At 40.4% G+C, this 144,179-nt stretch overlaps 1 protein-coding gene and 1 long non-coding RNA gene across 2 annotated transcripts; one reads left to right on the plus strand and one right to left on the minus strand.

Moving 5' to 3' along the window:
• Positions 1 to 1,735: 1,735 nt before the first annotated feature.
• Positions 1,736 to 105,499, minus strand: tmx4 (thioredoxin-related transmembrane protein 4). Its single transcript, XM_069932439.1, has 8 exons — positions 105,074 to 105,499; positions 35,439 to 35,554; positions 18,435 to 18,480; positions 17,052 to 17,180; positions 16,348 to 16,393; positions 11,319 to 11,420; positions 10,079 to 10,142; positions 1,736 to 4,064 (listed from the first exon to the last, which is right to left on the minus strand). The coding sequence occupies exons 1-8, from the start codon at positions 105,370 to 105,372 to the stop codon at positions 3,793 to 3,795; spliced, it is 1,074 nt and encodes a 357-aa protein (XP_069788540.1). The 5' UTR covers positions 105,373 to 105,499; the 3' UTR covers positions 1,736 to 3,792.
• On the plus strand, positions 104,968 to 115,888 carry LOC138761003 (uncharacterized). Its single transcript, XR_011356060.1, has 4 exons — positions 104,968 to 107,096; positions 107,193 to 107,578; positions 109,377 to 109,467; positions 109,840 to 115,888. It is a non-coding gene; the product is annotated as an uncharacterized lncRNA (long non-coding RNA).
• Positions 115,889 to 144,179: the final 28,291 nt, after the last annotated feature.

The following is a 144,179-nucleotide window of genomic DNA, read 5'->3' on the forward strand; positions in this document are numbered from 1 at the left end:
CACTGACGTCCATATCCCTCAGATCTATGTAGTTGTCCAAATTTTCTTAAATGTCAAAATTAAACCTGCAGCTGGCAGTTCTTTCCACACTCTCACCACTGAGTGGTTTGCCCTAATATTCCCCTTAAACATTTCCCTTTTCATCCTTAACCCTTGTCCTCTAGTTTTTTTCTCTCTCCTATCCTCAGTAGAAAAAGCCTGGCTCTATCTAAACCATCATAATTTTGTATACTTTATCAAATCTCCCCTCACTCTTCTATCCACTAGGGAATAAAGTCCCAACCTGTTTAACCTTTGTCCCTATAACTCAGTTCCTGAAACCCTGGCAACATCATTGTAAATCTCCTCAGCACTTTTTCAATCTTGTTGATATCCTTCCAAAACTGTACACGATACTCCAAATTTGGCCTCACCAATATCATGGGCAACTTTACCATAACATCCCAACTCCTATACTCAATACTTTTGATTTATGAAGGCCAACGTGCCAAAAGTTGTCTTTACGACTCTTTCTGCCTAAGAATCCACTTTCAGGGAATTATATATCTGCATTCTCATATCCCTCTGCTCTACTGCACACCTCAGTTCCCTGTTTACCGTGTAAGTCCTTCCTTGGTTTGTCCTTCCAAAGTGCAACACCTCATATTTGTCTGCATTAAATTCCATCTGCCATTTTTCCTGCTTCTACTGAAAGCTTTGAAAGTCCACAACACCTTCAATCTTTGAGTCTTCTGCAAACTTACTGCTCCAATTTACCAGTTATCCAGATCATTGATGTAGATGACAAACAATAATGGGCCCAGTCCTGATCCTTGAGGCACACTACTAGACACAGGCCACCAATCTAGGAGGCTATCATTCATGATCACTCCCTGGCTTCCTCTGTTTCTATGATTGAAACCCTACATGGATTTGGTCTCTCTCAACTAGACAAGCGGTTCAAGATAAGTGTGTCTCTTTAAATTTGCATCATTAATTTTCATTGCATCATACACCCTCATCACCTTAGATCATTAGCCTTGCCCATTAGCATCCAAAATCACCTGCACTCCATCCCTCCAATGCCCTCACCAACCAACAATTTGGCCCATCCTTCCCTTTTCGCAACCCTTTCTCCAACCACACATCTCTTCCTTGGCCACAGAATTGTCTTTTGTCACTTAATTCACTAATTGATACACTCAAGAATGGCACATCAAAGTTGGAAGTGTGCGCGCACACACAGTCACAGTGTTGGGCATGGTTAAATGTTGGAGCTTCCCCCTCAAGCATTGCATTTCAGTTGGTACAGCTGGATGGTCTGGTGACTGGCGTGTGTGTAATACTCCTTCACAGAGATACAGATGGAGATCACCATCAGTGGATGTTGTGAATTTTACTGATTTTTGGAAGGGAGTCAACTTCATGGAAGCATCTCATGGAAACCACAAATAACCAAGCACGATCAAGATTTTAGGTAAACTGGATAGAGCATTTCACGCATGCTCAATGTACAAAACCAGTCTCAAGTTCTATGAAGCAGTCCATGGTAGAGAAATGAAGAAGAATGTGATTCCGCATGGCACCTTTGGAGATGGATAGTCAGCCAGAGCCTTTTGATGCATTTGCTTTCCTGTCAAAGTTCCCTCTGTGCAAAACCTTGAATGTTTCGGTTCAGTATTAATTGAGAAAAAATGGTGCAATATCCAGTACCCCAGCATTAAATGGCGCAATCCTTCAAAAATAAGACGAGAAGAAGTGTACAAAGGCATGCCTTTATTGCATTTAACAGAAATAAATGGGTCACAAGAAATAATGCCTGCATTGTACAAAATGAGACTCTTCAAATATAAAAAAGAGCTGTGCCAAGATGATTAATATGCCTTCTAAAGGGTACAGCAAATAACACATCAAGTGGAAAGACTGTTGTTAATCTTTTAGTCCATGACACCTCTGTTTTGCCTGGCTTCATAGCTTTCAGAAACACCTTTGAGCTTCAAGTATATTCATCACTTAACACTGCACAGCAAAACAATAAAGCTTCTAAAAATAAAAAAAAAGGCAAGTTGGATGAATAAGTGCAAAAGCCATTTTTATTTGCTTTACAGATGCACTCTTAACATGGTCATAAGTGTCAAGACATGAAAGATTTCACAAGCATTCACCTGACTTGTAAACAAGCTCAGCTAAACAATGAGCAAAGCAATAAATACAAAATATAGCAGATACTTCTGCATTTTATCTTACAAAAGAGGAACAATGCAGACACTATTCCCAGAAAATACAAAAGATAATTTCAAAATACAGTCTTCTCTATCCCCTTAATATAAATCCAGAAAGAAATATTCTTCACTAATATACAGTTGTACAAATCTTTGCAGTGCGAGCCCAATTTTGAAATAAGAGAAGATGCCGATTAAATGAAAAGAGCAAAAGTTCTGTTGTTGAACCCATCAGAAACATAGGGCTCATGCAGACTTGCCAAATACATTGCCTCAAACATTTAGAAATGAAAATATCAGAACAATCTAATTACATATTATTCCCCAAAATCAATGGCTCCCTACTCCTTGAAAGTTTCATTCCACCCACTCACACCAACAGCTCCTACACATTTATCAGTTTCTAGGAAAACACTATGCAGTCTCCCAGGTCACGCTTTTTAAAAAGCTTTGTTCTTCTAGAAAAGATACCAAAATCAGAATCATGGTGCTTGTCAGATTTGAGTTCAACCCTACACTTGTAGGCTTTTAACCCAAATTTAACTGCACTGTGTTTCTGGCTAGATTCCACTGAGATCTAACTTACACTCAGATCAGCAGTTTTTAAATTCAGAGAAAAATAATCTCAGACGAATTATTGCACGCGCACCTGAAAGAGTGGTGTCGTGGTTGGCTCCATTGCTGGAGCAATCTGCACCCACAAAATATATTGGTCATAGAAATCCACACAGCCATAGGACTTGCAAGACATCCACAATCAGCTGTCCTACTGTATCAGTGCCGTAGATGCTCAAAGCAATTATTTCTCGTTCCATTTTTACAGACAGTTTTAACATAATTGTTGAATCAGTGGAGGAAGGAAGAGGGAGCATGACCGACAATTATCTCTGCCTTTGCTTTATTTTGGTGAATACAAAGCATATTCTTCAAATAATTGAAATATTGGTACATTAATTCGCCAAACAACACACCGCCCAAATTCAAAAACATGCTGGGACGTCGCACAACTTATTCTTGTCTAGTTAAAAGTGCAACACCAAGAACTAAAGGTTGTAGCCAATCTAATTCCTTCATTGCAAATCCTACTATTTTAGTTCAATCTTACAAGTTTATAGAAATTATGTTTCTAAGTGAAACGTGTCAAAAACTGTACATTTCCATACTTTGAAGTTAATTTCCATCTAAAGACAGATTTCTTATCAAAATGTGTGCTGTAAAAGGGTGCACATGAATCCCCGGGCATCATAGGTTCAGACAACACCTTGGTATGCTGTGGGTGAACGTGTGAAATACTTTAAAGATCATCTCTGTTGCGTGTGTAATCAGCACCTAAAGCACACTTACTGAAGAACTACTGCCCTTTTAAACCATGGAATATACATTCAACCATTTTTTTAAAAAAGCATTAGAACAAAATTATGGAGGTATACCCTTCATATTATCTTCAGTTAAAATTTATGAAGATTGTCGTAGCCAATAAATTTGAAATAAAAACAAAAATTGAATCTAATCAAGCCAAATTATTAAATTCACAGAAACACAATTCTTTGGTCCAAGTTCTGGCAAGTAACATTCACGTAAAATGAGGGATTTAGGAGTCTTCTTTTGGTATTCTCTTTCTGACCACACTGTCTACTTCGTTGCCACCAAGCTGTGCTTCCAACACAACCTCCTGCTTGTGACTTTCCAGGTCGTCCTCGCTTGGGGATTCATCTCCAAAGGCCTTGTCATTCAAGGCACCTCCTTCTTCCTCTCCTTCTGCCCCATTTGCTGCCCAATCTGGAACATCTTGATCCTTTGTCTCCCCTTCATCAGAGTCCTCCACATCAGCCTCATTTTCTTCATTTTCTCCTTCAATAACCTCTGCTGATATACAAAGCAGGGATACAATATTCTATGACACAGTTAATGAATGATACAAAAGACTAGCGGCCACTTCATGAACTTCGTTCACCACTTTGTAAGACAGCCAAAAGCTTGTTATCGATTTCTCACCAGCCATTCCTTTTACAAACATATTAAATCATCCCCAGATCCATATTGTGCTACATTTGCAATAACAAGATCAGAGTGGTTGGCTATATATGGAGCCAAAAGAGATGGGGGAGATTTTACATGTTTTATTTTGCAACATTATTTACTCAGGAAACTGGCAACGGAGTCCAGGAGAGTTAGGAAAACAAGCAGAGCATATACAGATTAAAGAGGTGGAGGTGGCTGCTCTCTTAAAACAAATAGGGGTGGATAAATCCTCAGGTCTAATAAGATATTCACTCAGACCTTGAGGGAGTCTGGTGTAGAAGTTGCAGAAATATTTAAAATGTCCTTAGCCATGGTGGTGGTGCCAGGGGATTGCTCATGTTGTTCAAAAAAGGCTCCAAAAGTAACCCTAGAAATTAAAGGCCAGTGTCCCTGATGTCAGGAGTAGGTAAATTATTGGAAGGTGTTTCAAGACACCAAAGACACTGTCTTACAATTTGTGAACTATTTTTTTTATTTATTGTTGTAAGGTGGTTTATATAAATGATTGCATTATGATGCTGCCACAAAACACTGAATTTCATGAGTTGTTCATGACAATTCTGATTCTAAAGTGATCGGATGTACAAGTACTTGGATAGCCTCGAACTGATTAGGGATTATCAACATGGTTTTGTATATTGTAGGTCATGTTTAACTGATCTTATAGAGTTTTTCAAGGAGATTACTTGGAAAGTTGATGAAAGAAAGGCTGGGGATGTTGTCTACATGGACTTTAGTAAAGGCCTTTGACAAGGTCCCACATGGGAGGTTCGTCAGGAAGATTCAGATGCTTGGTATTCATGATGATGAGGTAAACTGGATTCAACATTGGAGAAGCCAGAGAGTAGTGGTGGATGACTGTTTCTCAGACTTCAGGGCTGTGACAAGTGGTGTGCCTCAGGGATTGTTGCTGGAAATATGGTTGTTTGTCATCTATAACAATGATCTGGATGATAATGTGGTAAATTGGATCAGCAGATGAAACTAAGATTTGAGACATTGTGGACAGCTTTCAAAGCTCATAGAGGGATCTGGACCAGCTAGAAAAATGGTCTGAAAAATGGCAGATGGAGTTTTATTCAGATAATGTGAAGTGTTACATTTTGGAAGGACAAACCAATATCACGGTAAATGGGAGGGCGCTGAGGAGTGTGGTAGAACAGAGGAATCTGGGAATAGAGATACAAAATTCCCTGAAAGTGGTGTCACAGGTGGATAGGGTTTTAAAGAGTGCTTTTGGAATATTAGCCTTCATAAATCACAATATTGAATATAGGAGTTGGGATGTTATGTTAAAGTTGCATAAGACATTGGTGAAGCCAAATTTACAATATTCCTGAAGGGTTGGTCAACCACTGGCTACATTTACAGAAGAGGAGGAGGTAGGAATGGAAGAGGGAAGTCTTGTGACACAATCACAAGGAGAGGAATCAGAAGAAGGAGGAGATCAGTATATTCAAGGTAAAATTGGTGCATGTTATGTTACCCCAAACCCTCTTGATCCACAGATTTATGATAAAATTTTTGAAAAAATGGATTCAATTAGTGAAAAAATGGATGCTAAATTTGCAGAAGTGAAAACAGATTTTACTACTCAACTGGGAGCTATTAAAGAAGATATGACTGAAATGAAGACAGATTTGGCAAAGTGTAATAAAACTGTTGATAAAATTAAGATAAATGTTCAAAAAATTGAAGAAGACTTTCAGGATTGTCAATATGGAGGAAGAAGAATTGTAAAGATACAATTAGATAGAAGATTCTTTTACAGCGTGGGAAGTTCAGAAAAAGGATTGATTGCAAAAAGTTGATATTCTGGAAAATCAGAGTAGAAGAAATAATGTAAAAATCGTTGGTTTGCCTCAGGACTTTGAGGGTACTAATTCAGTACAATTTTTTTCAAAATTGGCTGCCTGAAATTTTGGGAACAGAGAATTTTCCAAATGGAATGGAACTTAATGGAGCACATAGAATTCTTAGGAAAAAAACGTGTCCAGGACAACCATCACGCTCTATTTTGTTTAAATGTTTACGTTATCAAGAAAGAGAAATGATTTTGAAAATGGCAGTTCAAAAAACCAGAATAACAGAGTATTCTTCTATGTGGAGTTTAGTAATGACATTGTTAAAAGAAGAAAAGAATTTAATATAGCAAAGTCAGTTTGTGGAAGGAGGGATATAAATTTTCTTTTCGATACCCAGCAGTTCTTAAAGTTTTTTATGGACAATATCAAGCACAATTTTTTTCTAATGAATCTGAAGCTTTGGAATTTGCCAATTTATTGCCTAATAATAAGCAGAATGGAAGACAACATTATTCATCTCAACAAACGGAAGGGGATCAAGAAAATTCGAAAGAATAGATTCTAATAGGAAGACAAAAGCCGAATGAGGTTCAAGTTGAAATTGATGATGATGAAGTCAATAGAGACCTTGAAGAAGCTTATCATACTTGAATGATTGATTGAATGTAAATTTTGTCTGGGGGAGATGGATTCTCTTTTTCTGCTTTCCTCTTCCGGGGCCTTGTGCCACTAGTGTAATTAAGGGAGTTAGTGCTGACCTAATCAGCGCTTTTGGGTTTTTTCTTTTATAATGTTATTACTATTTGGGGTTTCTGGAGATGCTTTGAAAGTTGGCTGTGGAGACGACCCGAGGTGGAGATGGGAGTTGAGTATTTTTAAAATTATATTATGGCAGCATATAGTTTGAATTATGTAACATTAAATGTGAATGGACTCAATAACCCAATTAAAAGGAAGAGAGTTTTAGCTTATATTAAAAAGTTGAAAGTAGATATTGCTTCCTGCAGGAAACCCATTTAACTGAGAAAGAACATCAAAAGTTAAAAGAAAATGGGTTGGTCAAGTTATAGATTCTTCTTTCAAATCTAAAGCACGAGGAGTAGCTATTTTATTTAATAAAATTGTAATTGCCATTTAAATTGTAATCAACTGTTATTGATCCTGTCAGTAGATATGTTTTGGTAAATTGTCAAATTTATTCAGAATCCTGGATTTTAATGAATGTCTATGCACCTAATACTGATGATGAAAAATTTATTCAAGATGTTTTTTTTTAAATCTGGTAGAAGCAAATGGAAATATAATAATTCGTGGAGATTTTAATTGTTGCTTAGATCCAATTTTAGAAAAAGCTACAAAGTCCTTAATGAAAACAAAAACTGCTAAAAGAATATTGATGTTAATTAAAGATTTAAACTTTGTGGATATTTGGAAGAAATTGAATCCTAGAGAGAGAGATTATTCATTTTATTCTTATCGGTTTGATTCTTATTCTAGAATAGATTTTTTTTAAATCTCAGCTTATTTACAAGAAAGAATTGAACATGTACAATAAAAATCTAGAATTGTATCAGATCATTTACCATGTTGTGTTTAAGTTCTGATGGAACTGATTCAATTTATAGATGGAGATTTAATTTGTCATTATTAAAAAAAGTAGAATTTTGTGACTTTATGAGGAATCAAATATTTAGATACAAATATTAATTTGGTTGATAATAAATTTGTTTTATTGGATGCATTAAACGCTTATTTAAGGGGCCAAATAATAAGTTATTTGACTAAAATTAAGAAAGATTATTTTAAAGAAGTCAATAATCAATTTTTCAAGATATGGAATTAATTGGGGATTTAAAAAGTTGAAGATTGTTTTCAGGCCAAGGAAGTTTGTATCTTTTAATCGGATGAAGGAAAATTTTCAAGTTCCCAGTAATACTTCTTTTTGCTATTATCAGGCAAAAACCTTATTATTGGGAAAAAATTAGATCATAGTTTAAAATTACCTTGATAGTCTGCTTTGGAATTATTACTTACTAAATAAGAAACAAATAAGTTTACTTCTGAGATGTATAAGTTATTACAAAATAAAATGTCAAAATTAAATGTTCATATATCAATTTAAAATGGGAATCTGACTTAAACAGGAAGATAGATTAAAATGTTTAGAGAAATTTATGTAAGGATTGTATGACTAAGGTTATAAATGTAAGATATAGATTAGTACAATATAATTTTCTACATCAACTATATTTAACCCCCTCAAATATTAAAGACATTTTATTTAATTTCCTCGGATTTGTGTTTTAGATGTAATAAGAGATAAGCACTTTTTTACCATTCGATTTGGACCTGCTCCATGGTTAAGACTTTTTGGGTACAAGTTAAATTATTTTTGGAAAAAGTATTAAAAGTGAGTCATCCGTTTAATCCAATGTTGTTTTTATTAGGGGATATTAAGTCAATTGCCTTGGGATTAAGAGTGACTACCTATCAAATTGAATTTCTACGTTTAGCTTTAGCTGTTTCTAAAAAATGTTTGGCAATTACTTGGAAATCTGATTTACTTTTAGGAATGCAAAGATGGCATACTGAAATGAAATCCTGCATTCCTTTAGAAAATATAATGTATAATTTGAGGGATAAATATATGTTTTTGTTAAGAGTATGGAGCTCATATCTAAAAATTCTTGGTTTGAAGATTTAATCTCTCAATCTGCTCTAGTGTAGAATTTCGGTTTCCACAGCTAAATAGTTGAATGTTTTTTAAATAATGGTCTCCTTTCTTCTTTCTTAGTGGGTAGAAGGGGGAGGTGGGTGGGTGTTCGTGGGGAGGATAGGGGAGGTTGGGGGAGGCTTTATTCTACAATATACTTTTTATATGAATATATCATAATTGATGTTATATAATTTAAAAATTATAAATAAAATATTCAAAGAAAAAAAACTAGGGTGAAAGGGGAAAGTTTAGGGAGAACATGAGGGTGAACATTTTCACACAAGAGAGTGGTGGGAGTGTGGAATGAGCTGCCAGTTGAAGTGGTGAATGCAGGATCAATTTTAACATTTAAGAAGAATTTGGACAAGTACATGAATGGGAGGGGTAAGAATAGCTATGGACTGGATGATGGTCAAGAGGACTAGGCAGGAAAGTAGTTTCATGGAAGGGCCAAAGGGCCTTTTTTTCTGTGCTATAATGTTCTATAGATTCAGGAGAATGAAGATGGGGGAAACTCATTGAAACATTTTGAATGTTGAAAGATATGTATAGACTAGATCTATGGTGAAGGAGTCTAGATCAAGAGGGCTGAACTTCAGGACTGAAGGGCGTCCACTTAGAAAACAGATGAGGAGGTCAATGGGTGCATTTCAGGTAGAGATTGATTGGTTCTTGATTAATCGGGGCATCAAAGGTTATGGAGAGAAGGCCAGGCAGTGGGACTGAGTGGGAAAATGGATCAGCTCATGACTGAATAACAGGGTAGAGTTGATAGGCTAAATTACCTATTTGTGCTCCTATGTCTTATACGCATATGGGCAGGAATTCCACTCTTTGAGCTATCAGGTCCATCTTCATGACAGGGTAACAGAGATATGGATTAGTTTCCTTCTCCATTTTCTTTCTGTGCATACTTCAGTTACAGAAGGCACTATGGCCAAAGACCCCCACACTGCTCCCAATTATTGACCCAACCAGGCTGGTCCCTTATTGTGGAATGCTACCCCATCTCCAACCAGCTGTCCTCACTCTCTCATCCTTTCAGATGATGTCCCCGGCCACAGTCCGCTGATAGAAGACAATCCAACACATCATCAGCTTCTGAAAGTGGCTGCATATCTCCTTAAAAGAGAGTGGGTTCTGAGGGAAAAAGGCTCACCTTGATCCTGCATCTATCTATTTTCTCCACAAGAGCAGTGTGGAGAATGAACGAAATTGCATTCTGGCCAAAGCTTCCGAATACCAATAGGGGACACATTGTAATGAAGTGCCTACTTAATTAAATTGCAAGCTTATAGCAGAGGGTGAGAATGTCCAAATACACATGCTCTTACCTGTAACTTCATCCTTATTCTGGCGCTTGGGCGGACAAATACAATCAGCAATCAAGACCAAAATCTAAAAAAAATGCAATTCAACATTGATTTCTCAGAAAATTATTAGAGTAAATATTCCAACATCTGGTGAGTTCTTAACTTCACACCATGCATGAACTTTGCATATGACATAGACCAGTTACAATCAACACAGTGGCACATACCACAAAGAGCTGCTGCATCACCACTCCAGTGACCCGTGTTTAATGCTGATGGTGCTGAGTTTAAACATTCTCTCCATGACAGCATGGGGTTCCTCCAGGTGCTGCATTTTCATTCCTCATCCCAAAGGTGTCAAGATTGAAAGGTTAATTGGCTGTTGTAATTTGTCCCCAGTTCTCTCGGTAAGTAGTAGGATCTGGGGGCAGTGGGAGGGGTGAGGGTTCAAGTGCGATGTGCAAGGAGCGTGGGAATTGTGGGTCCCAGTGATCTGGGAGAGAACGGAGCAAAGATCACCTGCTGATAACCAGAATCTTTTCTACTGGGCAGGGAAGTCAACATTTAAAGGGCACAGGTTTTATGTGAGAGGGGAGACATTAAAAGGAGATCTGATGGGTATATTTTTCACACAAATGATGTTGAATATCTGTAACAAGCAGCCCAAGGTATTGGAGGCAAAGACAATTAGAATGTTTACAAGCCATTTGCACAGGTAGTTGAAGAAGATATGTGTCGCGGGATATGGACTCATACGAGCAAATGGGATTGGGGCAGATAAGTTTCACGGTCAGCAATGACTAAACGGGCCAATTGGTTAATTCTCTGTTGTACAGTTCTACGATTCTTTCAGCCAGACTCTGAACTATCAGGATTTTTCATTCGTAGTTGGATACTGGATTATTGGAGTATTACTTAATAACATGTTGCAAGGCATTTTGTAGGAGCAATTAAACAGAACATTGACCCAAGCTAATTGCACGGGTGCTCAATAATTTGATGAAAGAGGGAGGCTTTTTAAGGATCATTTTAAATGAAGAGGCAGAAGGTGAGGTTTAGGGAGGGGTCTAGCGCAGTTACTTTATTGTAGGTGTTGATCTCAGCTTGGTAACGTTGCCAATGGAATGGAAGCAGATCAAAAGATATTACAAGCCATACAATACAAGCCCTGGGGAAAGCCAAAGATAAAGTTAGAAAGAAATTACCGAGTCCTTCCAACAGAGCTGCAAGTTCAGAATGTCAAGTGTGGATGTCAGCTTACCAGGCCAAAGATAAGACCCACAAGAAGAGTAGCCATAGCAAAAATGATGTAAGAACACCAAACTGGAAGTCCCTGCGTTTCAGTCAGGTAGCTATGCATTTGCTGGAAATTAAGAACAAAGAGAAGTATTTAACATTGAGAGTTTAAGTTGTTTAACACTTCTTATGTTAATGAAGCTTGCACAGGGGAACTGTTAACATTCCTTCAGGAAAGTGTGGCCTTTGGCTGCCTCTAAGATATCTCAAGGTTGCCATGTAGGTTGATAGGCTAATTAAGAAGGCTTATGGTATGCTGGTCTTCATTAATCGAGAGATTGAGTTCAAAAGTCGAGAGGTCACATTGCAGCTCTATAAAACTTTGGTTAGACCACACTTGGAATATTGTGTTCAGTTCTGGTCGCCTCATTACAGGAAGAATGAAGAAGCCTTGGAGAGGGTGCAGATATTTACCAGGATGTTGCCTGGATTAGAGAATGTGTTTTATGAGGCAAGGTTAGCAGATCAAGGGCTTTTCTCTTTGGAGCAAAGAAGGATGAGAAGTAACTTAATAGAGGTCCATCATATTATGGGAGGCATAGATTGGGTGGACATCAGCTCTTTTTCATTAGGGTGAGAAAAGCAAACATCAGTGTACAACTGTGTTAAGTGAGTGGAGCAAAGTTAAGGGAAGACATCAGGGAAATTGTGGGTGCCTGGAATACATTGCCAGGGGTGGTGGTACAGGCTGATACAAAAGGGAGATTTAACAGACTCTTGGGACACATGGATGAACGAAAAATATGGGGTTATGAGGAAGGGAAGGTTTAGTTTTTAGAGAACTGCAGCTATCATCAAGGATCCACAGCACCCAGCACATGCTCTGTTCTCGACGCTACCATTAGGAAAGAACTATAAGTGCCGCAAGACTCCACTACCAGATTCAGAAAAAATATCTACCCCACCAACCTTGATGAAGGGCGGGGTAGATGTAAGTGGCCTGAAATGTCACTTACGTATTTTTACTTTTGCTAAATAAAGGACAGTCCTTCACCTGCTGAATTTCTCCAGCTTTATGTTTTTACTTCAACGGCGGTGTCTGCATATTTTCGTGTTTTACTTCTTTCCAGTATTATTGCAGCATCAGTTTCATGATGAGAGCGTCTCAGTTATTAAGTCTAATTAACTTTAACGAAGAAAGTGTTGCAATTTAAGCAATCCTATCCAACCACCATAGTGCTCCACTCTTCCATGTCATCCAGACGATATTCTTAGTTGCACAGCCTTTCAGGACAACTCGACTATACCAACTGTGAAGCTGATCTGTGCAAGTCTCATTTGTCTGTTTGTCGACTATCTACATTTTTCTCTCGACTGTCTTCTTATGCAAGTACTTGTCCAAATGCCATTTAAATAGTAATTATATCTGTCTCTACCACCTCCTCTGGCAGGTTGTTTTGCCATAACCACCAACAACTGTGTGAAAACTTGACTCTCAGGTGTCCTTTAAACTTCTCCTCTCTCATCTTAACTGCCCTCCAGTTTTAGATACCCTTACCATGGGAAAAATACACTATCTATCCTATCCTTTCCGCTCATAATTTTATAAACCTCGACAAGAACTACTGCCTCCTACTTTCCAGACAGCTGAATATTATTTAAAGGGTGAAAAACTACAGCATGCTGTTGTGCAGAGGGACTTGGGAGTGCTTGTGCATGAATCGCAAAAAGTTAGGTTGCAGGTGCAGCAGGTTATTAAGAAGGCAAATGGAATGTTGGCCTTCATCGCTAGAGGAATTGAATTCAGGAGTAGGGAGGTAAGGTTGCAACTGTACAAGGTACTGGTGAGACCGCACCTGGAGTACTGTGTCCAGTTCTGGTCTCCATATTTGAGGAAGGATATACTGGCTTTGGAGATGGTTTACTAGGTTGATCCCTGGGATGAAGGGGTTGACTTATGATGAAAGATTAAATCGTCTAGGACTGTATTCGCTCGAGTTCAGAAGAATGAGAGGAGATCTTATAGAAACATATAGGATTATGAAAGGTATGGATAGGATAGATGTAGGAAGGTTTTTTGAGCTGGCCGGGGAAACTAAAACGAGAGGACACAGTCTCAAGATTCGGGGAGTAGATTTAGGACAGAGATGAGGAAAAATAGTTTTTCCCAGAGAGTAGTGAATGTTTGGAATTCTCTATCAAGGGAAGTGGTTGAGGCTGCTTCATTAAGCATATTTAAAATTCGGTTAGATAAATTTTTACATGATAGGGGAATTAGGGGATATGGGGAGAAGGCAGGTAGGTAGAGTTAGGTCATAAATTAGATCAGCCATGATCTTATTGAATGGCGGAGCAGGCTCGATGGGCCATTTTTGGCCTACTCCTGTTCCTACTTCCTATGTAACTTATCCTTATAACTCCAGCTCTCCATTCCAACCAAGGTCCTAGTGAACCTCTTTGGCATTCTCGCTCAATGCTGCCTGGAGTGTGGTGACCAGAATGGTACAAAATATACCAAGTGTTGCCAGACCAATCCTTTGTGAGTCATCAGGTCATACAGCACCAAACAGGCCCTTTAGCTTAACTTGTCCAAGCAGGCCAAATTGATTTTATGGGCTGGTCCCATTTTCCAATCACCTGGTATGTCAGGGGTTTCACTGGTAGCTTATCCAGATATGGACCACCCCCTGAGTGCAAAGGTTGCCACTCAGGTCTCCTATTAAATCTTTCCTTTTAAACCTATGCCCTCTCATTCGAGAAAGGGATAGATCATGAACATTCACCTTATCCATGCCCCTCATAATTTGATAAACCATCCCTCAGCCTCCTATTCTCCAAGGATTAAAGAGCCAGCATATCCAACACCAACCTCTCCCTATAGTCAAGCCCTCCAGTCCCGCTAACATTCTGGTGAATCCTCTGCACTTCCAGCTTACTAATGTCCTTCCTCTAGCTGGGAGAGCAGAAGTGCACACAGTACTTCAGGAATAATCTCACCAGCACCTTGTACAGCTGCATCATGAAGTTCCAGTTACATATTACCAGTCAGAAAAGCACCCTTTGACCCTTTGACCAATACCTTTTGCTTTTAACACCAGTCTTGTACCTATCTATCTAATGACCTCATTTAATAAGAAACTGAGCCAGCCTATATGGCTTTCTGTGGGAGAGAGACCCACAATTCTTTGCCTGAAGATGTGACTGAGAGAGTGCTTTGCTAAATTATACGGATAGAAGATGCATAGCATGTGGGAGAAGGGGGAAGTTGGAAATAGAAGAAGGAAGATTTCTGCAGCTGCCTGTTCTACTTTGTATTTCCATCATTTTCTATTTTTAGAATACAATTGCTACATTTTAGAGTAATCAAACACTTAAATAGGCAAGGCATTGAAGAATAAGGATTGAGTGCGAGCAAATGGGATTAAAGTAGATGGGCAAAAGGGTCAGTATGGATATGATGGGTCAAAGGGACCATTTCTGGGTTGTACAGCTCTGTCACTATGACTAATTACTTCAGGGTGGACCCAATAGTTTGATTTACAACATTATATCTGCTTTCTATAAACAAACACCTTGAACTTTGAAGGCTGGGGTATAGCAGAGTGGCTCCTTAACAAACATTAGATTTACAAATTTTCACTGAAACATTAACTCCTTGGGGGCACGCGTCTTTAGCTCTTGAAGCTACTTTTCTTCGCCTTACAACAAAGCAAAACACGGTACTGAAATTCCCCCAGTGCATTTCAACTAAGCTTTAAGTTTGCTGAACAAAATGCTTTCCCAAGAATCCATTACCCTTTGTATATCAGGAATGACTGTTCACATATTCCCTAAATGAAACCAGACCTTGAAGGATTAAATCACACAAGGTAGCATATACTTTGATTGCCATTATCTTGTACTTAATAAAGGGATCATCTAAGTGAAATTATTTAAAAGAGGGATTTAGCAGAATAGATACAGAAAATTGGCTTTTTCCGATGGGAGAACCCAGACAATGAGATTTAAGTGGTGTCAGGAAACGAGAGAGAGAGAGAGAGAGAGAGAGAGAGAGATGAGAGAGAGAGAGATGAGAGAGAGAGAGAGAGAGAGAGAGAGAGAGAGAGAGAGAGAGAGAGAGAGAGAGAGAGAGAGAGAGAATAATTGTGCAGCTTATTCCCTCCAGCCTCCAGAGTTATGAATGTTTTGATAATAACACTTCAAGTCTCAAGCCAATTTTGAAAAATTAGATCAAGGGACACAGAACAACAGGAGTTGAATGAAGCTAAGGACAATGAGCACCGATCATCCCACTCAATGTTTCCCAAGCATTTCTGTTCCAAACATCACTTAATTTATTTGCAATTTATTCAAGAAAGTAATTCCCAATCTGACTTAAAAATGACATGACACAACACAATTTGGAAATGCCAATTAGAGTGGGAGGACAGGAACACAATATGCTGGAGGAACCAGTAGGTCAAGCAACGTTAATGGGAAAAGAATGGTCAACATTTCAGGTCAGAACCCTTCATCGAGACAGATGAAAAAGTCCTGCTGAAGGGTTCCAGCCTGAAACATTGACCATTCTTTTTCTCTCGTGGCTAAGTTCCTCCTGCAGATAGTTTTCCACTCCTGGTTCCTGCACCTGCAATCTTCAGTTGACAATAAATCACTGCCAATTTTGTGAATCAATTCATTCCATGGGATCAACCACGCACTCGACAGGTGGGACAAAACAACTCAAATAATACAAAGAAGTGTAAGAAAAAGGCGAGGCAAAATCAGAATCTCCGACACCTGACAATTATTTCCATCAGTGCTCCAATTGCATCAATGTGAAGACAAAGCAAAGGTGCAAAATCGCGCAGCTGGTAAACATCATTCACATGGTCCATCTTACACCTTGGGAACAGTTAAAGCACAGATTCATTATGGCCCTCACTGTTAAATAGCCATATTGAGGTGGATTTAGGCACTCCATCCCTCAAGATTGTGATATTCTTCATCAAGAGGTAGAACTAATTACTGAATAAAAGTTGCTGTGTAAGTGGCTTTGCATTGTTGACACTTACTCTAATCCATACAGAGAACTGGAAGAGACCTGCCATTCCAGACATCCTAAAGGAGAAACAAATAAATAAAATCAATTGATCACAGGAACTAATTAGCCCCACTCTGCCACTGGCCACGTGACAAGAAAGTGACTCAATATGATAAAGCTATCATGTGGATCATAGGATAACAGAGTCACGGTCAATCAGCACAGGTCCAGTGGGCGAAATGCTCATCTTCCATGTTGGACCATTCCAGACCAAATCCATGCAGTCCCAGATCGCCTTTTCCTGATCATGAATCACCCTGCACTCCAGCACCGGTCTAAGGTGACGTCTGCTAGCTTTCCCCCCTCTCTCCCATTTGCCACCTTTTCTAATCATTGATTTGACTTTGAGCATTTCCCCATCTTGGACTGTGTCCAACCTTATTCAATTTAATGCCTTGTCCCTGTTTCCCATCCAACCATGGTCAAGAAAATGCCATCAGTGGCATGATTTTGGCTACCTTTTCATTAGTTCCAAACTAAATGGGAGCCCAAAATGAACTAAAAATTTACATCTTTAAAAATAAATGATTTAAGCAAAGCAGAACATTAATCCATATTTTTAAAAAGTAGCATACTGATGGAATACTATTTTTTCCACATGCAGAGCTGACACAGGTGCTATGTAAAATTAAGTCTGCCCCTTCTTGCCCCAGTAGAAAGAAATATAATAGTTACACAATGGAAGAAGGAGACTTCCATCCACTGACTGATTCCACAGCTTCCCATTTCTTCTCCTTAATGAAACTCTGGAAGTCTTCCAACATCCGAGCACCGTGATACTTGCGAAAAACACCTTCTTTGGCACTGTCAGAGATGAGAGTGAAAAGTTGCAGAACTGTGATGTGATCAGCACTCCCTGAGCTTGAGGCTCAGCACACTAAAAACAATACAGCCAGGTAATTCTCATCTATGCAGGCAACCAAAATAAAAAGGAAGTTCAATGTTTCACAAACTAGAATCACACAGAGTCATACACACAAAAACTGGTCCTTTGGCCCACCAAGTCACCACCAAACACACATTTAGACTAATTCCATTTTTAAAAGCAATGCTGCTCAAAGTGCAACTTGGTGAATGCAAAGAATGTAATTGCCCTGACCGCCCGCCCATCTAAGCTCCAATGCCCATGCATGGATCCTCACCCCAGCCGCCCATCCATCCTGTGGACGGGCTGTGGATTCTCTCCCCAACTGCCCGCCTATCCAAGCTCCTGACACCCCAAATGTCCGCCCATCCGAGCTCAAAGCTCTGACTGTGGATTTTTGTCCTGGATGCCCGACCAGCAGAGCTCATGACACCTTACCTTACCAGATCCTTACCTCGAACTCCCACCCAATCGAGCTCCCAAAGCCCCAAGCATGGATCTTTGCCTGGCTGCCTGCCTACTGGAACTCCCAATGCCTTGACTGCTGATCCCCGTCTTGGCTGCCCATCTAAGATCTTGACGCCTCAAATGCTGACTTACCACCTGGTCCCAGCCATCCAAGCTCCTGACACCTTTAACAACGCAGGTATTTATGGCAATCAAAAGTTGTATCCATGTAAAAGTCAAGCCTCCCCCCAAATTTGACCTGAGAAATTAGTTCCCAACACTCAACTATTACATGAGTATATAGAGTACTCACTATTATCTTGCTCTATGCAATACATTTAGATGTGGGGGCAAGCTCCATATTCTAATCACTCTCTGGCTCATTCCTCCTGACAATATAATGCCCCAACCCCACTTTCTCCAAACTCTGATGTCCCCATAAGTGGAAAAAATTTCCATATCAATCCTCTTTAATACCGCAAACCCTCCTGAATAATTTGGTAACATTAATCTTGGCCCACATTGAATCAAACATCCATTAGAACAGCAGACTTCTATCACATCAGTTCCAATAGATTTGAACACAAGTGACAGCTAAGGTGAGGATAGTGGAAAAATGTTTCTTGCTGTTTTTGGTTGAAAATAATTTGATTATTCTGACAAATGTGAGCTCTTCGTCGATAAATCTGATTTTAATTAAGATATGGCAGCAAAGTAAATGTGCATGAAAACATCCTGTTGCTTACTGATAAATGGTTGGCAAAGTAGTTACAAAAAAGCGACCACTCAGACCTAAGGAAAAGATGTTGAAAAAAGGTTTTTAATCACAGGATCACACTACCAAGTCTAAATGCATAAGCAGTATTATTTTTTGGAGAATTTTATTTATAAGCAATAATAAATCATACAATCAAATACATAATATTTATCCCTTAAAAACCCCCAACCCCCAGCCATATCCCCCCCAGCCTTATCTCCCCCCCAACCCACCAAACCCCCCTCTAAACTACCGCAGAAAAAAATAAAGAGGAGGAGATCTATAACAATTCCATTCAATCATTTGCCATGGATTGGGACCACATCACCAATGAATGGGGAAAAAAAAATGATTTAAATCACATATATATGAACTCCAAGTTTTAATAAAAAAATAATTATTTTGGAAATTATATGTTATTTTCTCCAAGGGATTACATGATCTCATCTCCACATGCCAAAGTTGAATACTCAATTTAGTCTCATTTTTCTATGTAACTGCAAGACATTTCCTAATATTACAAGCCCAGAGGACTCCAAAATCCAGCAGCAATAAATATTCACCAAGACAAATAGTTGCTTAAACAAAAGTTGCTTTTAATTATCTTTAAACATGAAAATAGAATCACACTTTAACTTAATTTAACTCCCCCCCCCACCTTCTAATTCTAAGCGCATGTGTATATAAATTCAGAAAAGTTCTTTGGTTCACAGTCCAATCTCACTTCTCACTCCTCAAAGTATAAGGCAATTCTTCGACTGTGCACAGAATTTAACATTTATAAAGTTCAACAGACTTTGGTGCTTGAAAGGTAAATGGTTAGTGCTCAGAAAAGTTCTTGTCGGTTTTCAGAGAGAGATTTGTTGTTCCTTTTTAATCAGCCACTTCAATGTCTTGCTGACAAAACTTGCCCCTTCAAGGTTTTCCAGATGATAACCTCTTTCTTTCAGGTCACCACAGAGTTCCTTTTTGTTTCCCTTATTTCAAGTGAAACATTAAACAGCCAGTCCTCTCCTCTTTCATGAACCACAAGGGCTTTGACCAGGCTGTCTTCCAATGTGCTTTCCACAAGCTTGTCAGCTTGTCTTGTTCCAGTCGCTATTTCTGCTGGCTGTATCACTGTTTGGCGGGCAGCAACCTCCTTTGAAGAAGACCGCAGAGCCCACCTCACTGACAAAAGGCAAAGGAGGTAAAACCCAACACCCAACCCCAACCAACCAATTTTCCCCTGCAGCTGCTGCAACCGTGTCTGCCTGTCCCGCATCGGACTTGTCAGCCACAAACGAGCCTGCAGCTGACGTGGACTTTTACCCCCTCCATAAATCTTCGTCCGTGAAGCCAAGCCAAAGATCACTGTACAAGTGATGCGTGTGTGTGTGAGTGATGTGTGTGTGTGTGTGTGTGTGTGTGTGTGTGTGTGTGTGTGTGTGTGTGTGTGTGTGTGTGTGTTTCTCTCTCTCTCTCTCCCTGAGAAAGCCTGTTTGACTCTCTCTCTGGTTGCAAAACCACATAGCCACGTGACCCTCTTAGAATAACAAGTTCTCTTGCAGATAATCTGTGGCTCCAACAAGATCTTTCATCTGTTGCCTTTTGTAAACCACAATCCATTAGTGAATTCTCGAGCACTCTTCAAAGCTCTTGCAAAGGCTATGGAGCTGATATGTCTAGCATGGGGAAGAGCTCCAGTATTTTAAATAAGATCTGTTTTAAAGTGTTTGAATGTAACCTACTCTAATAAACCTTTCCCAATTTATCTCCCAAAACATATTTATATACTCTGTTACACTAGCCACTGTTAGAGCTAGTCTTAAAAAAGCAATTTGAAATTTATTTAATTTTAATTCGAAACTCAGTGTTTTAATATAACCCGATAAAAATATCTTAGGGTCAAGTGAAATTTTAAATTTAAACATAACCTCCCAAAACTCCTTGATTTTATTCCAAAAGGTTTAACTGTCTCACATAACCAAACCGAATGGAAAAAAAGGTACCCACTTCTTTAAGACATCTAAAACATGAATCAGAAGAAACATATTTATATTTCTTCAATTTCTCTGGAGTCAAATAAAATTGATGAATAAAATTATAATGAACCAATCGATACCTTACAATTTTAGTCATACTATCCTCACATATAGACCTCCAATCATCTTGAGAAATAGATATTCACTCTAGTTTTATCAATATCTGGTTTAGACATTTTATTCTGCAATAAAGCATACATAACAGATATAAATCCTTTCTTACCACCATCAGTAAGTAAAATTTCAAATTAAGACCTTCTAGGAAGTCTCAGAGAACGACCAAAATTATCCAACAATAATGCTGTAATTTGATAATAAGAGAAATCAGTACTCAAAGATATTTCATATTTCTCTTTCATTCTTTGAAAAGAAATAAAATAACCAGCCTCATAACAATCTTCTACCAACTTAATTCCTTTTTGCTCCCACAACATCAAAAGTTGATTATTAACTGTGAAGGGAAAAATCTTATTTTGAAACAAAGGTATTTTAGTCAAACTTTTCCTTGTACCTCTTCTTTGGGTACCTATAATTTCCTTCTTTTTATTCCATAATTCCATCAGATGTTTTAACATTGGTAAATTATAATTACGTAGTAACTGAGAAATCCATTGATAAATAAATTGATCCATCCTCTTTTCACCTATCTGAGCTAATTCGATATCAGCCCATATCAGGGATTATCCACTTGAAACATCCTATTAATGAATTTCAACTGAGCTGATTCATAATAATTTTGAAAATTAGGAAACTGCAAACCTCCTAATGCATATCTCCAAGTTAATTTCTGCAAAGATACCCTTGCCATTTTATCTTTCCACAAAAATATTCTCACCAAGGTATTCAAATCTTTTAAAATTTTCTGAGGAATCCTACATGGAATTGATTGAAAAAGATATTGAATTCGGGGAAAGATATTCATTTTAATACAATTAACCCATCCTATTAATGTTATCGGTAAATTCTTCCACCGATTCAAATCATACTTAATTCTAGACAACAAAGATAAATAATTAAATTTAAATAAATGATTATAATTACTATCAATAACTATACCTAACTACTTACTACGAGCAGACCATTTAAACTTTACAATTTGTCTACAAGCCAAATAATCCACTTCAGCCAAAGGCATAATTTCACTTTATTCCCAGTTAACTTTGTATCCAGATAGCGCACCATACTGTTCCAATCATTTATGCAAAATTTCCAAAAATTGCAAAGGATGTGTTAAATATATCAAAACATTGACTGCAAACAAATTTATATTCATCAGAATTCACCTTAATACCTTTAATAGCACTATCCTGCCTAATCATCTGAGCCAAAGGTTCAATGACCAAAGGAAGTGGAGCTGGTGACAAAGGACGGCCCTGATTGGTTGATCTAGATAATGTAAAAGGTAAAGACACCTGCCCATTTGTAAACACTCTTGCAGTGGGATTTTAATATAAAGCCTTGATCCAACCAATAAAAAGAGGCCCAAAATTAAACTTTTCCAAAACTTTAAACAGAAACCTCAATTCCACACTGTCAAAGGCCTTTTCTGCCTTTTGTTGGTCAGATTGCTCCCGAGAAATATTAATTAATGAAATCAACTTTACAACATTATCTGCTGAATAACGACTCTTAATAAAACATGCCTGATCTACATGAACCAAATCAGGTAAACAATTAGCCAGAACCTTGGCTACAATCTTATAATCCACATTTAACAAAGAAATAGGTCTATAAGATCCCGCTTTCAAGGGGTCTCTATCCTTCTTAAGAATAACAGTAATAATTGCTTTAGAAAAAGAATCTGGAAAAGACCCAATCTTTTCAACTTGACCCAAAACCTCCATCAATAAGGGAATTAACAAATCTTGAAATTCCTTACAAAATTCAGAAGTAAACCCATTGTCCCCTGGAGACTTACCAGTCAGCATAGACCGAAGAACATCGGTGAATTATTTAACCATCAAAGTAACATCCAATTCCTTAATATTGTTATCATTCAAAGAAGGTAAAGTTAAACCATATTTTAAAATTTCAATTTTAACCTCATCTTGTAATGCCTCAGAAGTATACAATTTCTCATCTTTGGCTTGGCTTCGCAGACGAAGATTTATGGAGGGGGTAAATGTCCACGTCAGCTGCAGGCTCGTTGGTGACTGACAAGTCCGATGCGGGACAGGCAGACACGATTGCAGGGGAAAATTGGTGGGTTGGGGTTGGGTGTTGGGTTTTTCCTCCTTTGTCTTTTGACAGTGAGGTGGGCTCTGCGGTCTTCTTCAAAGGAGGTTGCTGCCCGCCGAACTGTGAGGCGCCAAGATGCACAGTTGGAGGCGATATCAGCCCACTGGTGGTGGTCAATGTGGCAGGCACCAAGAGATTTCTTTAGGCAGTCCTTGTACCTCTTCTTTGGTGCACCTCTGTCATGGTGGCCAGTGGAGAGCTCGCCATATAACACGATCTTGGGAAGGCGATGGTCCTCCATTCTGGAGACGTGACCCACCCAGCGCAGTTTGATCTTCAGCAGCGTGGATTCGATGCTGTCGGCCTCTGCCATCTCGAGTACTTCGACGTTAGGGATGAAGGTGCAAACTCATCACTGATCTCTTGAGGTTTATACGTTATCCTTGCTTAATGCCTAATAGCATTTATTGTTCTAAGCGCCTGTTCCATTTTTAACTGCCATTCTAACATTTTATGAGCTCTCTCCCCAACTCATAACTCTGCCTAGTTTTCTGTATAAATTTTTCAAATTTATGTTTGTAACGAATTATACTGTAATTTCAAATTAAAAAACCGTCATTTTTTATCTTCAGTAAATACTCATAGTAAATCTTTTTTCCAAAACCTTTATTTCCTTTTCCAAGTTATTAAGTTCAGACATTTGTCATTTCTTAACTTTAACAGTTTTGCTAATAATTTGTCCTTGAAAATAAGCATTCAAAACATCCCACAAAACAAATTTAATATCAACTGATCCTATATTCATTTCCAAAAAGATTTGAATTTGGTCCCTTACAAATTTACAAAATTCAGGATCTTTCAACAAGAATTAAATCGCCAACGATAAACATTCTGTACTCTCTCTGAAGCAATACAAGTAATTAATAACAAAGAATGATCAAAAAAAATCCAAGATTTGTATTCAGCCTTAAAAACTCAACTTTGTAATTGTGCAAATACTAAAAACAAATCTATTCGAGAATAAGAATCATGGCAAAATGAATAAAATGAAAAGTCTTTCTCCTTAGGATTTAGTTTCCTCCTTATATCTACTAAATTCATATCTTTCATTAACAGCTTAGCCATTTTAGTTCTAATTACCAATTTAGGAGATTTGTCCAGTAATGGGTCTAAACAGCAATTAAAATCTCCTCCTACCATAATTTTATCATGTTTGACTTAAATTAAGAAAAGAATCAACCTTAAATCAATATTCAGAGCATAAATATTCATTAAAGTCCAACATTCAGAAAAAATTGTACAATTAACAATCAAAAGTCTACTGGCTGCTTCAAAAGCTGACTCCAGTTTAAAGGGTAACTTCTTGTTAATCAAAATAGCAACCCCCCTAGAATTAAAAGAAGATACTATAACCTGTCCAACACAATCTCTTTTTGATTTTTGATGCTCCTTCTCAGTCAAATGAGACTCCAACAAAAAAGCTACACCAACCTTCAATTTTTTTTAATATAAGCCAATACTCTCTTTCTCTTAATCAGGCTATTTAGCCCGTAAACATTAAAAGTAGCAAATTTTAAATTAGCCATAGAATATGTCTATAACCATACCACCATATATGGTGAAGTACCTCCCCATGGCATCAATACAAAAAGAAACTGAAGATCTCCTCCAAGAAAAAAAAGAACAAAGAATTCCCATAGAAAAAAAAACAACAGAAAAAAAAATACTCAATAGTATTTCCTCCCTCAATTATGCAGGAGTGACAAATGCCACAAAGTGGCCAACGACTTTAGAAGTGTCAAAAGATGGACCACCCCACCCCCCCCAAACAGAACAATCAAACTTAACACAAAAATAAACTCTCAAGTATAAAACGCCTCTTCCAAATCACAATTGACTTGATCATCAACAATACCAATATCAATCAACTGCTGAGATTCCATCTCTCATTTACTGTTCTTCTCTTTCGGAACAACACAAGCTGCTGAGGAAACTTGTCTACATTTTGATCCTGCTTATTATCAGGTAAAGAATTAGCAAGGTGCTTCCATATCATCAGAAACAAATTGAGACTGATAATCTCCATAAAAAACTTTACTTATAGCAGGGTAACAAAGACAAATTTATAGCCTTTCTTCCACAGTACAGCTTTAGCTGAATGAAATTCTTTACGATGTTTAATTACAGCTTGACTCAAGTCGCATAGAAAAATACCCTATTATTCTTAACATCTGCACCGCAAGCCTCAAAATCAATTCTCTATCCTGATAGCGCAAACAACAAATCAAAATAGAACGTGGTGATTGGTCAGGAAGCGGTTTCCTTCTCGATGAGCCCTGTCCAACTCCAGACCATTCGGAAAATGCATTATTCCCAAAACCTTGTGAATCCACTTTTGAAAAAACTGGACTGGGTCAGGACCTTCAAAATCTTCTGGAAGGCCAGCTATCTTAACATTGTTCAACCAACTTCGGTTCTCCAAAGCATCAATCTTCTTCAACAAGTCAGTCTTCTGAATTTCCCAACCGGTAAATGAATCTTCCATCTGTCCCATCTTCTCTTTGCATTGATCAACATCATCTTGACAATCAATAAATTTTTCCTCAATTTTCTTAAATTTATCTTGAACCTTATCCACAGTTTTCAAACATTTTGCCACATCCATTTTAATTGATGCTATATCCCCCCTCATTTCAGCAAATTAATCTTTTATAATTGAAAATCCTTGACATTTGCAAAGCCAAATCAGCAGTTGAAGGCAAATCTGATTGGTGAGGACCAGACTTAAAACTTAGAAGTCTGCCTCACCATAGGCCTACCCTGAGGTATTGCTGTTTCTTCTTCCATCTGATATTGTTCTTCCTCCTCCACTCCAATGATGTCCTCCACTTCAGCCCGACTATGGATGCGGATATGCTCCCCCACCAGCCCAGTTCACTGGATCGGGGGAGATCGGGTCTCCCCACAGCCTGGGCCTTTTCTGGTGCTGTGCGCATGCGTGAAAGTTCATGCACTTGCACAGTTGATCTTCCTGGTCGGGAGTTGATCGATGCTGCACACCAGGGCCATCTTGCGCGACCGCACGCAAAGTCGGCACCAGTGTAGAATACACCTTACCACTGGACTGACGTTGCGGTCGAGGTTGGGAAGAGACACCGGACTGCATTGATAAGGTAGGCCGAGATTCCTCTGTTGTAGTAGATGTCTTTTTGGCAGTCTTAGTAGTTAAGTACTTCAGCAATACAATCCACAGTTTTAAAGTAATTTTAAAGCTTCTATATGGGTTTTAAAAAGTTCTTCCAGGGGGAGGTGTTTTCCACATCTTCTCCCTACACCATCATGCCAAACCCCGCATACACAGTATTGATTTTAGAAAAGGCAATACAACAAAAATTAATTTTCCAATTAGACATCATGCACTATGGACCCAGTGTACCTGGCTTGGCAACTTTATATTTTTTAAATAAAACATTTTCATAATCTCATACTTTTCATAATCTCAGGGCCAGAACAAATTAACTACATTTCTTGTCATGAATGCGAATTCCAGTAAATATCTGGAGCTGCAGTCATCTGAAAGGATCTAATTCTTGTGCTAATTTGGAACTCAATGCAAGAGAAACACATCAGGTCACAAAGCATCCATAGGAAGCAAAGGGTGATCAACATTTCGGGACTGAGGATTTTGTTGAGGCATGAGCAAATAAAAGCCAAGCACCCGAATAAAACAGGGGTGGGATGGGGAGGTGAGGAGAGGAGGCAGGAGCACTGGCTAATAAGCAAAAGGTCATAGGTGGATACAGATGGGAAGGTACAAGAGAATAAAAAGCTGATAAGTGAAATGGGGCGAGGGTTGCTCTGTGGTACGAGAGGTAAGGGAGAGGAGAGACTCCAGAAGGGGTGAAGGACAATTGGAAGAGGAGGGGTGAAAATTCTCCACTCTCCCCATTTGGACACACCAGGATACACCACGCCACAATAGGCCTCCCAGCAGCAGGATCACTGGAGGTACAAATCACCCTGTTACATAGATAGTAACCATTTCCTGTTATGTCTGAAACCAAATCTAGCTGTAGAAACATTGAGGCACTGCCCAGCCTCTCCAATCTGCCAATCAGGTACGCGCCCACCCACCAGCTGGAGCATGCACAGTCAATGACTAGCCCCATACATCACAGCTCCTGCTCAGCAGAGCAAGATATTTAAACCTGAGCACACTATTTTTCATATATGGTCAAGTCCTGCACTCATTCCGAGTTGTCGCCACAGTGGACACCATTCAGATGGAAATGCAGAGAAGGGGCTAACAACCAGGGTATCACCGGTAACCCAGAAGATACCGACATTGTAGCCACAGTCCTCCATTTACTTGGGGTTAGAGGCTGTGTTTCTTCCCTGTAGGTAGCCAGTTAGGGCACCTCGTCAGGAGTCAGAACCCCCTGCCCGTGGGTCGTTACTCCTGAGCTAAGTGAGAGTTTGTGCACACTTCATTGTCGCTTAGCCCCTTCCCTGGTCAGTATTTCAAGGTTGGGTACAAACCAGTAATCTCAACATACATACAGTGTGTGTGTGTGTGTGTGTGTGTGTGTGTGTGTGTGTGTGTGTGTGTGTGTGTGTGTGTGTGTGTGTGTGTGTGTGTGTGTGTGTGTGTGCACACGCGCGGGGGATTTGAACTTGTTTAGATTAACCTGTGTAGACATTAGCGCTAATTAACTGTCTGCTCTGGGGCAGTCTCTTTTTATTGTGTACTGTCTTAATAAAGCACATGTATTGTTACACCACACTGTGTCTGGACTCGTTTGTTGGCTGTACCCAAAAACAAACCCTTTCCACACAATACACATCCCATGTAAAGATCAGCAAATGAAACAACATGCTGTGTTCAAGTATTTTTGTGGGATTATTTCCTTGCTCTACTGCAACAGGGAAAAGAATATCACAGGTCAAAACCTTGTGGTCCAATTTCTGTTGGCAAGTACCATTGCACAAGGTTTAAATGCGAGGTCCGTATCAATGATGCAGGGGAGAACTGACATCTGGGATGGGGGGGTGAATCATACCCCAAACTCTCCAAACTGGTTTTCAATGGCACAGAGCTTCAATAAGAAATGATTTTGCAACCTTAAAACATCCTCAAAATAATTTCTTAGTATGATTTGCACAAAACGGCACTGTAGATCCAATTTCTAGTCAGCTATCATTTGATTGCCAACAAGTTTTCATGCTTTGAATTCAAGGTCTTTTTATGGTAGGAGAAAATAACACTTCCATTAAAGCTGTGTCCTGCTGGGATTATATCCAAAGGAAGTAACAAGCAGGATAACAACCAGACTTGGCCCTCTTTGAAACATTCAACCAAAGAATTACATATCCACTCCACTAGATGGTGCACCTCCACTAGAAAATTAAACAAGAAGCCTGCCTGCAGGTGCTGGATTAGCACAAGTACTATACTATCTCAGCAGGTCACGGAGCATCCGTGGAAAGCAATAGGCAGTTGACATTTCGGGCCTGAGCCCTTCTTCAGGATTGCCCAAAGAAAGGCTCTAGCCCCAAATGCTGACTGCTTGTGGTTATTCAAGTTGTGAATCAGCCTGGTCTAAGATTACATCTTATTCTCCAAATCATAATTCAACCCTTAAGCTAATGGGCTCAGGAGGAAAATCAACCAACTGCTATTATCATGACCTCCCTCAAAATATGCTCCTTCAATTAAATAAAGAAGGGCCTGTGATCTCATTTTGTACCAGAAGCCTGAGGGAACTTGTCCTGTCACCTGCATCCCTTTGACAATTTCTACAGATGCACCACTGACAACATCCTGACAGAGTGCATCAACGTATGTGACAGGAACTGCTCCACCCAAGAATACAAGAAACTGTAGATGGTAGTGTACGTTACTCAGGCCATCACACACACCCCACTCCCCTCCATTGACTACATCACATTCCCCCATCTCCTATCGTTTTCATTACCCACACACACACACCCCTCCCTCCATCGACCACCCTTCATCTCCTCTATTGACTCCATCTATACTTCACATAATCATGAAAGGCAGCCAACATATTAAAAGATTCATCCTGCCCGAGCCAAACCTCCCCCACCCCACCTGTAGAGGAAGATCACATACTACCAGATTCAACAATAGTTTCTTTCCTGCCATTATCCTGAATGAACCTCACAAAAGTAAAATTGCATTGTAATCTGATCTCTCTTGCTTTAACTCTGCACCTCTGTACTGTGACTTACTTGTACTATGTATGGGATATCTAGCTGGACTGCACACAAAACAAACTCTATCATTGCATCTTGGTACATACAGCAATAAAGCTGAACTATCTTTTAAATTCAGCCAACATAAAGTTGGAAAATGTTAAATTAAAAGATGTCAACAATGTCATTTCCAAAGATTTTACAAAATGGCTTTACAAATAGACGAAAAGTCCGAAGGTGGATGTATTGTGAAATGTCATGCTGTCAGGTGACAGCACTGCTCATAACCTGGTTGGAAGGCACACCACCAGCCAATCAAGGTTTGGCTCCGCCCCACCCATTAGTGCACACCTTGCCGTTGGCTAATTTAAATTCATTTGTACTTGGCCTTGGGCCTTTGTAATTGACTTAACCTTGCTGGCACCAAGCCATTGGCTCCCTGTAAATTACTTGGGCTGGAGGATTCAGCCCTCTTTTACTTGGCCTTGGGCCATTGGCTGTTGTAATTGACAAGTCTGTGCTGGCACCGAGCCATTGGTCCCCCGTAAATGACTTGGGCTGGACCCCCTGTCCCTGCCAAAGCCCTCCAGCACTCTAAAGGGAGCCACGAGCACTCAGCTCACCCTCTTTGCCATCATCGAGGGTCCACCTTGCTTCACTCCAGGCCGAGAACCTTGAAACGGCACTGGAGAAATCATTGGTAAGATATGCACTGTTATGGGGTTGGGAGTGTTTTAGTAAGTGTCCATAGTAGCATAGAGTCTTGCCGGCACTGAGTCAAGGGGTGACTGGTATCATATTGGTTCTTCCTTGATTGTTTGTGGCGTGATTAGGTGAGAGTGTGTTTTATTCCCATTACCACTTTCCACACTCGCCATAAACTGCGTGTTTGTGTCTGATTCTCGTTACCATTTTCCAACACTTGTCTTCTGTAAATAAAATCATTCACCACCAGATTGTGATCAGAATCCTTGCCTTTGAGAACCATCAAATCTGTTTTCTCACTCACAACAGTGGATAAATGGGATCAGTGTCAATGAGCAAAAAAGGTCAGCTTTGTCGCAGTGGGGTGAAAGACTGTTGCTGCAACAAAGAACAAATTGGTGAAGGAACTCAGTAGGTAAGGCTGCATCTGTGGAGGCACGTTGAGACCCTGTTAAGAGAGGAGATAGCCAGTATAATGGCTGGCAGGTGAAGTAAGAAGGGGTTGAGGGTTGTATAACTCCATGACTCATGTTTCTCTTCCCTCAAATGTCCTACAGCAACGATTAAGCCATCATTATGTTATTGTACTGATTTTCCGGGATTGTAAAATCCAACTCAAGTACTATTTTGGTGAAGGGAAGAGGCCACATTTTCTTTTGTAAAAGGCTGATTAGTAAAACAGAACAGTACAGGTCAGTTCAGCCCTCAGTCTTGTGCTGACCAATACAAACCTATTCCAGATCAATTGAATTCTTCCCTCCCTCATAGCCCATAACCTTCCATTTTTCTTACATCCATATGCTGATCAAATAGTCTTTTAAATGCCCTTAATGTACCAACCTCCACTTCCACCCACGGCAATACATTCCAGGAACCCACCACTCTCTCTGTAAAAAATCTCATCTCCCCTAAACTTTCCTTAATTAGACGTTCCAATATTGCCCATTGCCACCCTGGTGAAAGAGGGAGCTTGCTGTCCACCAATCTATGCCTCCCATAATCTTGTACACCTCCAATAAATTACCCCTCTTCTCCAAAGATAAAAGTCCAAGGTCGTTCAATATTCCTTCGTAGGATATTCTCTAATCAAGGCAGTATCCTGGTAAATACATATATACAGCACTGTAACAGGCCATTTTGGCCCACGAGTCCATGCCACCCAATTCACACCAAATTAACCTACACCCCTGGTACATTTCGAGTGGTGTGATGAAATCAGAAACCCTGGGGAAAACCCACACAGACACAGGGAAAAAGTACCAACTCCTTACACACAGCATTTGAACCCCAGTCATAATCACTGATGCTGTAAAGACATTGTGGTAACTGCTACACCAATCGTCAACAAGGAAAATAGCAGTGGATGGTTACAATCCATCGACCTCTGGGTTATGGGCCCAGCAAGCTTCTGTCGCACCACTCTGCTGCCAAATTTCCTCTGCACCCTCTCTAAATCTTCCATATCCATACAACAAGGTGACTAGAACTTTTGTCTGGTACCTATGGTGATTAGTAAATGCTGGATAAATTAATTTTTTGGTTGCATGATTAGTGAACTAATGCCGAGGTACACCAATTTTAAACCCAGATTTTTACCTATTTATTTTCCATTATTTATTTTTTTTGCCAGTTGCTTAAATTCCAGATAACAGGGGTTTTACAGTACAGTTCTCTTTAGTGTGAACCAACCAAAGTTTTCTAGACCTGCAATATTACCTCACAGGTCTAACTTGATTAATTCTAATGAAAGTCAGCACACCATATTACCCAATCAACTTCCGCAGCAACCTTGAGGGATCTATGGACCTGGATTCCAAGGTCCTTCTATTCCTACATACCGCCAAAAATCCTGCATTAAATCTTGTACTCCCCCTTCCAATTCTATCTTCAGGTGTTTCACTTCACTTTACTGGATTGAACTTCATCAGCTACTTCTCTGCCCAACTTCTGCCTCCTGTCTATATCCTGCTGGTAACCTTCAAAGAACACGTCAAAGCTTTGTGTCATCTGCAATTTTAAGATTGCGAGAAAAATACAGATGCAAGAGATTCGCTTCCATTCAACAAAGTCTATTCACAAGGTTTAGTTCTTGACAATTAAGACAAAATTGCTTGCTTTCTAATTATTGTATTTTGAGGAAGGAAAAAAATGTGAAGAGTGATGTTATAAATTAGAATGCAAAGTGCTTTACAACAAAACTGAAGGGTGTTCAACTTGGGAAGGCTACCAATGCACATTGTTCCCATGTAGAGAATGCTGAAACAGTCGCAACAAGATGTTATTGCATAAGTGCATAATGCCCTGACTTCCAGTGCGGCTGCAAGTTCAGCAGGCTTGAACCCTTGAACACAAATAAAGACCAGGTGCCATTGTTAAAAGGAGAAACTAAACTGGAATCCTTCCTTGCTGTTTCAGTTAAAGGGAAGGTCGATTGACAGGATTTTAATGAAAGGAGATAGTGACCACCTTCCAACTACAGCCTCCACTTAACCATTGCTAACGAGAGCAAATTAACTCGTCTGCAGGTTGCATGCTCTTTGTGTACCTGTCCTTTTACCAACTTGATTATAGTCAACACATGATAAGTAATGGCCCTACATAATAAATTGAGATAAAATGCAGAAGTTTTTTTTATGTTATGGAGTCTTTCAGTGTATTCTGAAGGTTTAAAATAAGATCAATGCAAGCTCCTCACTACAACAGTTCACTCCTTTTTTTAAAAGACTTTCATCTTGATAAAGGGTCCCTCACCAAAACACTGACTGACCATTTTTCCTCCATGGATGCTACTGGGACTGCTGAATTCCTCCAGCAGTTCACATTTTGCTTGAGCTTCCAGCATTTGTGGTCTTTGTGTTTCTCCAGCTCGATTTTTCAAATGGTTTCACTTTAAAGCAGATGTAAAACATTCTTCTCCCCAAATATTTCAATCCTGAACTAAGTTTTATGTCAGCCAATATCAAAGAATTAGGAACAGTTTGTTCCCAAAATGAGTATGTGCTAAACTTATTTGAGGTAGACATAGAGTCCAGTTCGGAACAGAGCAAATAATGATAATATTAACATCCAAATAGTTCACCTGGCAAATAATGTTGTTACACTTTATAAAGATAGTGAACATGAAGTTCTCAAATAATGCAGCAATGTGGTACTGTCCATCTGTCTCAACTTGTATGTTACTGAAGAAAGTTTTAAGAAATGAAAAACATCCAATTCACAGATTTATGATATCTACCAAGGAATTACTCTTGATTTATAGAACTTTTAAAGGACAGTACTGAGAAGTCGTATTTATTAATTAGCCCAACTGATTGAAATTAGTTTAGCAGCTGTACACAAGAGGATCCAAAACTAATTCACAGAACAGCTCAGGAATTATCGCTGGGGTCTTGGCAAATATTTATCTCCTAATTAACAAATGGTACAGCTTATTTTCTGGTGATTGGTACATAGCTGTTGGTGGGAGCCTGATGTGTGCAAATTAGTCATGATGTTTCATACAGCTCCAGAGAACCTAGTTCCATTCTGGCCTCTGGTGCTGTTTGTACATTCTCCGTGACTTAATGGGCTTCCACTGGATGCTCCAGTTTCCTTCCACATCCCAAAGGCAGGTGGATATTGTGTTCTTGGATTTCCAGAAGGGATTCGATAAGATACCATAAGGATTCTTGTAGTTGGGATAGAGGATTGGTTAATCAATAGAAGGCAGAGAATTGGAAAAATGGGTATTTCTCTGGTTGACATCAATGGTGAGCAAAGTACTTGAGGGTCGATGCTGGACCCACAACTGTTCACAATGTACATCAATTATTTGGAAGAGTGGACTAAGTGCAGCACACCAAAATTTGCTCATGAGACCAAATTGAGTGGAAAAGCAAATGGTGCAGAGGATACGGAGAGTTTGCAGAGATATTGATAAGTTAAATAAGTAGGCAAGGGTCTGGCAGATGGAGTACAATGCTGGTAAATGCAAGGTCATCCACTTTGGAAGGAAAAATAGTAAATCAGAATTCAATGCAAATTGTGAAAGATTGCAACATGATGTTGAGCAGCGGGACTTGTGAGTGGTCGAGCATGAATTGCGAAAGGATGGTGTGAAGATATAACAGGTAATCAAGAAGGTAAATAGGATGCTGGCCTACATTGCAGGGAGGTATAGCTGCAACTGTATAGGGTACTGGTGAGGCCATTACTTGGCTTTGGCGATGGTGCAGGGGAGATTCACCTTATTGATTCCAGAGATGAGGAGGTTAGCCTATGAGGAAAGACGAGTCACCTGAGACTACACTCACTGGATTTCAGAAGAATAAGAAGGAATTTTAGAGAAACATATACAATTATGAAAGGGATAAATAGAGGCAGGAAATTATTTCCACTGGTAGGCAAGACTAGCACTGGGGACAAGGCAGCGAAATTTATTGTGGGAGGGTTATAACTCGGACAAAGGTGAAGAAGTGCTTTTCCCAGACAGCAGAGAATATATGAAATTCTCTGCTTAAGGAAGCAGTAGAAGCTGCCTGATCAAATGCATTTAAGACATGGCAAGATAATTTAGGCTTATGGGGATTAGCCAGATCAGCCAAAATTCTATTAAATGTTGGAGCAGGCTCGATGGGCCAGATGGCTGACTTCTGCACCCATTTATTCTTTTCTTACGTGGGCTGTATTGTCCTGAGTGTAGCTTTGCGGCAGGAGAATCAGGAGAGAAGTTGATGGGGATACAAGAAGAAGGGGCTGATGATTAGTACAGACATGGTGAACAAAAGGCCTGTTTCGGGGATCGTCTGACTTGTGACTCCGCATCAATGAGTTTATCTCAACACTATCCCAATTTAATTTTACACATACAGCACGATACCGGTCTTCCAGCTCACAAACCCATGCCGCCCAAATGCCCCAATTAACGTACAACTCATGTCATTTTTTTAAAGTGGGGGGAAAACTGAGTACCCAAAGTAAATCCACATAAACACGGGAAGAACAGACAAACGCCCAACAGACACCGATGGAATCCAACCCAGGTCACTGGCGCTGTAATAGCATGCACAGCGCTAACCGCTATGCTAACCATGCAGCCCAACTGAGGAACATTTTGAAACAGCACAGGGCTGTGAAAAATACATCTTTCATTATATTTGTATCACTGGATCCTTTAATAACATCTGAAGTTAAGCAGCATGATTTCTCAAAAGCTGAGCACACTTCAGCAAAACAAAATTGATTCTATTTTCCTATTCCTGCATTAATCCTGCTCGTTATAAATGATCAGTGTAATTCAAATATAGGTTGTGATTGCAACAAAATATGTAGCAGCAGTACAAACTTCCTTCATAAAGAAACAGGAGTTTAGAATGATCCCTGGATCACTGGAGTTATTACTACCAGATGGTAAGAGAATGGAAATGAACTTAAAATATACACACTTCAATAGTTTCAAAAGGCTGGGAAAACATTAGCATTGAGTATTACGTTCGACCGATGCTGCAATATTTCACAATGTCATGGTTTTATTCTGAATTACAATAAACATTTGGCAAAAGAATAAGGTCTGAAAAGAGATTAAGGCTGCTCACATTATAGGTCTAAGAATGGACAAGGAATCATAAACCATTGGAGATAGATGGCATAGTTAGTGCATTACTATTACAGCTCCAATAACCCGAGTTCGAATCCGGCAGCATCTGGGTGGAGTTTGTATATTCTCTCCATGACTGCATGGGTTTGCTCCAGTTTCCTCCCACATTCCAAAGATGTACAGGGCATATTTGGGCAGAGCAGGCTCGTGGGTCGGAAGGGCATGTTAATGTGTTGTATGTCTAAATTAAAATTAAATTTAAAAACTAAAATAGGAAGGTCCTCTATCAGCTTACCTGGCTCTCGAGTGACATCTATCTTTCCCACGTAGATGCCAAGTTCCCCACAGGACTTTCCTAGATCTTCCCAATCATCCTGGATTTGCTTGCATGCTGGACACCATGGGGCATGGCTGCAGGAAGGAAAGGAAACAACAATTGAGTTGGAATTTTAATTAATGCTTAGACCATGAAAGTTAGTCCTCTGCTTCTGTCACACGTAGACTAAGATAGCCTGATGATTGTGCTGCTCCCTGCCCTCCTTCCTCACAACATGGAACCTTTTGACCACAGTCAAAATACCTATCATGCCTGCTTACAATGAACCTATGCTCATTCACTGGAGCCAAGCCAAAGTATGCAACTTGAACAAAGATTTTCTGCTTTCGCTAACCAGTGTTAGCACCAAAAAACCTCCACTTACTCTTTGATCTAATTCCTCCCAATTTCTCATTCAGCATAACCTTTACTAAACTTCCCATGTCAATCTTCACAACAGGCCCTTCCATGAAAACCAATCTGCTGGAGGGGAGGAGGGGATGGGTAGTGTGTGTGTGTTTGGCCTGAGACAGCACATGGTCATTTTTTCCCCTCTCCAACCCATTCCACTGCCTTCTCTCCATCACCTTACTAATCAAGAAAGGACTCGGAAGGGTGATGAAACCCACTAAACTGCACCCATGCAATGCATATATTGCAGTTAAATGATCAGCAAACAATTGACATGGAATTGCATTAAAACTGGGCAGATTGCTGATTTTTAAGAACCAAGTGCACAAGCAAGAGCACAAATCCCAAAAATAGAACATTAGCAGATGCTTGGCTTAAATATAAATCATTAGCTCATCCTTCCAGTTCAGCAATCATTCTCTTGTCCAATGGAATACTCCAGCTCTGTTCTCAGTGTATTCCATACAAGCAAAACCTCGTGTGTGGAACCTGATAGAAAAGAAATTTTTGTTGCACAACTAATGCAAGGCAATTAAAAAGAAAAATCACTTCAACAGAAGATGTGAGAAGGGTGAACAGAGAATCTGGGTGGGACAGGAAGGAAAAACAAGTCATGGACATACAGTCAACAATCAAAAAAATCTGAGTTAGAAGTCATGGTAAGGTCATTCGGAAAATCATGAGGCATAGATCCGTGGATATTTGGCTGCTTGCATTCGGAATTGTCTTGCCTGCAGAAAGTAGAGGGTAGTTGTACACGGAACATCTTCTGCATGGAGGTCAGTGACATTCTGCAGGGATCTGTTCTGGGACCCCCCCCCCCCCTTTGTGATTTTTTATATATGACTTGGACGAAATCAGTAAATTTACAGATGATAAAAGGCTGGAGGTGTTCTGGATAGTGTAGAAAGTTGTAGTAGGTTTCAATGGGATATAGAGAGGCTACAGAGTTGGGCAGAGAAATGGTAGATGGAGGTCAACCAAATATGTGAAGTGATGCACTTTGGAAGGTTGAACTTGAAGGTGGAGTGCTTGATTAATGTCAGGATACTTCACAGTGTGGCAGAACAGAGATCTTTGGGTCCAGGTCCACAGATTCCACAAGGTTGTCACACATGTTTATCGGGGGGGGGTTAAGAAGAATTACAGTGTGTTGGCCTTCATTAGTCAGGGGATTGAGTTCAAGAGCCATGAGGTAATGTTGCAGCTCTATAAAACTCTTGTTAGTCCACACTTGGAGTATTGCATTCAGGTTTGGTCGTCTCATTAAAGGGAAAATGCAGATGCTTTTGAGTGCCCAGAGGTGATTTACCGGAGGATGAGCCTGGATTGATAAACATGTCATATAAAGCAAGATTAACAGAACTAGGGCATTTCTCTTTGGAGCAACAACGAATGAGAGGTGACAACAGAGGTATATAGGATTATGAGGGACTTAAGATGGGATGGACAGCGAGCACCTTTTCCTGAGGCAGCAAGTGGCAAATAGCAGAGGACATTTTTTTTATATTTATGGTGAGTGAGGAATGTTTAGGAAAGAAGTCAGAGGTAAGTTTTTCTTTTTACACAGAGAGTGGTGGGTGCCTGGTTGTGGAGGCTAGTACAAGAGACATTCAAGTCTCTAAGAAAGGCACATGGATGCAAGTAAAATAAAGGTTTATATGTAAGAGGTAGGGGAGGATTAGATTGTTGTAGAGCAAATGTGTATCATTCAGTACAACATTGCAGGCTAAAGGGCCTGTATTGTGCTGTAATATTCTATGTGTCTATGTTCTATGTCTCAACGTGAACAAGGCAAAGGAATGATTGTGGACTTCAGGAAGACCAGGGATGACCACTTTCTACTACAGTTGTGGAGAAAGAGCACCAAGTTCCTTGGGAGTCAACTTAAGAAGTGACCTATCCTGGACATACATCACTTGTCAGGAAGGCAAAACAGTGACTGTACTTCCTGAGAATACTGTGGTGGGCCAGCACCCCGTGAACTTTCTACAGGACCTCAATTGAGATTGTCTTAGCTGGCTGCATCAGTGTGGTATGGTTACTGTGGAATGCTGGATCAGAGGTCAATCCACAGGACCATAAGAGCAGCAGAGAGGATCACTAAGGTCTCCCTTCCCCTCCCCCCTCCCCTGCCCCCATTGATGATCTACTGGGATCATTGTTTGAAGAGGGCTCACAAAACTTTTGACGACCCTATCACTCCACACTCAGAATCTTCCAGCCACACCCATCAGGAAAGAGATACAGAAATATCATAGCCTTAAAACTTTATCAATAATGTTGGTTATTCAATTACATCCTAACCCCTTAACTGCTCTTTTTGGAATTACAGATATAGGTTGTTTACCAACTTCTGAATATCGAGTTGTAGCTTTTTCTACACTATTAGCTAGAAAAGTCATTTTACTTAAATGAAATAATGAGGAGAATCAGTCTTTCCAATGGTTTTCTCATGTTATGACTTTCTTAAATCTAGAAAAAAATCAGAAGTTGTACTTTAGATACAGCAACTAAATTTGAAGAAACATGGAAACCATTAATTGATTAGTTTCACAGGATATAACTGACGTTATTCTATGAATTAACTTTTCCTTTCCCGACGTAACATAATTCTTGCCGTTACTGTTATCTGTAGGTGCCTGCCACATTGACCACCGCCAGTGGCGCCTCCAACCGTGCATCTTAGCGCCTCACAGTTCGGCGGGCAGCAACCTCCTTTGAAGAAGACCGCAGAGCCCACCTCACTAACAAAAGACAAAGGAGGAAAAACCCAACACCCAACCCCAACCAACTAATTTTCCCTTGCAACCGCTGCAATCATGCCTGCCTGTCCCACATCGGACTTGTCAGTCACCAACGAGCCTGCAGCAGACGTGGACATACCCCTCCATAAATCTTCGTCCGCGAAGCCAAGCCAAAGAAGAAAGAAGAAGGTGCGGACCAGAGCTATGTTTTAAATTATTCAACAGGTTCTCAGGATAAGCCACTCAGTGGGTATTTTGTTGTTTTTTTATATTTTATTAGTAGATTAGTTGGGGTTATTTTATATATAAATTTATAATTATTTCTTTATCTCTGTTTTCTTTGTTAGGAGAATTATTTCTAATGTGTCACATTTTCACTCTTTGGAATTTATATATGACACTTAGACTTGGATATGCCATTTTAATTGTGTTATTTCTATTCTCTTTATGCTGTGTAAATTATAAAATGTTAATAAAAGACTGAAAAAGAAATGAAGTATCAGAGCCAGAACCACCAGGCTGAGAAAAAGCTTCTTCCCATGGTCAGTAAGACAACTGATGAACTGCTCCTCCAAGACACTACTATTTACTGAACAATATTTATTTATTTTTAAATACAGGCAACGAGTTCCATTATCTGGGTCTGCCCTTAAGCCGAATTTGTACGCAAGGCAGAACAGTTACTCACTTTTCTTATTTAGCTTTTGTGCGGTAATATTATGCGCATAATGCACATGCAAAAATTGGAGAACAGCTCATTTGTCAGTTTGAGATGTTCATAACCTGGACATTCGAAACCCTGTATGTACATATGTCGGCATATCTATCGTTTGTATGTGTGCTTGCATGTTTTTGCACCGAGAACTAGAGAACGCTGTTTCATTGGGGTGAACTTGATAGGAAGTGCTAAGAATGAATTCTAATGGACTTTGTAATTCCATTGGTTCCTACTGCATGTTCCCAGTTTATGGAATAAGAAAACTATAAAATCCACCACTTGCTAACCTAAGTTTAATCTGGTGCGTGTTGAGAGACCGGTTAAATTAAGTGATCAACACAGCAGTGCTCTAATAGCAATGTCTTACATGATGACTTGTTAATCTTTGACTTGTTGCTGGAATTAAGAGGGTCAGGGAGCATCCATGGCTGAATGGTCAGTCAAGCATAGAACATTAAAGCACAGAAACAGACCTCTTCAGGCCTTCTAGTCTATGGCAAACCATTTATTGTTCCTAGACCCACTTGTGGTGAATCTATGCTGAGCTGTCAGTCTCTCTTTCTGCTGAGCCCTGCTTTACTAACATTGGGCGTGTATTATCTCTATCACTTAAGACACTCCCCTTGGGTATAATTGCGTATGCACCCATTGTCTTTCAATATTGTACCACCAGTTTCTGCTAATAAAAGCCATGATTACTGCTTAACTACACCACCTTTGTCTTCTTCATTAACTGGCACTTCACCACTGACCTGCACCTAGTCCATAGACCTCCATACCTCTTCCATCCATGCACCTGTCCAAATTCCTCTTAAATGTTAAAATTGAGCCCACATTCATTACTGCAGCTGGAACTCATTCCACACTCACACCACTCTCTGTGAAGAAGTTCCCCTTCATGTTCCCCCTAAACTTTTCCCCTTTCACTCTTAACCCATGTCCTCTGATTTGTATTTCACCTTCCCTCAATGGAAAAAGCCAATCTACATTTACTCTATCTATCCCCTCATGATTTTAAATATCTCCATCAAATCTCCCCTCATTCTTCTACACTCCAGGTAATAAAGTCCTAACCTGTTTAATCTTCCCCTGTAACTCAGTTTCTGAAGTCTGTGAAACATATTAGTAAATTTTCTCTGCACTCTTTCTATCTTATTGATATCTTTCCTGTACTTAGGTCACCAAAACTGAACAAAATACTCGAAATTTGGCTTCACCAATGTCTTATTGCCTTCATAAATCAAAGTATTGTGTACAGGAGTTGGGATGTTATGTTTAAGTTGTATAAATCAAAACCTCCCTTTTCAACCTGTGACGTCACTTTCAGGGAATTATGAATCTGTATTCCTAGATCCTCCTGTTCTACTGCACTCCTCAATGCCCTACCACTTACTGTTTATTCCCTTTCTTGGTTTGACCTTCCAAAACGCAACACCTCACACTTTTCTGCATTAAATTCCACCTGCCATTTTTCCAGTTGGTCCAGATGTCTCTGCAGCTTTGAAAACCTTCTTCACTGTCCACAACACCTTCAATGTCATCTGCAAATTTGCTGATCCAATTTACCACATGATCATCCAAATCATTGATATAGATGACAAACAACAATGGTCCCAGCACCAATCCCTGAGGCACACCATTAGTCGCAAGCCTCCAGTCTGAAAAGCAATCATCCATCACTACTCGCTGACTTCTCCCATCCAGCCACTGTCGAACCCAGTTCACTCCTTCACCATGAATACCTCATGTTCTGAACATTTACGCATCTGAACAATGTTTTGGGTCAGGATCCTGACTGACCACTTCTACCTGGGAATGCTGCCTGACCCACTGAGTTCATCCAGCAGCTCATGGTTTACTGAAGATTCCAACATCCATAGTCTGTTTGTTTCTCCACTGAAATCTTTGCTTCTGTACACACAACCTTCACCCAAACCCCAATGCAGGATTTAAAAAGCAGCTAACAACTTTCACAACAACCTTAATAGTTTAATCTCCAAATTTATGACAGGTACAAGAGTGCTGTATTGTATTATCCTTATCATAGGAGATACACAAACACAGTGGCCAGTTCCAGTTTACTCTGTACCTACCACACACAATTGGTCTAGTACTTGAAGTATCAGTCCTTTCTCTTCTAATTTTTTCAAAACGAGCAAGTGGTTGGGAACTGTTTTTATGCTTTTTAAACAAGGGCGGCTGACAAACTACATTTTGTGGCAGGTCCATCACGGGCACCAACCTTGGGTGCATTGAAGATGTAACAGCACTGATTTACCCCAATTTACAATGTTACGAACTAATAAAATCTTATTACTACAAGCAAAATAACAGCAAAAATTCACCAGACAATGGTAAATTCAAAATACAGGTAACAGTTTTTATTAAACTATTAACAACAAACATTTCTTACTTATCTCTAAACTTAACTCTGTTTTAAACCCATGTGTGTGTTCCACACAATGAATCTGCCCTCTATCTTAAAGAGACAGTCAGAAGTGGTCTTACTTATTTTAAAGCCACTTTTTTTTTGTGTTCCCCTTTCCCAAGAGTAAAACACAACAATACCTTTTCTGGTTATTGTATCTTCAATTCCAAAACTGTCCTCCTTATTCAATGAGACAGTGAAGTGACTCTTCTTTATGGCCACTGATTTTGTGCATCTCCTATGACAAGGATAATACAATACAGTACAGAATCTTCTTCTCTCTCCAGTGACTTCTGTTTTACCCGTGTCTTTCACAGGAGGGTCAATTTCTCCCAAATGGTTTCAAAATGTCTCTGCCTCTTCATTTATGTTTCTCTGAAATCATGTGACCCACATCACTAATGATTCAGTTTCATTTCTGTTCAAAACACACGTGTCAGTTCACATCCACAAATTATGACCCAAGTAGTTCAAGTGGTTAATGTCTCCGGAAAGTCTGATAACCACAAGCAAAAACCTATTTTTGTTTAAACAGATGGCCTCCTTCATCAATTCTTCTTGATTACTTGAATACTTCAATTCTTAAATGAAACAAGCACTCCATTGTTTTTGAATTTTGAAACAGCTGTCAGCATAATGCTGGGTACAAACACACATGCTTTTAAGCATTTCTTGAGTTTGAATTAAGAACACTTCTTCAGCTTTACGGCTTTGTTTTTCCAGATGCGTCAAATCTGAAAATGAACTCTCTGAGTTCAATGGTATATGGAAATGTGCTGTGACCTGTGTGTGACCCTGTTTCCTGGTCTACCTCTGTTTACAGTGCTGCCCTAATCAAAGATGGTTATGCAGATGTTCTCACCAGGGATCTTCACTGAGGACAAAGCAAAAGACAATAACTACTGTTTGACAACTGACACATTTAAAGGCTTTCCTTTCTTTCTCCCTCTTTATGCTGTGAGATGAACCGTGCACGTATCTGACTGTCTCACGGTTAATCCATTGACCATGCAATAATTTCTGGTGAGTGTCCAAATGATCAACTGCAGTACCTTTGTGGCTGAAAGGTCTTACCTTTTTTTTTAAACTTTATTTAAAATTTTATGACATGAATAAAACAAAAATTACATTTAAAGAAATAATAAAAAATAAGATAATAAAAATTAGAATACTACATCATTAAACTACACAAATTAACCCCCCAATAATTATAACACAACATAAATCATCTAATTTAAAATTAGTCCAACCCTCCCCCCCAAAATAAAGAGCGAAGAATTAATTAACAATGTTGTAAATAAAATAGAAAAAACCCCACTTACAAAAAAAAGGATAAAACTTAACAACAAAAAAAATTACTAACAACAAAAAAAATATCAATACTAAAATAATACCCTTAAACATATATTTAAATCAAACATAATACATGTATTTAACAAATGAAATCCACTTTAAAACTAAGTTCAAATATTAAAATAATATATCAACCACATATCTGTTATACAAAAAATCAATACCAAGTTTCCTTTATAATTCGAGAGAACAAAAACATCCCTTAGAAAAACAATCAGATAAACTTTTTATTCCGTTCCCCTCCCCTTATATAAAAAAAGAAAAAAAAGTTCAAACTTTTATAAAATTCTCCATATTCTTCATTTATAACATCTTCAAAATTCTCTATCGAAATTAACTTAATTTTCTTAAACTCTTCTCCCTCAATGTATTTGTACTTAATTTTCTTCTTTTTCTTCTTATCACCTTTCCCCTCATCTTCCTCTTCATCTAATTCAACATCCTCAATTTTTGACTTATTATCTTCTGTGACATCATCCTCTTAAAAAAGAAAGAAAAAAGAGAAACTCCCCCCAAAAAAAGAGAAAAAAAAGGAGAGAAAAAAAACCTCCTAATTCCATCTCAATTACAATCAGAAAACAAAAAGAGTTTAAAAAAATTATTTATTTTAAAAAAAATAATAAAAAAAAACCTTCACTTCTTAACCCAAAAATTAAAAAGAAAAAAAAACAGGTCGGAGGTCACAACTACCTCCTCCTGTTTAAACCGTCCAAAGCGGTAACTCACCCAAAATATTGGGTGTGAGATAACTCACAAGTAGCTGATGACTTCTGGAAACTAGTGCCCACCCATTTCCCTCTCCCAACTCCCATCTCATTAAACTATCATCATTATTTAAACTATTAAAACTCTTCTAAAAAAAAGATAAAAGATTTATTTTTTTAAATCAACGTTACCACTTCGGTCACCATTGCTTCCATTTCTTTTAAAAATCTGGATCCCACCTTACATCTCTACTCTCTTTGGAGACCTTGAAGGACTACATCGTTCCTGAAACTGCATGATTGGTAGAAACCGAGCAAAGTCCATAACCTCTTTAGGATTGTCAAAGAACTTTGGCTAATTTCCATCCTAAAAAATCTTCAGTACCGCAGAATACCTGAATATTGCCTTATGTCTTTTTTTCCACAACCGTTCTTTCACAGAATTAAATTTGCGTCGTTGAAACATAATTTCTTGACTCAAATCTTGATAGAAGAAAACAGGATTATTCTGAACCATCAAAGGAGATCTATTTTGCTGGGCATTTCTAATAGCCGTATGTAAAATTGTCTCTCTGTCACAATAGTTTAAACAACGGATCAAAACAGATCTTGGATTTTGTCCTGAAAAAGATTTCCTTCTTAAAACTCTATAAGCACGTTCCAGTATTAAACCTTCAGGGAATTTATCCTGTCCTAACACTCGTGGAATCCATTCAGTAAAAAATTTTCTTGGATCTGGTCATTCTATGCCTTCTGGCAAACCAACAATTTTCACGTTGTTCCGTCTAGATCACACATGTCAAACTCTGGCCCGCGGGCCAAATTTGGCCCGCGATATAATTATATTTGGCCCGCAAGATCATATTAAATATATATTAGAGTTGGCCCGCTGGCCGCCGCGCCAGTATAGCGCATGCACACTGAAGGTGAAAATGAAGACGCCGGAGGTGTGGAGGGATCTCAGAGTCACGAATCCCGGGGATCGGAGCGCCGCACTCAGCCCGCCCGGCTCCCGGACACACAGACGCGGCTGGAGTTGGGGACCATCCTCGCTGGGTCTGCGCTTCAGCGGCGACGCCGGACCGAACGTCTCGTTGCCGATGCCTTCCCCCTCGCTCCTTTTGTTGGAGACAAGCCCGGCGCCGTGAGATCGCAGTTTAATCCCTCTCAACCATGGGAGGGGGGTGGGAGCAACGCGCTCTTCTCAGCCAATTCCTCCACCGCCCCGGACGCCGGCGTTTCAACGGGGGGTTCGGGTGCCTTCGTCAGGCGACCGACCTGTTGGTCCAAGACAAGGGGAGAGCGTACAAACTCCACACAGACAGCACCTGAACTCGGGTGAACGTGGAGCTGCGACCCCACATTCCACATCAGGACTGTGTGTAAGATTGGGAGAAGTGAGTCGGAAGCTTATTTTGTTCCTGTGATTTAAGCCTTTCTTGGGGTGGGGTGGGGGGGGTCTTTCTCTGACCACTTGCCTAACAATTAACCTAATCAGATGTGGAGTTACCACAATACAACAGTTATCAAGCTTTTTCTTTCCACTCGCGTCCCTGTGCCATTGGTGATTAGTAAGGGATTGCTTAAGGTGGTCTGTGGGTGGAAAGAAAAAGTTTGAAGACCACTGCTTTAATCATCCCTCATTGACTCGTCATGTGCACGGTTTCAGACGCTAAAGGAAATGGGCCAATGACAATTAAAGAGTTTATCCAAAACTATTATTAAACATTTATTTTAATAAGAAAAAGTTTAACATTACATATGTTGAAAGAAGAGAAAACATGCAGATGTTGTTGAAAATTTTCAATAAATATTTAGTTCGGCCCTCCACTTAGTCCAAGTTTTTAATTTTGGCCCTCCGTGAATTTGAGTTTGACACCCCTGCTTTACAACAAACAATTAAAGAATACACTCACTCATTTCCTTCAGCACACAATGGAGTCGACTTTCTCTACTTTCTTCAGTCCCAACATTACATCCTTCAACTCCCCAAACACCACCCAGCCAAACCTCTCTGACCTTTTCATTGGCTCACCACCACGGGTGATCCTGACACCCTCACTCTCCTCCTCCTGCGTCCAAGATCGATCATCTATCTAGTGATATATCCTGACACTTAACTAACCCGCTCAAGCATGCTATTACTCCTGTGCATTGCTTCGGCTATGTCATCAGTGGCAACCGGCAATGCTCCTGATGCAGGGAAGTGAGTGACTGTGACCAAGACATCTATCTATGTGAGACGCTGCCTCAAGAAGGCAGCCAAAATAATTAATGTCCCCCATCACCCTGGACTGCTACCTGTGCAATCTATGAGGATGTGCCTTTTGGTAAGTCTTCATGCCTGCAATGTCCTTTGGTCTAAAACCGGAGAATAGTCAAAGCACAAGACAGAGTTCAGATCAAAAGTCCTACACACGTTTTCCCAAAAACAATTGTCCCATCTTTGGAAGCTATTCCCAAACCTCTGTTTTTTTTCTCTTACCTTAATGCATTCTTTAAAACCTCTCAAGCTTCTGGTTACCATGCCTGACATATCCTTTGGTATCCTGGTGCAGGACAGTGAATGCAAGAGCTAAATTATTGTGGGATTGCATGCCTGATAAAAATATGCATTGATATCTGGCAGTGGACACCATACCTGTCAAGAAATTACAATCGTTCAGTCTGACCCATAACACCTCAAAAGGGTTGAGTGAGAGGCTTTGGTGAGAACAGGTAAGAGGAGAGGAATAATTAGAGATGAAGTCAGAAAGGGCCACCTTATTTGATAAACAAAAAGGATTCAGCAGATAGATACAGGTAAGGTCAGTTTTTTTCTTAAATATCATATCCTTAGTACTGAGGTAAACTCGTAGCAAAATTAAAATTACACCTTTAAATTACAATATCATACTACTACATTCTTTAAAAAGTTATTGATTTAGGTTCACAATTACTAATTACCACAATATTGTTGTTAAAAACCAGAAAATTTGACAAAAGCAGTGATTATATAAACATCAGCTGCACAAAAACCACAGCGCGTACTTTGGTGCTTGCAGACGGAACCACCTGATTCAAAGCATAATTGTAATTGGGTAATAATGACAGCTCTAACCAAAGGGTTTGCGGAGGAGCTAGTGGAGTTGTTCAAGTGAACCGGTACGGACTTGAAGGGCCAACATGGCCTGTTTCCGTGCTGTAAACGGTTATATGGTTATTCTGCTCATCTAGTCATAGACTGTGGAAATGGCAGCCAAGGCAGGGGAATGCTCCTCTTGCAAAATTAGGTCATCAGGGAAGCCAGCAGTATCCCTGATGACTTCATCAGCGAAAATTACATCCAGCTGCAGCTCCTGACAAGCCAAGTTCAGGAATTGGAGCTGGAGTTGGATGATCATTCAGGAGGTAAAAGGGGTAATAGACAGGAGTTACAAGGAAACTATCATATCGAGGAGGCAGGAGGAGGGTAAATGAATAACAGTCAGGAAAGAGAACAGGCAGGCAGTGCAGGACACACCAGTGGCCGTCCCCGTCAATAGCAAGTATACAATTTTGGATAATGTTGGGGGGAGGAGGGAGGAGGGGGAGGGGGGAGGAGGGAGGAGGGGGAGGGGGGGGGAGGAGGGGGGAAGGGGGAGGAGGAGGGGGGAGGGGGGAGGAGGGGGAGGGGGGAGGAGGAGGGGGGAGGGGGGAGGAGGGGGAGGGGGAGGGGGGAGGAGGGGGAGGGGGGAGGGGGGAGGAGGGGGAGGGGGGAGGGGGAGGGGGGAGGAGGGGGGAGGGGGAGGGGCAAATGACCTACCAAGCCATGACTGTCAGGTCTCTGGCAAAGAATCTGGTCCTGTGGCTAAGAAGAGAAGGGAGAAGGGAGGAGAAGAGGCGAGCTGTAGTGATAGGAGTGTGAATTGGCATGTGGAATTATGTTATTGTGGTCATTAGAGGAACTTTTTTTTGAATATTTTATTTTAGTTTTCACAGACTTACAAAGTCCAATAAACAAAGCCATCCATGTACATATTCATACCCAAAGTCCAGATTTGTCCCCACACTCCCAATCTGCCTCACCAGATATATTCAAAAACTAATCTCAATAACAATCATCGTGGGGCACACGACCCCTATCGAAACCTGTAATGAAAAGAAATAATGGTGGCAGTGCCATTCCAAAAACTAAAAAAAGAAACTGAAAAAAAAAAAGGGCCAGTGTGTCATCCGTTGCTTTGGACACGACACAATAAAATACAGGGGATGAAAGGGGGAAGGAGTGGCATTGCTCATCAGGGAAAATATCACAGCTGTACTCAGGCATGATAAACCCGAGGGCTCGTCTACTGAGGCTATATGGGTGGAGCTGAGGAACAGGAAAAGTATGACCACACTCATGGGGTTGTACTATAAACTGCACAATAGGGGGAACAAATCTGTAGAGTGATAGCAGACAGCTGCAAGAAACAGAAGGTTGTGATAGATTTTAATTTTCTACACATTGACAAGGACTCCCATACTGTAAAAAGGCTGGATGGCTTGGAGTTTGTCAAGTTCAGGAAAGTTTTCTAAATCAATATTTCAAGGTACGAACTATAGAGAGTGTAATCCTATTAGGGAATGACACAGGACAGGTGACAGAGTAATGAGTAGAGAAACATTTTGGGTCCAATGATCATAATGTCATTAGTTTCAAGGGTTTCTACAAATATGTAAATTGCAAAAGGAAAGTGAGAGATAAAATTGGTCCAATAGAGAATTGGAAAGGACAAATGTGTGTGGAGCCAAAAGAGATGGGGGAGATCTTGAACAATTTCTTTTCCTCAGTATTTACTGAGAAGGATATTGAACTGTGCAGGGTAAAGGAAGCAAAAGGGGTAAATATGGAGACTATAATGATTAAGAAAGAGGTAGTACTAGAGGTTTTGAAACATATAAAGGTGGATAAGTCTCCAGGTCCTGACAGGATTTTCCCCAGGACCTTGAGCGAAGTTGGTGAAGAAATAGCGGAGGCTCTGGCAATGATTTTTTCAAATGTCATTCAAGACGGGTATAGTGCCGGAGGATTGGCGTGTTCCTTTGTTTAAAAAGGGTTTGAGGAGCAAGCCTAGCAATTATCGGCCTGTATGTTTGACATCTGTGGTAGGTAAATTGATGGAAAGCGTTCTTAGAGATAGTATATATAAGTATATGGAGGGACAAGATCTGATCAGGGACACTCAACATGGATTTATGCGTGGAAGGTCATGTTTGACCAATCTTGTTGAATTTTTTAAAGAGGTGACTAGGAATATTGATGAGGGTAGAGCAGTGGATGTTGCCTATATGGACTTCAGTAAGGCCTTCGATAAGGTTCCGCATGGGAGGTTGGTTTGGAAGGCTAGTCCTTGGGTATTAATTTGGAGATAGTCAAATGGATTCAACAGTGGCTGGAAGGAAGGTGACAAAGAGTAGTAGTAGATAATTGTTTGTCAGGAATGGAGGCCGGTGACAAGCAGTGTACCTCAGGGTTCGGTATTGGGACCGTTGCTGTTTGTCATATATATTAATGATCTGGAGGATGGGGCAGTAAATCAGATTAGTAAATATGCAGATGATAATAAAATAAGGGGTATTGTGGATGATGAAGAAGATTTTCAAAGATTGCAGAGGGATTTAAACAGCTTAGAGGAGTGGGCAGAAAGATGGCAGATGGAGTTTAATGCTGATATGTGTGAGGTGCTTCATTTTGGAAAGAATAATCAAAGCAAGACATATGTGGTAAATGGGAGGGCAATGAAGAATGCAGTGGAACAGAAAGATCTAGGAATAACGGTGCATTATTTCCTGAAGGTAGGAGCGCATGTGAATAGGGTGGTGAAGAAGGCGTTTAACATGCTTGCCTATATAAATCAGTGCATAGAATATAGGAGTTGGGAAGTAATGATGAAACTGTACAAGACATTGGTGAGGCCAAATTTAGAGTACTGTGTGCAGTTCTGGTCACCGATTTATAGGAAGGATATTAACAAAGTAGAGAGAGTACAGAGAAGATTTACAAAAATGTTGCCTGGGTTTCAGCATCTGGAATACAAGGAGAGATTGAGAAAATTAGGTCTTTATTCCTTGGAACGTAGAAGGCTGAGAGGGGATTTGATAGAGGTGTTTAAGATAATGAGAGGGATAGATAGAGTTGATGTGAAAAGGTTTTTCCCATTGAGAGTAGAAGAGATGGATACAAGAGGTCATGGGTTGAGAGTTGACGGGCAAAGGTTTAGGAGTAATATGAGGGGGAACTTCTTTAATCAGAGAGAGGTTACTGTGTGGAATGGGTTTCTGGGAAAGGTGGTGGAGGCAGGGTCAATTCTGTCATTTAAGAAAGAGTTGGATGAGTATATGGATGGGAGGGGAATGGAGGGATATGGGCAGGGCGCTGGTAGGTGGGATTAGAGGAGGGTACTTGGATCAGTGCAGACTAGAGGGGCCAAATTGCCCTGTTTCCGTACAGTAATTGTTATATGGTTATGGTTAATTATGGAGAAGGATAGGTCTGGGCCTCGGGTTCAGCTTCTAAATTAGAGAAAGGCCAATTTTGAGGCAATAGGAAAGGATCTAGAATGCATGGGATAAATTGTTTTCGGCAAGGATGTGAGAGGTAAGTGGAGGACATTCAAAGGTGAAATTTTGAGAGTACAGTTTATATGTCCCTGTCAGGATCAAAGGCAAGGTTAGCAGGCATAGGGGAACTAGATTTTCAAGGGATATTGGGGAACTGGTTCGGAAGTAAAGGCATATCACAGGTACAGGCAACATGGAGCAAATGAGGTATTTGAGGAGTATACAAAATGCAAGAAAAAGGCATGAGGTTGCTTAGGCAGACAATGTTAAGGAAAATCCTAAGGGTTTCTACAAGTATATTACAAGGGAAAGGGACAAAATTGGTCCCCATGAAGATCAGAGTGGTTGGCTTTATATGGAGTCAAAGAGATGGGAGAGGTCTTGAATGCTTTTTTTCATCAGTATTCACTCAGATAAAGGGCATAGAGTTGAAGGGAGTTAGGAAAACAAGCAGCGAGGTTATGGAACATGCTTACTATCTTATAGCAAATAAGGGTAGATAATCCCCAGGTCCTGACCAAGATATTCCCTCAGACCTCAGGGAGGCTAGTGTAGAAATTGCATGGGCTCTGGCAGCAATATTTAAAGTGTCCTTAGCCATGGGTGTGGAGTCGGAGGATTCAGATTTATTGTCAGAGTATATACGCAACATCACATAAAACCCTGTGATTCTTCCTTCATGTAGGCACAGCAAAATTACCATTGTGGATAAACTGTGCACAGCGTAAACATGAAAACAAAATAGCTGTAAACAAATTGACTGTACTATACAGAGAGAACAAAAGAAAATCAATAAAGTGCACAAGTAAGAGTCCTTAAATGAGTCCCTGATTGAGTATGCTGTTTAGGAGTCTGATGGTGGAGGGGTAGCAGCTGTTGCTGAACCTCGTGGTGCGAGTCTAGTGGCACCTATACCTCTTTCCTGATAGCAGCAGCGAGAACAGAGGGTATGCTTGGTTGTGTTAATCTTTGATGATTGCTGCTGTCCTCTGACGGCAGTGTTCCCTGTAGGCGTACTCAACAGTGGGGTGGGTTTTGCCTGTGATGTCCTGGGCTGTATCCATTACCTTTCGGAGGGATTTATGCTCAGGAGTATTGGTGTTCCCATACCAGGCAATGATGCAACTGGTCGGCACAATTTCCACCGAACCTTTGTAAAAATTTGCCAGGGTTTCTAGTGTCATACCAAACCTCCACAAAGTCCTGAGGAACAAGAGGCACTGACATGCTTTCTTCACAATGCCAAGATAGTGACTTCCAAGACCTTAAATTTGCTCATCCTCTCCATGTATGATCCCCCAATGATCACTGGATTGTTGTAAACCTCTGGCTTTCCTTTCCTGTATTCAACAATCAGCTATATTTTTAGCCCCTTGCTCTACTCACTTCACACCAACAACTGTTTAGCTCAGTACAATAACACCATCTACAAATTTGCTGGTGATACCATGGTAGTGGATAGTATAAAAGAAGGGAATGAGTCAGCACACAGGATGGAGATTGAAAACTTGGCTGGATGGTTCACCAACAACAAACCTGCAATCAATGTCACCAAAACTAAGGAGCTGATTGTTGAACACAGGAAAGGAGATTGTGGAGGAGAGGTTCTTGCCAATCTTCACTGATTGTGATCTTGAGGTGAGAAAATCCATGTCTCAATTACATAGTGGGGTGTTAACTTGAAGGTCTTGGAGTTTGCTAATCAGTTTTTAGGGGATAATGGTGTTAAATACTGAACTGTAGTTGATAAAGAGCATCCTGATGTATGTATCTTTGATGTCCAGGTGTTTCAGGGTATTGTGTACTGGAGGATAGATCACATTGTTCCGTTGTTTAAAACAGTAAAAATTGGAAATTATAGGCTGGTGAGCCTGATGTCAGTAGAAGGCAAATTATTGGAAGGTGTTCTAAGAGATCGGATATACAATTATTTGGATAGCCATGAACTGATTAAGATAGTCAATTTGTATTTGTGTGTGGTAGGTCATGTTTAACCAATCTTACAGAATTTTTTGAGGAGGTTCCCCGGAAAGTTGACAAAGGAAAGGCTGTGGATGTTGTTTACATGGACTTTAGTAAGGCCTTTGACAAAGTTCCTCATAGCTTCATACGCTTGGTATTTATGGTGAAGCGGTGAACTGGATTTGACAATGGCTGGACGGGAGAAGCCAGTGAGTAGTGGTGGATGATTGCTTCTCAGAATGGAGGCCTGTGACAAGTGGTGCTCATCATGGATCAGTGCTGGGACCATTGTTGTTTGTTGTCTATATCAATGATCTGGATGATAATGTGGTAAATTGGATCAGCAAGCTTGCAGATGACACTAAGATTAGGGGTGTTGCGGACAGTAAAGAAATTTTTCAAAGCTTGCAGAGGGATCTGGACCAGCTGGAAAAATGGTCTGAAAAATGGCAGATGGAATTTAATGGAGACAAATGCGAGGTGTTACATTTTGGAAGGACAAACCAAGAAAAAAGAAACACAGACAGCAGTAGAACAGAGGGATCTGGGAATACAGACACGTAATTCCCTGAAAATGGCATCACAGTCAGATGGGGTTGTAAAGAGAGCTTTACAAGAGATACAACATCCACAGCCTTTACTTTGTCAACTTTCCGGGGAACCTCCTCAAAAAATTCTATAAGATTGGTTAAACATGACCTACCAATATGCTGAAGTATTGAGTACAGGAGTTGTATAAGACATTGGTAAAGCCAAATTTGGAGTATTGTGTGCAGTTTTGCTCACCAAAGTACAGGAAAGATATCAATAAGATAAAAGTGTGCAGAAAAGATTTACTAGGATGTTGCCCGACTTCAGGAAAAGAGTTACAGGGAAAGGTTAAAAAGGTTAGGACAATATTCCCTCAAGTGTAGAAGAATGAGGGGAGATTTGACAGAGGTGTTTAAAATTATGATAGAGTAAGAGTAGATGGGCTTTTTCCACTGAAGGTAAGTGAGATACAAACCAGAGGACGTGGGTTAAGAGTGAAAGGAGAAAGGTTTAGGGGGAACTTCTTTACACTTTGAGTGGTGGAAGTGTGGAACAAGCTGCCAGCTGAAGTGGTGAATGGGGACTCAATTTTAACATTTAAGAGGAATTTTGACAGATACATGAACGGAAGAAGTATAAGGGCTATGGACTGGGTGCAGGTTAGAGGGACGAGGCAAAAAAAATGGTCCGGCACAGATTAGAAGGGCCGAAGAGGCCTGTTTCTGTGCTGCAATGTTCTTTGTTTCTGTGGTTCCATGAATTATGCACGATTCCCAAATCACTATTTTTGCACTGAGATAAGTCTTGTATTTGCCTCTTTTTAATTTAATTAAATTAGTTTACCAATAAGCTTTTCTTTATGTACCTGTGTGGCCACATCACGTAAGAATGTTGGTGCACGTGCACATTGTAGAATGTGTACGGCAATAAACTCATTATCAACAGCAGTACCTGAGAGCACTGCTTATTTTCAACAGAATTTTTTTTAAAAAACTCTTCATTAAACCCTGTCAATCATGGGAATGGTGATTATGCAAGAGAAATTAAATATTGCTCATAAACACAAGCACATTTTCCTGCTTATTTGCATGCAATTTTCAAAAAGTGCCATTTAAAAATTGCATAAATAAGTTTTCAAAGGTCAAATATGAAAAGGTTTTGGAGCTGCTGTATTGTCAAGGACCAATTTGAAGTGAATATAGTTGTGAGTAGGCAAACAAATGAAACCCCCACCTTCCCTCCCCCACCTGCTTCCATCTGCCCATCAACCCTTCATCACCTGGATCAACCTATCACTTGTCAGCTTCTGCCTCCACCCTCTTGTTACACAGGCCATTTTACTTTTACACCCTCAGTCCTGATGCAGACTCCTGACCATCCATTTGTCTCCAGCTATCCGCAACTGCAATATTTTGAGTCCCTAAATGAATACATCCATTGATTTATTAATTTAAGTAAATTTCTAAAATGGAAATTTACTTAAAACATATTTGCTTGGTAATTATTAAATGTGAATAAATTGTCCATAAAATTGGTGATATTATGTCAAAAGTATAATTCTGTAAGAATAACATCCTCCACCTACTCTGGAAGCTTTATTTCTGACATTGTTCAATTTAGTCATGCTTCATCCAATAAACTGTGAAGGTCTGAGTCATTGAAAACAACATTAAAAATCCCAAGACTATGGGAAAGGAACAGCCTTCCCAATGGTTACACCCACATTGAGAAAAATTGACTCCCAATCGAATCTAAAAGCAGGACAATTACATTTGCTCATCACTTTCAATAAAATATTCAGAAATGTCACTCCCAACTCTCACATAATTCTGTAATGCAGTAAACCCCTGGTATCGGGCACTATGGAGATTGGTAGAGGCCCGATAAGTGAATTTTCCGGTTACTTGAGATTGCATGTTGCGTGATTGGCAAGATAACCACAAGGGGGCATGAATTTTACACTTTTTTATCTATTATTTTAGCTATTAACTGTTATTTTCTTTGATTTTCTTTGTTTAAATTCCAGATAACGTGTATATGTTAACGTAGTAAATATGAACTTTTGAGATATACATTTAACAGAATGAGTGCAAATATTAAACATTAATGCTTTGAAACTTTTTTTAAAAATAAGATAGCTAACCCACTGGACAGTTTATAGAAATGTGTCTGTCAGTCAAGCGTGCCAGCATCTCTCCAGTGTCCTCCAGATTAAAATCTGTGATGATCAAAGCTCCAGGCAGACATTTCAAAATGAAATCTATGCTCACAATTATCTAAGAACTTGTGATGTGTTCAACTAATTCCTTTGACAGCAAAGATATTGGCCAAAGGTCAGTGCATGAGTGAGGTCATAGAACCACATACGATAGCAATGTTTAGGAGACATCAGGCAGACACAAAAATATATGTGGAATGGAGCAATATAGATCATGTGCACACAGATGAGGTTAGCTTGAATTGACACCAAGTTGACACAAACAAATTGATTGAAAGGCCTTTCCTATGCTGTTCTGTGCCCTAATGGTCAACATTTCTGCTTTTATTTCAGATTTCTAGCAATGGCAAAAAAAAATTAAATAAAGAGTTAGTTCAGATTGAAGACACTTGAATAGTTCTAATAAAACCTTCAACCTGAAATGTTAACTGTTTCTCTTTCCTGACCTGCCAAGTGTTTTCAGCATATTTTGTCTTTCTTCACATTTTCTGTATCTGCAGTGCTATTTTTTTTTAATAATAAAGTCCAGTTATTCAGGGCAGAGTTTAGCAATGCTACCTCAAAACAGAACTGCAAAAGTCAGAAACTCTCAAAATCTCTTCCAATAAAAAAAAGTAGATAAATAATTTAAATCTGAGTTTGATGGATTTTTTTTTTCTCTTTAGAATAAGACATCTGGAGCTTGGAGACTGATTGAAATACAGATTAGTTATAATTCAATACAGAGTGGAACCATCCCAAGGGGCTGAATGGCCTGCTCTTTTACTGTTACAAGATCTTGTTTTTTTCCTATTTTTTTCCAACTTCTGTTGAAAAACAGACATGGTCCTTGGCCATATCTCAATAAAGAGTAGAATCATCCCAAGGGGCTGAGTGACTCTCTTTTTTACTGTGTTACCAGATCTTGCTCTTTTCCAAGATTTTTCCCAACTTCTGTTGAAAAATAGACATGGTCCTTGGCCAAAGGCAGAATTAACTGTGCTTCTCCTCCCTCCACTCCATCAGCTTGTAATGACTGTTATGAATCCAAAGGACTCAAAAACCAGCAGGAACAGAAATTCACCAAGACAATGGGTACTTAAACAAAACTGGTTTTATTGTCTTAATACATATATAAGATTAATACTCAACATATCACTATGAATTTAACTTAATCCCCTTCTAATTCTAAGCATACATGTATGCATTGTGTTCAGGAAAGTTCTTTTTCACTGTCCAAACATTCACTTCTCCAAGGTCGCTGATATCAGGCAATCTTCCATACTGTGCACAGAATTGAACAGATATTATATTCACCAGGCTCTGGTGCTTTAACTCAAGTTGTTACCGCTCAGGAAGGTCTTTGTTGGTTTCAGGGAGATATTCCTTGTTCATTGGACACACAAACTGATCTCCTTCACTCAGCAACTGAAGTATCTTACCGAAGAAACTTGCCCCTCTTGGATTTTTCCAAAAGATAACGTCTTCTTCCAGGTTACCACAAGGAATTATTTTTCCTCTATTCCAGGAGAATCTCAATAACCAGCCCCAACCTCTAAACTCAGAACTCAAAATCCATCTTGGAATGGGGTCTTTCAGCAGGACTGCCAAATTGCAGCCTTCACCACAAACTGTTGCAGAATACTTTGACAAACAATGGATGTTTTATCTATTTGCAAAACCACGTGGCCCCTCTTAGGACAACAAATTTCAACCAGAATAGCAGCAAAAGATTTCTCAGTTCTTGATCCTGGACACTGTTCAAACATGCTGTTCCATTAGACCTACTGTGAAACTCTCACAAGCACTTCTATTGCCCTATGCACAGCCAACTGAAAACACAAAGTCTACCCTTACATAGCTCTGGCATGGCAAATGAGATGTTTGCTTATGTAATGTGACCGATAGCTAAACCTCACAATCTTATTAATTTGTTCCATAACATTACTCAGTCTGAAGAACGGCCGAGTTCCCTGACACGTGAAATGAGGAAATAAAACAAAAAAAGCATGATATGCACAGAAAGTCAGGAAGAATCTATGAAGAAGAAATTGGTGTTACTGTTTCAAGTCGCCCATGCACCATTCAACAATGTAACATCGGCAAAGTAGGGAGAAGAGCTGCAGGGATGTGGGTTAGGGGGTGAGTATGGAGAACAAGAGAAGGTGCAGGGTGAGATGCAGACCACGTTCTGTTTTTCATTCTCCACAGATGCTGCCCAAGCTGCTGAGCATTTTCAGATTTCCAGCTTCTGAAATGTTTCAATTACGACTATGAAGTTAGGAGGAGAGGGAAGATTTTTTTAAAAAATACAATCCAGAAGAGGCTTCCTTTTTTTGTAAACCACCATTCTGCGTGATCCCTGTAATAAAATGCTGCTTCACGTTTAACCATGGAGTTGACGAATGGAAACTTAGAGAGAATGACACAGGGAGCACTACCCCTTCAACAACGTTGCTATGACTGAATACAGTTTCCTGGCATGTGCTAGTGATGACATTCACACAGAGGACCAACAATAAGCAGATGGATTGGCTCACCATTATGCATGATAAAAAAAAACATTGAACATTACAGCACAGTACAGGCCCTCAATCCACGATGCTGTACTGTGCCGTAATGCTAAATGTTTTATTGAGCATTCCAGGCCCCCACTACTCTATGTGTGGAAAAAAAACCTACCCCTGATACCTCCCCTAAACTTTCCTCCACTCGCCTTAAACAGATGTCCTCTAGTATTTGCACCTGTTGTCCTTGCGGGAAAAAGTGCTGGCTGTGAACTCATTCTATGCCTCTCATCATCTTGCAGACTTCTATTAAGTAACCTCTCATCCTTATTTGCTCCAAAGAGAAAAGTCCTAGCTCAGTTAAACTTGCCTCATAAGGCATGTTCTTCATTCAAGCAATATCCTGGTAAACCTCCTCTGCACCACTTCCAGAGCTTCCACAACCTTTCTGCAAAGAAGTGACCAGAACTAAATACAATATTCCAAGTGTGGTCTCATCAGAGTTTTATAAAGCTGCAACATTACTTCAAAGCTCTTGAACTTAATCCCCCTACCAAGGAAGGCCATCGTACTATAAGCCTTCTAAATGACCCTATCAACCAATGGAGCAACCTTGAGAGATCAATAGATTAGGACCCCAAGGTCCCCTGTTCTTCAAAACTGTTAAGAATCCTGCCATTTAAGATGAATGTTTTTTTCCTCAAATACAATATTTATTTCAATTGATTCCAATTTCAATTCTTCAAAAAAATTTTTTAAGGAATTAAATGTTTGTGTTAGAAAATTTTTATGAAAAAGGAAAATGGCTAGGTTTCTTTGGAGAAGTTGATGTGGAAATAAGATTTAAGAGGTTTACAGCTTCCGAATTTTATGAATTATTATAAAGCAGGACAGTTGAGATTTATTAATGAAATGTATGAGTTAAATAATGTTCCAGCATGGGTAAATATAGAACTTGATAAAACAATATTTGATATATATAAATGGAATGCAAGGTTGTTAATAGCAAATAAAGAAACACACTTAATTGAACTTGGGAATAAAATTGATAAAAAGATTGGAGGAAGAGGTTTAATGTCTGGAAGAACACCTTTATTTCAAAGTTAGACATTCCATTTCCTATGGAAAATATTGATTTTAATTTTAAGAAAATAAAGATAGTCTTGAAGCTGGGAAATTTCTTACTTTTAGTAGAATGAAGGAAAAGTTTTAGATATTGGAAAATACAAAATTTGTTATTATCAAATTAAAGATTTTTCTGTGAAACTTTTGGTCAAGATTTAGTATTACCAGCAGAGACAGAAGTATAATTATTAATATGCACTAGGGATGTAAAGAAATTCATTTCAGAAATGTATAAATTATCACAAAAGAAGGCTTGAAAAGGAGTTCATAAATCAAGACAGAACTGGGAGGTAGATTTAAATAAGCAAATAGATGACCATAGATGTATTCAGATATGTAGAGTACAATCAATGTGAGACATCGGTTAGTTCAATACAATTTTATTCATCACTTTATATGTAACACCACAAAAATTACATAATATGAATTATTTATTCAGATTTAGACAAGAAGTTGGTACTTTATTGCATTCAACTTGGCAGCGTTCCATAATTAAACCTTTTTGGCTTGAAATGGGTAATTTATTAGAACGAATAACTGGAGTAAAATTCCCACAGGATCCAATGTTATTTTTACTGGGAGATGTTAGAGGGATTAAACCTAAATTAAAACTGAATATGTATGAAGTAAAATTTGTTCATATTGCTTTGGCTTTCTTTTGTATTTCTTTACTCTTTCTTTTTTATAAAATACTACATGTATTTGGATTAATTTTGAAATATTGCGATAGGTTTACTAAGTAGTTTTATATTAAATAAAGTATATATATTTTAAAAAATCCTGTCATTAACCATGTACTCCACCTTCAGGTGTGACCTTCCAAAATGCATCACTACACATTTATCTGCATTGCATTCTGTCTGCCAGTTATCTGCCCAAATCTGCATCCTCTCTATATCCTCTAATAACTTACAACAACCTTCCACACGATCTACATCATCATCTCCAGTTTTCATGTTATCTGCAAACTTACTGACCCATCCTTCCACTTCTTCATCCAGGTCATTTATTTAAAAAAATCACCAAGAGTAGGGGCCCCAGTACACATCCCTGCGGAATACCACTAGCCACTGACCTCCAGGCAGAATACTTCAACCCCACTACAACTCTCTGCTTTCTACATGCAAGTCAATTTTTAATCCACACAGCCAAGGTTCCATGCTCCCATGGACTTGTCAAATGCCTTACTAAAATCCTTAAACACCATATCCACCACCTACCTTCAACAATTCCTTTTGTTCCTTCTTCAAAAAACTCAATTGGGCTCATTATGCATGATCTTCCCCTCACAAAGCCATGCTGACTATCCCTGAGACTATTTCTCTAAATGCTCAAACACCTGTGTCGAAGAATCCTTTCCACGATTTGCCCACCTCTGAAACAAGACTCACTGGTTTATAATTACCAGTATTCTCCCTTTTATGTCTTTTAAAATAGGGGACTACATTTTGGCATTCATTTACAGAGAATACAATGTAAAAGCAGGGATGTGCTATGAGGCTTTATAAGGCACTGGTGGAACCTCACTTGAGAATATTGTGAGTCGCCTTGGGCTCCTCATTTAAGAAAAGATGTGCTGACATTGAAGAGGGTTCAAAGGAGGTTCATGAGAATAATACCAGGAATGAAAGGGTTTTCATATGATGAACATTTGCCTGATCTTGGCCTGTATTCATTCGAACTTTAGAGAATTAGGGGGATCTCACTGAAACATTTCAAATGTTGAAAGGCATGGACAGAGTAGATGGAGAAAATTTGTTTCCCATGGTGAGAGAGTCTAGAAAAAGAGGGCACAACTTTAGGATTAAAGGGTAGCTACTTAGAACATCAATGCAGGACTTCCAGACTGGTGACTGCATGGTGTTGGAGGCAGTGTTAGATGCTCTGGTCAATTTTAAACATTACCCACTTAATCATCTTTCAACTTTAACCAAGGTAGCTTAAACTTGGTCCCTTCAATATTTAATATCAATGCTTCTGAAAATGATGACAACCAGAGGTGCAAATCTGCTAAAAAAAATGGTAGAGGAGAGCACCTCTGACTGCAGTCTTCTTTTCAGACATGTTGAAAAAGCAAGCACAGGAGATAACATGAGAAATAACTGCAGCAGAGAAAGAGTGTAAAAAAAGAGATTGATTCTAAGCTTGAAAAAGTCCTACAATCAATTTCAGCAATTGAGTATCCTTTGGAAACTGCAGAGATTGGTTTGGTGTATGTTAACGACCGTATAGATAAACTAGAAACCCAATGTGATGCATTGTCTGCCAGCAACTCCGTTAGCCTCAAAGGTGGTTTATTTGGAGAACAGGAGCAGATGCCAAAACGTTCGGATCTTGGGCTTAAAGAAAGATACTGGGAAAGGTAAGTTAACTGATTACTTCTCAAATGTATTTGTGGAAATGTTTCAAAGAGAGTTTTTGGCTACTAAACCTGCTTTGGCATAGCACACTGGTTTCTGGTTCCCAAGCCAACCTTGGAACATCATTTACATTTGGTAATTTGTTTTCATAACAATCAAGAGAAGGATTGTGTGTGCTATTTGTGAATCTCGTTGGAATAGAAATTTGAACTATCGGGATCAACAAATTAGAATTGTTGAAGATTTCTGCTTTGAAGTTATGGAGATGAGGAAAGAATATAGAGATTTTATGATCGAGTTATACAAGAAAGGATTTGGACCTGCTTTGTTGTATCCAGTCGTCTGCAAATCACCTTGGAAGACAGCCATAAGACATTTTTGAATTCGGTGGATAAAACTTGCAAAGTTTTGGCTGACTCCATCTAAACTCCAATGTGATATGAACTAACAGACTGTGTCTGAAGTTATTCTCAACTTGAAAGGGTTTTTTTTTTGGTTGGGGGAAGTCTGACTGCTCTTTTCTGGTGTTAAATGAAGGGTTAATTAACTTAATAATTACGTGGCTTTTATTTTAATTTTATTTATATTGTTATATTGTGTATTTAGTTTATTTTGATTTTCTTCGATGTTAATCTTACTTTATTAATGTTGACAGTATTCACCAATTTTGATTATTTATTTATTAATACTTCAAGTGATACATTTGACAGTGGAAAAGTAGGTTTGAGCAGTTAGTTTATTATGTGACCATGAGAAAATGCACTCAGCAATTAAATAAAGTATACGTGCTTAATCTATTTTAAGTTTATAAAATGATATAATCAATACAAGTTTTAGTGTTAATGTTACTGAGCTTAGAAAGTTAAATGTGAATATTTTATAGTTTAAATTAATTTTTTTAAATTATTAATGATTTGATATTATTCTGAAGGTTTAAAGTTTAAAAGTTTTGATTATGTTAACACATCTGAGTATGTTTTTTTCATTTTAGCTGATAATGGGACGAGCCATGTTTCAACTTCACACATGCATATATTGATCATCTTTACAGTTAACTTTGTATTTTTCACTTGGGTTAAAGTTCCTTTCTATAGAATCCTTTCTTTGTTTGGGGAGAAATTATTAATTATTCTTTATTATACAAGGGGCTATATTAAGATTTATAGTAGAAGTGTGAGGGTTAATATGTATTTTTTTTTACCTGGTTGCAAATCTGTCTTGCACCCTTCAGTGTTTGGAAGCTTGGGTAGGAGGGGTTTTTGTTTGGATTTTTTTGGTTTGCAAGGTTATATTTGTTTCATGGTTTACATATTTCACTTAGCAGCATGATTTCAAGATGATGGCTCTTGGAATGATGACAGACACAGTTGGATCATTTTCTTTGCCTTAATTAACATTAAGACTCATGATTAACCCAATTAGACATATCATGGAATATTAAGGTTATGAATGGTCAAATTAAATGCCATGGGGTATTTGCTCAGGTTAGGCTTCAAAAGGCCGATATTGTTGAGCTTCAATAAACCCATATCAGAAATTCTGATAACGATTGGATCTTTTCTAAATGGAGAGGACAATGTTTCCATTCTTCTTCTGATACTAAAATCAGAGGGGTTTCTATTTTAATTAATCAAAACATACAATTTGTACGTCGCAAAACTTTATCAGATAATGAAGGTCATTATATTATTCTTACAGGTAAATTACATAATAAAATGGTTGCTTTTGCTAATATATTTGTCCCTAACACCAATGATGGATGAGTTGGAATTTTTTGAAAGTTTTTATTGAGCCCTACGTGATTTAAGTCAATACTCACTAGTATTTCGTGGGGGGGGGGGGGGGGGGGGGAAGTTGGCTAAATACTGTTCTAGATCATTCTCCTTCTAAACCTCCTGTTCTAAGTAAATCTGCAGATGTAATTCATTCTTTTCTTTTTAAAACACATTTTGGTACTTCAGATGTTTAGCACTTTTTATATCCAACCAGAAGAGAATATTATTTTTTCCAAATATGCATCATGACTATATTTGGATTGATTATTTTTTTAAATAGATAATCAATTGATTTTCACTGACCAAATCATGTGAATATCAAGGAAAAGTGATATCCGATCATGCTCCTGTCATCTTGTCTTTGAACATTCCTTTGTCAAAGAAGCATTGGCATTTTAATTCTACCTTACTCTCAGATAAAGATTTTTTGAACTTTATGGAAGAGCAAATTCAGTTTTTTCTTCACTACAAATTCATCTCCAACAATTTTTTAACCTGATATTTTTGGGATACTATGAATGCATATCTGAGACGGCAAATTATTTCCTATACAGCTAATATAAAGAAGACTGATAAGGAAAGATTAGATGTAATCAATCAGATTAAACAAATTGATTTACAGTATGCAAAAGATTAAAAATCCTGATTTATATAAAAGGAGAGTTGAACTTAAAAATAAATTTGATCTTCTTTCTACTTAACCCATTGATCAGCAACTTTTGAGAAGTCAGTTCTATATTCATGGTGAAAAATATAGTAGTCAATTGAAAGGAATGGCTGCTAAGAGACAAATTAATAAAATTCGGATGGAAGATGGTACACATACTGCTGATCATTCTAAATAAATACTATATTTAGAGAATTCTGTACAAGATTGTAGATTTCTGAATCTAATAATGGTAGCACTTCAATATTGGATTTTATGGATCGCCTTTATTTCCCTACACTTTCTCAGGATAAGAATATGAGTCTGGAGACACCTAATCAAGAGAAAATACTTTTTGCAATTTCCTCTTTACAATCTGGTTAATCTCCAAGACCTGATGGGTACCCCATGGAACTTTATAAATCCTTTCCTAAACTGATTGTGTCCCAACTAAGTTGTGTGTTTAATGACTAATTTAAACAAGGGAATCTTCCAACATCTTTTAATGAAACTTTTATTTCTCTTATTTTGAAAAAAGGGAAGGATCCATTTGAATGAGCTTCTTATAGTCCCATTTTACTTAATGTAGATATGAAGATTTTGTCTAAAATATTGGCCCAAAGATTGAAGAGTATTTTACCATTTCTCATTTCTGAAGATCAAACCGGTTTTATTAAAAAAACATTATTTATACCAGCTATTGTTAATACACACCATTTATTGAACATTTTATAATTACCTCTCAATCCTGCACCTAAATTTGTTGCCTCTTTGGAAACAGATAAAGCTTTTGATCAGGTGGAATGGAGTTAACTATTTTCCACTTTGGAAAAATTTAATTTTGGACCATGTTTTATTAAATTGGCTAAATTATTCATTACTTTTTGACTTGATATTAGAACCTCTAGCAGTTCCTCTTCAGGAAAGTAGAAATTTTATAGCATCCATATGAACAACATTGAACACAATTTTTATTTATATGCAGGTAACCTTTTACTTTTTTGTATATAATTCAGCTGTCTCTTTACAAGTATATTAGCTTTTCTTTCTCATATTAGTCAGTTTTTTTGAGTACAAGTTGAATCTGCATAAAAGCAAACATTTACCTCTAAACTGTTCTGTCAAGATATTCTAATTTTCCTTTTAAGATTGTGAAGGATCAATTTATCTATCTGGGTATTACAATTACAAGGAGTTAAAAACATATTTTTCAAAAAAGAATTTCTACTTTATTTAATCATGTCAAATTACTGGTATCAAGATGGTTACTTTTTTGAATATTTTATTTAAATCAACATATAAGCTCATTATAATAATTATCAAATTGCAATGTTACAGTGTTTACAACTTTGATAAAATATAAAAGAAAAGAAAAAAGTGTACTAAAAGGTGTGACAGAATATAGATATGTTTTTAAGAGATAAACTGGGGCAAGGTTTTTATTGTAGGTCACATACAAACACTTTAATACAGATCTTATTTAAAACACTGGAGCTCTGCTAATGCTCGATGTATCAGCCCCAGAACCTTTGCAGAAGCTTTGGAGAGTACCCAGAAGACTTCATTAATGGATTGTGGTTTACAAAAGGCAACAGATGAAAGAACTTATTGGAGCCGCCTTCTGTCTGGAGTGCAACTTGCTGTTCTAGGAAGTTCATATGGTTTTGCAAGCAGAGAGAGTCAAACAGGCTTTGAGAGAGAGCGAGAGCCATCAGTTTTAGTGTGTGATAGTCAGCAGCAGCAAGGACTGGAACAGGACATTTGGAACAGGACTGGAACCCCATTAGTTCAGCCCGGTCAAAGCCCTTGTGGTTCATGCAAGAGGAGAGGACTGGCTGTCTAATGTTTCACTTGGAATAAGCAAAACAAAAAGGAACTCTGTGGTGACCTGAGAGAAAGAGGTTTTCATCTGGAGAACCCTGAAGGGGCAAGTTTCTTCTGCAAGACACTGAATTGGCTGATGGAAGTAAATCAGTTGTGGGTGTCCAGTGAACAACCGACAAGAACCTTCCTGAGCGGTAACCGTTTACCTTTCGAGCACCAAAGCCTGGTGAACTGAATAAATGTTAAATTTTGTGCACAGTATAAGAATTGCCTGCAACCTGTGAACTTGAAGGAATGAGAAGTGAGATTGGACTGTGAACCAAAGAACTTTTCTGAACTTACACACACATTACATACATGTGCACTTATAATTAGAAGGGGGTTAAGTTAGGTTAGTTAAGTCATATCTACCGGTACCGCACGAATGGCAGTCTCTTCAATCTGAGGCGCCTGCAAGCTCACACCAAGACACAAGAGAAACTTGTCCGTGAACTACACTTTGCAGACGATGCCGCTTTAGTTGCCCATTCAGAGCCAGCTCTTCAGCGTTTGACGTCCTGTTTTGCGGAAACTGCCAAAATGTTTGGCCTGGAAGTCAGCCTGAAGAAAACGGAGGTCCTCCATCAGCCAGCTCCCCACCTTGACTACCAGCCCCCCCACATCTCCATCGGGCACACAAAACTCAAAACGGTCAACCAGTTTACCTATCTCGGCTGCACCATTTCATCAAATGCAAGGATCGACAACGAGATAGACAACAGACTCACCAAGGCAAATAGCGCCTTTGGAAGACTACACAAAAGAGTTTGGAAAAACAACCAACTGAAAAACCTCACAAAGATAAGCGTATACAGAGCCGTTGTCATACCCACACTCCTGTTCGGCTCCGAATCATGGGTCCTCTACCGGCATCACCTACGGCTCCTAGAACGCTTCCACCAGTGTTGTCTCCCCTCCATCCTCAACATTCATTGGAGCGCCTTCATCCCTAACATCGAAGTACTCGAGATGGCAGAGGCCGACAGCATCGGGTCCACGCTGCTGAAGATCCAGCTGCGCTGGGTGGGTCACGACTCCAGAATGGAGGACCATCGCCTTCCCAAGATCATGTTATATGGCGAGCTCGCCACTGGCCACTGTGATAGAGGTGCACCAAAGAAGAGGTACAAGGACTGCCTAAAGAAATCCTTGGTGCCTGCCACATTGACCACCGCCAGTGGGCTGATATCGCCTCAAACCGTACATCTTGGCGCCTCACAGTTCGGCGGGCAGCAACCTCCTTTGAAGAAGACCGCAGAGCCCACCTCACTGACAAAAGACAAAGGAGAAAAAACCCAACACCCAACCCCAACCAACCAATTTTCCCCTGCAACCACGTCTGCCTGTCCCGCATCGGACTTGTCAGCCACAAACGAGCCTGCAGCTGATGTGGACATTTACCCCCTCATAAATCTTCGTCCGCGAAGCCAAGCCAAAGAAAGAATCATATATATAACTATTCACGGAGCAGAAACAGGCCATGTCGGCCTTTCGAGTCTGCACCGGTTCAATAGAACAACTCCACTAGCTCAAACCTCCTGCTCTCTGCCAATAACCCTCCAACCTCCCCCCCCCCCCCCCACCTCCATATACACATCCAACCTTCTCTGAAATGACAGAAGGGACCATGCTGCAACTATCTCATTCGGAAGATCATTCCATTCTGCCACCACTCGCTGAGTGGAAAAAGCCACCTCTAATATTTCTCCTAAAGTGTGGCCCCCTTACACTTAACTCATGGCCTCTTGTTCCAACCTCCCCTGCCCTCAGGGGAAAGAGTCTGTTTATGTCTAGTGTTAGGTCTGCTTTGTTCATGAATGAGTGAGACAAACACCAGACTGAGTCGAAATCAGGGTTCTTTGTTCTTTATTACCGGATTTAAACACTTGCAACTAACAATGTTAGTTGGAGAATGCATTCTGCCGTTATCAGCAAAATGGTGATTTTTTTATACCCTTGGATACGTGCTTAGAACATCATCATATCATTACTTGTCCAATGACTAAAACTGTTGCTATCCTTTCCCTGCTAGCTTCCTGCCTCTCAATCCATCAATGTCTCTCTTATCTTGTAAGTACAAGGATGCATTCACATCTTGTTACAGCCCTGCACAGGGTAACTCCTTACACATTCCCATCTCATGATGTTTTACCTTACAATCCCTCCTTTGTCCTCTTTAGAGGACAATCTCGCCCTGACTATGCTACCACCGCGTTACATTAGTTCGCCTATTATTGCCAAGCTCTATACGGGTTCTGTTCACAGGGTAGTTCGGCTGGTGGGCGAGGGCTCCCCCAACCCTCCTTTGCGTACACCCCCCATCCGTCACCCCGATCCCATTGCCCGTTTACAAGTTTCATCCCATTTTCCCCCAAGCAAAAAACTAGCTAACCCCCCGTACATTAGTAAATTCCCAAGTTAACATATGGTCTACAATCTAATTCATAATACTTGTTCTACAATCTGATTAATAATGTTTGTGTTACAATCAATGTTATAATATTTGTTCTACAATCAAGGTTATAATATTTAGGTTACAAGCAAGGTTAAAATTATATGTGTAACAATATGTGTGTATTTTATAATTAAAATTATATAATTAAAATTATATGTGTAACAATCGTAAAAGCGGGTGGGGTAAGGTGATCCTTTGGTTATGCCCGTTGCAGATAGTACATTCAGCTCTAAAGATGTCAATGTGCTCGCGTAAGTGGGGATTCCACCAATGTTGTTTAAGCGTATTATAAGTTTTGGTGGCGCTAATGTGAGTCGGCCCATGTGCTTCTTCAAATAATAGTGGGAGTAATTGACGAGGGGCAACTATCGTACCTATAGGGGAGCGCCAAACATGTACTGTCTGATTTTCATAGCTGATCTCCTGTCGAGTGGCACCGCGTTTCATCCATTCCTCTTTCTCACTTGGGCTAGCTTTTTCCTGTATTTCTATTAGGTGCTCAATATTCGGTGGGGGTCCCTCTCCCTTCTCATCTGTGTAGTCATTCAATCTGCTACAAGTCTCCTTAGTTTCAGATTCATTTTTTTTGTTATGGGACCTCAAAATCATCCCCTGTATATGTTCATGATAACCAGTAACCTGTTTGGCTGCCCTGTCAGCCGCCGTGTTTCCCTTCCCTTCCTTTGTGTTATCTGGGGAATGGCCCGCCACCTTAATTAGGCTCAGAGCCCGGGGAAGCATGACCGCCCTGACCAGTCTCCGTAAAACCAGATCATGACGGACGTTTTGTCCGGCAGCAGTCCGAAAATCCCTTCTTAGCCAGCCTGGTGCTTCAATATGTACTGCACTCCAAGCATATGCAGAGTCAGTATAAATATTAACTGTTTTACCTTCACTAAGCTCCAATCCTCGTATGAGCCCTATCACTTCTGCTAACTGAGCTGATGCCGGTTGGGGAATGATAGAGGACTCTACTAGATAGGGTGCCTCATCCTCCCATCCTACCACTGCATAACCCGCCACATTACCCTCAGAATTTTTATGGCAACTTCCATCTGTAAATAACTCCCAGTCCACCTCCTCCATGGGTTCCTCAAATAGCTTTTCCCTCAGCTTGGAATCTACCTTGACTCTTGCTACACAGTCATGCGTCTCCATAAACCCCGAGTTCAATCCTCTAGCCATGTTGGAATAGTTGTCCCTGGGTGACCTGAAGGTGATGTGAGGACCCTTAAGGGCGTCCTCCATCTTAATGGATCTGTTGGCCGAAAAGCTGAAAGCATTAGACATTAAAAGGGCTGAGACACTGTGGTCTGTATTAACAACTAGGGGATGACAGAGAACAATATGCGCGGTTTTTTGTATCGTTCTAGCTACTGCTGCGAGGTAACGGAGACATGGGGCTTTTCCTCTCTCTACATTATCCAGTCTGCAACTATAGTAACTTAGTACTTTCCTTCTTCCTCTATCTCTCTGATACAGTACTGAGCTAACAATGCTCTCAGTTTCAGCCACGTCCAAGTAGAATTCTTTACTGTAATCTGGATTAGCCAGGCTGATCGTTCTTCCCAGTTCTTGCTTGACACGCAGAAAAACCGCTTCACGTTCTACATTCCACCTGACTGGTTCTTTAAGCCTCCGGTGACCTATCTCTGTGACCATTTCCCTCAGACTTTGGGTCAGACTCACATATCCTGGGACATATGTTCGACTATACCCGCAAAGCCCCAAGAATGCCAGCATGTCTTGTACTGTAGTAGGTTTTCGATACCCTAGTATCATTTCTCTATGTGCCTCAGACATGGCCGTACCATTTTTACCCACGAGTCTTCCTAGGAAAGTTACCACCCTCCTTCCGATCTGACATTTCGACCTTTTTACTTTAAATCCAGCCTCGCCTAACCCCTTGAGTAAAACTGCTGTCCCTGTCAGGCACTCATGTGGCGTTTTCCCTGCTAATAGTAGGTCGTCTACATACTGAATCAGTGTAACATCTTCCGGGAGCTTTAATTTCATTAGGATTTCGCTAAGGGCCTGATTGAACAGTCCTGGACTGTCCTTATAACCCTGAGGTAATCTAGTGTATGTGTACCGATGTGCTTGGTAAGTGAAAGTGAACCAGTCTTGGCATTCCTCAGCTAATTTCAAGCAGAAGAATGCGTTTGCCAGATCAATGACAGTATAGTATTCGTGCTCCGGACTCAGAGCCCTAAGTGCTACATATGGGTCTGGGACTGGTCTCCCGATGGTCTTGGTAGCCAAGTTAATCTCCCGGAGGTCGTGTACCATCCTCCAGTCTTTTCTACCCGGTTTGGGAACAGGCATGATGGGCGTGTTCCACATACTGTCAGGTGCCGCCCTTAAAACCCCTGACTCCATTAACCCTTCTATCGTTCCTTTAATACCCTCCTCCTGACTGGGCGACAGGAGGACTACCTGCTACGGTTCAAGCAAAATTAAGGGACATTGTGGGATTAGAGACAATGTCAGAGGATTTGTGGAAAAGACACCTGACACATGCAATCAAACGACATCGTTTGATTGGATGGTGTTCTCCATATTGGTTTCTGCCCGGGGTTGGCCAATTCTAGAAATACCTCTCCTTTTATTACTCCCACATCATAGGGCCCCGTTGTCCATATATGTGGACTCAGATTAGAAAGATATTTATCTGAGTCTCTGTGATCAATATTTTCTCCTTCTATGGCTCGGTCTCTTTCTACTTTCTCATTCACTACCTGGTCCCATGCTTCAATATTCAGTCTGACAAATTTTCCTCCCTCCGAGGTGGAATATCCCGGGATTTCTGTCTGCCTGTATTCACACCCTATCGCTTCCTTTACCATCGGACCCAGCTGTCGAGCGTGATGATCTTTGGCAATACCCAAGGTCACATGAGGCACACTTTCTACTCCTAAGCAGAACCACTCCATTTGTTCTTCTGTCATGACAACCATAGCAGCTATTCCCTCCTTACCTACAAAGATAAATGGACAATGTATCGTTTCTGTCTTCCCTTCTTTTAGAGAGTCCCACCTCTCCTCATATTCCTGGTCCGGGTGGATGGTGTAGTTTAATGTAACATGCATAGGATCTAGTGGATAATGGTAATCCCCATACCGAGGAATACTGGCCCTCCACTCAAAAAACTGTTTAATCAGCCCTGGGCCTGGTTCATCATACAGTAGCCGACTCCAGAAAATACTAACCTCCACAGAGTCTTCTGAAGCGTTAGATGGGGTCATTACTATAAACTGTCCTCCCCTTCTTATTGTATCCCCTGGGTATGTTAACTGAAGGCCCTTCTCAGAACATGGTATGGTTATTCCTAGTTTGGTAAGAATGTCCCTTGCTAATAAATTAATGGGGCAACTTGGCACAACCAGGACAGGCATTTTAACCCTTTGTCGTCCAAATGTCATGTCGATGTTATCTGTATAGGGCTGTGTTTCCCTTATCCCGGAGAATCCTATTGTAGATAATGTTTTGCCCGAAAATGTGCTCCCTGGGGTTTTTTTTTAATCACTGTCGTAACTGCTGCCCCTGTGTCAACCATAAATTCAATTTTTTCTCCATTTACCGTCCCCCAAATTTTTGGTGGCTCCCAGGGAGGCGTGATTTTTGATTCTCCAGGGCACCTTCAATAATCAAATTCAGCACCTTCCTCAATATAGTCATTACACTGAGGTGCCTGGACTTGTTGATCACTCTGCCACCCCCCGATTCTCTGGGGCCCATCAATGTGTCCACCCCTACCCCTTGCTTGTCCTCTTAAGTTTCCTCCTCTTCCCCGATAGCCTCTAATAGAGGGTAATCTTTTTCCCCTTGCTCTCCCAGCCTCCGGACAGTTCCGCTGGTAGTGTCCAGGATTTTGGCAGTACCAGCATACTGCATGTTCCCCTCTATACATTGTACCTAGCTGTCTTTCCCAACCATTTCTTACTTGGGGTCCCGGATTTATCACTGGCCCCATGACCTGTGGGACTATCTGTTGGGCCGCTAATTTAACCCCTATATGTTCCATGGCTCTCACCAATTTATCGGTTGTCTTGTCCACCTCCTTCTGGGACGCACTTTCTGACTTAGCATGCTCTGATTGACGATGTCATTTGATTGCATGTGTCAGGTGTCTTTTCCACAAATCCTCTGTGATTGTCTCTAATCCCACAATGTCCCTTAATTTTGCTTGAACCGTAGCAGGTAGTCCGTTTATTATCCCATTACGAAAGTGAGCCCTTCCTAAGGGGCTGTGGTCGGGTCTTTCTCCAGTCCCTGTTTCCCATAAGTCCCATGCTCGAGTGAAATACTCGTGTGCAGTCTCTCCTTCCTTTAGTTGAAGGGTTACCAAGGCATCCAAACTATAGGGTGTAGGAAATGTTTCTCTAAGTGCTTCCCAAAATTTATTCCGAAGTGGGTTAAATTCTATTTCATCCCCCAATTTACTGCTTCTTACAATTCTCTCTATTTGCTTCAGGGCCCCTTCTGCCTTTAATTTTATCATGATAGTTCTGACATCTGCGAGTGCTAATTGTTCTTGGCAGGTTTCTCGCTCAAAACAAGAAATCCATGGACTAGCCCCATTACTCAACGGAGGTAGTTTTTTCATTAAACTCTCTAAGTCCATTCGTGACCAGGGTACATATTTTTGAGTTCCCCGTCCCGTGATCAGTAATGGGCATTGATATCTCAATTTTGGGGATTTCTGCTCCTTCTTTACTCTTGGCATGCATTTATTTATCCCACCTTGTTCTGACTCTTCTTCATCACTGTCACTGTCCCTATCAGCTTCCAATGTCTCAGGGTCAAAGGTATATTGGTCACGTTCATCTCTAAGATAATCTTTTCGGCCATAGTTTAGTTGTTTCACATCTTTCTCTTTTGTCCTAACTATGTCCAGGTAGGCATGTCTATTTTTCTCCCTCCCGAGTCTTTTCCTTTTACTTTCCTCCCATGGTGGATCGTATCTCGTTTCCTCATCTGTACTACACTTTTCGTCCTTTACTCCTATTACCATTCCTTCAGCTTTAATTTCTCCTGACAGTGTTGTAGTTATCTTTTCCACTTCCTTCAATACACCTACCATTAATTCTTTATGATCCTCACTGATCTGCCCCAGCACATTAATATCTCTGTTTAAGTTTTTAATGTTATCCTGAACCTTTTTCATGTTCCATTTCTGTATCTCTAACTCCTTTTCTATTTTCTTGGACTCCAGAGGGGTCTCCACATCTATTACTCCCCCTTCTATTTTTATTAAAGGGGCCTGTACCTCGTCTGATGTGTCCCTATTCCCGAGGTTCTTGTCACACCCCAGTGTCTCAATATCTGGATATAAGGGACGTGACTCCAGGATCCCATCTGGGGTGCCAGGGGCACCTTTTGACTCCACATATGTATAGGGCGGGGGTCTACAAGCTATTTCTACAGGGGCAGTAACAGGTGGGTTACCAGGGAGACCAAATTCTTCAAATAGAGCTAGGACATCGCGGTACTGAATCTCCTTGTCTCTCACCCTCTTTTTTGCTGACTCGCGATTAAAGATTTTGTTTTCTGTGTCCCGTTTTGTTTCTTCCAGCTTGCCTAAGACTCTACGTTTTAAAATTTTGTTTCCCTCACCTGTCAGGAACATCTCAGTGCCCCCGGGTAACCAACCCCTCTTCCTCCAGCGGTCTACACATTTTCGGAGCATTTTTTGTTTTTCCAATGCCGCATTACTGGTATTTCGCTCCTCTAATTCCTGATTAATTTCCTTAATAACTTGGTCAAAAGTCTTAGCAGGCAACTGTACAGCCATAGCTGCGGGACCGCTTTCTAATGCCTGTTTTAATTTAGGTTCTTGTCCGTTTAGGGGATCTATGTCAACGAAAATTGCTTTTAAAAATGTCTCCTTGCAAGCTGGATGACTAATATCTTTTAAAGGAACAGTCTCTAAGTCTTGTCCTCCAATTGACTTCAGACTGTCCTGTATACTCTGATTGCTCGTTTTCCACTCTCTGTTTTCCCAAAGGGGTCTGAAAGTTAAATTACAACTAGAAAACCAAATATTTGGGCTATACTTTTGTCCTGTTTCCCTGTACCAATCTATGAATTTTCGTAACTTTATCTCCTTGGTGATGTTGGGAATACCCTCATTTAACTTATCAAAAGTATTTCGAATAAACCGGGTGTCTCTTAGGAGTTTGTCAACTTTTTCATTAATATCTCCTACCTGATCCGGACACAGCTGTCGCAGCCTTCTGTCGTCGTTCTTGTTCACCAGGCAGGCGTCCCTGAGTACTTTTTTTGTTGTCGCAAGGTCTCTAGTGTCTGCTGTGGTATTCCACCACGGCGAATTGGGGAAATAAATTCTTAACTTCTCAAGTGTACAGACATTATCATACCTACCGGACATTTATAAGTCAGTCTCTCAGATACAATTGAGGCCAATAAGCCTGAACCTTTGTTTTCTTTCAAAGCCCAACCTTCACGTGGGAGATTTCTCCTCTTAATAACCAGTTTAGGGCAGAAAACTCAGGTCCTCAATTGTTTATAGACCACCTTCTCACTCTATTGGACTTTGCAACGACACAATAAAGACTTTTAAACTCTAGTAGTTTCTTGCGAAGCACTTAATAAATGTCATTCAAACACCTTAAGGACTTTTATCTTGTCTGTAATCACTTACGTGTTACAATCCTGGCATGCGACCTTCAATTGTGGTCGTCTAATTTGTCCGATCTCCAGTTCTTACTGACAATCATAAAGATTTTAAAAAAAAAAAAGAGAATTTTGTTAAAACAGGCTTCTCTGGACCTTTTTATCAGCCGGCTGAGATGATTGTCAGAAAAAACAGAAACCGTCGTCCAGTGTTCACTCACCCATCACGTCGGGGTCACCAAATTGTTAGGTCTGCTTTGTTCATGAATGAGTGAGACAAACACCAGACTGAGTCGAAATCAGGGTTCTTTGTTCTTTATTACCGGATTGTAACACTTGCAACTAACAATGTTAGTTGGAGAATGCATTCTGCCGTTATCAGCAAAATGGTGATTTTTTTATACCCTTGGATACGTGCTTAGAACATCATCATATCATTACTTGTCCAATGACTAAAACTGTTGCTATCCTTTCCCTGCTAGCTTCCTGCCTCTCAATCCATCAATGTCTCTCTTATCTTGTAAGTACAAGGATGCATTCACATCTTGTTACAGCCCTGCACAGGGTAACTCCTTACACATTCCCATCTCATGATGTTTTACCTTACACTAGTCTATCTATTCCTTTCATCATTTTAAATACCTCTATCAAGTCCCCTCTCAGTAGACTACATTCTAATGAATAAAGTCCCAGTCTCCTTAATCTCTCCCTGTAATCCAGATGCTCTAAGCCAGGCAGCATTCTTGTAAATCGTGATAAGTTAAAGTGTGATTCTTTTTTCATGTTTAAAGATGATTAAAAGCAACTTTTGTTTAAGTAACCATTTGTTTTGGTGAATATCTATTGCTGCTGGATTTTGGGGTCCTCTGGGCTCATAACAAAAGGAAACTACTAAACCTAAAAAAAACTAAAAACCAACTAATCCCTCCCCCCAACCTAAACTAATCCCAATATCTGAAGTCTAATATAAAATATATTAACATAACTATATATTAATTTGGATCACTTCAGATGATGCTCAAGGATGCCAAAAAAACATAATAACTTTAATCTCATTATTCTAACATACAGGCTCCAAATTTGTAAAAATACAGAAATTTACCCCTTAAATTATATGTCATTTATTTCTAATGGAATACAACTTTGAATCTCTGAATGCCATCTTTCCACTGTTAATGAAACATCAGAATTCCATGTTAAAGCAATACATTTCCTTGTTATTACCAAAACTAACTTAAGAAATTTCACCTGAAAATCTAACAAAGATAATTTAGGAGTTATATTCTCAAAATTTCCCAACAATAATAATTCAGGATTTAATGGAAAAACAACACCCGGAATTCATTGTATAAACTTACTAACAGAAACCCAAAAAGACCATGTAGAATGAACAAAAGTTCCAACTTCTTTTCCACATCTAAAACACTGGTCCGATAAATCCGATCTCCATCTACTCAATTTTTGAGGAGTAATATATAATCGATGTGAAAAATTATAATGGAGTAACCTATACCTTACATTAATAACATTGGACACAATTTCTTTACATAAATCTTGCCAAATATGCTGATGTGGCAGAGCACATCGCGACGCAAGCGAACCGGCTCAGTGTTGTGATGGCCACGGCAGCAGAGCAGCTGCGTCAAGATGACACTGCTGGGTTCAGGTTCCCTTGTGGCCAGAGGGATCGTGCATGTCACAGCCAACGTGCAGGTGGATTTGGCAGCTGGCTTATAAGGCCCAGAACGGGTTTTTTGAATTAAAACAGTTGGAAACGAAACTGACTCCAGCTCGTTTCCCCTTCGTAGCAACTGCTATTATTATTACTTAAATCTTGTTCCCATCTTTCCTTTGAATTAAACAAACCTACTTTAGGTGTTTGTTCTTGTAACAACATGTATGCTATTGAAATGAATTTTTTTTAGTCCTTCCATCAACAATGATTTGTTCTAAATTAGATCCTAGTTTCTATCTTAAATAAGCTCTTAATTGAAAATAACGTGTAACAAGGAATATCATATTTAATTTTTAACTAATCAAATGACATCATTCTATCGTAATCATAATAATCTCCCAATTTAGAAATTATTTTATTACTCAAAATATTCAAAAAAAGGTTATCTTTAGAAAAAATTAGAAGAGTATTAATTAATGGCATTTTTATTGATAAAAGATTTCCATCAATTTGACACCCCCTCTTTTATACATCACATTTATTGCAACAAATCAGCATCTTTTGTTACTTGAATTTTAGACAAGCTCTCCGCATACACATCAGCCAGTACATTACTTGTTAAAAAAAAACATATTCTGCTGATCTGGCAAAAAATGTTTTCAAAGTAGCTGGATAGCAGAGAAAAAATCTACAATCTTTATTGTACAAACCCTTCTTAACCAGGTTAAAATCTTTTCTTAAATAGAGTTTGACTCAAACCTGGATTTTTAAAAATCTTATCCCCTTCAAGATTCAAAGTTCCATATTCTCTAGCTCTTCTAATTGCTAAACCTCTTCATCCTGATAGTTTAAAAATCTAATTAGGATAGATAGATCGAAGGCTCTGGTTAGGATCCAACTTTGGTCTCAAGGCTCTACGTGCTTTCTCAATTAAAATCTTATCCTCAAAATGTTCTCATCCAAATATTTTTGGTATCCATTCTTAATAATAATAAAAAAATAATTGGATCACATCTCTGCCCCCCCCCCACAATTTTAAGATTGTTTCTTCTGCTGTAATTTTCCAAAATGTCAACTTTCTCAAGCAGTTTTTCATTCATAGAAATCAAACCAATTATTATATCTTCATTTATATTTGACGTTTCTTCAATAAGTTGTACTTTTTTTTTAATTGTATTTATTGATCATGATAAAACATACAAATACAGCTTAGGAAAAAACAAAATACATACATGATATTTTTTTGTGAATAATAACCCACCCCCTCCCCCGCTTCTAAACTACCCCCCAAAGAAAGAAAAAAAAGAAAGAGGAGATCACATAACATAAAACTCATCAATTAGTTACCATGGTTCAGAATGTGTGGAAAGGGGATTAATAATTCAACCCCATATAATCTAAATACGGGCTCCAAGTTTTAAAAAAGGAATAATTATTATGTAAATTATATGTTATCTTTTCCAATGGAATACAAGATTTCATTTCCAAATACCATCTGTGAATGCTCAAATTAGTCTCATTTTTCCAAGTAATTGCCAAACATTTTCTAGCCACAACTAAAGCCAATCTCAAAAAAGCAATTTGAAATTTATTTAATTTTAACTCTGAACTCAATCCCTTAATGTAACCCAACAAAAATACTAGAGGATCAAGTGGAACCTTCAATTTAAAAAGCTTCTAAAAGTTCCTTAAATCTATTCCAAAAAGGTTTCACCATCTCACATAACCAAGTAGAATGTAAGAAGAAGCTGACTTCCTTAAGACATCTAAAACAAATCTGAAGGAATAAACTTATATTTCCTTAATTTCTTTGAAGTTAAATATAATTGATGAATAAAATTATAATGAACTAATCGATACCTTACATTTACAATTTTAGTCATACTATCCCTACATAAATTCATCCAATCATCCTGAGAAATAGATACAGCTAAATCTTTCTCCCATTTTATCTAGATTTATGAACATCCATCTCCAGCATTTTATTATGTAATAAAGCATACCTCTCAGATATGAATCCTTTCTTGCTACCTTAAATAAATAAAATTTCAAACTTAGACTGTTTAGGTGCATGATGCAGTCTTAAACTTTCCAGTGGTGCCATCTTTGTGAGGCCCTGCAAAGAGAGCTCCGGAGGAAGGTCCTTCTATTGGGTCCTCACCAGCAGATCCAGAACCAACTTCAGCGGCCTGCTTCAACAAGGTAGGCCTGAATTCTCTTCTTTCCTTCTCTTCTGATTCTCTTCCCATTGGTGTAATTTTTGTATTTTATTTTTGGCAACATCTTTTTTTCTTCTGTTGTTCACTTTAAAATAACTTTTAAATCATTTTTATAAAATAAACTTGCCTAATATGTACTTTTTTCAGTTAATCCCAGGGAGTCTGTAGGTTACATGGGGCTCCTCACGGCATCAAGATGTCCCCCAGTGGTCACCTTTATTTATTTCCATGATTGGCCGTATTAGTTCTATTAAAATGAAGATTTTACCTAAATTTTTGTATCTTTTTCAATCTATACCAATTTTCATTCCAAATCCTTTTTTGACTCATTGAATTTGATTGTATCTTCCCACATATGGCAAGGAAAAGACCCCTGCTTAAAGTTAATCTTCAAAAAACTAAAAGGAATGGTGGATTGGTGTTTCCTAATTTTGGGCAGTCAATATACATAAATTGCTTCTTTTGTTACACTTTAATCATCTATTTGACCGACCTCTATGGCTAGAAATGGAAATGAATTTTACTAAAAGTATTTCTATGTTGGCAAATTTTTATCCTTTTTTTATATAAATTAATTTAAAATCTGATAATTAGACATAGTTTGAGAATGTTGGAACAATTTAGAAGGTTTTTTGGATTTCAGAGTTTTTCTCTTGCCAGCCCTATTATATCTAATCATCTTTTTCAACTCTCTTTGCAAGATACTGTCTTTAATGACTGGCACAGATTGGGTATTAAATGTTTTAAAGACCTTTTTATTCAAAACAATTTAGCTTTGTTTAACCCTTGTCTAGTGTGTGACTTCATCGTGGAAGAAGAGAACCACATTTGTTTAACCCTTGTATGGGTTTGTGAATTAATCATGGAAGAAAATAACCACATTATGAGCAAAGAAACCTGAAGATATGATGTTTAAAAGTGCTTTATAATTATCTCTGAACGGAGAATTTAAGAACTTAAAGCAAGACTAAAATAATGCTGAACTTTTAAAGATTGACTTTTCAGAGTGGGACTTCAATTACACATGCACGTATGTGCATGGTGGGGTTGTTTCGAGTTAATTAAGTTTAGAGATAAGTACAAAATGTTATGTTGTTAATAGAAGAGATCCCAATAATCAACAAATTTGAATCCTGCACCAACTCTTCAGCCGCACCCTATATTCCCTCTTCAAGACCTTATCCATACTCCTAATAATGTCATTGGTACCAATGTGGACCATGACATCCAGCTGCTCACCCTTCCCCTTCAGAATGCTGTGGCCTCAATCAGAGACTGACTCTAGCACAAGATGCAACATACCATCCAGTATTCTCGATCTTGTTCACAGAGCTTTCTATCTTGTCTAATATGCATGAGATTGTCTGATCTCAGAAGCTCAGCAGGCACAGGCCTGGTCAATACTTGGAGGGGAGACTGCCAGGGAACATTAGGTGCTCTAGGGGTGCTTATCAAATCGGTGACTCTCTGTCTGCCTTATGGTAGACAAATGTCAAAGAATTTCATGTATGTTACATTCTAAATATAATATTATGATCCAATAATGGAACCTTTACCTATTTGTCTATTGAATCCCTAACCACTATAGTTCTCCTATTCTTCACCTGTCTGCTTGTTAGCCAAAGGGCCAGACTGCCAGAAACCCCTAAGGCTTGATCCTGGTAGATTGTTTCACTCCCCCCCACCCCACCTTGCCACCCCAACAACATCCAAAACATAATTATTGTTTAGGGGACCAACCACAGGGTGCTCTGCACTGCCTGCCTATTCCCCATACTTCTCTTAACAGTCACACATTTACCACCCTCTTGTTTTTTGGGTGTGACTGTCTTTTTATAGCTTCTGTCTATCACCACCACTTCCCCCCCCCCACCACCTCCTGAATGATCTGGGGTTCATCCAGCTACAGGTGACCAAGGTCCCTCTGTCTGGTGAGCACTGAAGCAAAGTATTCATTAAGGACCTCCCCTACCTCCAGGCACAGCTCCCTCCTTTGTCCTGAAGCGGCCCTGTCTTCATCCTCATTATCTTTCTGTTCTTCACGTTTGCATAGAATGCATTAAGGTTTTCCTTAATCCTATTTGCAGAGTCTTCTTGTGTCCCCTTTGAGTTCTCCCGCGTCCTTTCGTAAGTTCTTTCAGGGCTACCATATAATTTTCATGAGCCTTTCCTGGCTTTGTGTGTGCTTCCTCCTTTTTCATTAGCGGTCTCTCCTCCTGCCAATCATGGTTCCCGTATCCTATCACTTTTCCCGGTCTCAGCAGGACAAAGCTGTCCAGAATTCCGTGCAGTTGGTCCCTAAACATTCTCCCCATTAGTTCTGTGCTTTTCCCTGAGAATATCTGTCCCCAGAACCTGACTCATCAAATTCTAATTAGCCCTTCCCCAACCATTTTGTCTAATGCTGTCCTTGTACATAACTATGTTAAAGGTCAAGGACTTGTGGTCATTGTCACCAAAATCAGAGCAGGAGGATGCCATCTGGTCTTTCGAGCCTGCTCCACCACAAGATCATGGCTGATCTGATCATGGACTCTACTCCACTTTCCTGCCTTTTCACTATAATCCTTCATTCCTGTTTTTTAAAACGTAATTTAACTGTGCCTTAAATATATTCAATGAAACAATCTCCACTGTTTCCTTCGACAGAGAATTCCAGATTCATAACTTGGGAAAAGCAGTTCCCCTCATCTGTCTTAAATCTACACCCTGAAACTTGAGGCTCTGTACTCTAGTTCTGGCCTTCCCTGCCAATGGAAATAACCTCCCTGCCTCTGTCTTATCTGTTCCTTTTGAAATTTTAAATGTTTCTATGAGATCCTCCCTCCAATGAGCGACTCAATCTCTCCTCACAAAATTTGCTTCTAGAATTAATCTGGCAAACATCCTCTGCATCATCTTTAAAGCCAATCTATCCTTTCTCGAGAAAGATCAGAACTGCACACTGTACTCCAGGGGCAGCCTTATACATTTGCAACAGAACCTCCCTGCTCTTAAATTCAATTCCTCCACCAATGAAAACCAACATTCCTTTTTCTTTCTTGATTACATGTTGCATCTGCTAAACAACATTTTGTAATTCATGTACAAGCATTCTCAGGTCTTTTCGCAGAACAGTATGCTGCAATTTTTTACCATTCACTGAATAATCCAATTTACAATTTGTAGTACCAGATATTTAATTGAATCAACTTCTCTGGGAGGGATTATAGTAAAGAAAATGTTTAGTAAATATCCATCCAAGCCAACCAAAACAAAATCCAGAGGTTAAACAAGAACTGGAATAATAGACAAAAGTGCTGGGGAAAATCAGCAGGTCATGCAGTATCCATGGAAAGCAACCTTCAGGCTCAAAATATTGACTGCCTATTGGTTTCCATGGATGCTGCATGACCTGCTGAGCTCCTCCAGCACTTCTGTAGAAAGCCAAATTCATCTGGCTTCACGACCTTAAAACTTACTGAAAAAAACTGCACTAGTCACATGGGCACCTCAGTTCCTCTTCATTTTAATGAGTTCGATTTGAGGAAAATGACCTTACGCTTAAAATACATTCATAATCTCCCTGCAGCTTTGCATTAATAATGAAAAAACAGTACCAGTTTCAAAACCTTATTTCTTCCATTAATAATGCACTGTGTTACTGTCTTGTGTATTACAATTTCATTGCCTCCAGTAAAGTTTAGGGTATAAACAAAAAATGAAAATACAGATATTTACAAAATACTGTTTTGAACAATCAGTATCAAATTGTCAGCCCAAATTTATGAATTATCGATATAGAATCTGCAACAGTCCACAAGTTGCGCCATCACAACTGCCTCTTCATGCTTTGAGGTGCTTTTTAAAAGTACCCAACAAGTAGTACAGGTGACCTTTGATACAGTTGGAGCATTAACGAGCTGGATGTGATTTTCTAAAAAAAAGTGTTCATCTATTTACCTTTGTTCACACATATATTCCCTGGAAGTGAATTTTATTCAATTTTCTCAAATTTCCTGGATCTGCTATTTTTGTGAATTTATCAGGGGTGAATTTCCTTAACCTGTAATTCAGGGGTTGCCTATATTATTCACCAGAATTTGTAACAATTATCAAGGAACACAGAAGAACAGCTTTTGTAGCTCGTTATTAATGAAAGATCTGCATGCAACAACTGCCTTGTAATAACTGCACATGCTGGGATAATTTTAAGAAAATTGGAAGGAAAGAAAATCAGCCTTTTCAGTCTAATAGAAATAACTACTACACAGCTCAAATACCCAGATTACAAAAAGACATTGAACTCCCTGGAGTCAGCCACAATTAAGAACACAGAACAGTAAAGCAGAGGAACAAGCCCCTCAGCCTATGCATCTGCACCAAACAAGATGCCCAAATTAAATGAAATCCACTTTTTGGGCCAATTGATCTTGAATAGTGGTAAAATTGGTTTGCATATTTTCCATTTGTTCTTTAATTAATGCAATTTCAAATTCTGTTCCTTTAATTCTTTCTTTCATTTTTCATCAAATTTTTTTTGCATATTTACCACTAATTCTACATGTTTAGTTTTAGCTCCAATGTTTCATTTCTTTCATTAAATCAATAACTTCATTGATTTATGCAATTGGTATGTATCTAGAGACTTAACAGTTTTATCTTTTCTAGCCTATAACAGTCTCCTGGCTCTTTTTAATTCTTCTTCCTCTGTCTCCTCTTGTTCCAATCGGAGAACAACTTGTTCATTGCTGGAGTCCAGTTCTTCATCTGCTTCTTCTTGAAGCTGGAGCAGTCAATATCTGCTTCCAGCTCACAGCACTGTCCTGTTTGATGTGCAGAAGTGCTTCTTCTTTCAGGACCTCCAGCCATTGTTGCAGGTGGCTCAACATCGCCACATCTTGAGTCATCTCAGTCATCAACTTTACTGATTGGATCACTACTTTCTGGACAGCCCCCCAGATCCATCTTCAATGTAGACCTTTCTTTGTCTTGGCTTGCTTTTTGCTTTTTCTTCTTGCAGACTTACAGCAGCTTTATTATTCTTTGGAGATATCTTTAGGGTGTTCTTTATTACTTTACTTCCCTTCTGTCTATCCTTTTTTTCACTTTTTAAAAATGTTGTTTGGGAGAGCTGGGTTTCTCCAACCTGACGCTATGCCGTCACGTGACGCCCTCCTCCCCACCCCCACACCTCAAGCTATCAGGGTCTTGAACCTCTTCTTGTTACACACATCAGGGACTGCTCCTACACCACACAAGAACTGTCGCACTATGGCCAAGTCACTTTTTTGCTCCAAGATATTGAAATTTATTATTTTTATATTTATTGTTTCATTAAAGTGCACTATTGTTTTTTATAAAGTACCTGTTCACTGCAGCAAGCAAGAATTCTGGTGCATATCTGCATTCAATAATGTGATTGACGATAAACTCATTGTCAGTCAATGGGGACATAGTGGGTTGAAAGGCCAGTTTTCATGCTGTGTGATTTCCGATAAAAGGGCTCACCTGAATGATGAGTTCATGGCAAGCCTGGTCTCACTTTATTGCAGATAATGCGACACAGTTAGCACAATGCTAGAAAAGCTTCAGCGATCCAGTTTGAGTCTGCCACTGTCTGTAAAGAATTTGTATGTTCTCTCCATGATCACATGGGTTTTCTCTGGGTGCTCCGGTTTCCTCCTACGTCCTGAAGATGTACAGGGTTGGTTGGTTAACTGGGTGCATTTGGGTGGTGTGGGCCTGTTACTATGTTGTATCTCCAAATTTTAAAAAAAAGTGAAGATGATACTCCCTCATTCCTATCCATTCTTCCTGTGTATCTGTCCAATTTAACCTATTCCAGGCAATTGCTCGAGGCCAATAATTCTCAACTTCACTTTTTCCAAGAATCATTGGAGCACAAAACTTTGTAGCCAACTTGTTTTGTCTCAAAATACAGAACAACTCTGATTATCTGAAATGATCGGGACCAGGCCTATGACGGATAAACATTTTTTTGGAGAATTGGTCTTTTAAAAAAAAAACAGCCCCGCAGCCACTGCAAGTCACTTGTACAGGTGTTTTATTGACAACAAACAACAAGGTAAGGCTTTTTAAGCATTAAAATAATGTTTAATTCTCACCAAAAAAAAAAATGCTGGCCACCGCCGATCATCAACACCTCCCCACCGAGGCCCCCACTACTGCCAGGAGCCAGAGGTCCACGCTGCCGCCAGCAGCCCGATATCCCCGGTCAGTTCTGCTCCGAAAAACATTTTGGATAAATGAGGATTTCTGATTCATTTCGGATTTCCTCATTTATCCAAATCCAATTTTGAATAATCAGCGTTCTACTGTAAATGTGAAAAAAGTGAACCTAAATGGCAGGGGTACTCAACCCATACCTGCTGAGCTGTAAACTACAGCACCAGCATCCAACTCACAGAAGTCTTTGCCCAGGCATCAGCAGTGTTAGAGAAACTAAACACTGCCAGAATGAGGAAGTGGAGTGAGGTGGTGGAGGCAACCACATCTTTATGTCGAGTAATTTCAATGCCTTAATCAGCTGGAACACACACAGAGTGGAGGGTGAGAGTGAAGGGGTGGGTGGATTACTAAATTAATACCACTACTCATGAGGAGCAATTATGCAGCGATTTTTGTTCCTTCCTAAAATGGGAAAAGTGGAGAGGAGGATAATTGATATTCTTTTTGGGGGCCCATGAGTGGAAAAGCTATTCTTCTGTGGATGGAACTAGAGAACCATGCAGGAAAAGATTTGAGATGGCAAAAATAAACAATTCAATCCATAAGTTGCTGGCATTACAGTGATTAACATGCACATTAAGTTATCCTGTGAGGAAGCTTTGAAGGGTTTCAAAGTGAAAATTGCTGCTAAAAAAAAGTTATTGCTAAATTTTATGAGATCCAGACTCAATTAAAAAAAAAGTGAATATGCAGGTTCAAAGAGTCGTTGACCCCTGAGAAGGGCAACACATTTCAACCTGCAATAAACACTCAAAAAAAAATTAGTGATGAAAGTCTGAAATAAAAAACAGAAAATGGTTGAAACATGCATATGGTCAGTTACAATCTGTGGAAAGAGAAACAGAGTTAATGTTCTAGGTTAGACTCTTTTTTCAGACCTAATTGAAAGAGAGGTAAAAAGTTTTAAGTTGAATCTGTTGTCCTGTGGAAATTAATCACTCTGTTAATTTGTAAGAAGTTTGTCTTTAACTGTGTGAGTTCTTCGCACTTCCAGCATGTCCCAATAAATTCTCACATAATCCTGCTCTAAATCATTCAAAAGACAAAATGCTGCCCAAATAAAATCACAAATCTCTCACTAAAGCATCATGAACAATCTCGTGATGATTTGCTGGCAGTGTGTTTTTTTTTATCTCCATCTTTATTTAAATAAGTTCCTTCCAACATTGTGAAATTATTTCAGAAAAAACTCAAATCTTGCATCTTGTGATGCATGGTGAAATGGACATGATGATTCAACTGGTCTGGGCATTGGTGGGATGACACTTGGAGTTCTGGTCTCCTGGCAAAAGGAAGAATATGAAGGAGATTAACCAGGATGTTGCTATAACTAGGATTTAATTATAGGGAAGTTTGATAGGCTGGGTCTTGATACAACAAGAGTATATGAGGCTGAGGGGCAATCTTATAGAGGTTTATAAGATGATGAGGGGCATGAATAAATATAATCTTCACTGTCTTTTTCTCCACACATTACAGCACAGAAACAGATCCTTCGGCTCACTCTAATCTATGACAAACTATCATTCTCACCTCCACACAGACAATAGCCCTCCATACCCCCTCATCTATACCTACTGAAATTTTACTTGTCACATCGAGCCCACATTCATCACTTCAGCTGGCAGTTCGTTCGACCCTCTCACCATTCTCTGCCTGAAGAAGTTCACCATAATGTTCCATATGAACATTTTACCTTTCACCCTTGAACCACATCTCTAGTTTTTGCCTCACTCAACCTCATGGTGCAAGACTGCCTTCATTTACTCTGTCTATACACCTTATAATTTTGTATACCATCATCAAATATCCCCTTTAGAGGAATAAAATTTTAACAGGGATCGGTGGGCAACTGTTCCAGGAATGAGTTGCCAGAGGAAACTCGAGAAGCGGGTACATGTTTGACATTTAAAAGGCATTGAACAGATTTATGGACCAAATGCAGGTAAATACGACAAGCCCAAAATGTCATCTTGATAAGCATGGATGAGTTGGGCTGAAGAGCCTTTTCTGTGTTGTGTGACCTCGTGAATCTCACGTATTTCAGATATCACTTAGGCTGCTCAAGCCTTCAATAATGAAACGTCAATGAAAGCATGTTGAAACAAGCAGAACTATGCAGACCCCAAATCCAGCGATAAATTTACGTTATTTTTCACTACCTGTCATCCATCTCACCAGGGACTAACGAAGCAGGCTTCATAAGAACACTCAATATTTCCCAACCCTCCCAAGAATTCCAAAAATACTAACTGTTACATCACAGCCTGGATTGGCAACTCAAATCCCCAGGAACGAAGACAGCTGCAGAAAGTAACAAACCAAGTCCAACATGGTCATTGCAGATATCTTTCTGAGATGCTGCCTCAAGAAGGCAGCCAAAATCATAAAGGACCCATTCTCATTATCTTCTGGCAGAAGGTGCACTCCATGGAATAACCTTTCCATGGAACTCAGTTCCTCCAGTCCTAGAAGCATCCTTGTAAATATTCTCTGCACTCTTTCAACCATGTTGATATCTTTCCTGCAGTGACATGATCAAAACTGTACACAATACTCCAAATCTAGCCTGACCATAACTTTACCACTACATCCCATCTCCAATACTCAATTGTAAAATCTCTTTACAATTCTATCTGTGATACCACTTTCACTTTTATGTGTCTGTATTCCCAGATCCCTCTGTTGCACTACACTGCTCAGTGTCCTGCTGTTTACCATGTATGTCTTACCTTGGTTTATCCTTCCAAAATGCAACACCTCATATTTGTCTGCATTAAATTCCATCTCCATTTTGCAGCCCATTTTTCCAGCTGCTCCAGATCCAACTGGAAGTTTTGAAAGCCTTCCTTGGTGTTCACAACACCTCCAATCTTTGTGTCATCTACATTCTTACTGATCCAATTTACCACATTATGATGCAGATCATTGATATAAAGGCCAAACCACAATAGACTCAGAACTGATCCCCAAGGCCTCCAGTCAGTGAGCCAATCATCTACTATCACTCCCTGGCTACTCCCCCAAAGTCCCAATGTTAAATCCAATTTACTACCTCATCCTGAATACCGAATGACTGAACTTTCTTGACCGATTTCCCATGCGGGATCTTGTCAAAGGCCTTAATATTTATGTCCATGTAAACAACATCCATAACCTTTCCTTATTCAACATTCCTGGTAACCTCAAAAAAATTCTATGAAATTGGTTAAACTCAACCTACCATGCACAAAACCATGTTGGCTATCCCTAATCACCAAAGTCTATCCAAATACGTATATATCTGATCTCTAAAAATACCTTCCAATAACTTACCCAGAATGGACGTCAGGCTCACCAGCCAATATTTCCTGGATTATTCTTCGAGCCTTTCTTAAACAACAGAACATGAACAACCCTCCAATCACCCTGCACCTTACCCTTGACTGAAGAAGTTTTAAATATATCTGCCAAGACCCCTGCAATTTCTACATCAGCCCCCCATCAAGGTTAAGGAACTACCTTTTCAGGCCCTGGGGATTTATCCACCATTTTTTGCCTCAACCCACCAAGTGACTGCTCCTCTTTAATCTGTACAGGTTCAATGACCTCCATACATAGCTGACCACTCTGATTTTCAGGAGGACCAATTTTGTCCTTTACTACCGCTTTGCTCTTAATATAACTGTATAAGCCCTCAGGAATTTCCTTCTCCTTGTTTGCCAAAGCAATCTAATGTCTTTGTTTAACCTTCCTGATTAGCTTAAGTTTTTTTCTTTAATTTTTATACTTTGCAGATTTGCTCCTCCAATTCCTGCTGACGATTGGGTGGTCTATAATATAATCCTATTAATGTGTTTATCCCTTCCTCATTCAATTCCATCCATATAGCCTCAATAGAAATGCTCTCTAGTCTGTCCTGCTGAGCACCACTCTGACATTTTTCCTGACGAGCAATGCCACCCTCCCCCCCACCATCAAATCTGAAACAACAGAACCATGGAGCAATGAACTGTCAAACCACACTCTAAAGTCATCTACCTTTCCTGCAATACTCCTTGAATTGAAATAGACATAACTCAGATCATTATTCCCACAATCTGCAACCTTCTGAATCTTGTCTTTATATGTAGGCTTAGCATCATCTTTTTCCACAGCCATTCCACTATCTACTCTGGCATTCTGGTTCCCATCCCCCTGCAAATCTAGTTTAAATTCCTCAGAACAGCACGAGCAACCTTCCTAGAAGATGTTAGTTCCCTCTCCAGTTCAGATGCAAACCATCCTATCAGTATAGGTTCTACCTTACTTGGAAGAGTGCCGAATGATACAGAAATCTGAAGCCCTCTCCCCTGCACCATCCACGCATTAATTTGCATTACCTTCCTATTTCTCACCTCATGAGCATGTGGCACAGGTAACAATCCTGCAATCACAATTCTGGAGGTCCTCTCCTTTAACCTAGCACCTAACTTCCTGAAATCACCTTGCAGGACCTCATCACCCTTCCAACCCAGGTCATTTATCCCTACATGGACCACAACATCTGGCTCCTCTTGAGAATGTTGTGGACTCAATCCAAGACGTTCCAGACCTTGGCATCCAAGAGACAACAAACCATATGGGAGTCTCGATCTCTTCCTCTTTCCACAAGGGCTGTTCCCTCTGGGTATCCATTGTCCAATTAGCCATTCTTCCCTTTAATCACCTAACCCTGTGACCACAGAAATGGTACATTTTTGACAACACCTCACCACCATTCTGGGCCCCACATACCTCTTCCAAGTGAAGCAAAGCTTCACTTGCAAATCTGCAGAGGCCATATACTGCAACCGGTGTGGACTTTCTACATTGGGGAGACTGGACGCAGACGGAGAAATTGTTTAGTTAACCACCTTCGGTTTGTCGGCTAATAACTCTAAGTGGCCAAGCTACCCGCAAATTAGATGAACACCTAACATTGTGTCTGGGCTCTCTCCAAGCAGCCTACATTAACCAACTTATCTAATTCCTGTTAACTCCTTCCCCAAATCTCTCTTCACCATCCCTGTCTCCTTAAGTCCAGCTCCCATCTCCTTCTCTTTCCTTTTCAATTAGAAGTACACCTGACTCCAATCACTTCTCAGCTTTTTTTCTCTTCTGTCCTCCCATCAATATCCATCTCATACATCTTAACTGAGGACCTGTGCTCCTCTCACTGTTCCATCCTCCCTTCCACTTTTTTATTCAACCTCTTGCCCGTTTTTTGCTCATAACTTGACAAAGAGCCAGGCCTGAAACATTGATTACCATTTACTTCCGATAGATGCTGCATAACCTGCTGAGTTTCTCCCACACTGCAGTGCATTGTATTACAGTGAGATCTTAGTTTATTCCAATGATGGTCTAAATGACATTCTTTTGTGAGGAAACCTGCCACAATTCGAAATTTAATAAGAAGTTGATGATGTAATTTTAGAGGTGGCAGCGAGAGCATATAGGGATTTGCCTAACACTATTGCAGCCGCTGTCTGTAAGGAATTTGTACCTTCTTTCCGTGTCCTCCAGAATTCCAAAGACATACAGGGTTGATAGGTTAATTGGTCACAGGGGTGTATTTTGGTGGAACAATCTTGTGGGCCAGAAGGGCTTGCATCTCCAAAAGAAAAACTGTAATGGGCCTGCACAGCAATTGAATGCTAATTTATGTTTCTTGCTTCATAACGACACATAGGGCAATTCAACAACAAATATTCTGTTTAGAAAAAGTCATGATACACCAAATCATTGAACAATTTAACTTGAGGAATTTTTTGAAAACGTGGCTTTAACCCAAGATTTTAGCATTTGGTTTAACCTTTATCATGTGTTGATGGTCTTGAATATATTCCCATCGTTGCATTGATTTTGTGAATCTTGAACCAGTTCACTCCTTGTTTATTGATTGACATCTCGATATGGATGGCTCTGGATTTTCAGGCAAGTGCTGATTGATAGTAATCTGCCAGCCAATGACCCACTGGGGAGTAAATCTGCGGCAAGACTAAAATTTACACAGCAAACTGTGTGGCAATATAACTTTGGAAAACCTTCGTCCAAAATGAAAAGACTATTAAAAACACTATACACTCTCAAGCAACAAAAGGAGGGGGAAACAGGTCACCAGATGGGTTGACTCAGTGAGCTTGCCTATTGTACAGGTACACAATCCTTTAACCAGACATCTAAAATCCAGAAAGCTCCAAAATCCAGAAAGTGGGGAGAGAGAGAGAGCGGCAGCGCAAGTCGGGCGGGTGGGAGACCGGAAGTGCGATTGGTGAGTGGGGGGGGGCGGGGGAGATGGCAGCTCAACTGGAAGGGGGTGGGGGTGGATATGGCAGCACAATTAGGCTGGGCTTAAATCTGGCTTTCCAAAATCCGAAATTCAGAACACACTGTCCCCCAAGGGTTCAGGATAAAGGAATGTGTACCTGTACTGACTTTTTCTGAACCATAAAAGAGCACAATTTACAGGATTTTAATGAACAGGAAAATCAATCAGCACCAAGCAACAAGTACAGCATGATCGAACTGTAATGGCTATGGGGAAAAACTGTCTTTAAGCCTTCACCCCAACAGGAGCAGGAAGAAGAGTGTGCACAGCGAGTAATGCAAATGGGTCCTTCACTATATTGCCTTGCCTAGGCAGCAGGAGATGTTGATGGAGTCCATTGAGGGGAAGTAAGCTTTTGTTATAAAGGAAGGTGGCGATGATTGGGCTAATATTTAGTCAGGCGGAGAAGAAATATAAAATCCTGATGGGACTGCAATGACCAGATACAAGGAAGATGTCCTGATGGTGGGGAAACTCAGAACAAAGGTTCACAGCTAAAGGTTATGCCATTTGGTACAAAGGTGAGGAGAGATTGCTTTATCCAGAGTAGAGAACCTGTGAAATTCTGCAGCTCTGGTTATATCCTGAAATATATTCAAAAAAACTGATTATCAAGGTTAAAGGGATCAGGAGATAATCAGGAACTATGAAGTAAATCAGGATTAGTCAGTTTTGATCATGGTAAATGGCAAAATAAGGGACTCTTTTGTTCTACATAAAAAGAAATGTGAATGCGATGCAGTTTCCAGGCATGACCAATGGGCAAGTGAAACACGAATGTTTGCATGCGGTGATGTATATTTACCAACTATGGGAGCTGTGTCACCTGCTGAGTACCTCCAGTACTTTTGTGTTTTTACCAATAAGGAAGTTCTCCTTTCTGACTAAGGAGCCAAGTCATAATAGGCCCTTTCATGCAGTGAAAAAGTCCGATGCTAAAGGTGGAGATTCTCTGCCCATATGTCAGGAAACTTACCTCAATGAATGCGCTGTGGCCAGCTCCAAGGCGCCAAATGCAATCCCTCTCAGGGGAGGATAATTGGCAGAGCGCTGAGCTCCTCTGCGATCTCACATGAATGTACAGCCGTTGCAAACAGCTGGCTTGGGGCGGGCTGATGACATTGCGATAATGCCGTCAGCCCACGACCCATTTTTCCCTCTCCCCCTCCCACTCACCCCCTCCCTCCATAACCCCTCAGGGCAGGAGAGACTGGCGGGAGCCATCAGGTCAGGGGCGGCCAATGCGGGTGTGACAGCCCCGCCAGCCGCTCCGGCACCTCACCGGGCTGTTCGGCCTTCAGGGCTACTCGTCAACAGCTCAAAACTGTTCTGGGAAACGCAGAGCAGTTGCAGCTGCATGGGAGATTATGGGTAGGGAAGATGGTCATTGCTTTGCCGCGTATTTATGACAGGTGGTGCTACAGCACCAGTCGCCCCGTCTCCATCAGCTCTGGAGGGCACTACACAGTGCCTCTCAACATGAATGCGACACAGAAGCAGCCTTTTTGGGCTGTTCCATCAAAGGTAATTTTATGTTTTCCCTCCGCACTTATAGCCGGCCTCCAGGTGGAGGCCTGGCATTAAAGGGCTCTTCTTATTGCTGTTTGCTGCTAGAAGTATGGTGTGCTGAACTAATGTGGATCAACATATAAAGACCACAATGCTGGAGCTTTAGCACTAAACGGAGTACTGAATTCAAATGAGCTGATTTCTGGGTTGTTCATGCAAAATGCTTCTCAAGTGCACTCAACTTGTTCACTGGCCTTGCCACAGTGCTAAGCTCTACAACCAAGTTTTTAGACTTCATTAAGAGAAAATTTGTTTAATTTGGGCATTATGTTTAGCACACAAATTGTAGGCTGAAGGGCTGTATTGGTCTTGTGGGTTCCATTTAAACCTTTAATTCTTCTGTCAGTTATTGATTTAAATGGTCACAATTTAACTCCCATTGTTGATTATAATAAGTTTATTGACTTATCTCTCCATGGCCAAGATGAGGCACGCATAAATTGGAGGAATACCTTAAATTCAGTCTTAGCAGTCTCCAACCAGTCAGCAACAACCAATTTCCAGTAACCCCATCCCTTTTTCTTTCTCTCATCCCTCTGACTCCATTTCTTCTCTTTCCCCTGAGCATCACCTACAGCATCCTTCCTCCAGCTTCCCTCTCTTTGTCACCTCCCAGTTCTTTTCCTTTCTCCTCCGTCCCAGCGGTATTTACCTCAAAGGCGGAGCTCTTCCACCCTTCCTTCCTTTATTTGAGCATTTGCCCAATCTGAAGAAGAGCTCATGCCCAAAACATCAACTGTCTATTGCTTTCTGTGGATGCTGCCTGACTGGTTGAGTTCCTCCAACACTTCTGTGCATTGTTCCAGTTCTTGTTTACCTCTACCCTTTCTTCTATCAAGTCTCACTTACTAGGAATCTATGGTCAGGTCAGCATAACAGCCATTATCTAACCACATCTTAAAGTCCAGTAACAGTCAGAAAATGAATGAATTCATCCAAAAAAAAATTAAACCAATCCCACTAACTCCAATCAATGTGGTTTGGAGAACAGACTGATCACTGACTGGTTTTAAAAAAAAACACAACTCTGGTTCTTTTCCCCTCTCTCACCATAATCTCCCTGACTGGCAGAGTGTTTTGTAGAGTTGCCTCTATCCACCAACCAATATTTCACTTATACGCCATTTTAAATCAATGCTTCTTGGGCAAATTCCTTAAGCATCACTTGACATTGGTCATCAAACCAATTTTCACTAAGTTGGGCAATTATTGACAATGACATTGCTTATCTGACATGCAAAATACTAGAGTTGTATTTGCTACTTTTTCTTCCCATGAAATATACATTTTTCTTGGAAAATATTAGATTTCAGATCTATTTTCAGAGTACATACATGATATTCTTTTTTGTCCAGGCGAGACAGAATTACCACTAAATGGTAGTGCAAAAAAAAACTGTACATGTAAACAAATAAAGAACCATTAACAGATAACAAATGTAAACAAACTGACTGTTGCAATATAGAGAATAAAAACAATCAATAAAGTGCACAAAAGTCCTTGATTGAATTTGTTGTTGAAGAGTCTGATGCTGGAGGGTAGCAGCTGTTCCTAAACCTGATGGTGTGAGACTTGTGGCACCTATACCGGGAGCCCAATCGTGAAGGGATAGCAGCTGTTCATGACCCTGGTGGTGCAGGTCTTATGGCACCTATACCTCTTTCATGATGGCAGCAGCAAGAACAGAGCATGTGCTGGGTGGCATGGATCCTTGATGATTGCTGCTTCTCTCTGACTAGATAGTGGAGATGTCCTGGGCTGTGTCCACCACCTTTTACAGGGCTTTACATCCAAGGTATTGGTGCCCCATACCAGACCCTGATGTAGCCGGTCAGCACACTTTACGCCACACATCTGTAGAAATGTGCCAGGGTTTCTGATGTCATACCAAACCTCTGCAGGAAGTAGAGGCGCTGACGTGCTTTCTTCACAATGCTATTAATGTGTTGGGTCCATGAAAAATCCTCTGAGTTACTGACACCTTCTCCACCTCTGATCCCCCAATGATCATTGGATTGTATAACCTCTGGCTTTCCCCTCCTGAAATCAACAATCAGCTCCTTAGTTTTGGTAGCGTTGTGTGCACGGTTGTTGTTGGTGCACCATTCAGCCAAGTTTCCAGTCTCCTTCCTGAATGCTGACTCATCGCCTTTCTTTATACAACCCACTACTGTAGTATCATCGGCAAATTTGTAGATGGGTTATTGTCGTACCGAACTACACAGTCGTAGGTGTAAAGTGATTAGAGCAGTGGGATAAAATGCAGCCCTGTGGTGCTCTGGTACTGATGGAAATTTTGGAGATATTCTTACCAATCCTCTCTGATTGTGGTGTGGAGGTGAGGAAATCCATGATTCAATTACACAATGGGGTGTAGAACCCTTGAGGTCTTGGAATTTGCTGATGTTTTGATGGGATGATGGTGTTAAATGCTGAACTATAGTCAATGAAGAGCATCCTGATGAATGCACCTTTGCTGTCCAGGTGTTCCAGGGATTTGTGTAGCCAGTGAAATGGCATCCACCATAGACCTGTTGTTATGATGGGCAAACCGAAACATATCCATGTCAATGCTCAGACAGGAGCTGATAATGCTTCTGTTATTATTAAATGTTTGACTAAGTTTTCCCAATTCCTGAATATCCTTGGGAGTGCAATGGAAATTTTAATTTAATCATACAGCATGGTAACACTGGCTCACCGGCCTCTGCCTCCCAAATATACCAATGAACCAACAATTCCTCTACATTTTGAAGGGTGGGAGGATACCCATGCAGACACGGAGAATGTACAAACTCTTTACAAACAGTGCAGGATTCGAATCCAAGTTGTTGGCGCTGTAATAGCATTGCACTAACCAGTAAGCTAACTGTGCCACCTGTCGTCAAGGCCAAATTACCATCTCTAATGTCAGTAATATTTTTTATTCATTCAAGCCTGTTTCTGCTCCGTAAATGGTTATATGGTTAAGAAACATGGGCTTTGCAGGTTTCTATCATTAATTTTGTTGTTCCCACATATCTTTGCACTCTCTCACTCTTTATCGGAAAGTACCGTTCAGCACAAGGATTAAGCATTTCAGCAATGTCCCAAATAACCATATAACCATTTACGGAGCGGCAACAGGCCATGTCGGCCTTTCGAGTCCGCACCGGTTCACTAGAACAACTCCACTAGCTCTCCTCCAATAACCCTCCAACCCCCTCACCTCCATGTACACATCCAACCTTCTCTTAAATGACAGAAGGAACCCTAATGCAACTATCTCATTCCATTCTGCCACCAATCGCTGAGTGAGAAAACTACCTCTAATATTTCTCCTAAAGTGTTGCCCCCTTACCCTTAACTCATGGCCTCTTGTTCTTCAATATAACCATTTCAGTTCTTTCCAACTTTTCAGTCATAACCAGCCACGGTCCTGTTTTCAAAACAAAATTGTAGACATACTATCGCAAGAGAGAATTCACAACACCGCTGTGCACGAGATATGCAGCTTCAGAGATATCAGGGCGTGGCTTACTGCAGGCACCGGCAGGGCTGACCACACAAAACATCTGCAAGATGTGCAAATTCCACAGGCTCGACTAGGTAAGGTTTCGGACAGGGCAATGCAGAAGGAGGGTCCCCAAGAAAAAGGCACAAATACGCAGCATTTACAGGAATAAAAGCAGAAAAAAACCTAGAAAAACTCAGCATGCCAGGCAGGGTAAAATTAACATTTTGGATTCAAGATCCTCTGTCAGACCTGAAGAGAGAATCAAATTATTTTTTTAGTAACAAATAAGGGGGAGGAGATGAGTAGAACAAAGGAAACTTCTCTTTAATGGCTGAGCCCATATGTTAATGCATAATGACTCTCAACAGACAGGGACAAACACTGCAGCCAGACTGTTCTAACACGTGAAGAAAAATAGAATCCAATAATGATAGGCAGAATTAGATAGTTCTGATGCAGACAGGGCATTATCAGGAAATGGGGGTGAGCACAAAGGGCAGTTACGTGACCCCCAATTTGCAATTCATGATTCACAGCCAGACGACAAGTGATGTCAGCACCTGGCCTGGACTGTTAGTTCACAGCTGAGCTACATGGGCGATGTGTACAGCTCTACTTACAAATGACTGACAAGTGTTACACCACTCTAGAGCTTGCCTGCAACCTGTCAATATAGTCAGTGCTCAGCCAACCTAAATGACATTTAACCACTTGCCTTGGAGTTCACAGATTCTCATTTCCATGCTGTATTTATTTTTTAAACTGATGTCAGTTTTATTTGATGTATCTCAAGCCCTTCTTCACAAATCAAGCTTTACTGTTATCTATTGAAGACAAATGTACATTCTGATGCAAGAGCATTCGAATTTGGACAACAGAAACAAAACCACATTGGGACATTAAATGTTCCTGCTCAGTTTGGCGAGGAACGGAATTGAAAATGAGGATTTCAGCCAGGATCAGAGAGCCCACAAGGCACAGGAGTGTAATTAGGTCATTCAGGGCATTGAATCCATTCCGCCATTCCATAATGGCTGATTTACTATCCTTCTTTAACCCCATTTACTGCCTTTTCCCTGCTACTCTTGATTCCCTTCACAAACAAAAACTTGCATTCTGCTGAGAGGGGCAAGGTTATGGTGGTGAAATTGGATAAATGTAATAAAGAAGCAACAAAAGCAGTGGTAGTCTGAGACTAAGAGTACTGAGTACAAAAGTTGGGGCTTCATATCCAAGGTGTTAGCGAGACCAGTTAGAATATTGCATACAGGGTCCTGGTCACCCTGCTACAGGAATGACATCAATCAGTTGTCAGGGATACAGAGATTAAGCATGATGTTGCCAGGATTAGAGGTGAATTAAAGACAGAAGTTGGATAGGTATAATCGTAGGAGGGAGAGGGGGTGGACCTTATGGAGCTTTATAAAATAATGAAGGGCATGGATAAAGTCAATTCTCACACTCATTCTCCCAAGGTAGATGAGTCTAGAACTAGAAGGCATAGGTTTAAGGTGAGCTGGGAGAGATCAAGAGAGCCCGGAGACAACTTTTTCCACTCAGAGGTGGTATCTGAACTGAGCAGTCAGATGGAGCTGCAGAAGTAGACACAATTTTGACATTCAATAAACATTTGGATAGATTTTTTGATGGAGAGTTTTAGAAGGAAGACGGACCAAATGCCATTCTGGTCAGCATGGACAAGTTGGGCTATGCCATTTGACTGGATGGAATTGGTAGCTGGTGGCGAAAATCTTCCTAATGTTTGAAGCTTCAGAATCAGAATTTATTGCCATGAACAAGTCGTGCAATTTGTTATTTTGTAGCAGCATCTCACAGTGCAAACATTTACCATAAATAAACCATTTCTCCACCAATGCTACCCAAACAGGTTCAGCATTTTCTGTTTTCATTTCTGACCGGCATTGAATTTAATGAATGGTACTCAAGAAATGGAAATGCTTCCAAATGACATGGGCTTCACTTCCTCCAATAATTAAAGTCAGAGTCAAGCAGAAAATGATACTCTGGAGAGTAAATTCGTGGTTGTGCCACACTTCAATGGACACAAATAGGCACAAGGCTGTCAAATAGGGAGGGAAAATCAACACAGGGGTTAAGGCTCAATAATACATAACCTAAATTCCCCAGCATATTAATATTTCAGTTTAGACATAGAATAGTACAATTCAGAAAAAAGCCCATCGGCCCATGTCTGCACCAAACACGATCTCAACTTAAACCAAATCCCCTCTGCCTGCATGTGATGATCGTTTACTATCATACGCGTAAGTACAGATGGACTGAAATTATTATTGCTGCAGCCACACAGGTACGCAAAATGCACTAACTACGATAATATAAATTAACTCACCAATATATGCCAAGACAGAAACAGATACAGTACATTTTCCCAGATCGGAAATTCAGTTAACCGAAAAGTTCAATTATCCAATTTTTTTTTTGACAGGGACATGACTTCACGTTAAAAAAAATTCACCCGACATGCTCATGTGGGGTTGTAATGTGTAGTTAGTGCCAGTTTGGTAACAACAGGGCCCAGAACCATCCAGGAAGAAATGCGCTGAACAGCTGGATACCAGCTCAGAGAAGCAGGTTGGAACCTTGTGCCATTAGTGAGTGACAGGAGGAAGTCAGTGGGTCAGGCAGCGCATTGGGGAGATTGTCCTCACTTCAGGTAACTCCCTCTCTCTTTTAATTTCTTCTTTACCTTGTACCGTACTTGGTTCTCCGCTGTCTCGGCATCATCAAGGAAAGCGGCCTCCCGGGCAGGAGCAGGGATGGCGGTGGGGAAGTGTTGAGGAATTGGTGACGGCAATGGGAGGTGTTGGGGATTATAGAGGGCTGATCTTCCATTTTCTTTTGTTAACCAATACAAGTATTCCACTGATGCTACTGGGCTGCTTCAGGCCATTATTCAGTTATCCGAAAAATCCATTTAACCGAAACACCAAAAAGCTTTTTGTGTATGGAGAAAGATACTGTCATAATGAAGGGATAGATGTTTATAGTTGCAGTTAGTGCAAGAAAAAGTGATTTTTCAAGAGTTATACAGATATTTTGGTGGTGGTGAGGTAGTTTATGATAAGGGTTCAAGTAGTACAGGGAGCTTCACCTGGTCATCTCATTGCAGGAAGGATGTAGATGCTTTGGAGAAAGGTAAAGAGGAGATTTACTTGGATTTCCTGGATTGAAGAACATGTCATATGAATTAAGGTTGACAAAGCTAGGGATTTACTCTTTGGAGTGTTATGAGCCCAGAGGACCCATAAACCCAGCAGCAATAGATATTTACCAAGACTAATGGTCACTTAAACAAAAGTTGCTTTTAATTATCTTTAAACATGAAAACAGAATCCCACTTTAACATCACGATTGACTTAATTAACCAAACTTAACCCCACTTCTAATTCTAAGTACATGTGTATGTAATGTGTGTGTAAGTTCAGAAAAGTTTTTGATTTACAGTCCAATCTCACTTCTCATTCCTCCAATTCACTGGTTGCAGGCAATTCTTGTACTGTGCATAGAATTTAGCATTTATAAAGTTCACCAGGCTTTGGTGCTTGAAAGTAAATGGTTACTGCTCAGGAAGGTTCTTGTCAGTTTTCAGAGAGAGATTTGTTGTTCCAGGACATCCACAACTGATTTACTTCCATCAGCCACTTTAGAGTCTTGCTGATGAAACTTGCCCCTTCAGGCTTCTCCAGATGATAACCTCTTTCTTTCAGGTCACCACAGAGTTCCTTTTTTTTCTCTTATTTCAAGTGAAACATTAGACAGCCCATCCTCCCCTCTTGCATGAACCACAAGGGCTTTGACCAGGCCAAACCAAGAACTCACAACCTGTCTTCCAAATGGGGCTTTCCACAAGCTTGCCAGCTTGTCCTGTTCCAGTCCCAGCTGCTGTTGCTGGCTGTAACACTATAAAACTGATCTCTCTCTCTCTCTCTCTCACACTCACTCAGAGAAAGTGTTTGAGTCTCTCTGCTTGTAAAACCACATGACCCTCCTAGAACAGCTCCAGACAATCTGCGGCTCTGGCAAGATCTTTCATCTGTTGCTTTCTTTGTAAACAACAATCCATTAGTGAAGTTTCTTGGGCACCCTCAAAAACTCTTGCAAAGGCTGTGGGCCTGATATGTCTAGCATTAGCAAAGCTCCAGTATTTCAAATAAGATCTGCTTTAAAGTGTTTGTATGTAACCTACTCTAACAAACCTTTCCCAATTTATCTCCCCAAAAAAAATCTATATACTTCTGTCACAGGAGTGACAAAGGATGAGAGGAGACTTAATGGAGGAATATTAGATTATGCCAGCTGAGGTAGGGTGGGCATCCAACACCTTTCTCCCGAAGCAACAACAGCAGAAACCAGGGGACAAAGGTTTAAGGGGAGCTGAGGGAAGTTTTGAAGGAAATGACAGAAGCATTTTTTTTTATTTTTTTTTAACATACACAGACTGGTGAGTGCCTGGAATACATTACCTGAGGTGGTGGTGGAGGCTGGTACCATATGGACATTGCTTGATAGGCACATGAATGAAAGAAAATCAGGGGCTTATGGGTATGAGGTAGGGAAGGATTAGACGGTTGTTTAGGCTTTCATGGGTGAGCACAGCATTATGGGCTGAAGGGCCTGTACTGTGCTGTAAATGAGTTTTTTCCAGCAACTCTGAGCTGTGCAGATCCTCAAGATAAACTATAATCATGGGGTTGCACGGCTGGCATAGCAGTTAGCATAACACCTTCACAGTGCCAGTGATCAGGATCAGGGTTCGAATCCCGCATTGCCTGCAAAGAGTTTGTACAATCTCCCCGTGTCTGCGTGGGGCTCTGGTTTCCTCACACTGTTTGAAATGTACCGGGAGTGTAGGTTAATTGGATATAAATTGGGTGGCACAGACTCATGGGCTGAAATCGCATGCTACTGTGCTGCATGTCTAAATTTAAATTCAAAGATGATGGATTGGGATCTTAACATGCTTCCACCCTCTAAGGTTTGTAACCCAAAGGGCTCTTGCCTAATGCAAATGCATCAGCTTATTTTTAAAAATGTGGTTAGAATGCTTCATTATCCACTTCACAACAAATCTGACAGATGCATTTATTTGAACACTCATGACATCTCCGAAATCAGCTCCTCACAACTGCTGCTACCGAGTGTGGCTTTACTGTAGTGTGTCTTCTCCCCCACAAACTATTCCCATCAGAACTCCTCTGATCTTTCCTGCCACAACCTTTCTTGTTTTCAAGCCTCAGTTCAGTTGTGGCAAATCTTCCAGCATCATTGATATAACATGGCTTTTAATTCAAGTCTTTTAGCAGCTGACACCTTTTTCCTGGAGTGACAATAGGAGGAATGATGTATAGGACTAGATGTTAATATCCCTTATTTCACTTGTGAGATTTGCTGCCTAGAAGAGGACATGTATTTAAGATGAATGGAGGAAAGTTTAGGGGAGGAAGATATCAAGGTAATATTTTTATTCAAACAGTGGTGAATACCGGGAATGGAGTGCCAGGGGTGGTTGTGGAGGCTGGTACAATAGGGATATTCAAAAGACTCTTCGGTGGGATGAATGGAAAATAAAGGGTTATGTGATGCAGGGAAAAATTAGATTGTTGTGGAGTAGATTTCCAATAGATCAGCAGAACATCATGGGCTGAAGGGCCTGCACTGTGCTATAATTTTCTACGCTAATCAGTGGCTTTACACAGCACAGTGGGTGCTGTCTGGGTACATTCAGCCTGGCACAATGATCAACTAACTCCATTTAACCTCAACAACCTAACATTAATTCAATATCAGTGTTGACATGGCACTTATGAACTTATGGCTGGGACTATCCCTTTGCAAGAATAGCAGGTGAAGGATGTGGGCAAGGGTAAATAGGGTGGTATCCTCTACTACCTCCACCAAGTACAGATTTAATCAGGAAAGAATTATTCTGATTTTTGTAGGAACCACAGCTGTCCTTGATTAATTAAATGGATAAATTTCACCAAGCCACATTTTGAAATGGGCATCTCTGTCTCTTCCACTACCACTGTGCAAATTTATGAAACTTGCAACTTGATGGATATCCAAGTCCGAAATACGCGTCAATGAAATAATTTCATTTTGCCTGAATGCCAAACAGACTTTTTATTCATGCTCAGAAAGTATTTAAGCCACAACTAGTTTCTTACAAAATTCCAAATATCCAGAAAATAGATTCTCAAATTCATGATGCATTATTCTTTAATGTGTGACTTTTAGTATTTTTATAATCTCATTTGGGAAAAAAAAATAGACTAGGGTTAAACTTAATGGAAGGTAGAAGAATGAGAGGGAAATCTTAGTGAAACACAAAATTCCAGCAGGACTAGACTGGTTAGATTCAGAAAGAATGTTCCTGACGTTGGGGAAACAGTCTCAAGGGTCAGTCACTTAGGACCAAGATGGGGAGAAACCTCTTCATTAAGAGAGTTAAACTCCTGACCACAAAAAATTTGTTGAGACCAGCTCATTCACTATTATCAGAAGGGAGTTGGATGTGGTCCAAGGGATGAAGGAGTTTGGGGAGGGGAGGGGGAGGGTGGGAGCAGGAACAGGGCACTGAGGTCACATGATCAGCCATAATTGTATTGAATACCAGTGCAGTCTTCTGCTCCTATTTGTTAATGATAAACTGCCAAATATACTTCATTTTACAGAGGGGTCTTGTTTAAAAATAACAATGTTCAGAGATATAGACAATAAAAATAGACACACAATACAGATATCTAGAAACTGGCACAAAATTCAGACTGCTAGAAGAACTCAGGGGGTTCAGCAATATCCACTGGGGTGGGATGTCTCTGTTCCTGAAAGGAAGTCTTGCATGCAAGAACATCCGAGATGCCCCTCTTCAAAAAAACATGGCTTCCTCTCTACTGTCATTGACTCAGCCCTCACCCCCATTTCCACACATCTGTTCTGGCCCAACCAATCCCAAGAACACAACCAAGACATGGTTCCTTTGTCTAATCTTCCTCATTTCACCACCCCCTTGCCCCACCAACAGCCTCTGCTTCCAACGTATTATTCTCCACAATTTCTGCCACCTAAAACATGACCCCACTACCAGACACATCTTCCCTTCCCCTCTATTCTCTGCTTTCTGTATGGATTTCTCCATCCGCAACTCCCTCATCTATTCATCCTTTCCCATGAATCATCCCCTCAGTAACTACCCCTGTGATCACAATAAATGATGTACTTGCACCTCCTCCCTCACCACCATTTGAGGTCCCAAACAGTTCTTCTAAGTAAGGCTTTGAGAATCTATAGGGGAATTTAATGAATCAGGTAACCTGTTCCCCCACCCACTCCTCCATCATCTCCCAGAGATGCTTACTGACTCGCTGAGTTCCTCCAGCAATTTATTGGAACGACTTAGCTTTATGTGGACAGATGTTGATGAAAAGAAGATGCTGATCTAATGAAATGGTCAGTGGCTAAATTGGGCATTATTGAGATGGCAAGAGCAACTTGCTGAGAAGATTTCAGGAAATGAAGAGACCAAGACTATTTATAATTGGTTGTAATTACCCATATTTTGATGCTAATTGCCAAACTATTTAAATATGTAGGATTCTGGAGACTCCAGACACTGGAGTCTAAAGAACAATCTGCTGGAGGAACTCTCTGGACCAGTTTTGGGCCAGACCCTTTGTCAAGAACCTCTAGTTATATATGTTGTGCGGGGTTACGCTTTTGAAAGGGATGCCTTTCAAGGGTAAGAACAGTGTACCGCAGAATGAATTTGAAACATTGGTGTAGCAGAATGGTGCTGTCCAGTAAAAAATTATCTAAAATCTGCAATTTTACTTTGTGCAACAACATAAAATTTCTCAAACTTTGCCTCAGAAACAAAATATAAAATCGAAGTAACATCACACTTCTTAAACAGCCGATGCAACTTTTTTTGTACAAACCTAAAGCCGCAAAAAGTAGTATGGTAAGAGCTGAGCTTGCACCCCAGCCAAATATTTGATGAAATTTGCAATGAATCTGAAAAATGCACAATGTTCAATGATTTTCTGTTACATTAATATCCTCTAATACCAATTTCTTATTTGGGACATTCAGAAACTTAGTTTTCTGGCCAAGCTGTCAATATTCAGAAGCCTGTCTGGTTTTTTTTTACTCATTTCTCGACTAAGGGCTCAGGCCAATAACGTTGATTACCTTTGACTTCCTAACTTCTATAGACGTCGCTGTATTTTGCATCCCTTTAAGATGACTCAACTGACAGACATGGAACTGCTGCAGAAACTCAGCACATCATGCAACATCGATAGGAAGTAAAGGCTAACCAACATTTCGAATGAGCCCTTTATCAAGACATGAGCAAAAGCAGGGAAGTGTCTGATTAAAAAAAGGAAGGGAGGTAAGAGCAGAAACACAGGACAACAATTAAGCCCTCTTTCCCTGCAAAAAAAAAGACCTTGAGGACTCAGGCCTGAAACTTTGGTTATTTGGCTTTACCGCCTATGGACGTTGTGTTGCCTACACGTTTGTGTATTTACTACATCACAGTGCCTGCGCCCTGCTAGCCTGTACTCCTCTCCGTGCCCCTTTCTCACTCTTCTTCTCCTCCCACCAACCTTCTTTTATTCAGAAGCCAGTCTGTTTTTTTTTTACTCATTTCTTGACCAAGGGCTCAGGCCAATACCCTTGGCTTCCTAACTTCTCTAGATGTCGAGTTTCTCCAGCACTTTTGGACTGTGCCACAGAAAACGTTCTTGCATAGTATGGCTGGAAATATCAGACAATAATTTGGACAACCGAAGTATATTTCTGACCATGGCACAGGCTTGATCAGCACGCAATGGTAGCAGCTCAAGGCTGGGATGCAAAGAAACCCACTGGAGTTGCACCAGTCCCGGCCCTCGTGTGAAGGGGCTGCACCACTGCGTTGAAATCCAGGCGCCATCCAAATGCTGGAGCGCGCACCAAAACAGCCACCCGCAGCCTTGCTGCACCGACAGACTCCAGGGGTCTGCTTGACCGGGTGCGCTCCGGCGGGGATCCCCGGACCCACCCGCCCCGGGGGCCCTCACTCACAACTGCAGCATCCACTCGCCGGTCAGGATGAGCGTCCAGTTGGCATCGCCCAGCGATCGGACGGCGGACGCGGTCGTCACTGTGTCTCCGCCGTCAGGCTCCGCCAGGCAGCAGGCCGACTGGGCCAGCGCCAGGCCTAGGGCCAGCGCCAGGCCCCACAGCCAGCGCGCCTGTCCCGGGCCGCCTGACATCTGCTTCCCGTCAAACGCAGGCACGGCGAGCTCCGAAGGACGTGCTGTGGCTGCCGCCGACGTGGTCGCTCCCCCCGGGCGGTGGTGGCGGCTGGAGCGCGCACACATTCGGTGGGCGAGGCCGGGACGCTCCACAAGGCCCCGCCCTCCAACCCAGGCTGCATGCACGGGTCTCGTTCCATGGCCCCGGGCAATGAAGATGAAGGCCTGGAGAGCAAGACTCTTCCCACACTCCAGATCATTTCAACCAAACCAAAAATGTGAGGCAGACCCACTCCTCGGCTCGGGCAGGATCTCTGCAAGGCAATGTTTCAAGCCAAAACCCTTCCCCATGGCTCCTCTGTCCAATTGAAGGCCTCAACCCCCACCAATTCTGAAAAGTTGCACAGCCAGCATGAGCAATTCTTGACATTTTTGGGGTCAAGTCAATGGAAGAACTGGAGGAAGCCTGTCGAAATTCCACCGCCTTTCAATTATTTCAAGGCTGATCTGCACCAGCACTCCATCCGCACACAACCCGAGGGGGAGCTTTTATCCAGAAAAAAAAACCAATCTTTCATCCTTCATAATTGACCGAACTGCAACCTTTTCTTTCTTCATTTATAGTCCCAAGCTTCGATGACATTTTGTGCAGTTCCCAGCTTCGAATGTGGATGACCTGGCAGTAAGTTCAGTGATATTCCCTCTTAGTGTGCGGCTGATTTATCAACGGGGCAAAATAGAGTCCCTTAATATCCCCCCCTCCCCACCAATCACCCGTGATTCACAGGGTTAGTAGGAAACCAAAGTGAAGAGGAAGGGACAGCGTACAAGTAGTAGGCCTTCTTAGATTGTAAAGCCACAGGACTTCTGCAGACGTGACCCGTCTTTGGAAATTGGTTTGTGTATTCACACTGAGCACAAAAAAGCCGGCTCCATGAGCTATTTCACACTGCAAGCTGGCTTCCCAAAGCAAAGGAGGTAGGACGTTTATCGCATCAACTTGGAGTCAACTATGACATAAAACATATGCGCCTGAAGTGTCACAGCTGCGCACTCAAAATAGCGCTGGAACAAAAGATGTGTTTAATAGCCTTGTACATTCTGCACTGTCTTAGAACTCAATCAAAGCTGCTGAGCGTCGTAATCGAAATGATGAAGCAAGAAATGTCACAATCATTAGAAGAAAGTCTTCGTACAATCAGAAACGCATAGGAGGACAGTTTGAGCAGAAGCAGGGAGGCAGAAAAGTGCGCAGATCTTAAACGCCGTAAAGTGCGTCATTTGATTCTTCTGAGTCAATTTGCGTTAATATCCAATAGAAGGATGTAGAAGAGAGAGGCCTCAGGAGCCTGTGTTCTGGGATAATGTCCTCAATAACGTTGATGCCGATGAATGGAGATGTCACTTTCGTATGTCTCGGAACACTTTTGACTTTATATTGGAACTCATTGAGCCTCACTTGAGGCACAAGAGAGACAAACTGGCGATAGCATCTGGAACCCTGCCTTTGACTTGCCATAGCTTTGTGGTGGTATGCAACCCCATGTCAATATCGATCCATCAGTTGTATTTTTGGTATCAACTCTCCACAGTGTTTGTGTTGGTACGCCAGATTACTGAAGCATTGCGGGTGGCCTCTAAATGTTTTGTTGAACAAGTAGGGCATGTCTTCAGGAGACAATTAACGGATTTGCTGAATGGAGGTATCCAATGTGTGCTGGTGTTTTTTGATGGCACACATATTCCCATCATTGCACCCCCCCCCCCCACCATGAGGAACCACAAGCATACAACAATCGGAAAGGGTGGTACTCGATTGTTCTGCAAGCTATGATTGACCACAACTGCTGGTAATAAACCTGGCCTCAGTTACAATCTGTATTTATCAATGAATGTGTAAGTTTCTGCATACATCAATCTAAACATTAATCCCTTTTATTTTCCAGCATCACAGATGTGTACATGGGTTGGCCAGAACGCATGCGTGATGCTCGAGTTTTAGCCAATTCACCCCTCTACTGAAAGAGGGAAGATCAGGGCAGGTACTTCTTCCTACCAACTCAAAACCATAATGCTGAATTCTATGCTGAATCTAATCTGCCTGTCTGTATCCTGCGTGTTAACTCGAATTTGTTGATACTGATGAAGTTGCTACAATTTTGAATTTCCTTCACTTTCATCGTGGGTTTGACCTGGCAAGATTGGTCATGGAGTGCCACGCTCCACCACTTTTGAATTTCCTTCACTTTCGTCGTGGGTTTGACCTGGCAAGATTGGTCGTGGAGTGCCACCTCCACCAATGGCAGAACCCCTCTTGGCGTATCAAAGATGGGTAAGATTGGGACCACCCCACCCCCCCCCCCCATCCACCTTCATTTTTTTTTAACATAGAGCACAAAATCCAACTTTCATGATCTGTGTAAAAGGGGCTACTGGTAGGTGGTTGGGAGATTATGTGGAGGAGCAGGCAGATGGGGCAAAATTGCAGTCATGGGTGAGTTGTAATGCAACAGGGAAAGAGTTTTATTTTTTTAAACAAATACAGGATGGAAGGCATTATATTTAAATGCACATAGTGGAAGACATTTGCAGTGTGCCAGATGTCCAAGGGTATCAGGGAAGGGAAATGAATGCAGTTACTATTGCGAGGGAGAAGGTGCTCTGAAAGCTGAATAGTCTAAGGGTAGATAAGTCTCCTGTATCAAATGGATTGCACCCTCAGGTTTTGAAAGAAGCAACTGCAGAGATTGTGGAGGCATTGATAATGATCTTTCAGGATTCAATAGATTCTGGCATGGTTCCAGAGAACTGGAAAATCACAAATGTCACTCCACTATTCAAGCAAAGAGGGAAAGGAAATTATAAACCTGCTAACATAATGTGGTCAAAGGAAACACACATACTGCAGGCTTCTGGTGACTTCCAGTCCAATGGTTGGTGGGGGGGGGGAGGGAGGAAGAAATATTCAGGGTCTCTATATTTGCCCTATTGATAAATTAGCATTGGCATGAAGTTTGGTCCAGGTCAGATGGGCTCAAAACAAGATGTATGTGCCCCCAAGGTGATTGCATATGAAAGCTGATCAGCACAGACCACATTTGCCCAATATTACCACTTGCGAAATTTGCGTTTCACAGAAACACATGATGAAATTGTGTATTTGGTCGACATGGGCTCATGGGTGGAGGGGCTTCACTGTATCTCTAAATTTAAAAAAACATTAACTAGATCTTTTTTTTTTCACCATCCCTAATCCCAGACAGCCAGCTGTGGTTTCATAAATTTGATCTAATTTGCAACTATCAGTGATTTAAAGTTATTGACATCAAAGATTGCTGACAACAGTATTCCAAGATTCTGACAATCCAGGCAGGTCTACTAAGATTTTAGTTTTGTGCTTTCCTTTATTTTTATTAATAGATATATAATCTATCAGTCACCTGTTGTAATGCACACATTGTAGGTTATCAACAACAATTGTCCTCTTCAGCTTGAGCTTAAGTATAATGCTGCCCCTTCTTCATAGCACCACATTTTGACTTTAAACTTCAATTATAAATTACTGTGTTGATGGTGTAATAGAAACTGCCTTTGAATGTGTTGCTCTGTTACTGTGCATCAGAGTGGGAATAGTTTGAGAGGAAATGTGTGCCAACAGAAGATAAAGGATGTATTAAACAAAAGACTGGGATAAGATTAGCTTCCCAGGGTGTCACAAAGTGGCTTCAGTTAATGAATTATGGTACTTTTAAAGTCCAGTTGAAGGAGTAGTACATAAAACACAGCAGTACATTTTTGCAATCTGCCATGTGATAATGACCAGATAATCTCAGTTCTTTAAATATCTGACATCTGACTGAGCAATAAATATTTGGGGACTAGATCATAACAGCAACCATCCCCAACAGATTCTTTGTTATCTTTATGAAGGTATCTGGAATATTATGATATCATAAATATAAATTCAAACCCACCTTTCGTTGTCAATTATGCATGTTCCTGATAGAGGACTGAAGCGGAAATTACTCAAAACAACGATAAAACAGCAAGTAGCTGCAAAACAGTTACATGTACCTTCATGACATTCTTATCTCAGGGGTCAATTAATGACATCCGATTCTATTTTCTAGGATTGGAGCATAGAGAGTTGGTGTTGAAAAGGGTGGAGCGCGCAAGGGATGTGGAGTAGCGAAGAAGAGATGTGAAAAATTTGATGTGAGAGTAAGTACAGCCAACAGCAGGTTCCACGATTTCTCACTTCCTGATTATGGGAGGAAATTGCTTTCCATTGATGCCAATGACGATGAATATCATTGGGTGAGGTGCACCTTGCTGTACATTAAAAAGCAAGAAGACATAAAATTGCTGTGAAATGAGAAAGTCTGCAGACACTGTGATTGTAGTTAATACACAAAAGTACTGGTGAAACTCAGCAGGTCCCACAGTGTCCATCAGAGGCAAAAAATACATAAGCAACGTTTTGGGCGGGCCTTGACATAAGGTACCTTGATGAAGGGCTCAGGCTCAAAACATTGGTTATAGATCTTTGCCTTGCTCCTTAATAAAAATGCTTGTACCTTCTTTTCGTTACAGACCCTCCTACATCAAGATGCTGCATATTAGAAAAAGCCAAATTCCTCGCAATATACCTGGTCAATGAACTGACCATTGCATAACTGGCCATTCATCCACTGAATAGAGCTCCCTTGATCATGGGTGGGGAGAATCGGAAAACATGACAAGATGCAAATCTGGCTTCAACATAACTTCAATGAGAGAAAATTTGATCAAGTATTTTTTTCTTATATAATAATACAATTACTCGGTTAATTGAAAAGAAATTAATGCCTTTAACACCTTTTAATTTGTATTTTTAGGTCCTTTGTTAACTTTCTGTGACAGGCCGTTACTTTTCTTTCTTGCTTTCTGGTATTTCACTCCACCCCCATCTTAACAGCAACACAAGAGTAAATCCTTCACCAACACACTTGATTACTGAGCCTTTTTGAAATGGCAGATTTAAAATCAGGCTAACAATGCAGCAAAATAATTTGATTTCAGTACACCTGCAGCTGACTGGAGATTAGGGACCGGGTAAAAAAACAGTGGCCCATTACCGCAAGCTGGTTTGTCATAATATTGCCAAGGCCCAAGTTGTTTTTTTATATCATAATTCCACTGATGCCTGGGGCAATGTAAGCCCATTTAGACCTGAATTAAGTGTTCTACAAACTTGTCTTAGCGTAACTAAATAATAGCAGCTGGAAGACCTATAACAGTTCAACACAAAAGTACAGGGCAAAGTACAAATTGTATAAAATTTCTCTGAAAGACAAGAACTTTACAAAACAGGAATTCCTCAAGCCCATTTGTGATATACAGCCTGCACTGTAACAGCAGAAGATACGCAGCAAAATCATAGAATATACAACCAAATTCATTATATTACACCAGCAGGGTAAGGGATGCAAAGATGGTGCCAACTTTTCTTGGCTTTGAACTTCACTCAAATCACACAGTATTTTAGTACACCTTAAATGGTTCATTTTTCACAAGCAGCTTGTTTTGAAGTTGATTGTTCCTGTTTCTTAACAGCATGTCTTTGTGGTTCTTTTTTAGGAATGTAAATTATTAATGTCAAACAGTTAATCCTGTTTCAGTTTCGGTCCTTACATATTTAAGATGGTGTAGCGGGCCGAGCAACCACGTAGTAAGACGGACCAAATCACGACCCCAGTCAGTTGAAACAAGATGGCGTGGACCCCCCCCCCCCCCACCCTTCTCAGGAGAAGGCCATGTTTGGCAACACACGTTGCCTGGGAAATGTCATCACTTCCTGGTTGTCCGTTGCAGGGCAGGCAGTGACTCTGAAACACATTGACATCACTCCCTTGGACCAGTGTGTCCCAAACAGGAAGTGGGTCGATCCCTTAAAGCAGCGTAAGAGATTCAAATAAAGTCAGTAACTGGTTCACTCACATGTGTGCACGTACTTCATTACAGTACCACTGCCATTAGTAGACGCTACAGTGGTGACCCAGAAGGTTCAAATGTCTTTGGAACCCACCTCGAACGCGACAAAATGCAGGATGCTGCTACCACTACAGTCACAATGGCTGCAACCAATGCAGTGGCCATGCATTTGCTGCCCTTCTGGGCCATCCAGCCCAGGAACTGGTTACAACTGGCCGAGTCACAGTTCCAGGTCAGAGGCATTGTCTCTGAGGACACCAAGTTCGGACGCATTGTCAGTGCCCTGGACGCTGGTACCACAGCTAAAGTAAGCTTCTTAATTGAAAATCCTCCTAAGGAGCATAAGTACTAATTATTCCGGTGTTTCCTCCTCGATTCCCTGGAACTCAGGCGCACGAGCGCGCTATCTGCATCCTGAATATGCAAGGCTTGGGCAATAGATACCCCTCTGAGCTCATGCACGAAATGATGGCGTTAGCGGATGGGCACAAAAAATATTTCTTATTCTTGGCCTTGTTCCTCTTCAAGCTACTGACGCATGTTTCCTCGACAATATCAGAGATGGATTTCAGCGCCCCACACCTGGTAGCCAAGGAAGCTGACAGACTTTTCCATACTCGGCAGCAGAGCCCGATACATGTTCAACTGATCTACACTGTCGGTGCCTCCGGCTCAGCCCCTGTACCAGGGTTTTCCCCTCTGTTGGTTCCACCAGCAGTTGCCACGGCCCAACTGTAACACAATGAGCACTCAAATGGAACGATTACTGTTTCTTCCACCGCAGATGGGGCCGCATTGCCCTTCAGTGCGTCCTTCCATACTCGTACCCCAATGCTAATTCGAGCACGGTAACGCAAAATGAACAGGCCAGCCAACAATAGTGGCCTCAGCTATTGGCACACCAAAGGCCTATTCTTCCTAAGTGATCAGCGGACAAGGAGGGAATTCCAAGTCGACACGGGTGCAGAAATTAGCCTTTATCCCGCCAAAGTACTTTGAGCTCAAGCACAATTCCGAGGGTCTCCCCCTACAGGCAGCCAAGCTTCGGCATCTGTCTGGTCACAATCCATGCGAACTGTTTTCCATTGGAAGTGTCCATTGGGCAAGCCCTACTCAGAGCCAATTTCCTCTAGCCACACAAGCTCCAGGTAGACATGAACAGATGCTGCTTGGTCAATGCTACCATGTTCCAGGAATGCCCCCTCACACTGCGGTGACATTCCTTTTTGCCATTGGGCATCCATACTCTGAACCGCAATAAATATGCCCTTTTACTGGCCAAGTATCCGTCACTGTTGGTGCCAAATTTCCATGACGCTAAACCAGCACATGGCGTGGAGCACCACATCGAAAACACTGGACCACCAGTGTATGCACAGGCACGGAGCCTCCTGCAGGACAAACTCCTCCAAGCCAAGACTGAGTTTGCTGCCATGGAGAAGCTGGATATTGACTGCCGTTCAAACAGCCCCTGGGCATCCCTGCTGTACATGATCCAGAAGATCTGGCTTTGGCGTCCATGTGGTAACTACAAACAACTCAATGACATCACAGGCCCGGATAGATACCCCATCCCCCTCGTTCAAGACTTGGTGGACCTCGTCAAGGGGGTACCATCAGATTCCAGTGCATCCTAACAATATCACGAAAACGGCCATTATTACACCCTTTGACCTTTTCCAGTTCCTCCGGATGCCTTTTGCATTAAAGGTGTTTCAACATCTCATGGATGTGGTTGGCAGGAACTTCGATTTCATCTTCATCTATCTGGATGACATCATCATCCCCAGCCCTGACGCCAGTATACACGGTATGCACCTGACTTGCCTTTTCGACAGGTTGCAGGAGTTTGGACTAAGTGCCAATTTGGCCTGGAAACAATTGATTTTCTTAGACAAGCCGCTGCCGAATAAGGTACAAACCATCCAGCGATTCCCAAGGCCGAGCACCATCAAAGGCCTACAGGAATTCCTCGGGATGGTGAACTTTTATCATCATTTCCTCCCGGGAGCAGCCGCTGCCATGGAACCCCTATTCGACCTCATCAAACTTGGCGACAAGGGGCTCCAGTGGACATATGAAACCATCGAAGCATTCCAGGCAAGTAAAGCAGCACTAGCGGAGGCCATATCTTTGGCTCATCCTGATTCTTTCTACCCCTGGCCCTTACAACAGACACATAGGACAGAGTGGTTGGCACTGTACTTGATCAGTGGCATCCCCTGGCTTTCTTCAGCAAACATCTCCGGTCACCAGAACTCAAATACAGCACGTTCAACCATGAGCCGCTGGCTCTTAACCAAGCAATACAACATTTCCAGAACATGTTAGAGGAAGCGTTTTCATTGCCTACACAGACCACAAGTTCAGACACTCAGCAAGGTCTCAGATCCATGGTTGGTGAGGCAACAATGACACCTCTCCTACATTTCAGAGTATACAATGGACATTTGACACATCACAGGCAAATCCAATGTTGTGGCTGACGCTCTATCCAGATCGGCCAACTCCGCTACTTCAGGAGGGCTTGATATTGCTCATCTGGCTAAATAGCAGGTGGAGGATGCTGGTGTCCAGGCCTACTGAACCTTCATTACCAACCTGAAGGTTAGTGATTTCTGTCCTTCACTGGGAAACCCGACTTTATTGTGTGACATGTCCATAGGCTTCCCCAGACCCATCCTACCCACGACCTGGCGTCAGTGAGTGTTTGACCAAATGCACAGTCTGTCACATCCTTCAATAAGGTCCATAATCTGCTTACTGTCCGACAAGTTCGTGTAGCATGACTTTCGCCACGAAGTAACTCTATGGGCTAAGACTTGCTTGGATTGTCAATGCACCAAAGTGCACAGACACACCAAGGCCCCTCTCCAGAGTTTCAACCTAGTGCAATGCCGGTTTGACCATGTGCACGTGGACATCATCGGAACAGGCGTTCCTTGTGAGCCAACGTATGCGGTATTTATTCACAATAGTTGACAGTTTTACCCGTTGACCGGAAGCGATAATCCTGCCTACATGTAACACAGGGACTTGCGCCAGAGCTGTAGCACACTTTGGAGTGCCGACCCACATCACCTCGGACCGAAGGACCCAGTTCACATCCTCGCTCTGAGCCAATGTAGCCAAGTTCTCCACAGCCTTTACACCACACCACGGCTTACCATCCTCAGGCAAACGGACTTGTCGAACATTTTCACCGCCATCTGAAAGCAGCCCTGAAAGCTTGACTTCAAGGCCCTAACTAGATGGATGAACTCCCATGGGTGCTGTTAGGAATTCGCATAGCATCAAAAGAAGTCCTGCCAGTGTCTTCCACTGAGATAGTGAACGGCTTCCCGCTTACCACCCCAGGGACATTCACTTCAACCCTCCTGGCCCTCAACCCAGTGCCTTTGACATCCTCCAGTGCTTGAGGGAACAAACAGGTAAGCAGAAACCTCCGCCACCTTCCCAACACTGGCTCTCCACCCTGCCACGTCCCTGCAGATTTACAGTCTACTAACTTCATTTACGTTTGCAGTGGACAGCAAGGAACTCGCCTGCAATGCCCCAATGAAGGCCCATTCAAGGTGTTGCAGCGCGACGGTTTTGTTTTCACCCTGGACATTGGCAGACGGCAGGACATATTTACCATGACCACCTCAAGGCAGTGCATTTGGACTCAGGCCAGCCCACCTGAATTCCCAGGTCAGACACATAGGCAACCCGCCGAAAGACAATACTGTGACTTGCTCAAAGAGTGGCAGCGATTCTGGGGTTTGGGGAGGGGGAGGGCTGGTGTAGTGGGCCGAGCAACTGTGTGGTTAGACAGGCCAAATCGCAACCCCAATCAGTTGATACAAGATGGGAGATGTTGCCACTTCTGGGTTGGACGTCGCTGGGCAGGCAGTGACTCCGCAACACACTGACGTCACTCTCTTAGACCAGTATGCCCGAGGCAGGAAGTGGGTCGTCCCCTAAAAGCAGCGCAAGAGATTCAAATAAAGTTCAGTTATTGGTTGTGTGGTCATTCTTCATTTCAGCGGTCATTAGCCAGCTGCCACAGTGATGTCTCGAGGGTTTGTTTCCCATTATATCAAATACCTTTGTTTCTGTGTAGCTTTGGTTTTGATCTAATTGTTTTTTTTTTATTTTTTTTCTCTTTCACACTGTGAACCATATCAACCAAAATACATACAAACATTTCCCTCTTAAATATACACATTCCCCTTTTTCCCCCCTCTACCTTCCCACCCCCCTCCAAAACCAATAAACATTCAACATATAAAATACAATAAAGCCATTGAACGATGTCATCACACAATGAAAATAAACAAGAAAAATGTGTCATCTACTTTTACACACTGGGTCAAGTCATTTTGTCTTATCATTTTAGGGGGTGGAGGTCTGAGGCAAGCCCTCTCTGTTATGTTCCATGTACGGCTCCCAAATTTGTTCAAATAATGTGACTTTATTTTTTAAATTATGTGTTATTTTTTTCCAATGGAATACATTTATTCATTTCTATGTACCATTGCTGTACTCTCATGCTTTCTTCTGATTTCCAAGTTGACATTATACATTTTTTTTTGCTACAGCTAAGGCTATCATAATAAATCTTTTTTGCACTTCATCCAGTTTGAGGCCTAATTCTTTACTTCTTATATTACTTAGAAGAAAGATCTCTGGATTTTTTGGTATGTTGCTTTTTGTGATTTTATTCAATACTTGCTTTAGATCTTCCCAAAACTTTTCCACTTTCTCACATGCCCAAATTGCATGTACTGTTGTTCCCGTTTCCTTCTTACAGCGAAAACATCTAATTGTTGAATATTAATTATTTATCTGCAGGGTAAATCAAATCTTTAACACACACACACACAAAGCAAAGGAAGTTTCTTTTAGCATTTGACATTCCTGTCTGATATTTCTGCATTCATTTATATGAATGGTAATTGTCCATCTGTAAGGCAAACATATTATCAGTCAACATAAAGCAGTGGCTCCTTTCCTTAATGTTTGTTGTTTCTGTGTGATTTTTTATAAATTCTTTGACACATTGTGTTCACGATAGCGAAAAACCTATTTAAGCTAATCCTGTTTCCCAATTCTCAGCTGTACTCCTGTGCCTGATTTAGTTTATATGAATTTGTTGTCACGTGAAAATTGCTATTCCAAAAGGTTCCCACTGCAGCACCATAGTGGGACTCTTATAGTATATCCTGTGGTCATCCAGGCACTTCAATATGATGTGGATTTTTGCCTCCACTGAGTTCCGACCTTCACTCCTTTTTCCTTTCATCAAATCCCATCCAACCATACTATCACTCACACTAATTCCAATCCTTAATGCAATTCACCCAATCTAGGCCTCAATTATATCTTCCCTCAATCTGCTTTATTCCAAAGATGCAAACCCCAGCGTAACTCAAAAATCCACATAAATAAAATTATCCAGCGTGAATCTGGGCCCTCTCCAATACTATCAGATCCTTCCTGTTTATAGAGCCTGATTTGTACATTCTCTCTCTACCCTACACCTCAAACAATATCAATTGTCATGCAGCCCTGAACACATTTAGTGATCATGTATGGCAAAGTCTCTATTTTTCTGCACATCTTGTACTCTGCTATTTATCATGTTGTTTGCCTTAACAAATACAATGCCTGATACTCCTCTGTTTTGAACAATTTTCCACATTTTTGCCGATGGTCAGCCACTTAAATAGAACATTATGGTAGAGTTCAGGTATTTCAGCCCATGCTCAACTCCTCAACAATCCAATTTTCTCCCTAACTTACACCCATAACCATCAATTTTTTTTCTTCCATATGCCTATCCAATTGTCTTTTGAATGCATCTATTGCACTAGCCTCACTACCACCATTCCAAGCACCTCTGATTTATCGGGTGGCTATTCCAAAGGAGGACATCATCATAGGTTACCATATACTATTACTGTTACGGGCCCAGAGGTCCCCAAAACCCAGCAGCACTAGAAATTCACCAAGACAAATGGTTACTTAAACAAAAGTTGCTTTTAATTTTATTTAATCATAAAAACAGGATCAAACTTTAACTTATTACTATTAACTTAACCCCCTTCTAATTCTAAGCGCACGTGTATGTAATGTGTAGATGTTCAGGAAAGTTCTTTGCTTTAAGAGTCCAGTCATTCACTTCTCACTTCTCCAAGTTCACCAGTATCTGGCACTTCTTATACTGTACACAGAATTTAACATTTATGAATTTTCACCAGGCCCTGGTGCTTAAAGATGCATTTACCCAGAACTAGATCTAGTCTAGCCTATATTTGCATTTACTGTCAATTCTACTAATGTTTGGGCTGGTGCATCAGTCCCACTGCTACTGGTCATTGGACTTTGACATTGAAACCCAGATTATGCCAAATAATGGTGACCTCCATATTCACTCTGATTAAAGGGAGGAATGGACAGCACGATTGGGATTTGCACAGAGGTAGTTGAAGGCATAAACAAACTTACTATTACCATTCCTGCTCATCCACCATCTACACTTTTGCTGTATTTCTTAAGAACCAATGCACTGATGGAGACAGATAGTGTGGAACCAGGCCCTTCGGCCCAAGTTAGCCCACAATGTCCCACCCACACTAGTCCCACTTAGCTTCATTTGGCCCATATTCCTCTAAATCCATCCCATTCATATACCTGTTCAAATGTTGCAGAAGGAAAAGAGTGGGAATAAAGGGACCCTTTTCCAGCTGGCTGACAATGACTAGGGAATTAAATTGGTGGGTTTTGGGACTGCCACTTTTCACATTCTATGTTAATAATTGAAATGATAGAACTGATGACTTTGTGGCTCAGTTTGTGGATGATACGAAGCTAGATGAAGGACCGGGTAGTGTTGAGGAAGCAGAAAGTCTGCAAATAGACTTGATCGGGTTGGGAAAATGGGCAGAACAGCAGGTGGAATACAGCACAGGAAATTGTATGCTTCTGCACTTTGGAAGAAGGATTAAAGAACCGGACCCGTGGTTTCTCAACATAATTTTCCCACTTCGACAGCACCTTAAGTAATTTCTTACTAACCATAGATGTGGTTAGGAAGGGATTACTTGAAGTGGTATGTGATATGAGTGGAAAAAAACAAGGTTGAGAACCATTAGACTAGACTATCTTCTAAATGAGGTGAAAATTCAGAAAGCAGAGCTTTAAAGGAAGTTGGGAGTCCTAGTGGAGGATTCCCGAAAGGTTAACTTGCACTTTGAGTCAGTGGTAGGAAGGCAAATGCAATGTTGTCATTTATTTTGAGGCCTGAATGCAAATGTAAAATATATAGCTGAGACTTTATCAGGCATTCTTTACAATGCATATGGAGTTTTGTGAGCAGTTTTAGGCTCCGTATCTAAGAAAAGTATCAAGAGAAGGTTCATGAGAATGAGCCCGGGAACAAACGGGTTAATGTGTGTGGATCATTTGATGGCTCATTGGAATTTGTAAGGATGGGAGAGGGACATGAATCTCATGGAAAGGGCTGGATGGAATGGACATGGAGAAGATGATTCCAGTAGTGGGAGAGTCCAGGACCAGAGGGCAGAGCCTCAGAATTAAAATATAGCTGAGGATAATTTTTTTTTCAGGGGGTGGTGAATAGAGGGAATGTGTTGTCGCAGATAGATGTGGAAGCCAAGTCATTGGGTAAATTTAAAGCAGAAGTTGATAGGTGTTGATTGATAAGGGCATCAAAGGTTATGGCAAAAAAGTGGAATCATGGCATTGAAAAGAAGAATACATCAGTTATGATTTGAAAGGTAGAGCAAACTTGATGGGTGAATGCCTTAAATCTGCAGCTATCTTTTATGGTTCAAGTGTCTGCCTCAACTACCTCCTCCAGCAGTCTGTTCCATATACCCACCACCCTCTGTGTAAAGAAAGTTATCCTCAGGTTCCTATTAAATCTCCCCCCTCACCTTAAAACTACGTCCTTTAGTTCTCAGTTCCTTATTGTATGCGTTCACCTGACCTATTCCTCTCATTATTTTGTTCACCTTAATATTCCACCTCATCCAAGGAATAAAAGCTCTAGCCTCCCCCATAGCTCAGGCCCATGAGGCGTGGCAACATCCTTGTAAATTTTCTCTGTGCCCTCTCAAACTCAACGACATCTTTCCTGCACCATAATGACCAAAACTGAACACACTACTCCAATGAGGCTCACTACCATCTTATACTGATGGGTTAATATTATTTGGCCCATGATTCCTATTTTTATATATTTGGCCCACAAACAAAAAAGTTTGGCCACCCCTGTCCTAGATCCTTCTGGTCTACAATACTTACCAAATATTATTGCATCAGGATTATCTTGTTCCACTTCTCTTCAATGAAAACAGAGAAAATGGTTTAACAGAAGTGAATGAGGCTCAAGGAATTATAGAAGTTTAAATTGGGCGCAAAGAATTATAGAAGACGTTTTCCATCCAGCACACACTATCTTTAACCCACTACCATCAAGAAGGAGGATCAGAAGTATCAAAATCGGAACTGCCAGGCTGGGGAATAGTTTCTTCCCACAGGCTGTGAGACTGATGAACAGTATCCTGTAACTGAAAATCATCATATATATATATATATATATATATATCTATCATTGAGGTGGTCATGATGTACTGTGGATTGTGTGTTTTTGTGCATGCACCATGGTCTGGAGTGATGCTGTTTCGTTTAGTTGTATTCATTCAGATGATAATAAACAAACTTGAATTTGAATTTTCAACTGCATTATTATGAAATTGAAAAGTTCATTTTGCCATGGAGTTTCATTCTATTGTTAAGCTTTATTTACTTTTGCCAACCGTCTCTCTCATCCCTCCCTTTTTATTTTACTTTCAATGCATCATTTATGTACTCTTTTGATTCATCGCTTGAAAAGTTAACCCTGCATGAGTGTTGAGTGTCATCGAATGTGGTGGGCTGGTTCACTCATTCCTGCTCATAATCGCTGCTGGTTCACCACAAAGGGAACTGCACCAGAATAGGAATCCAAGCACAGAGAGTAGTAGAAGTCAGTCAACACTTTGTGAGCAATACCCAGTGAAATGAACAGTGAGTATTTTTCATCCATTATTGGTCTCAATATAATTTCCTCTCTGTAGATCTATTTTGTACTTGTGCTTGAAAGTGAAACAAATATCTAAGTTCAAGCCATTTCAAAATAACACGTTAATTTGTATTCAATTGTATGAAAATGTTGTTTGCTCACAATTGAAGTTAAATTGGGATTAATATCAAACTGGGGGATTCTGATGGTTCTCAATGAAGCCACATTTTGTAATGAAGGAAAAGTCTGCAGCAGATTTAATCTTGTACACATCTTTCAGTCAGTTAATAGAATTAAGGATAAAACTAAACACAAGTTTGCTTTAACTTTGTACATTATAACTGGATGCAAATAAGTATCAGTTGAACCTCTGTATTTCAGTACCTCATGTGCTTAACCACAGAAAATCCAGGTCACAGAGGTTGTTCTTAATCATTTTGCTCTGAGCAGAACTTATTTTTTACTATAGACCCTCCTGGGATCATGCAAAGGCTCCGAGAACTGTCATTAATCCAAAGTTTCTATAAATTGGTAATACCGTTGGCTGAGATTGTAGAAGTTGTACGTTTATTGGTCACGAGTTAGTACAGAATTTAGTTTTAGATCGTAATTACTATAGATTTACTGTATACTGCAGATTCAAAGCTTTCCGGACTGTGAATGTTGCTGGACCGCAAAATGGCAGACAAGCGAGTATTCATTAAAAGTTGTGCATAGTATATAGAAATTCATGAATACTCATGAGCAACAATAGCTGTGAATCCATGTAATTTAATAAATTATTATTGCAGACAACACTTGCCTTTGAGGTCGGCCTCCAAGTCATTATCAACTTGTTCATTGAAGCAAACTAAAATTTAGACATACAGCCCATGAGTCCCTGACCCAATTTACACCCAATTAACCTATACCACTAGTATGTTTTGAATGGTGGGAGGAAATTGGAGCCCCCAATGAAAACCCACGTAGACACAGAGAGAACATACAAACTCCATACAGACAGCACGAGATTCGAACCATGATCCTGATCGCTGGTGCTGTAAAGAGATTGCACTAACCACTACGCCAACCATCCCACCCCAAAGGATAGAATTAAACTCAACATCCGCAAAAGAACCATCCTGAGCCAACTTTCTCTTATTGTATAACAATATCTTCTGATGATAGAGCTTCACAACAAAACGATGGCAAAATGTGAACCACTTCCCACATCTCCGGCATTAATTCATCGTGAAGGCAGGCATGAATGATGGAATTCACCATCACCTTCAGTGTACCAGCAAATCCTCTGGCCAACGTTTGAAGATTATGCAGCATGAACTCCAGGGCACAATGATTTTAGTCCTCCTGTATGCTTCTGAGACTTGGATTCTAGTCAGCAGACACCGCAAAGTACTGGAGGGATACCACCAATATAGCCTTCACAAAATCTCCCAAATCTACTGAAAGGTTAGGCATTGAGAGTCAATGTCCTCTCCCTGGTTAGCAGTGAGGCCTCAACTACAATCAATCAGCTTTATTTGGCAGGTCAATTATGGATCATAGTCTCTGAAAGTCGACACTCCATTTAGAGCATTGAAGATTCCAGAACATTCTTAAAGCCTCCATGAAAACAGTACAACATCCTCTTTGACCCCTGAGAATCCTAATGCATTTGCAAGTTTGCAGTTTTGGTGGCTGAAAGCAAAAACCAAAATTAAATGGCAGGTGTTTGGGTAACTGTGGCTTGCCATCTGTAAATACAGAGCCGGGAATGAGGCCCAAGACATTTTTTGATAGAATCTACAAACAGGTGATCCCTTCAGAAACTAATGAGATTTGTCTTTTGAATTTGAAAATCACAATTGGTACTTTAAGTAAGAGAACAGAGGGGTTAAAGTAAAATGTAATCTACTCTCCCTTGCTACAGGTGCATGTGCAGTTGGTTAGATTATGTTTATCCTCCAAGGCCCAGCAGAATGAAACTCTGTCTCACCTCACTTGTTCTGAACTTCCACAGGCATGGTGCCAGAGGAGGGCATATGCCGTGGAAACAACATCACTCATTGTATGGTATCTTAATTCTTTGCCCCATTAGTAATGAGAACAGTTTCTGACAATTAACCTTCTCCATATCTTCCATAATTTAAAATAGCCTCCTTCAAAATCTTATCCATTCCAGAGAGACCAATCCCAGCTTCTTCAGACTGTCTCCATAAGTGAAGCCCTAGTGATTCTCAGAATCATTCCAGTGGACATTTTCTGTGCCATCTTCAGAGTCTTAATCTTCCGCAGAGATTGACAGGAGCAACTTTAGAAACATTTGAGAATGCACTCCATGTTATGCTGTCCTCCTTGCTCATTGGGATCTTCGAGTAAGATCTCGATTTCTGGACACTGTGCTGTAGTTCCTCCATGGGTAGCATATCTTTACAGAGTCTGACAAATAACTCAGAAAGGAGAATTGGCCAAGGCTCTGTGTGCAGCTGAGTTTTCCATTTCCATTTCTTCTCTTCAAGCTCAGTTGAAATAAGAGCCAATGCTTCATTTGCCTATTTAATTCATTGTTTGTAACCAGACATTTTTGTTTCATGTTCCATAGACAAGGAAGCTCATATTATTTCATTCTTTACCTCCTCCATGGTTAGACTCTTCTTTTGGAAGACGTTATAATTTGCATTTCTTCAATCAAAAGGGGATGATTTACTCTTAAATTCCATCAACCATAATTTCATTTATAAAAACAGTTTATCGATTACTCCCATCCATACAACTGACTGTGCTTCCTTGGGCGTATCTGCAAAACTGGGCATACAAAAGTGTCATCCTCCTTCCAGGTTAGTGCCTTGCCTGGGCTCCACTCCAGAACTCCTGGGTCATTTGACATATCATATCCCACCAGTTTGAGAACATTTCTTTGAATCTTACTCTGCCTCCTTTGGGCCAGCCAGTTAAAGTGACTTGGGATATTTGTCTAGCTCGTCAAACACACACAGAAATGATGGAGGATCTCAGCCAGTGTCACAACATTCATAGGAGGTAATGATATATTACTGATATTTCGGGCCTGAGCCCTTCAAGGTATAAGCAAAGAACAGGAAGGTATCAGAATAAAGATTGAAGAATGGAAGGGGGAGGAGTCCCAAACAAGAGAAAAAGGTGTCAATTGGATATGTTAAGAGGAGAGGTGAAAATTAATTTTGGCTCTGTGATAGAGGGAAAAGGGAAGAAAGGGAGCTGGGGAAAAGGCCATCTGGTTAGAGGGTGCCCAGATTTAAGATGAGGTGTTGTTCCTCCAATTTACAGGTGGTCTCAGGCTGGCAGTTCATGAGACATGTCAGCAAGGGAATGTGATGTGATATTGAAATGGATGGCCACTTTATTGCAGCAGACAGAGCTGAACTGCTCATAAAGCGATCTCCCAATCTGCCTCCAGTGTCTCCAATGTACTGTGATAGTACAGATCTATCACCAATGTATATAGTTACTGTTTCTAGACTGTGCTTACAGCGATTGGCTGAGAGCTAAGCCACGCCTACTGTCTGGGCCTTAAAGGGTTGTGTCCCTAGCCAGGTCGGATCATTCCGGACTGGTCGGCCACCTGTGAAGAGCTCCTGTCTTTTGCTAATAAAGGCCTTGGTTTGGATCAACAAGTCTTTGGTTCTTTCGACGAGCTCTACAAGAACACAACAGGAGTAGCAGATGCAGTAGCTGAGTTCTTCTAGTGGCTGAGTTCTTCCAGCATTTCTGTGTGTTTTTACTCCAATCACAGCAACTGCAAAATTTTGTGTTTCACTCCTGTACTTTTATAGCTGTACATTGTGGAGTTTTTCCTCTTAGTTAAACTTTTCATCAAAACCTTCATTCCCCTGCAGATTTACAAGTGATACATTGCTTCACTTGAAAGGACTATTTTGGGCTCTAAATTGTGGTTAGGGAGGACATGTGGGTGTAAGTGAAGCATCTCCTACAGTCACAGGAATAATTGCTAAGGGAATTATTGGTGGAGAGGGAGGAGTGAACAAGGGAGTTGTGGAGGGAGTGGTCCCTGAGGAAGGTGGAGAGAGGGAGGGAGGAGAATATGTCTAGTGGTGGGATCACATAATATGTGGCAAAAATGGCAGAGGAGGACATGTTGGACATAGAGGCTGCTGGAGTGGTAATTGAGGATAGAGGGAATCCTGTTCTTGTTGCACATGGACACAGAGGCGACCAGGGCAGATGCACAGGTAATCAAACAAAATCAATTCTCACCTCTCCTCTTATAATATCCAATTAACATTTTTTATTAGTCTGGACTCCACCCCCACCAGTCTTTATTATGATGCTTTCCTGTACTTTACTTATACCTTGAAGAAGGACTCGGGCCTGAAACATTGGGAATATATCTTTTCTTGTGGATGCTGCGAGACTGGCTGAATTCTTCCAGCATTTCTGTGTGCTTTTACTACAATTACAGCAACTGCAAAATTTTGTGTTTCACTCCTGTATTTATATACCTGTACATTGTGGAGTTTTTCCTCTTAGTTAAACTTTTCATCAAAACCTTCATTCTGGTCCTACCTTCTGGTGCAAGGGTGCTTCTAATTCCACAGTGAGGAGGTCAGTTGTGCCATTCTACCTTCCAATTCTTTGAGACTTTGTAATACAAAACATAGGTCTTTGATGTAACCAGAATTTGTTTTTTTTTAAATTTTTTGTTAACAATTTGTAATAAGACATGAAATGATCATCTATTTTATTTATTCATAAGAACTGATGTTATTGTGTGCAGTTTTGGTCACCGAACTACAGAGTGGAAGAGTGAAGAGATTTACTAGGATGTTGGCAGGACTTGAGGAACTGAGTTACAGGAATAGGTTAAACAGGTTAGGACTTTATTCTCTGGAGCATAAAAGAATAAGGGGAGATTTGATAGAGGTATACAAAATTATGAAGGTTATAGAGTAAATCCAGGAAGGTTTTTCCACTGAGGTGAGATACAAACCAAAGGATATGGGTCAAGGATGAAAGGGGAAACATTAGGGGAAACTTCTTCACACAGAGAGTAGTGGAACAAGCTGCCAGTTGAAGTTGTGAATGCGGGCTCGATTTTAACATTTAAGAAAATTTGGATAAGTACATGGATGGGAGGGTGCAGGTCAGTGGGACTAGGAATAGACTAAAAGGACTAAAGAGTCTGCTTCTGTACAGTAATATTCTATAGTTCTCTCATAAGATGATAATTTATTGCTTGTGGCTTGTTTTCCTCAAGAAGATTTTAAACTATGGGTATTTCTGTCGTGAAGACAATCCCACGGTGTTGGTGGGAAGAGCGCTCCATGATTTAGATTCAGTGTCAATGGAAGAGTGGCAATATATTTCCAATTCAGGATGGTGTAAAACCTGGAGGGAACTTGCAGGAGGTGGAGTTAATGCTTTATGTATATCGCATTTCAAAGGTTTAAAATTTTTAAAGCTGGTTGGTGGTCAATTGACTTGTACAACGTTAGGATTTCTCAGAATTTTCACAAGATCTGTTTCTGTTCTAGTTGTCAGTCTTTGTGGGAGAAAGATCTAATTCTCTAATTCTACAAACTTCATCCAAAAGTGGCTGTCATTCATTTAAATAAGTTCTAGCTCATTGAAAAACTTTCAGTCAAATTGATGACTGTTACATGTTCTTGTATCAAGGTTATAAACTGATGCTTGCAAACATTTCTTCACCATCATTTTGCTTTGGCTCGAGCTTGGCTCACACCCACCGTCCTTGTTTATATAACTACAGTGTGTAAGGAAACAAAAATAGGATTCAAATTCATCAGAAAATAGAACAGCTTCAACCATGAATGCATGCAAATGTGAGGCAATTAGTCTTTTTAAAAAATTATTTCAAAATAATGAGCTGGATTATGCTTCACTTTGTGTTATCCCAAAGCCACCTAAACCACAATCCCTGATAACCTATTGCACCCTCGAATGAAGTTCTGGTCCTAACTTCCAGGTCCTCTCATGAAGTTGCATGGTCCACTGATCAAAGCAGAGGTAAATTTCATTAAAATAATTATTTTATGGATTTAAATTAAGAATTTAGAATAAATTTAACATGAAAATTAATTAAGAAAAATCCCTATCCCCTTCTGATTTCACTGTTTCCATCTCTTCCTTACCCATTTCCTGGGCTTATTTTTTTAAATGTCTCTCTAACTATTCTTTCACCACCCCCTTTGCAAATGATTTCTCCCTCTCCCTCTCACACTTTTTGTCCAATAATATATCGCCTCCGGGGCTTTCCCTCAGCTTCTTTTCCCCTTTATTTATGCCAGTGGTTCTCAACCTTTTTTCCTTCCACTTACATACCACTTTAAATATTTCCGATGCCATAGGTGCTCTGTGATTAGTAAGGGATTGTTTAAGATGGTATGTGGGTGGGAAGAAAAAGGTTGAAAACCACTGTTTTAGTCGTATCTGATTGGCTCATTATGTGTACGGTTTCTTAACTCCAATGACAATTTTTATCAAGCAAATATTTCAGTATCAATTGGGTCTAGAGCAGTGATTCTCAATCTTTACTTCTCACCTGTTTCCCTTGCTCCAGTGACAAAGGTTCAATTCTGATCTCTAGTCCTGTTGTATGGAGTTTCTACATCCTTCGTTTAGAGGCATAAGTTTCACTCCTTCCCCCCAGATGCTCCAGTTTCCTCCTACATTCCTAAAATTTGAGCATTGTTACACATATTGGCTGTGAAAATGAATCCTAGTTTAGGTGGTTGATAGATGAATTAATTAGCTGTTAATCAGCAACTTAATTACAGGGAAATGTGAGGGGGGAATTTGGATTGATGGGATTAATCTGAGCTCAATGTTGAAAGGAAATATTATAGGTCAGAAAGAAGTCTTAAGTTTAGCCATTCACAACAGCATGAAATTGAGAAAACAGAGTACAACATGTAATTATTTTTAAAGCAGAACAACATTCTTCATGTCCATCCCAAACCTATGTCTGATTTCTATTCAAAACAAGTCGAAGAATTAATGATCAAAATCAACCTATCATTTCAAATTAAAGATTTAAATTTATTTACAAAACAGAAGAAGCAGATTTCTGGCCATTGAAACCAGTGCCACTCAATTAGTTTGATAAAGACTACCTTGGAAGATCACTTATTGCAGTTACAAGTTTAGCACACGGTAGTCTATCAGCTCTGCCAGTCTTTAGCCCCTTTCACAATTGCATCCTTTACATTGGCCGTTCAGTATCCTGGGATAGGAATGGGGGTTGGCTTTTCATACTTGACCACTCCTAACTGAGACTCTGAATGCTTTCACCCTTGCAAGGAGCTATCCCTGGGGTTGGGAATGTTCTACCTTCTACTGGTGACGTCATGACGCATCGAGCGATGGTGGACCTGCCCTAAATCCTGATCAATGTATTATGATCTTATATTTGACAAAATTAATCATGCCTGATTATATATAATTAAGCTTTATGTACAGCACAGTATGAGCCATTCGGCTCCTGTTGTTGTTGTGGCGACCTACATAAACTTTTATAAGGGACTGTGGGGAAGTGCGGTAGCGAACAATTTTTAAACAGGGTGGGAAAGTTGGTAGCACTTTAGCACACAATTTATACAGCATGGGAAAATTGGTAGCACTATCACGTACAATTTTTATAAATACTCTGGGGATGATGGCAGACCTGCTCTCCCAGAATTCCATGTGGCAGAGAAAAGGCTGTATGCCCGGCTGCATATATGGAGCATTCATAGAGGGATTTCTGTGTTGTACGACATTCTGGGAAGTTAACTCCACCATTGCTTTTTTCCCCACAGTCTTTATAAATTGTGCACTATAGTGCTACCAATTCTCCCACGCTATTTAAAAATTGTCCCCTATTGCTATTTATTTCCTCTCTCTCTCTCTCTCCCACTGAGACTTTCCCATGGCAAAGTTTATACCTTCATTTTAATAATTTCTTCCTGCACTCATGCAAAAACCTGGGTCATTTCAATCCCACAATCCCTTTTACACTTGCGTGATTGCAATGACAGCATCTGCAGACACCGGGGATTGTACAAGGGTTCGAGGCCATCGATCCCCAGCATGAGGTGATGTCATCTGACACTGGCATTGAGCTGATTTTGCTTTCATACTAGACACTTTAAAGGCCGATTGGCATTTGATTCCTGGGATTACTTGCAAGTATGAAAGGGGCTTTTATTGCATAAGGGAGTACAAATAGTAATGTCTGATACAGTGTTCCATTAAGAGTTGACTCTCCCTACTGGCTGGAATAAGAACCAGCAGACTTAGCAAGTTGAAAAGTTGCTGTATCATTTTTTTAAAAATATATATTATTTACAACAGTAAAACCTCTTTGAAATACTAAGTTTTTCGTTTGCAGTGATATTCCATATTACATTGCAACATGTATTATTACAAATAATGGATTTGGATTCATTTTTCTTTATTTGTTGGGAGTTTTTGCTTATCATTCCTTTTAATATGTTTACAATAGCTCTTCCAAAAGATTAGTACCCATCAAATTTAGCTACCACTATTAATGTATTGATTAGCACAATTTTATCTCAGCGCAAGTGACATGGGTTTGAATCTGTCGCCGTCTATAAGGAGTTTCTATGTTCTCCCATCTGTGTGGGTTTTCTCCGGGTGTTCTGGTTTCATCCCAACATTCCACAGACTTGTGGAATTAGCACATTAATTAGTTACATTGTTTTATTTGTGTGGAATAGGCTGATGGACCTGTTACTTTGTTGCATCTCTTAATTAAAAATTTAAATTTCCATTTTTGATTGCTTGTTACTTACCAATAGAGTTGTCCAGGATGATTTGCTTTTTGTGGTGTTTTCCATATATAATGAAAAGAAATAAATGGAAATGTTTACTGGATTATCAAATCTGCACACAAGATGGAGGAACTGCAGCAGATAAAACTCAAGCCTGCTTTTATCATCTTGAAGATAAGAAGCATTGTTTCTACCTTCCTGCCTCAAGTGATGCACCTGTTGCATAGCCTGAAGTTGCTGCAAATGGTGTCCTGGATCCTCCCTGGAGCAGGTTAATCCAATCATTCAGTGAAATTTGAGGTCTTCTGCCTGATCTTGAATCAAATCCCTTCACAAGGCAATAGGCAGATCACTTAATTGATTGTTAGGGTGTAGTTAATGGCCCTGGATTGCATGCCAGTTTCCCCTCTGATTATCATGCTCCGGAAAGGAATATTGCATCTTTCGTGAAAAGCTTTGATGAATGCATGTGACAATGTCTGTGTGCAGGTGTGACACAAAAGCCCTTTTCACACTTTCAAGTGATCCCAGGAATTAACTCCTAATCAGCTTTAAAGTGCCTAGTGTAAAAGCAAAATCAGCTCAACGCTGGTGTCAGATGACATCATCTCACGTTGGGAATTGACAGCTTTGACCCCTAGTACAATCAGGCAAGTGTGAATAGGGTAATATTGAAATGACTCAAGTTTTTGCATGAGTGCAGGAACATGAAGGAAGAAAAGATTAAAATAAAGGTATAAACTTTGCCATGGGGAAGTCGCAGCGGGAGCAAGGCAATAAATAGCAATAGTGGACAATTTTTAAACAGTGTGGGAAAGATGGTATCACTATAGCATACAATTTATTAAGACTGTAGGGGAAAAAGCAATGGAGGACTTGACTTCCCAGAGAAACCCCTCCATGAATGCTCCGAGCATGCAGACAGGCATACAGCCCTTTCTCTACTGCATGGAATTCTGGGAGGGCAAGTCCATCATCACTTTTTCCCCCACGGTATTCATAAATTGTACGCTATAGTGCTACAACCTTTCCCACGCTATATAAATGTGTGCTATAGCACTACAAACTTTTCCACACAATATAAAATACAGGCTATAGTGGTACCAACTTTCCTATGCTATATAAAATGTGTGCTATAGTGCTACCAACTTTTCCACAAAATATAAAATACGGGCTATAGTGGTACCAACTTTCCCATGCTATATAAAATGTGTGCTATAGTGCGACAAACTTTTCCACACAATATAAAATACGGGCTATAGTGGTACCAACTTTCCCATGCTATATAAAATGTGTGCTATAGTGCTACAAACTTTTCCACACAATATAAAATACGGGCTATAGTGGTACCAACTTTCCTTTTTTTTTCGAAACTTTATTTATTAATTTTAACATATAAAGAAAGTAAGTAATTCACGTACAGAAAAAATACAAAATAAAGTAATACAAGTATAAAGTAACATAGTTAATACAATACCAATCTCGGTATCTTCCCCTAACAACTAAAGACTAAGACTAAAAAAAAATATTTTTAACCCCTAAACCCCCCCCTCCCCACCCCCACAATAAAGAGTGAAGAATTAATACTATTAGTATAATAATTAAAAAAAAATAAAAAATATATATCTTAAAAAAAGATCAATATATATATAAAAACAAACAAAAAAACAAAAAAAGGTATTAATTAAGTATTAATTATTAATCCAAAATTTTTTATTATATAAAAATATATATGAAAAAATAAAAACAAAAAGAACTTATTCGAAAGTAATTAATTCAAACTTATTTAAATTGTATATAATCAATAAATGGGGTCCACCTTAACTCATAAAAATACATCTTATCTTGTATAGAAAAAGATATTCTTTCCATAACCAAACAAAACTTCATCTCTGAATACCACCTATCTAAAGACAATACATTTCTATTCTTCCAAGTAATCGCTATACATTTCTTGGCCACTGCCAGCGCTAAGTAAATAAAAGAGATCTGGTAATTATCTAATTCTAAATCAATCAACGGTTGCATATTCCCTAATAAAAATATATCAGGGTCTAATACAATATGAAGATTATATAGATTATTAAATACAGATTGAATACCTTTCCAAAATTGTCGTAACCGATCACACAACCAAACAGCATGTAAATAAGTACCAGAAACCTGATCACAACGAAAACAAAGATCTGACTTACTAAAACCAATTTTTTTAAATTTTTCGGGTGTTAAATATAATTGATGTATAAAACTATAATTAATCATTGCCAATCTAGCATTAATCAATTTTCGAACACTATTACAGCAGATTTCAGACCAATCTTCTTCAGTTTTTGTTAAACTTAAATCTTTTTCCCATTTCATTTTATCTTTATCCCAATCTATTTTACTTTCACTTTCCAACAAAATACGATACAAACCTGACATATAACGCTTTTTTGGAAATGAGAGCACATATTTCTCAAAATCAGTTTCAGACAGTAAATTCATTTGATGACCGCATACCTGTTTTACAAAAGATCTTAACTGATAATACACAAATATAGAATAGCCACTTATATCAAATCTCTTTTGCAATTCTACAAAAGAACAAAAATGACCTTCTAAAAAACAGTCAGATAAATTATGTATTCCTTTCTCCTCCCATTGTTTCAAAATAGTATTAGATACCGTGAAAGGAACAAGTTGATTATTATATAATGGTAATCTTCCCGACCACTTATTTTTCAATCCCATTTTGTGTAATTTACTTGTCCATAAATTCATTAAATGTTTCAATATTGGTACATCATAAGTTCGTAACAAATTTTTATTCCATCGAAATAAAAATTCATTCGAAAATTTTTCAGAAATAACTGCCAATTCTATCTGTGCCCAACTAGGCGTATATTGTGTGGCCATTAATGCGCTAAGAAATCTAAATTGAGCTGCTTCAAAATAAAATTGAAAGTTAGGAAGCCGTAACCCTCCAAATTGAAAATCCCACATCAATTTTTTCAACGCCACCCTAGGAAATTTTCCTTTCCACAAAAAATCCCTAATTACTTTATATAGATCCTTAAAAAATCTTTTTTGTAAACAATAGGGAATTGATTGAAATAAATATTGTATACTAGAAAAAATATTCATTTTTATAGTATTAATTCTTCCTAATAAACCCAAAGGTAAATCTTTCCATTTAACTAAATCTGCCTTAATCTTCTTCATTAAAGGAAGATAATTAAGTGAATATAAATTTTGGTAGTCAGTATTAACATTAATTCCCAAATATTTAATTTGTTTCGTCCACTTCAAATTCGTAATATTTCTAAACATTGAATAATCATCTTTACTAATTGATAAAATTTCACTTTTAGTCCAATTAACCTTATAACCAGATAATTGACCATAAATCTCTAAGGAATCTTGAAGTGCTGGCAGAGAAACATCAGGATCCACCATATACAGCAAAATGTCATCCACAAATAAATTTATTTTATAAACTTCATTCAAGACTCTCATGCCTTTGATACTATCATTCTGACGTATTAATTGTGCTAAAGGTTCAATAACTAAAGGAAACAAGGCAGGTGATAATGGACATCCTTGTCTAGTAGATCTTGTTAAATTAAAAGATTCTGAAAGCAAACCATTAGTAACAACTCTAGCTTTCGGACCATTGTACAAAGCCCTAATCATACCAATAAATGAGAGACCAAATGAAAACTTTTCAAGTACTTTAAATAAAAACTTCCATTCTACTCTATCGAATGCCTTTTCTGCATCCAATGAAACCACCATTGGATAATTCTTCTGAGATTTAGATCTATTTATCAAAGTAATTAATCGTAGAATATTATCCAAAGCATACCTATTTTTTATAAAACCTGTTTGATCACGATGTATTATCTTTGGTAAATACTGAGCCAACCTATTAGCCATAACTTTAGCCACTATTTTATAATCTACATTTAACAAAGATATAGGACGATAAGAAGCTACCTGTAAAGGATCTTTATCTTTTTTTGGTATAACTGTAATTATAGCATTAGAACAAGACTCAGGTAATTGAAAAGTATCATAAAGTTGTTGAATTACATTCTTAAATAAAGAAGATATACCAACATAAAAAGTCTTGTAAAACTCAATAGAAAAACCATCTCCACCAGGCGCTTTTCCATTTGGCATATCTTTTATAGCCATTTCAATTTCACTATCCGTAAAAGGTTTATCTAACTCTTGTCTATCTTCTTGAGATAACTGTGGTAAATTAATATTTTTCAAAAAAGAGTCTATTGCATCTTCTTTTATCTCTTTACATTCAGTCAAATAAAGTTTTTTGTAAAAATTACAAAATTCATCATTAATTTCTTTTTGACTAAAAGTAATACCCGATTTATTTCTAATAGCTGGTATAATCCTAGATAACTGTTCTTTTTTTAACTGCCAAGCTAATATTTTATGAGCTTTCTCACCCCATTCATAAAATTTATTTTTTGAACGATTCAACAAACATTCAAATCGATATGACTGTAACTTATTATACTTCAACTTTAAATTAGTTATTTGGATCTTTTGGAATTCAGTAGCTTTCTTTTGAAATTCTTTTTCACAGATTGTTATTTTCTTCTCCAAATCCTCAGTTTCTCTAACTCTCTCTTTCTTCAGTTTAGATGCATAACTGATAATTTGACCTCGTAAAAAAGCTTTCATTGCGTCCCACAAAACAAACTGATCAGAAACAGAGTGAACATTATTAGCAATGAAATCCTCAATTTGTTTTCTCAAATAAACAATAAATTCTGGCTTTTGTAATAACATAGCATTAAATCTCCAACTTAAAGAATGTTGTGTAACTTGAGAACTTTGATATTCCAATAATAACAATGAATGATCCGAAACTAACCTCGTCTTATAATCCACAGATATAACCTTAACCTGTAAATGTGCCGAAATTAAAAAATAATCAAGTCTTGAGAAAGAATTATGTCGAGAAGAATAAAAAGAAAAGTCTTTCTGTGTAGGGTTAAATCTATGCCAAATATCAACTAAATTCAAATCTTTCATCATATTAGCCATATATATCGCCATCTTAGATTTCTTAATTACCTTTGGATATTTATCCAATAATGGTTCTAATACCATAGTTAAATCCCCCCCAATCATCACATTGGAATTAGCTTGTCCCAATAATAAAGATATTTCTGTAATAAAAGCAGTATCTTCAACATTTGGAGCATAAACATCAATCAAAGTCCAGGCTTCATTAGAAATCATACAATTCAACTTAAGTAGTCTTCCTCCATTTTTCTCCTCATCTTGTAATTGAAACGATAAATTCTTATGTACCAAAACCGCAACTCCTTTTGCCTTTGAATTAAATGAAGAATAGAAGACTTGTCCAACCCAATCCTGCTTAAGTTTCAAGTGTTCTTTATCTGTCAAATGAGTTTCCTGTAAAAAGGCCACATCTACTTTAATTTTTTTTAAATAAGCAAGTACTTTCTTACGCTTTATAGGATTATTCAAACCCTGAACATTAAGAGAAGCAAATTTAAATTTAGACATGTCTTACAACAATTAGGAAAAAAAAACCCAAACTCTTACCCCCTTACCCTCTCTTAATACAATAAAAAAAGAAAAAAAAAGAAAGAGAGAAAAAAAAGGAAAAGAAAAAAAAATATATAAACAAAAAAAAAACCCTTCACTCTTTAATCTAATAATACAAAAAAAAAGAAAAAAACGGGTAGGAGGTTAAAAATACCCCCTCCCGTCTAAACCGCGCAATGCGGTAACTCCCAAAAAATAAATGGGTGTGAGATAACTCGCACGTAGCAGATGACTTTCAGAAAATAGTGCCTTTCCAGTTCTCTCCCCCGACTCTCACTTCATCTTAAACTAACATCATCATTATTTAATATCCCTTTTTTTAAAAAAAAAGCATTAGAAAAAAAAAGGACAACTCTTCTTTTAATCAGCTCCAACTGCCGAGTCACCGTTACGACCATTCCTTCTTGGAGCACGGCTCTTTTCTTCCATCTCTTGTCTCCTTGGAGATCGCGGCGGACTATGTCTCTGTTGAAACTGAGTGATTGATAGCTCTTGAGCAAATGCTATAGCTTCCTTTGGAGAATCAAAGAACTTTGGTTGGTAACCATCTTGAAAAACCTTCAAAACAGCTGGATATCTAAAGGTTGCCTTATAATCTTTCTTCCACAACAACTCTTTAGCAGGGTTGAATTCCCGTCGTTGGAACATAACTTCTTGACTCAAATCCGCATAGAAGAAAACTCGATTATTTTGAATCATCAAGGGTGATTTTCTCTGTTGTGCATTTCTAATAGCCATTCGTAAAATGGCGCAAGATGGCGTAAGGATCAGACATGCCTTCCAGTCCTCTCCTGACTCTATCTTATTGTTTTGTCTAGAAATGCCCGTTAAAATTCTTTAAAAGTTTAGATAATTTCAGTGCTGTTAATTTAACTTATGATGGTACAATTGGTGGAAAAGAGCAAAAAAAAACGACAACAGATCATCAAAAAACTACATTTTCCAAAAGTTCAAGTTTTGGAGCCTATCTACAGGAAAGACACCGGGACTCAGCCTGAAATGGATCCCAGGAGAGATGTACAGCTTTCAGATGTAGAGATCAATGTTACATCGGTAGAGCCCCCTAAAGAGGGCGCCAAACAGCCATTAGAACAAAGAGTTACTCAGGTTCACACATGTGCAGTAGCATCTGACGGCAATGTTATGAATGAACCATTTGTAGTAACATCAGTTGAAGTACCGGCTGGGGAAAGGCATTTGTCAACTGTAGCGGTGGCACTGCAAACTGCACCTCTTGAGATAAAAGAACCTATACAACTTGATGTACTGGGAGAAATTAATACATTATGGACTGGGGAAAATCCCGGCCAGCGTCCTCCAGTCACTGCTGGAAAGGCTGTGTCTGGGGTTTCTACACACAGCTATACTACAAGGAAGGCAACCAGAATGAAGGAAGCAACAGAAGACCCTTTGGTTATGCAGAAGAAGCAGGAATCTGTTGAGCCAGAACCTCTTCCAATTGAAAAGATTCTTGTGAATCTTGAATCTAAATTATCTTATACAATGCAGGGATTATCTAAGATTATGACTGAACTTGGTGCTAGGTTCAATACTCTGATGGAAATAAATTCTCAACAGATGGCTGAGTTTGGAGCTTTTAAGCTTGAAGTGAGAGATAAATTTAATTCGTGTGAAGAAGATATAGACGAAATACAGATCAAGTTTCAGATGTGACCAAAATGGTCGAAGACTTACAAACTCAAAATAAAAATTTGGTGAAAAAGATTGATTATTTGGAAAACCAATCCAGACGGAACAATATAAAGATTATTGGTTTACCGGAAGAAATGGAGGGACCAGACCCAAGAAAATTTTTTACTGAATGGATTCCGCAGGTGCTGGGTCAAGAACATTTCCCAGAAGGTATAATACTGGAACGTGCTCACAGAGCTTTGCGTAGAAGACCTATTTCAGGTCAAAGTCCAAGACCTGTTTTGGTTCGTTGCTTGAATTATTATGGTACCAACTTTCCTATGCTATATAAAATGTGTGCTACAGCACTACAAACTTTCTCACACTGTATAAATAGTGTGCTAAAGTGCTACCAACTTTCCCACCCTGTTTAAAAATTGTCTGTTATTGCTGTTTATTGTTAGCACTTTCCCATGGTCCCTTATAAAGGTTTATATAGGTTGGAACATCAACAGGGGCTGAATGGCTCATACTGTGCTGTACATAAAGCTTAATTATGTTATAATTAGGCATGATTAATTTTGTTCAAATGTAAGATCATATTACATTGATCAGGATTTAGGGCAGGTCCACCATCGCTCGATGCGTCATGACATCACCAGTAGAAGGTTGAACAGTCCTAACCCCAGGGATGGCTCCTTGCAAGGGTGAAAGCGTTCAGTGTCCCAGTTAGGAGTGGTCAAATGTGAAAACCCAAACCCCCCATTCCTATCGCAGGAATGGCCAATGTAGTGGGATGCAAGTGTGAAAGGGACTAAAGAAAAACAACTTGTCTGCTTCATTTATAAGCCTTCAGGTGCTCTTGTGCAATCTGCTTATTTTCAGAACCCTATTTCTAAATAAATCAGTAATTCACTTTTTGACAAATTTGTTCACTCAAAGTCCCTTTTCCCAAATCTATGACCAGAACCTCCATTTCATCAGTGTAATGGCAGAACTATTAAAAATTAAATCTTCAAAAGCAATTAATTGTTCAACTCCCACTGACACTACACCAGCTGCAAATACTATAGGTGATTTCCAGAAGGTTTAATTACTGAGTACTCGTTTGGTGGACAAGTGTTTCTAATTGGAAGACATTACAGAACTCATTAATGTGTAAATGTATTTTTTTAAATTTAGTGAGGTTAGACAATTCCTCCACAGCTTTCTGATGCTGAGAACTTGCAAGCAGGTGTCAAACCTCAGACCTGATTTCGCTCAGACCACTAATTATTTCACAGATGCAAGTTATTACACCAATTTGTCACAGATGGCATCTACCCAATGTCATTAAAAGCAAAGCACATACTAAAGATGTCACATTTATGTTATCAACTAAGTTATCAAGCTTACTTGTGCAAAATTATCAGCATTTAGTGAGTTTTTTTTAAATCATTATTGAATCCAGCTCAAAATCTTTCTTTAAAAGAAATCTTTTAACTGACTTTATGAAACTGAATATTGAAATCTGTCTTTACTGCATTTTTTTTGGACTTAAATTACCAAGCTAAGAGTTGTCATTTTGCTTATTTCAACAAAACTTAAATTTATTTACCAGTAATTCTTATTGGATTTCTTTTTGGTGTTCTCTTCAGCCTGCTTAATCTTCTTGGTTTAGTATACACACTAGAAATAAAATTAAGATATGTTCTTGCAGAATTTTAAAGTGGTTGATGTGATTTGCTTGGAATAGCTATGAAAACATAATTGGAATTATCATAGAAGGTAAATAAGGAAAATAAAACTTCTGAAAAGTTGGTTGATTTCTACTTGAATGTTGTGAATTTTAAGTCAAAAGTTTGCTGAATTGTGCTGTATAACTTTAAAGGTGATGGTGAATGAAGAACCAGATCCATTCTATCTTATTCCATACTATTGCCAAGTTGTTGAATTTTATGAATAAATTATTGTAGTGACTTTGTTACAATATTATTGAACCATGAATCAAGTTCAAAATCAAGGATGGTACCATGTGTGAATTTACCCACTACATGATGAGATTGTCCAGGATTGGAGGATTTGGTTATAGGAAACATTGGTTACATTCAGGCTATTTTTCTTTAGAAAAGATAATATCTTCCCTCAACTTTAACAGACATGAAAAAAATAACATGCCAGGATGGAATGAAGAGGATAGTCAATTTGTCATTCCTTGAAAGGCAGCTAAGCAGATTAAAGTGTTAATAAGTGGAGGAATTTGAAGGGTGTTTTAATCCTGGGTTATAGAGCATAACAGCACAGTACAGGCCGTCAATGATGTGCCTACCTATATATTCCTACCAAAAAAATGTACTCAATCCTTTCTATCTTGTGAACCTCTATTTTGCTTTCATTCGTGTCCCTAATTTTTTTTAAATGCCCCTAATCTTTGATCCTCCACTACTATCCCTGGCAAGGCATTCCAGGTACCCACAACCCTTGGTATAGAAGTCTCCCCTAAATATTCCTCCCCTAAATATTCCTCCCCTCACATTGTAGAGAAATTCCCTGGTGTTTGCTATTCCTTTCCTGGGGGAAAAAGGTGCTGACTATCCTCCCGATCTCTCTTAATTTGTAGACCTCTATTAAGTCTCCTCTCATCCTTCCAAAGAAAAAGTCCCATCTCTGCCTAACCTTGCCTCATAAGAGTTATTTTCCAATCCAGGCAACAACATAATAAATCTCCTCTACACCCTCTTCATAGCTTTCACATCCTTCCTATAATAGTGACCAGAAATGAGCATAATATTCTGTGGTCTCACCAGAGTTTTGTAGCGTTCAAACATTACCTCTCTACTCCTGAACTCAATCCCCCTATGATGAATCCCAGCATCCCAAAGGCCTTCTAACTATCTTATTGACCTGTGCAGCAACCTTGAGAGATGTGTGTATTTGGACCCCAAGGACAGTGAGGAAGCAAACAGGAGGGAGATGGATCAGCTTGTTGAATGGTGTCAAACCTTGCACTCATTGTTAGCAAAACCAAGGAGATGATTCCTGACTTCATCGTATGCTCAGTAATGGAGGGGGTCAAGAAGATCAAAATCCTGGGTGTCCATCTCTGAGGATCTATCCTGAAGCATTAACGTTGATACAATCATGGAGCAGGCTCAGTGGTAGCTATTACTTTGTGAGGTGTTTGAAAAGATTCGATGCATCATCGAAGACCCTTAAAAACTTCTACAGGTGTACCTTGCAGAGCATTCTGGCTGGTTGCATCACTGTCTGGTAGAGAGGTGCCAATGTTCCAGGACTCTGCCTGCGACATCACAGTTACCAGATGTAACTCCATCAAGGACATCTAAAAAAGGCAGTGACTTAAGAAGTTAGCCTCTACCCTCAAAGTCCCACACCACCTAGGCCATACTCTCTTACCATCAGGTTGGGGGAGGGGTGGTGGTGGAGAAAGACAGTACAGGAACCTAAAGTGAGCACCCAGTGGCTCAAGGATAGCTTTTTTTCCTGCTGCCATCAGATTCCTGAATGATCAATTAAGCAAAGACACTGCCTTACTTTGATTTATCATGCACTATTTTTATTTCTTGTAAGGTGGTTTATATGAATATTCGCAATGTGATGCTGCCGCAAAACGGCTAATTTCACAATTTCTTTATGACAATAAATTCTGATTCTGGTAATTCCTTGAATATGGAGTCATAGGTAGATAGGGTCATAAAGAGACCTTTTGGCGTATTAGCCTTCAGAAATCAAAGTATTGAATACAGGAGTTGGGATGTTATGGTAAAGTTGTGTAAGATGTTGGTGAAGCCAATTTGGAGAATTGTCTGCAGTTTTGGTCAGCTAACTACAGGAAAGATATCAATAAGATGGAAAGAGTGCAGAGAAGATTTACAAGGATGTTACCCAGACTTCAGGAACTGAGTTACAGGGAAAAGTTGAATAGATTAGGTCTTTGTCCCTTGGTGATTTGGTGAATGAGGGGAAATTTGATAGAGCAATGCCAAATTATGGTGTATATGTATGTATGTATATATGTATGGGGCCGCCGCCTCCCACTCTCTGCCCGGATCGGGGCCTCCGCCTGCTTCACTCGACCGAGGCCGGGGCCGCCGCCTCCCCCTTGCTCCTGCCCGGATTGGTGCCGCTGCTGCCTACCCTCTGCCCGGACCGGGGCCGCCGCTGCTCTCCCTGTGCCCGGACTGGGGCCGCCGCCTCCCACTCTCTGCCCAGACCGGGGCCTCCGCCTGCTTCACTCGACCGAGGCCGGGGCCGCCGCCTCCCCCCTTGCTCCTGCCCGGATTGGTGCCGCTGCTGCCTACCCTGTGCCCGGACCGGGGCCGCCGCTGCTCTCCCTGTGCCCGGACTGGGGCCGCCGCCTCCCACTCTCTGCCCAGACCGGGGCCTCCGCCTGCTTCACTCGACCGAGGCCGGGGCCGCCGCCTCCCCCCTTGCTCCTGCCCGGATTGGGGCCGCCGCTAACTACCCTCTGCCCGGACCGGGGCCGCCGCTGCTCTCCCTGTACCCGGACTGGGGCCGCTGTCTCCCACTCTCTGCCCAAACCGGGGCCTTGGCCTGCTTCACTCGACCGAGGCCGGGGCCGCCGCCTCCCCACTTGCTCCTGCCCAGATTGGTGCCGCTGCTGCCTACCCTCTGCCCGGACCGGGGCCGCCGCTGCTCTCCCTGTACCCGGACTGGGGCCGCTGTCTCCCACTCTTTGCCCAAACCGGGGCCTTGGCCCCGGTCTGGGCAGTATGGACCGACCTAAGAGGGGAGGCAGACCCCTCCAGCCCGGGTAAGAAACCTGCATAGGAGAAGGCCACTCCGATATAAAACCTACAACCCAAGGACCTCGCTGCCACGTCCCAGCTTGCTTGGCCACGGCACACGAACCATGGGTGTCAAGGGTGGGGCCAGTACTGCACGCACTGCTCTCCACCTAAAAGCTCCTTTGCGCAGGCCCGAGGACAGGTCCACGTCCTCCCCCTCCACGTCCTTCCCCTCCACGTCCTCCCCCTCAAAAGATGCTCACAAACTCAAGCTAGCATGCTGGAACATCAGAACCATGCTAGACAAGGCTGACTCCCACAGACCTGAATGTCGGTCTGCCCTCATTGCACATGAACTCCTCAGACTTGACATCGACATAGCCGCTCTCAGTGAAGTCCGCCTGGCAGATGTAGGCAGCCTCCAAGAATGCGGCGTGGGCTACACACTCTATTGGTCTGGCAAGCCTTCGGATGAACGACGCCTATCTGGTGTAGGCTTCATGGTCAAGAACTTCATTGCCTCCAAACTCGAAAAACTTCCGACAGGCCACTCGGACCAAATCATGTCCATGCGACTCCCCCTTCAAAACAAGCGTTGCATCACCCTCATCAGTGTCTATGCTCCAACCATCCAGGCGGAACCAGCAGAAAAGGACAAGTTCTACACTGACCTGCGCAACCTCATCCAACGCACCCCTACAGCCGACAAGGTTGTCATCCTTGGCGACTTCAACGCTCGCGTCGGCAAAGACTCAGAAACCTGGCCAGGAATCCTGGGCATGCATGGCGTCGGCAAGTGCAACGACAATGGGCGCCTCCTGTTGGAGCTCTGCGCAGAACAGCGGCTTGTCATTACAAACACACTTTTTCAGCAGAGGGACAGCCTTAAGACTACCTGGATGCATCCCCGATCCAAACACTGGCACCTCCTGGACTACATCCTGGTGCGAGAAAGTGACAAACGAGATGTGCTCCACACCAGGGTTATGCCCAGCGCGGAATGCCACACTGACCACCGGCTGGTTCGCTGCAAGCTCAACCTTCACTTCAAGCCAAAGCCCAGGAACAGTAAAGCCCCCAGAAAGAGGTTCAATGTTGGAAACCTGCAGTCAGACAAAGCGAGAGGAAACTTCCAGGCAAACCTCAAAGCAAAGCTCGACGATGCAATCCGCCTCACGGACCCGTACCCTGAAACCCTCTGGGATCAGTTGAAGACTACCATACTGCAATCCACTGAAGAGGTACTGGGCTTCTCCTCCAGGAAAAACAAGGACTGGTTCGACGAAAACAGCCAGGAAATCCAGGAGCTGCTGGCAAAGAAGCGAGCTGCCCACCAGGCTCACCTTACAAAGCCGTCCTGTCCAGAGAAGAAACAAGCCTTCCGTCGCGCATGCAGCCATCTTCAGCGCAAACTCCGGGAGATCCAAAATGAGTGGTGGACTAGCCTCGCCAAGCGAACCCAGCTCAGCGCGGACATTGGCGACTTCAGGGGTTTCGACGAAGCTCTAAAGGCTGTGTACGGCCCCTCACCCCAAGTCCAAACCCGCTGCGCAACTCAGACGGCAAAGTCCTCCTCAGCGACAAGATCTCCATCCTCAACCGATGGTCAGAACACTTCCAATCTCTTTTCAGTGCCAACCGCTCAGTCCAAGATTCCGCCCTGCTCCAGCTCCCTCAACAGCCCCTAAGGCTAGAGCTGGATGAGGTCCTCACCCAGGATGAGACATATAAGGCAATCGAACAACTGAAAAGTGGCAAAGCAGCAGGTATGGATGGAATCCCCCCCAGAGGTCTGGAAGGCTGGTGGCAAAACTCTGCATGTCAAAGTGCATGAGTTTTTCAAGCTTTGTTGGGACCAAGGAAAACTGCCTCAGGACCTTCATGATGCCACCATCATCACCCTGTACAAAAACAAAGGCGAGAAATCAGACTGCTCAAACTACAGGGGAATCACACTGCTCTCCATTGCAGGCAAAATCTTCGCTAGGATTCTCCTAAATAGAATAATACCTAGTGTCGCCGAGAATATTCTCCCAGAATCACAGTGCAGCTTTCACGCAAACAGAGGAACTACTGACATGGTCTTTGCCCTCAGACAGCTCCAAGAAAAGTGCAGAGAACAAAACAAAGGACTCTACATCACCTTTGTTGACCTCACCAAAGCCTTCGACACTGTGAGCAGGAAAGGGCTTTGGCAAATACTAGAGCGCATTGGATGCCCCCCAAAGTTCCTCAACATGATTATCCAATTGCACGAAAACCAACAAGGTCGGGTCAGATACAGCAATGAGCTCTCTGAACCCTTCTCCATTAACAATGGCGTGAAGCAAGGCTGTGTTCTCGCACCAACTCTCTTTTCAATCTTCTTCAGCATGATGCTGAACCAAGCCATGAAAGACCTCAACAATGAAGACGCTGTTTACATCCGGTACCGCACGGATGGCAGTCTCTTCAATCTGAGGCGCCTGCAAGCTCACACCAAGACACAAGAGAAACTTGTCCGTGAACTACTCTTTGCAGATGATGCCGCTTTAGTTGCCCATTCAGATCTAGTTCTTCAGCGCTTGACGTCCTGTTTTGCGGAAACTGCCAAAATGTTTGGCCTGGAAGTCAGCCTGAAGAAAACTGAGGTCCTCCATTAGCCAGCTCCCCACCATGACTACCAGCCCCCCCACATCTCCATCGGGCACACAAAACTCAAAACAGTCAACCAGTTTACCTATCTCGGCTGCACCATTTCATCAGATGCAAGGATCGACAACGAGATAGACAACAGACTCGCCAAGGCAAATAGCGCCTTTGGAAGACTACACAAAAGAGTCTGGAAAAACAACCAACTGAAAAACCTGCCCCATCTCTCCCTCTTGAAATAAAAAGGTGCCAGTCAATATTTGGGAAGTTGGTCTCCCATAACAAAAGCATTTATTTTTGTTCCATTTCAAAATCTTTCTACTGATCTTTTCTTCAGTGTCCTGAGGGCTATTTGAGGACCTATGGATTACTCCCAATACAGTGATTGCTCCCTTCCAATTTTGACTTCAACCTACAGTGACACAGTGGGTACTCTCTCCTCCCTTTCTCTAGCCCTGATACTATCAATGACCTGTAATGCTACTCATCAACATACCCCCCACTTATCTCCCAACCTATTCC

This window comes from Narcine bancroftii, chromosome 4 (assembly GCF_036971445.1).
Source record: "Narcine bancroftii isolate sNarBan1 chromosome 4, sNarBan1.hap1, whole genome shotgun sequence".
In the NCBI taxonomy this organism is placed as follows: Eukaryota; Metazoa; Chordata; class Chondrichthyes; order Torpediniformes; family Narcinidae; genus Narcine; species Narcine bancroftii.

Bases quoted from the DNA above. Each gene is read 5' to 3' on its own strand.
- tmx4 (XM_069932439.1), bottom strand. From the start codon at position 105,372: ATGTGTGCGCGCTCCAGCCGCCACCACCGCCCGGGGGGAGCGACCACG. The intron at 18,481-35,438 runs GTAAGCTGATAG...TCTTTTCCTTAG, and splicing joins AGATGTCACTCGAGAGCCAG to GTCTGAGTGGTCGCTTTTTT. The intron at 17,181-18,434 runs GTAAGCAACAGG...CATCTCTGACAG, and splicing joins ACTTTGCCAACCATTTATCA to TGCCAAAGAAGGTGTTTTTC.